This window comes from Ammospiza nelsoni, chromosome 28, assembly GCF_027579445.1.
Source record: "Ammospiza nelsoni isolate bAmmNel1 chromosome 28, bAmmNel1.pri, whole genome shotgun sequence".
Taxonomy (NCBI): domain Eukaryota; kingdom Metazoa; phylum Chordata; class Aves; order Passeriformes; family Passerellidae; genus Ammospiza; species Ammospiza nelsoni.
The window spans coordinates 3,356,297-3,483,118 of NC_080660.1; the positions used below are offsets into that span (position 1 = coordinate 3,356,297).

Sequence of the window (126,822 nt, forward strand, 5' to 3'; positions counted from 1 at the left end):
ACAAATCCAGATCACCTGCAGGAGGAAACCTCCAAAAATCACAAATCCACACTGACTGCAGGAGGAAACCTCCACAAATCACAAATCCACATCACCTGCAGGAGGAAACATCCAAAAATCACAAATCCACACTGACTGCAGGAGGAAACCTCCACAAATCACAAATCCAGATCACCTGCAGGAGGAAACCTCCAAAAATCACAAATCCACACTGACTGCAGCAGAAAACCTCCTCAAATCACAAATCCACATCACCTGCAGGAGGAAACCTCCAATAATCACAAATCCACATGAACTGCAGGAGGAAACCTGCACAAATCACAAATCCACATCACCTGCAGAAGGAAATTTCCACAAATCACAAATCCACATGGACTGCAGGAGGAAACCTCCACAAATCACAAATCCACATCACCTGCAGCAGGAAACCTGCACAAATCATAAATCCACAGGGACTGCAGGAGGAAATTTCCACAAATCACAAATCCACATCACCTGCAGGAGAAAACCTCCAGAGCACCAGCTGCTGCACCAACTTGCTCTCTCCAAGGCTGAGATAACTCTGCTGCTTCCCTCAAGCAAAGATTCATTTCCAACTGTGCTGAGAGTCCCCTAATTTACCCCAGATGTCCGGGCAAAGCTCAAAGGGATTTTTAACTCCTTTGAGTGCCCGCTGAGGACCGATCCCATCAGTCCCTGCAGGTTTGGGGGCTGTTCCAAACTGGCATTCCATGGGGCTGGTGCTGTGTGTGTGAGCCTCCATCCCTGTGCCCCGCTCTGGCCTGGTCTCGTGCCAGCCCACTGTGTTTTGGCTTTCCCTGCAGGCACCAACTCAGAGCTTTGGGAGAGCTGGGCATGGGAACGTGAGCCTGACCCAAACCCACGGGGCTGGGGGGATGTGGGAGCAGGAAAATGGGGCTGGGGGCTTTGGGAGCGGGAAATTGGGGCTGTGGGAGCAGGAAAATGGGGCTGGGGGATGTGGGAGGCAGGAAATTGGGGCTGGGGGATCAGGAAAATGGGGCTGGGGGAGCAGGAAATTGGGGCTTGGGGATGTGGGGAGCAGGAAATTGGGGCTGGGGGAGCAGGAAATTTGGGCTGGGGGATGTGGGGAGCAGGAAAATGGGGCTGGGGGATGTGGGAGCAGGAAACTGGCTTGTTTGGGACCTTATATTCAAAACCATTTATTTCAGTGAAATGGGATATTTGAGCAGATGTTTGTGTGGTCTAGTGTGGAAACTTCCACAAATCACAAATCCACATGGACTGCAGGAGGAAATTTCCTCAAATCACAAATCCACATTGACTGCAGGAGCAAACCTCCAAAAATCACAAGTCCACATCACCTGCAGGAGGAAACCTCCTCAAATCACAAAGTGAATCACCAAGTTCCAGCCCCCGTGGAAAAGAGGCTGATGCTGCTTGAGAGAAGGATCAGCAAAGCTGGAAAGGGGCTGGGAGGGCTCAGCACCCCATCCCTGATCCCCCATGAGCTGAAACCACAAAGCAGCACACAAAACCAGCTTTTCCTTTAAAGGGGAGGGCTCTGGGAAGCCGTGAGATGCATTTTCCATTGGGTCACCCCTTGCCACTTGGCAGTGCGAGCACAGCAGCCGTGCTTGGGGTTTGGGAGGGTCTGGGAGAGCTGGGAGCAGGCTGCAGAGCCCAGAGTGCCTCCCCTCTGCCTGGCATGTGGCTGGGCACCCATCCTGGCACCCACGGGTCTCTCCTAAAGAGAGACTCAGGGATATGGGCATGGCTTTTCTCCTGAAAGTGAAGCGTGGGCATGAGGGGCATCTCCACAGCCATCTGCATGTGCAGGCAGAGCTGTTCCCATCCCAGGATCTCCAGCAGAGCAGAGAGGACGTGTTCCAGTGTCCCCAAGGGACGTGGCAGGGACATGTGAGCCTCATATTCCCCTCTGGTTTGTCTGTCCATCTGCCTCACTGCTGGTCCTGGGGCAGTTTGCTGGTGCTCAGATTGTCCTGGATGGAAGGGCAGGAGAAAATTCAGACAGTTTTGGGGGCTGCTCTTCTTCTCCCTGTTGGGTATCAGAGCAGAGCCACCAGCACTGCCCTGGCTGCTGCGCGCTGCCAGTCGCAGCTCCTCGATAAATACAACTGGTAAATCTATTAATTTTACAGCTCTAATTGATGTATTGCTGTAATTACCTTTTATAACAAGGCAATTAAACCCTATTAAAGATTATTAGCTAATTAAAACTCCTCCATGCACGCACCCCAAGCCCCTGGTGTGCACAGATTGGTGCATGGGGGGAACTGGGAGCCCTTTGCAGCTGGGTCTCGAGGTCAGGTGTGATGTGATGGGTCAGGATGCTGGGTGGGGAGATCATGGAATCACAGGCTTGCTTGGATTTAAAGGGACCTTAAAGCTCATCTCATTCCACCGCCTGCCATGGGCAGGGACACCTTCCACTATCCCAGGTTGCTCCAAGCCCTGTCCAGCCTGGCCTTGGACACTTCCCAGGATCCAGGGGCAGCCACATGCTCTGGATAACCTGTGCTGATGTTTCACCACACTCACAGGGAACAATTTCTTCCCACCATCTCCTTCTTTTAAACTTTCTCTTTTCCAGTTTAAACCCATTCACCCTTCCCCATGTCCCATTCCTGCCTGTACCACCCCCTGTCTCTTCATTCTTGGTGTGTCACCCAGCCAGGGCTATCAGGGATCAGGATTGCTGCGTGCATCCAGCCCAGGAATTTTCCACATTGACTGCGGGAGGAAACCTCCACAAATCACAAATCCACATGGACTGCAGGAGGAAACCTCCACAAATCACAAATCCACACAGCCTGCAGGAAGAAACCTCCAAAAATCACAAATCCACATGGACTGCAAGAGGAAACATCCACAAATCACAAATCTACATTGATCTGGATTTCTGGGATCAGATGGGAAGAAATGTTGAGGCTGGGATCGTCTCCTCCTGGTAGTGAGGCAGATGGGGGTGTAGGGCTAAGGATGGGCCCTAAGGATGGGTTAGAAGGGGAAAAGCCCCACTTGGAGATGGGATTTGTCTGCCCTGGAAAGGAGAAGTTGCCCTGTGCTGGGAGCAGGACAGAGGGGAATGCATTGGCTGGGGAGAGAATTTGGAAGGTGTCTGGGAGACAGGGGTGGCTCAGCCCTGCAAAAACAGGTGCCAAAAGCTGTGCAGTCTAAAAAGTGAACTCCAAAGAGCCTAAAAGACCTGGAAAGCCATCAGCAAAGCAGCCCCCAGGGACACTGCCTGACCCCACGGCTCATCCCTTCCTGTGCCCCTCCAGTGCAGCAGCCAGGGATGGAGGGGTCCCTGAAGCTCCTCTTGTCCTCCCGGCTTCATCACTGCCCTCACATTGTTTGTATTACAAAATTGTATCAATTACAGGCCCAAAACTGGGCTGGTTTTGGAGGCTAATTTCAACGGAAATGTGTTGAAATTCCAGGGATGTGGCTGCTCTCTGCCTTCTGAGTCATGTGAGACATGCAGCCTCTGCTGAGGGCCTCTCCTCACACCCCAGCTCCTGTCCCCAGTGCCTTGGCCCTCACTGTCCTCACTCTGCTGCATGTTCTGCACCCCGAGTTCCTCAGTGCCCACAGAAACTGGAGAGATCCACGCTGGTGGATCCTGGAGAAATCCATGTTGGTGGATCCTGGAGGAATCCACTGGTGGATCCTGGAGAGATCCATGTTGGTGGATAATGGAGAAATCCAGATTGGTGGATAATGGAGAAATCCACATTGGTAGATCCTGGAGAAATCTATGTTGGTGGATAACGGAGAAATCCAGATTGGTGGATCCTGGAGGAATCCACATTGGAGCACAGCACTGTGCCAGAGCTGTGGAGCATAGCCAGCCCTCCTGGCTCATCTACTTTGAGTTCAGCCCTCCTGCCTTGCTCAGGAGCCAGTGACCAGCTCAGGGCTGTGCTAACTCCCTGTCCCTGTCCCTGGGGGTTGCTGGGGAAGGGCAGCAGCATCTCCATGGCCAGGAGAAGGGGGTTTGTGTGACGGTGTTCACAGGGGTCCAAGGATGAAGGAAGAGATGAGGATCTGACTCTGTGCTTCAGAAGGCTTGATTTATTATTTTATGATATAATTTATATTAAAACTATACTAAAAGAATAGAAGAAAGGATTTCATCAGAAGGCTGGCTAAGAATAGAAAAAGAAAGAATGATAACAAATGCTTGTGTCCCAGACAAAGTCCGAGCCAGCTGACTGTGATTGGCCATTAGTTAGAAACAACCACATGAGACCAATCCCAGATGCACCTGTTGCATTCCACAGCAGCAGATAATCATTGTTTACATTTTGTTCCGGAGGCCTCCCAGCTCCTCAGGAGGGAAAACCCTAAGGAAAGGATTTTTCACAAAAGATGTCTGTGACAGGTTTGCAGAGGAGCAATGTGGGGACAGCACTGTCCCCCCATCCCCGGAGTGAAGTCTGACCCTCCCTGGGGGATTTTCACTCCGGGCTGCCAAGATCCCCTCGGGCTCTGGAGCCTGCAGGCTCCCCCAGGTCCCCCCTCGATGCCAGCCCGAGGGACCCCTCAGGTTTGATCCCCGGGCAGGGAAGGGTGGGTTGCTGAGCCGGGGGTCCCATTCACAGCAGAGGCTTTGCAGGGAGCATGAGGAGCCAGATCAGCCACGGGCTGAGCCAGTGACCCTTGGCTGCGATTTCCAGCTGTTGCCCAAGCCGGTCCCTTCCCGCCTTTACCCTGGATGCGTTTCGCACGTTAAGGCAAGGCAGTTGGTGACCCTGGCCACGCTCCAAGGTCTGTGTCCTGGAGCGTGGATGCCCTGGAGGCAGGCGGGCACCTCCTGCCGAGAGAGCACCTGGGGCCAAAGCCAAACGGCCTTTGGCTGTCCCTCCTTCCCATCAAGGGTCGGGGTTTGAAAGAAAACAGCGCTGAGCCCGCCCTCCGCTCCGCTCTGCCCGCGGGGCACCATCCACCATCCCTGGGCACCGTCTCTGCTGCCATCCCTGCTGTGAAAAACGCCAATCCCTTGTTTTTAAAATTTTAAAAGTTTAATGGTAATAAAAATATTACAAAAATAGTAATTAAAATATATTATTAAAATATACTATAAATATAATATAGAAATTATATTACATTATAAATAAATTCTACATTATAAATATTATTCTATATTATAAATATTATTAAAATATATTATAAATATATTAAAAATATACATAAATTCTATTATATTAAAATATACTTTATATTATAAATAATTATATATTATAAAAATATTATATATTATAGATATTATTTAATATATTATAAATATATTGCAAATATATTATATTATATTATATTATATTATATTATATTATATTATATTATAATATAATATAATATAATATAATATAATATAATATAATATAATATAATATAATATATATTACATTATATATATTACATTATATATAATATAATATAATATAATATAATATAATATAATATAATATAATATAATATAATATAATATAATATAATATAATATAATATAATATATATATGATCTTAAAATAAATATATTAATATATATTTTAAGATAAATATATTATCTTAAAAATAATATAAAAATAGTAATACAATTAGAGCAATAATAATTTGGACAATTTGAATTAGGACAACATGAGACAATAGAGACAAAGAACATTTTTTGCAACCTAACACTATATTTAACACACTACTTAAGAGAATTAATACGGCATTCATTTCTATAATATTAATTTTAATATTTACGAAAAGCCGACCATAACATACATGCATTTTTCACACCTGCCCCATGGCCCTCTTTGCCTGTGTGACACGCACGGGTGTCCCCCCCCCAGCCACCAGGGATGGAGCTGTGCCCATGCGAGGGGGAAGGAAGGAAAGGCAGCCTGGGACAGGCAAGGAGGCAGGGAAGGAGGAATTTGTGCGGAACTGAGCAGAGGAATGGCGTGAAGGAGCGCAGAATCCCCCTGGAGAGGCAGGGAGATCAGTGCTGAGTGAAATAAACACTGAGCGGGTGGTGGCACAGCAATGCTGCAGCGCTCGGGGGGCTTCTCCAGGCAGAGAGAGAAGCCAGGGTGGGGAAGGGGCTGTAGCGAAGCCGGGGGAGCGAGAAGGAGGAGGAATCCCGACCCCCAACCCCTCCCCATGGCAATGCCAGGGGGGCTGTGCCCAGCTGACCCCCTCCCTTTTCCCTTTTTCCCCTCCCGTCTTTGACGTGGCGCTGGGGAACTGTTGCTTTTTCAAAGTTTTCACCCTGGATTATTACCGGCTCCTTTCCCCAGCACGGAACTGTTGCCTTTTCAAAGTTTTGACCCTGGATTATTACCGGCTCCTTTCCCCAGCACGGAACTGTTGCCTTTTCAAAGTTTTGACCCTGGATTATTACCGGCTCCTTTCCCTATCCCTGTCCCCAGCGGCTGCCAGCGGGTTAATCATTGCCGGCCAGCGCACACGCGTGTGTGCCGTGTGTGCCCCGCGTGTTTGCGTGTGTTGCTCCGTTGCTGTGTGAGTCATTCCCAGCCCGCCCGGGGCTCTGCCGCCCTCCCTGAGCCGAAAAAGCAAATTGAGCTCGGATTGCGGCAGGGACGGGAGGAGCCGCGGCTCCGGGGGCGGCTGGGCTGGCGCTGCCCTTGACCTTGGACCCCTCTGCTCGCAGGGAATGCCTGGGGGAGGTTGTGCTTTGGGGTGCTCCGGTTCTCGCCGGTGTGCCCAGCTTCAAGGTGCAGCTGCCTTCCCATTTTTCCTTGCTGCAGAGCCCAGCTTTCCAAGCAGGAGGAAGTTGGATCCCCCCAGGACCATCAGTCACCCCTCATTTCTAGGGTATAAAAGGGTTGATTTCCCATTCCCGTTTCTCACACACGTTGTCTCCACAGCACAACGCACAAGGCAGCTGCCTTCCCATTTTTCCTTACCACAGAGCCCACCTTTCCAAGCAGGAGGAAGCTGGATCCCCCCAGGACCCCCACCCACCTCCTGTTATTTCTAGGGTTGATTTTCCATTCCCATTTCTCACATACATTGACTCCACAACGCACAAGGCAGCTGCCTTCCCATTTTTCCTTGCTGCAGAGCCCAAATTTCCAAGCAGGAGGAAGCTGGATCCCGCCCTGGACCCCTACCCACCTCCCCTCATTTCTAGGGTGTAAAAGGGTTGGGGAGGTTGATTTTCCATTCCCATTTCTCACACACGGGAGGGTTTGGCTCCACAGCACAAGGCAGGGAAGGGGATGAAGTCCGAGTCTCTCTGGCAGCACTGGGAGTGCCGGAAGCGTTTGGCAGATGTGGAAATCACGAGTCTCAGCAGAGCTTCGAGGGAGACAGAGCTGGGAATCACCCCTGCTGGGAGCTGGAGATACTGGGAGAGGGGTTGAGTGCGACTGGAGAGGGCTGGGAGGCAGGAGAACAGGAAACAGGGAATTGGGGTGGGGTGCTCACAAGTTGGGGAGCTACAAACTGGCACAGCTGGCACTGAGGAGAGCTGGGAAATGGGGAATGCCAGTGCTGGGAGAACTGGGCAAAACCAGTGCAGGGAAGTGGCTGAGTGGGGACATTCTTTGGTGCCCCAGAGCTCTTTGTGTGGGATGCCTCAGGATCAGGGGAACCCAGAACAGAGCGTTTTGGGGCTGTATTTGTGTCCCCGGACCCCAGAGTTTTAGGTACCGCAGGGTCCTGAATTCAGGGTGTGCCAGGACTCCCCACACCCTGGGGCCAGCTGCGGAGATGCTGCCTGCCCTGCCCTGTGGGACAGCAATGTCCTGGAGGTGCGCAGCGCAAGGGCAGCCCCTCTCAAGGTGCTCTTTTCCCTGGTCAAGTCCCCACAATCTTTCAATCCAGCCTCTGTCGGGGGAATCGCCCCAGAAAAGCGTGTGCAAGGAGGTTTCCCCGAACTGCGTCCCCATATCCGCCCTCCCGAGTCCCCTTTACGCAGGGACATTTTCCCAGCCTCTCCTAAGGAAGGGCTGGGACTGATGCGAGCTGTCCCCACCCAGGTTTTGGATAACTCCACCCGCCGCCCCTCAGCTCCTCCTCCCGGCGAACAGCCCAGCTGGGATATAAGCGAGTCGCTCGGAGCCAGCGGGAAGCTGCCGCGACAGCTGGCCGGGTGGCGTGGGGACATCGCGCCTCGACCTGAGCCGTGCCCTTCGCCTCCACTCCGCACCCCGATGGCGACGCCTTCGCAAAAAAGGAGCACCCGCAGCGGGGCTGCGGGGACCCCCCTGTCCCCCACCCGCATCACGCGGCTGCAGGAGAAGGAGGATCTGCAGGAGCTCAATGACCGCCTGGCCGTGTACATCGACAAGGTGCGCTCGCTGGAGCTGGAGAACGCCGGCCTGAGGCTCCGCATCACCGAGTCCGAGGAGGTGGTGAGCCGGGAGGTGTCGGGCATCAAGGCTGCCTACGAGTCGGAGCTGGCGGATGCCCGCAAGACCTTGGATTCGGTGGCCAAGGAGAGGGCTCGGCTGCAGCTGGAGCTCAGCAAAGTGCGGGAGGAGCACAAGGAGCTGAAAGCGCGGTGAGTGCCCTGGGGATGGCGGGTGCTGCCGTCACGCTTGGCAGGGAGCCGGGAGGGAGGAAGGAGTGACCCGGAGAGAGGAAAAATCCGTGGCCTGGCCGGGCCTGGGGTGTCTGTGGTAGGGACCAAAAGAGGAGAGAAGCTGTCTCGTCATTCCTGCTCTCCTTCCAAGCGCCATCTTTGGCCGGGATGCCCTTGGAGCGGGGATTTGGGAGCGGAGCTGGGGTGGCTTGGGGCAGGGGCTGAGCAGACGTGTCCTGGGCCCCCGGTAGGGTCTACAAGCGCCGGGCTGGCGGCCCCTGTGCCTTCGTCATGCTGGAGCTATTCCTAAACACGCTCCGGCACAGCCCTGGAAGCGGTGCCAGCCAGCTGGCTCTGTCCTGCCTACGGATTTCTCTTGCTCGTCCCATTTTCCTTTGCTGTCTTTGGCACCGGTTAGAGAACCTGCTCCAGGTTTTTGTTTGCCTTAACCCTCCCTGTGCCAAGCTGCTCCCACTCTGTGGGGTCCCTGGTTTTGGGGGGGGAAGAAATACGCGGGCAGCGCTCGTGTCCCCCTCCCAGCAGCTGTCACCGGGTGATGCGCTCCCGCCGAGGCTCGAATTCCTCCGGGCTCGTTTCTTTCCCTCCCTGGGGCAGAAATGCCCCCTCGTGGACCCCTGCCTGCTGCCACCCTGCCCTGCTCGGGGCTGTCCCTGGGGTCCCCTGAGGACACGGGGCTCCCTGGCCGATGTCGCTGCTGGCCAAGCAGGGGCTGGCACCGGGCTTCCCCCGGGCTCTGCCAGCCCGTGCAGTGTCGGGACATGTCGCTGTGGCGCTCGGTTCCCCGAATGCCGCTCCTTTCCGTCATCACCTTTGGCTCGCAGCCGCGTTCGGGCTGGGCAGTGGCGGGACAGCCCCCTCTCATTCCGTTTGATCTTTTGCCTCTTATTCTGGGCTCCTCGTTTTGAGCCTGTACCAAATGAGGCTAAAATTAACTTCCTTAGCAGATGCCATAAATATTCTACCTGGGAGGGAGGGACTGTGCTGCCTGTTGGAGCTGTGCGCGTTTATATTTAGCTTTCGATTTCCCGTGCGCCGCTGCAGCTTCGTCCTCGGATAAAGGCGGTTTGCAGATCCCTGTTCCCGGATCCCGAGGATCCGGATGCTGCTCAGAGGAGGAGCTGAGCTGTCTGAAGGCTTTTTTCTGCCTTATGCAAACCCAGAACTATCTTGGCCACGATCTTTCGAGGGCTGGAAAAAATGCCCGGCCCGCAGCTGCGGCTGGAGGGGAGCTGGGAGCTGGAAACGGATGAGGAATTTTTCCCTGCGCTCCTGGAGCTGCTGTGCTTGTTCCTGGGCGCTGATAAATCCTCTGAAAGAGTGCTGTGACTCGAGGGGGTTCCCGGAGAGCGGCTTGTGCTCGAGCAATGGGTTTCGGTGGGCTCGGGGGGCCAGGGGTGTTTCCAGGGGTGTTTCTGTGTTGAGTCATCCCTGAGTCACGGCACAGCGGAGATGCGGGGGAAGCCGCTGCTGTTCATTCCTGCCTCTGCTTTGTCCTGTTCTTAGGGCGCGGTGTGGGGGCTGCTCTGAACCCCAAAACCTTTACAAGGAGGCTGCAGCTCATTTTGTGTCCCTGGGCACCTGCCCGATGTGCCAGGGCTGCTCTGAACCCCAAAACCCTTTCAAGGAGGCTGCAGCTCATTTTGTGTCCCTGGGCACCTGCCCGATGTGCCAGGGCTGCTCTGAACCCCAAAACCCTTTCAAGGAGGCTGCAGCTCATTTTGTGTCCCTGGGCACCTGCCCGATGTGCCAGGGCTGCTCAGAGAGCAGCACAATCGGCTGCCGAGCTGCGATGCTCACTTTGATGCGGTGCCCCGAATTTTTGGGGCATGAGGGAACGAGCCCAGCCCCGCGGAGGGGTCAGAGTTTTTGGTGGGATCGGGATGGCCCCGTTCTGACGCCGTTCTCCTCCCTGCCATCCTCTTGGGCAGGGATGTGCCCGCTCTGCCGGCTCTCCCCGCCCATCCCGAGCATTCGCTGTCCTTGACTTTGGCTAATGAGTAACTGGCAGCCCTCTGCGCCCCTCGGCGTGCCCGTCAGCCCCGGAGAAGCGCGGGTATCTCCGGCAGGGCAGGCGCCCGGGGCTGCGTTATCAGCAGCCGCAGCATCGCCGCTGCCTGCCGCAGGGGTTGTCTCGGCAGCACAGAGGGAGGGTGGGGGGCCGGGATGCCAGGGCACGATGTGACACGGCCCCGGGTGCTGGGTGCTCTGTCTGGGGTGGGGAAAGAGCTGCTGGCTGCAGGGGGACGGGCTGCGCTAGCACAGACCAGTCCAAGCAGTAGCAGTGCGGGAGCTGCATGGGTGGAGGAGGGTCTGAGAGGAGCTGCCCTCTGCTCCTGGCCAGCTGAGCTTCTCTCGGGAAAGTTTCCAGTGGGATCTTCCCACTGCCAGTGGCGATCCAGGAGGGGTTCCCCAAAGTGCCCACCTGGCTCTTGGCACAGGGACCCTCAGCAGCCTGGTTCTGCTTGTGCCCCAGGACAAGGGACCCCTCTGGGCGCTCCTGCCTGTCCTGTGTCCCCAGCTCTGGATGGCCTCTGGCTGTGCTGTAGCCACGATTCAAGCGAGGCAGAGGGTGTGGGGAGGGTGCCTGGTGACTCAGGGGTGCTGGCAACACCGGCATCATCCCCTCCCCGGCCATGGTAAGAGACAGGAATAGTCTGAAATGCCCCATTCCTGATGTCCTCAAGCTTCTGTCCCCTCCTTGGAGGGCCTGGATTCCAGCATGGCACCTCCATGGAGCTGGAGAGATGCTCTGGGAGACCTCCATGGGCACCTCCATGGGGCTGGAGAGCTGCTCTCTGCTGGGTCCTGCCCATTTCTCCCTCTCCTTAAGCTGCCTTCTGACTCACAGGATGAACAGAGCCACAGCCCTTGCCTTGCCCCATGGGAGTTCATCCCATCCCATCCCATCCCGTCCCATCCCACAGTGCAAGCCCCAGCCTGGGGACACAGTGGGTGTAGAATACAGCCCTTGGCACCCTCAATGCCAGGAGAAACCCCTGAGGAATTCAGTGTTCAGGGTGAGGAGTGACCATGTGGTGGGCACACCGTGACCAGCTCCCCTCTGCAGGCAGGAACCAGCCCTCGTTAGCAGCACCCTGATGAGCAATGCCTTCCTGAATTGCAGCCCCTAACCCGATTAAGGCATTGCCTTGGCAGAGCCTCTTCCTCCTCCCTGGCTCTAATGAGGACAAATCTCCTTTTTCCCAAACGTTGTTGTGGAGGGGAAAGCTCATCCAAGGGCAGAGCCACTGGGGTGCCAGGAGGAGAACCCCACAAACCTTCCCCAGCCCAAGGGGGTTTTGCCCCTTGTTTTGTGACCCTGCAGGCAGGAGCAGGTAAATAAAACCTGTTCAATTGAAAAAAAGGGAGGAAAAAGAATTAAAGCTCGGTGCTGCTGGTGGGGGGAGGAGGGGGCCGTGCCCTTCCTTCAGCAGCAATGAGCCTGTGCTGGAACATTTTGCGTGGGGTGAAACCTCAGGCTCCTGGGTTTCTCCCCCGTCTGCCTCATGGGATCCCTGCCAGGGAGGGAATGCTTTGGCTGGGAGGAGGCTTTGCCCTTTCTGAGCAAACAAAGAGCAGCTTGTGCAGCTGGGGATACTTTGGGGGGAGTCATCAGCACAGGGCTGGGCTGATCCAGACCTTCGTGGCCCTCAGGGACCTTCTTGAGCACGCCAGCCCCCCAGAATCTGCAGCCCTGGGTGTCCCCTGACATGTGCAGCCAGCAGCTGAGGGTGGCTGGGCATGCTGGCCCTCCTGGCACGCTGCAGGGCTCTGTGGCAAAAAGTTTCTTCCAGGAGAAGGTTTTCATTAGCTGTTCCCAGTGGAGAGGGATTCTTGCCTGTGCAAACATCCAGCCCCTCTTTTTCCAAGAAAAAACTGTGGCAGAGAAACGTGCTCCAGCAGTTTTGGTTTGTGACCTCGCTCCCACTGCTGTTTGCCAGTGTCACAGCTCATCCCCTCACCTTTCCGAGGGAATGAGGGGAGTTAGGGGATATCCTGTTGTCTCAGATGTATTTAGGATGAAAGGATGCACTCTGGAAAATTAAGAACCTTTTCTTTGGAGCTGGGGATTAAAGAGAAACGATTGCCAAGAGAGTCAGGGCTGTGTTTGCTGTGGGAAGGGATCCATCCCAGCCTGCCTGGGCTCACATGCTGCCACAAGTGTTTTTTCAGCCTTGCACGTGCCACTTGACTTGTCTGAGTCCCATTAACACTCAAACTCCAGAGAACGGGGAGCTCCCTGTGTGGTGCTCAGGGAGGCAGACAGAGAAGGTGACACAGCCAGGGTGGGACATGTGGGACGGCTGCCAGCTCCTTATTCTGCTGAATTCATGCCCTTTGGGAGGGGTAGCTTCCTTTTGTGCTGCTGGCAGCCAGGAAAGGAGGAAGTCACCAGAGTTCTCCCTCTGCTCCTGGCCAAAATTAGAGCTGTGGTGGAGGATTCCCCAGGAAGCGTCAGCCCAGTGGGCTCAGGGAGAGCTGGGAATCACCTCCCACTGCCCTGCCACTGGCTGCATTACCTGTTTCACCATCCTGCTCCTCTCTGTGAGGTTGTTTGCTGAGCCTGTTCCTTTGTGACCAGCTCAGCACGTTCCCAAACAGCTGAGGCTGTGTTAAACCTGTCCCTGCTGACAGCTGCCATCACACAGCGTGGTGTCAGGCCTGGGTGCCCACCTGCCCCTGCTGCCTTCCCCTCCCTGCCCAGGGCTGAATGTCCCCAGTGTGAGGCTCAACAACTGTGGGGGCTGGCGTGGTCCCCCAGCCCTGCCTGGTGCAGGGGCAGCTGCAGCCCTGACTGCAGGAGCCTCTCTGTGACAGCAGAATCTCAGCTACCCTCAGGGATGGGGCAGCCACAGCTTCTCTGAGCAATGCCAGGGCCTCACCACCCTCACAGGGAGGAGTTTCTTCCCAATACCTTGTCTAAATTGTCCTCTCATTTTAAAGCCATTCTGCTTCGCCCAGTCACTCCACAACCTTGATAAGAGTATAATAAAATCCCCACGTTTTTCCTTGTTCCTGTACATGAAGGATGTCTGAGCATGTCCACGAGCCATGGTGTGAAATCCAGGGCTGTGTGGGTGCTGGGGAAAGCCAAAGGGTGTGGAAGTTGGTTAATGAGGTGCAATGAGCTCAGCCCACAGAGGCACCACAAAACCCAGCTGGGGTTGGGACGCCTCTGCTCCTGCTGAGGCTGAGTCAACATTTCACATTCTCTGTCATAAAGCAATTACCATTTCCAGTGAAGGTGAAGGTGCCCTTGGCTTGGGGTGTCCCCCAGGCTGCAGCCAACGCTCAATTCCTGCCTCCCATGGTTGGCAGAGCTGGGAATTGCAGCAACAGCAGGGACAAAGCTCCCCAGCACACAGGGTGGGTGCTGCCCTGCCTGTACTGAACCTGCTTTAATTATGGGGTGAGACCTTGCTGGCGTTGGTGCTGCAGAGAGGTGGCAGAGCCAGGTAGGAACAAACATGGGCTGTCCTGAAGCTCTAGAATAACAAACATGGGCTCTCCTGATGCTCTAGAATAACAGACATGGGCTCTCCTGATGCTCTAGAATAACATGGGCTCTCCTGAAGCTGCTCAATAACAAACATGGGCTCTCCTGAAGCTCTAAAATAACAAACATGGGCTCTCCTGAAGCTCTAAAATAACAAACATGGCTCTCCCGAAGCTGCTCAATAACAAACTTGGGCTCTCCTGAAGGTCTAGAATAACAAACATGGGCTCTCCTGATGCTCTAGAATAACAGACATGGGATCTCCTGAGGCTCTAGAATAACATGGGCTCTCCTGAAGCTCTAGAGTAACAAACTTGGGCTCTCCTGAAGCTGCTGAATAACAAACTTGGGCTCTCCTGAAGTTCAAGAATAACAAACATGGGGTCTCCTGAAGCTGCTCAATAGCAAACATGGGCTCTCCTGTTGCATTTTTCTGTCGGAGCTGTGAGTGGCTCAGAAGCACCTCTGTAGGAGCAAGGTTCTGATAGCAGAGGTCTCTCCTCCCTCTCGCACAAAAGCCACCTCCAGGCACTCGCTCTGGCTGCTGCTTTGCACACACACACGTCCTCCTGTCCGTCCTCCTGCCACCCAGTCCAGTGCCAGCACCCTGGTCAGGCACAGCTTGGCATCACCACGCCGTGGTGTTCAACTGGAGCTAAGAACTTTCACTTTCTGGTGGTTATTTATTAACAGCTTACTGACACAGTTTCTCCCTAAAACCCCCTGTGAGTCACACGAGCCCAAACAAACGTCCAAGCCATTGGTGTGGGGGTGCAAAGTGGGCTCCAAAAAGGGCTGGGAGCCCAAAGGAAGCTCCCAAAGGAAGTCATTCCCATGGGCACGGAGGGGTGGCCAGCTGCCAGTGCCCTCTTTCCACAGCAGAGCTGCTTCATCCCTGGATCATCTCCATCCATCCCTGGGATCATCTCCATCCATCCCTTGGATCCTCTCCATCCATCCATCCATCCATCCATCCATCCATCCATCCATCCATCCATCCATCCATCCATCCATCCATCCCTTGGATCATCTCCATCCATCCCTGTGATCATTTCCATGCCTTGGATCCTCTCCCTGCTCTGTAGCACCAAACTCTGACCACACACAGCATCCCTCTGCTTTTACCCCTCCCATCTCTTCCTCTCACTGATCCCAATCAACACTAAACGATTTTTAATCACAGCCAAGAGCTCAGGATAAAACCTCAGGCAATGCAAGAATTTTGAGTGAGAAAGAGAAATAAAAAAAAAAAACTGGCTTCCAACTCTGCCTTTTGTAACAACTCTGACTGAGGAAAAGGAGAGAAAATAATTGTACAGCTTCCCCCAGATATCAGAAGCTGCTTCTTGACCTGATGCAAATCATTTTTCAATCCTACAAAGCCCCAGTGACAAACAAAGCCCTGGAGCACACCCTGGTCCCACTGCCCATCTGCCCATTAACACTTTTGATTCCACCCAAACAGAGCTGGATGAGAATCGACTCCTCTCAGTTCCAGTCTTCACTGATATTTATTTGTCATGGCCCTCTGTGAAGAGCTGTGTGCCCTCCATCGCAGCCCGTGCCAGATCAGAGCAGGGAGGTGACTCATGCCCAGCCTGTGGCTCTGGGCTGTGCTTTGGGGCCCCCCCTGCCCTGCTGTGCCCCTTCCTTCCTTCCTGGCACCATGGCACACAACCCAGCAGCACCCTGGGCTGCCAGGATGCTCCTCTGCCAGACACCAGGCTATACTGGGACAAACTGGGGAGGTTTCCAAGCTGAGTGTCTGTGTTGGGAGCTCTAGGGGGAATGGGAGCACTGAGGAGAGCAGCCTCAGCCCTGGGCATCGTGTTTTGCTGTTTGGGTGGGTACCAGGATCCCCTTTCAAGGCAGAGATGCTGCTTTGTGCCACCCAGCCTCAGCTCTGCAGTTCCAGGGCAAATAAACCAGACTGGGGTGGGTTTGGGTGGTGGGTGTGTGAGGCTGGAGCATCTCGTAGTGCTTCTGTTCACAGGCAGCTCTGTGCAAGCACCAGTTGGGGCTGAATTCTGCTTTCTAGGGATGCCACAAGTGCAGCCCTTGCTGTGGGGAAGTGCTGATTTCCTGCCCACGTGCCAAGCAGGTCTGGGCTCTGTCCCTGCAGGGAAAGCGGGCAGAGGTGTGCTGGCAGCACGTGGCACAGAGCACCAGGCACCTTGCTCGCTGCTCATCCCTGTGCTAAGCCACATTTTCCTGCTGGAATCCTGTCCCTGTCCATCCCCAGAGCCACCCCAGCAGCAGCTGCAGCTCCCTGTGCCGGCAGTGACTCAACACTGTCACCGCCACATGCAAACAGACCTTGTGGGCAATGTAAACACCTTGTGTGCCTTTATCTGCTGCTGGAGCCAGCCTGGCAAACCCTTTTGTTCCCAGCAGTATGTGTGGCATCTGGAGCCAACAATCCCCTGCTTTGTTTCTCAAGCAAATGTTGCTGGCCAGAAACTTTGCGTACCCAGTTTATGAAAAACACAGTGAGTTCCTGCTGCTTCTGAGGAGAAAAAGGAGGCCTTGAACTCATCCTCTGTTTTACCTCTCTTGGCTCCTTTCTGCCTCGTCCCACCCTGCACAGGGCCCTGTTTCCATTGTGGCCTGTTTCTGTTGTGGATCAGGATGCAGCAGGCACACGGTGACATCCTCATCCTTCCCACCCCACTTTGGGCTCAGGAGCTGCAGAGGGAAGGGAGTTACAGCCACATCTGCACAGTGGCAGCATGTTTCCTTGCTGCTGGGGCTGTTTTACCTCTCTTGGCTCCTTTCTGCCTTGTCCCAGCTTGTACAGGTTTCCATCGTGGATCAGGACACAGCAGGCACAGAGCGACCTCCGCGTCCTTTCCACCCCACTTTGGGCTCAGGAGCTGCATGTGAGAGCAGAGAGAAGGGAGTTACAGCCACATCTGCACAGTGGCAGCATGTTTCCTTGCTCCTGGGGCTGTTTTACCTCTCTTGCCTCCTTTCTGCCTTGTTCCACCTTGCACAGTGCCCTGTTTCCATTGTGGATCAGGATGCAGCAGGCACACGGTGACATCCTCATCCTTCCCACCCCACTTTGGGCTCAGGAGCTGCAGAGGGAAGGGAGTTACAGCCACATCTGCACAGTAGCAGCATGTTTCCTTGCTCCTGGGGCTGTTTTACCTCTCTTGGCTCCTTTCTGCCTTGTCCCAGCTTGCACAGGTTTCCACTGTGGATCAGGATGCAGCAGGCACAGAGCGACCTCCACATCCTTTCCACCCCTCTTTGGGCTCAGGAGCTGCACGTGTGAGCAGAGAGAAGGGAATTACAGCCACATTTGCACCAGTGGCAGCATGTTTCCTTGCTCCTGGGGCTGGGATTGCCTCCCTGGCATTGCATCCCTGCTGCACATCCTGGCTGTGTTGCCAGCTCCCAGCTAAACACGGGTTTAGGGCTGTTTCCCCCCAGTGCTCCTGTCCCGAAGGCATGACTAACACGGTGACTCAGCTCCCTGTTTTTAACTGCCTTTGTAAGGCTCCCACCGTGCCCAATCTCCCAGGGAAACACCGGGAATCTCTGCTTTGTCCTCATCCTTTGAGGTGCTGGTTTATGGGTTTGGGATGTGTTGAAGTGAACGGAATGTTCTGGGGCTGCCATGGAGGGGCAACACTCAGAGCTGCTCTGGGTGATAAAAAACACCAAACCCACCACTTTCCCATTAAGTTTTAGCCCAGTTATTCAAAAGTTGGCTTGGAGTAAGATAGTCAAGGCTGGGCAAAACTCCTTCAATTCCATCCAGTCCAAAACTTAATTGTTAATTTGTTATTATTTAACACGTAATTTAACTGTATTTATGGCACAAATCTGACTTGTTAAAATGGTGAATGTTCAGAGTACTGGTATAAAGACTTGGAATTTCCTACTTGCCTCCTCTTCCCAAAGGCTTTGGCTTTAGTCAGCAATAGACAGCACTGCAAACTGTTAGCAAATTCTGCATTGGGAAAAACAAGCTGACAAAGCCCTCAAGCACATGGTGGGGTTTCTGGGGCTGTCCTGTGCAGGAGTTGAAATCTGTGATCTTTGTGGGTCCCTTCCAACTCAGGATATTCCGTGATCTCAAAGCTTTTTTTCTCCTGTCTCTCCTACTGCAATCTTGCCCTCAGAAGGAGCAAGAATTGAATTGAGCAGCATGGAAGGTGGTGTATTGACATATTTGAGTTGTGTCTAAAAAAATTCATTTTCCAGCTCAATTCCAAAAATTTTAGCAACTTTCTTCTTCTTGATATGGGGTATTATTGCTTTAATCTATATTTAGGATGATTCAATCCCAGACCATCAAGTGTCATTTAGCTCACCCAATTCAATATTTCATGGGAAGCTGGGAAAAGGCAGGGTGGCATGTTTGGAATGGATGGGTTTGGGTTGTGCTGAGCATGGGCTGCAGTGGGGTTGGCCAATGTTTGGTCTTCTGAGGAGTTGAGATATTCAGGTTTATAAAGACATAAAATCATATAATAATTAAAAATAATATAATAATCATAGGTCAGGTTCATAAAGACATAAAATCATATAATAATTTAGTTTGGCTCCAAGACCATTGAGTTCCTCCAAAGGCCACCACTAAACCATGTCCCCAGATGCCACATCCACCTGTCTGTTAAATCTCTCCAGGAAGGGGGAAGCTCCACCACTACCCTGTTGAGGTGTTTGGTGACTTTTTTCAGTGGAAAATGCAATTTTTTTCAAGCAGGGAAACACCAGGCTCAGCCCCCCTCAGGACGTGCACAGACACTGGCCAGGTTTCCCCAGTGCCGTGTAATCCCAAGCTCTTCAGGACCAGCCAGGTTTTCCCAGTGCCATGTAATCCCCAAGCTCTTCAGGGATTGCTAACAGAGCTGGGACTGAGCCAGTTTGCTAAATCAAGTTTCAACTGGTAGCACTTTGCATGTCCCCCCCCCAGGCTTGGAGGCCCGTTCCAGGTAACCCAGGGCTTGGTGGCAAAATTCCCCACAGGGAAATCCTGCCCTCCTTTTGCTGGGCTCCCTGTGCTGCCCCCAGCACTGGGGACTCCAGGGCTGATCCTCCTTGCGCTTTGCATCCTCTTTGCATCCATCTCCCGGGGTTTGCTGCACCCTGGAAAAGCTTTTGCCAGGCAGCTGAGAAATGGATTTCCATGGGTAACAGGGGGTCCTACAGGCAGCAGATGGGGTCCTACAGCTGGCAGGGGCTCTCCCAGGCAGCCAGGCTCTGGCAGACACAAAACTGGGGTGTTGTGATGTGTACTTGGAGGACAAGTCCTGCCCTTTGTGCACAGATTTATGCCTGACACAAACCTCCCCCAAAAACACAACGTGGGCTGTAGAGAACCAAATCCTTCCCATTCCCCTGATGATTCCCATGTGGCAAAAGGGCTAAAACCCCTTTTTCCAGCTCTGGAGCCCCCTCCAAACCCAGGGGCTGTTGCTGTGGGGGACTCAGCCCAAGCAGCAGTGTCGGTTGGTGATTTGGGATTTCCATTCGAGCTGCTGGTGAGTCACCAGCTGGCGTGACAGCCTGGACAGGGAGTGAGCCACTCTGGGGCTCCCCAGCCAGCACTGAGCTGCAGCATTGTTAATTCTGAACAATTAATACTCTATTTATTGTCAGAAATGTGCTTGGAGCTCTTGAGCAGAGCGTGGCTGGTGTGGTGCTGCTGAGGCTGAAGGGCTTCTCCTGTGGCAGGAAGGGTGACAGGTCTTTGTTCTGGTGCATCCAGCAGGAGAAAAGCTTCTCCACACCTTCAGAAGGACGTTTGTGGCTGATTCCTGGGGGTACCAGCATGGTCAGGTGTGCACCCACAGCTCCCTGGTGATGTGTTCCTGGTGGTGGGAGCTGTGGAGGGACAGGAACATCTTGGGGAGTCCTAGACAGGGGGGTCTGTTTGCCTCTCCATGAAAGGTTTGTCCTGGTTCCCAACAAAGAAGCAGTTTTGGTTCATTTTAAGCTCATTTTAAGCAGCACTTTTGGTTCATTTTAAGAACATCTTGGATTTGGGGAATCCTAGACAGGGGGGTCTGTTTGCCTCCCGATTAAAGTCTTTGTCCTGGTTCTCAAAGAAGCAGCAGATTTGGTTCATTTTAAACTCATTTTAAGCTCATTTTAAGCAGCAGTTTTGGTTCATTTTAAGCTCATTTCAAGCAGCAGTTTTGGTTCATTTTAAGCTCATTTTAAGCAGCGCTTTTGGTTCATTTTAAGAACATCATGGATTTGGGGTGTCCTCGACAGGGGAGCTGGTTTGCCTCCCCATTATAGGCTTTGTCCTGGTTCCGAACGAAGCAGCAGTTTTGGTTCATTTTAAGCTCATTTTAAGCAGAAATTTTGGTTCATTTTAAGCTGCAGTTTTGGTTCATTTTAAGAACACCTTGGATTTGGGGAGTCCTAGACAGGGGGGCCTGTTTGCCTCCCCATTAAAGGCTTTGTCCTGGTTCCCAATAAAGCAGCAGTTCTGGGTCATTTTAAGCAGCAGTTCTGGTTCATTTTAAGCCCATTTTAAGCAGAAGTTTTGGTTCACTTTAAGCTCATTTTAAGTTTATTTTAAGCAGCAGTTTTGGTTCATTTTAAGAACATCTTGGATTTGGGGAATCCTAGACAGGGGGGTCTGTTTGCCTCCCCATGAAAAGCTTTGTCCTAGTTCCCAATGAAGCAGCAGTTTTGGTTAATTTTTAACTCATTGTAAGCTCATTTCAAGCAGCAGTTTTGGTTCATTTTCAGAACACCTTGGATTTGGGGTGTCCTAGACAGGGTGTCTCTTTGCCTCCCCATTACAGGCTTTGTCCTGGTTCCCAACAAGGCAGCAGTTCTGGTTCATTTTAAGCAGCAGTTTTGGTTCACTTTAAGGGCACAAGGAGAGGCCAGATCCCAGTTCCAGGAGGGGAAACCCAGCTCCTGGGAGGTGCCACTGAGTTGTTTGTGCTCCACGTGGAGCTGGACAAGCCCCTCATCCCCATGGCTGAGCATGCCATGAGTGCATCAGGAGGGCCAGCACCGACCCTGGCACGGGGAAGGGTCCTTGGCACCACTGGTGCCAGATGTGGGGGCTGTTTCCATGCGCACAGCTGGGGCTGGCATGCCCAGCTGCCTCTGGTGCCCCACAGGATGCTGGCTCCGTGCAGACACTGTCCTTGCAGTGCATCATGCTGGCTATTTCCAGCTCCCCTGCATGGAGACCAGCCCGTGTTTATCCTGGTGATTTGGCAGAGCTGCTGCGGCACGGATGAGTCACAAGCTGGGAGAAGCTGCTTTGCCACATTCCCATTGCCCCACTGCAGAGCTTTTCCAGCTCTGCCTCTCCTCCTCCTGTGGGGCCCCTGCTCCCTGGGATGGGGGAACAAAACAAGCCCTGGGAGTGGGGAGCAGGGCCTGCAGTGGGGTGACGGTCCCTGGCATGGGTGGGACGCGGTGCCACGGGTGACATGGAAACACACAAGGTCTCACTGTGTTTCCAGAAGAAGCCTATAATACAAGAGAGACCCCTCACTCCTTGTTGAGCTGAGAATTGATTATCTGAAGGGGGGTAGTGGACTGAGAGTTGGTGATCTGAGAGATAGATGTACTGGAAATTTGGTGAGGAAAGAAGGAATGTATTTTGGAAGGTTTTCATTCTTTCTGTGTGTGGTTTTGTTGTTTTTTTTTTTAACAAATAGTTGTAGGTTAATAAACTCTTCTCTTCTTTATTCCTAAGCTGGAGCCTGCTTTGCTCTATTCCTGGTCACATCTCACAGCAGACACCAGGGAGAGAGTGTTTTCATGGGGGCACTGGCATTGCTGCAGTGTCAAACCATGACAGTGTTTGGTGATCCTGGGACAGATCCCTGGCACTGGGGGCAGTGCCATGAGAGCAAACTGCCCAAGGAGGAGCAAAGCAGATTTTTTGGGTCCTCCCAGCAATCTGGGCACACACTGCCACTCCTTCCTGTGAAAAACGCCAATCGCTTGTTTTTAAAATTTTTAAAGTTTAATAGTAATAAAATGGTTATGAAAATAGTAATACAATTAGAGTAATAATAATTTGGACAATTTGAATTAGGACAATATGAGACAATAAATACAAAGAATTATGGATGTCCAGGTATCTTTTTCTGGGCAGCACGAGCCCGAAAAAGGACCCACGTTAACAGAGGATTAGCCCTTAAAATCAACAGCCTGTTGCATATTCATACACTTCATACACGATGCATAAATTCCATTCAAACACAGGATTCTGTCTGGTCATCGTCAGCTTCTTCCTCTGAATCCTGACAGCACCTTTGAGGCAGGAAGAAGTTCATTTCTTCTGATAATGGAGCAATAAATTCTTTTTCTCTGAAAGATTCAGGTGTCCTGTGGCTGCTGTCTCGCTGCGAGTCCTTTCTTTTAAAAAGTATCCTACATAGCATTGTTTCTATTTTAACAATTTTTATAACCTAAAACTATATTTAACACAGGACTTAAGAGAATCAATACAGCATTACTTTCTAAAACAACACATACAATATTCATTTTAACATTTGCAAAAAGCCAATCATGAAATACATGCGTTTGTCACATTCCCAAGCTGTGAATGTGTTTTTTGGGATAGCCAGGAGCAGGCAGCTGTGGGCCCTGGCAGCCAGGTGGGACTGGGACCTGCAGTCTGGGAGGGGGGATTTGCAGAGCTCCATGAAGATTTATGGATGGGGCAGGAGCCAGCGAGTTCCCTGAGCTGGCAGCTTTTCCAGGGTGGGGCAGCTGCAGTTGGGTAGGCAGGGAGGGAGGGGAACTGTGCCTCTACAAGCTCCATCCCACTCATTGATCAAAGTGCACAATGCTTCAGGAACACTTGTGGGGATTCACAGTGGCGAGGGAAACCAAAGAGCGTTTCCTCAAAATGCACCGAGTGGGCTGTGGCATCTCGGAGCGGGTTGGCATCTCTCCAGCAGCCTGGTGGGCTCATGCCTGGAGCTGCTCCAACAGCTCTGTCCTGTCTTGACTTTTCCAGAGGGAGAGCCCAGATTTCCAGGTTTCCTGACTGGGATTTTGGGGCAGACAAGGGGGGAGCAGCAGCAGATCCCTGAGCCCTCTCTGGCTTCACAGCCTCGTGTCTGCCTGTGCTGAGCGCAGCCAGAGCAGATCCAACTTTCCATTAACATTTAGATTTTCTGGCAGCTCAGCTGCAATTTTCAATCTTTTTTTTTTTTTTTCCTTCTTCCTGCTTTTAAAAGCTAAAAATAAAATGCCTTGGGGCCCCTTTTCCCTCCATCTTTTCTCTTGAGACGTTTGTTTCTCGAGGATTTGGTGCCTCTGTTGTTTTTTCTCCTCTTGGGTTGTTTTCACCCTTGGCTCTCGCAGCACAGGGGATCAAATCCTGTGGGATTTGGAGGCACCCAGCCCTCCAGAATGAGGAGGGCTTCCCTTTTCTCTGCTTCCCTTTTCACTGGGGGATTTGGGATCTTGCAGGCTCTAGCAGAGGCCAGTGCAACCCTCTGGGGAGGAGGAGGAAGGTCTGCCTTCGTCCTGCTCTCCAGGGAGGTGGGAGTGACACAGCTGCCATGGAAGTTTTTATTTTTAGCCCAGCGCCAGCTGGAGCCTGTGAGGCTTCCCTGGAATAAAAGCAGGACCTGAGGGCAGGAGAAGGGAAAACTCAAACCCGGGGATCAGCAGGGCTGGCCTGAACACGGCCAGAGAGGACTCACCTGTGTGCTGGTTCCTCATCCAGGCACTTTGGGGTCAGGGTGTGTGTGGAAGGAACCTGGGGGAGATGCTCAGGCCCAGGGAGCCTCACAGGACCCCCAGAACAGGGGACAGGAGAGGATTTGTCTCTCAGCTCAGGCTGGTGAGCTCCAAGCTCCTGGTTCTCCTCCTCACAGTGGAACCCAGAGCTGAGCACAACAGGTTTCTAAGCAAAAGGGATTTGTCTTTGAGTCTGGGATTTACTATGGGGCTTGATGCACAGAACCCTGGATGCTTCTGGTCCCTGGAGAGGCAAATCTGCTGCAGGCACGAGGGTAACCCTCAGCATTTTCCCCTCTGTTTGTCCCTGGTCAATGGAGCTGCTGTCCCTTGAAAGAGTGACACCATCCAGGTGATGCTGGAGCCCCATCCCAACGAGCCAGAGTCCTCCAGCTGTACCCAAACAAACAGCAAAACCCTCAGGGATGAGCAGAGAGCAGCTGCAAACCCCAGGGATGAGCAAAGAACTGCCCCAAACCCGAGGGATGAGCAGGGAAGAGCCCCAAACCCCAGGGATGAAGAGGAGCCCCAAACCCCAGGGATGAAGAGGAGCCCCAAACCCCAGGGATGAGCAAAGAGCAGCCCCAAACCCCAGGGATGAGCAGAGAGCAGCCCCAAACCCCAGGGATGAGCAGAGAGCAGCCCCAAACCCCAGGGATGAGGAGGAACCCCAAACCCCAGGGATGAGGAAGAACCCCAAACCCCAGGGATGAGGAGCAGCCCCAAACCCCAGGGATGAGGAGCAGCCCCATCACTCCTCAGGAAGGACAGGGCAGTGCTGGGGTGGCCACGCTGGCCAAGGGGGCTGAGCCAGGGCCAGATGGGAAAACTCAGCGAGCCTTGGAGCAGCCTGGGACCCACTCCCAGTTGGCATTCCTGTCCTGTGAGTCACTGGCACAAAAAGGAGGGGGTTGGACAGGAAGGATCCAGCAGCAAATGGGACTGTGGTTCCCTGAAAAAGCAGCATTTCTTGGTCAGTTATTCCTCTGTGGGCAAAATTCCAAGTTCTCCAGACTGCTGAAATGCTGTTTAGACATAAAAGAGGCTGTTTTATGGAATTTATGGGCTATGAAATCATACTCTGTGCGTAGCATTGAGACCCTCTTACCTGAGAGCCTCAAACACTAAAATATGAAAATCCAACCACAGATACATTCTAGAATTCATTACAAATCCAACATTTTATACTGGGCTCTTTGCACCACAATAAGGAGTGTTCTGGGCTGGGAAAGGAGCTTTCAGAAATTGAAAGGAAGGCAGAAGGCAGATCTTCAGTCACTTCCAAGAAAAAGTCTGCAGATTCCCAGAGGCTCTTGGGCTCTGCTTTTCCTGCCAGCAGCACTTTAAGTGATTCTGAATTTCGTTACTGTACGTGTAGGAATTGTGGGGTTTTTTAAACTGTCCTTAAGGGGAATTCCTGCTCTTTTTGACATGGAACATCCTGGGATTTGAAGGGAGGTTTGCACTTAAAAACAGTAGCCTGGGATTTTGAAACCTGGGGCTTTGAAACCCAAAATAACAGAATAGCTTCTGCGTGCTGGCTCGGGTCAGGAAACAGAGAGAAATGCAGGGAAATCTTCTGCTGGCCAATCCAGGAGCTTCCAACATCGCTCATCTGAGAGTCTGGGAGCTCTGTCCTGCTGCTCCCAGGTCCATGCCTGTTGCTCTGGATGCTGCCATGGGATGGGCTCTGGATGGTGCCATGGGATGGGATATGGATGGGCTCTGGATGCTGCTCTGGATGGGTTCTGGATGCTGCCATGGGATGGGATCTGGATAGGCTCGGGATGGGCTCTGGATGGGCTTGGGATGGGATCTGGATGGGTTCTGGATGCTGCCATTGGATGGGCTCTAGATGGGCTCTGGATGGTGCCATGGGATGGGCTCTGGATGGGCTCTGGATGGGCTCTGGATGGGCTCTGGGATGGGCTCTGGATGGGCTCTGGATGGGCTCTGGATGCTGCCATGGGATGAGTTCTGGGTGCTGCCATTGGGTGGGCTCTGGGGGCTGCCATGGGATGGGTTCAGGATGGGCTCTGGATGCTGCTCTGGATGGTGCCATGGGATGGGTTCTGGATGGGCTCTAGATGGGCTCTGGATGCTGCTCTGGATGGGCTCTGGATGCTGCTCTGGATGGGCTCTGGATGGGCTCTGGATGCTGCTCTGGATGGGCTCTGGATGCTGCTCTGGATGGGCTCTAGATGGGCTCTGGATGCTGCTCTGGATGGGTTCTGGATGCTGCCATGGGATGGGATCTGGATGGGCTCGGGATGGGCTCTGGATGGGCTCTGGGTGCTGCCATGGGATGGGCTCTGGATGGGCTCTGGATGGTGCCATGGGATGAGTTCTGGGTGCTGCCATTGGGTGGGCTCTGGGGGCTGCCATGGGATGGGTTCGGGATGGGCTCTGGATGCTGCTCTGGATGGGCTCTGGATGGGCTCTGGATGGTGCCATGGAATGGGCTCTGGATGGGCTCTAGATGGGCTCTGGATGCTGCTCTGGATGGGCTCTGGATGGGCTCTGGATGGTGCCATGGAATGGGCTCTGGATGGGCTCTAGATGGGCTCTGGATGCTGCGCTGGATGGGCTCTGGGTGCTGCCATGGGATGAGCTCTGGGTGCTGCCATGGGATAGGATCTGGATGAGCTCTGGGATGGGCTCTGGGATGGCCTCTGGGTGCTGCCATGGGATAGGATCTGGATGAGCTCTGGGTGCTGCCATGGGATGGGCTCTGGTGCTGCCATGGGATGGGCAGACTGCCTCAGCCACTCCCTGTGTTTGTCCCTGCCGCGTCCCCGCTCTGGTGCTCCCTCCTGGCCCCAGCAGGGGTGACAGTCCCAGCTCAGCCTTGGTGGCTGCTGGGGAGCCCTTGGGTGTTTTCTTTTTATAGGAACGACCGAAATAGCTCCAGGCTGTGTTTGGGTGTGCAGTCAGATCAGGTTCCCCGGTCACACGGCGGGGGATGAGGAGCGGCTCTGACAGGCTGGAAAAGAGAGGGGGGCCAGGATGGTGGTGGCAGAGGTGGGCTGGGGGGCTGAGGCACCACAGCTCTGCACCCACGGAGCACCAGCTGAGCTCTGTGGGAACCCAGGACATCCCTCAGGCTGTCCAGAGCAGCCAGGACCCCTGCCAGGGGGCTCAGAAGCACAAAACACCTGTGGTTTTGATTACGAACCCTGGAGCAAATTACTAATCTTATATGAAGGTCTGCAAGCCACAACAGTTTAGGTAGAATAATAGTGAAGTTAACATGGGGTGAAAAAGTAGATTTTGGGGTTTTTAGAATGGGGGTTCAGGGGGCAAGATGGAGGGATCTGGGCATGTCCAGCCTTTCTCCTTCTTCTTCTTGGCCTCCATCTTCTGCTGTGATGTTGGCACTTTTAGATAGGTTTAGAGTGGAAGCTCACTGTCTAACACAGGTGACAGGTATTGGGAAGTAATTGTAAATATTGTACAGGTAGTTTTTAGTACAAAGATATAACACTGCCCTGGGGGCAGACAGAGTGCCTGGAACTGTCCTGCTGGATGAACCTCGGCAGGGCAGGAGAAAATTTTTTATAGATAAGACGCAATAAACAACCTTGAGACTGAGAAATGAAGAGCTCCACTCATTCTTCAACAGCCAGGCTGGGAAAAGAGGCTTTTAACATTTCTCAACCAGCAAAAGATCCTGAGAATGGCGAGGCACAGCCAGAGCAGGGCAGTCCCAGCCCCTGGTGCTCCCTGGCTGCTCCAGGACAGTCCCCAGACTCCTGGCACTGGCACGGGTGCCACACACTCCTCTGCCTGGGCACCTGAGTGGGCAGCACTGGCCATGGGGCAGTTCCAGCTCCTCCCCAGCTGCTGCTCCACCATCCAGGCCCACGTCAGAGCTGAACCACGCCGTGCTGAGCCACACTAACATATCTGAGTGTCCCATGCCATGGTGGCCTCCGCCATGCTAACACACCTGAGTGCCCCATGCCATTGTGGCCTCTGCCACCCCTCAGGGCACAGATCCATGCCATGCTGTGTAGAAGCCTGAATAGCTGCTAGTATAGTAAGGAAATAAAAAAATTATATATAGTATAAAAATATATAGTATTTATATTTATATTTATATTTATATTTATATTTATATTTATATTTATATTTATATTTATATATGTAAAAATATATAATATAATATAATATAATATAATATAATATAATATAATTTATATTATAGAATTATAGAATTATAGAGTTATAGAATATTTAATATTATATAATATATTATATAGTATTAATTATATATAATATATAATATATATTTTATAAATATATATTTATATATAATTATTATATTATATTATATTATATTATATATTAAAAAATATATAGTAAGGAAACAAAAAGGATCTTTGCATAATATCCACAGGTGTTTTATTCAGCCATGCAGTGAGGTGTTCAAATCTTGACACCCACACACAGAGGGTCTGGCTTACTGTCCTGGTTCAGGCAAAATTTGGGAGAGAACCGCCAAAGGGGCTCCTCTAGGAAAGCAGATTCATTTGGCCTTTCCCCACAACTGGTCCGGGAGAAAACACCTCCTTGGAAAAAAAAATTAAATAATAATTATTTATTATTTAAAATAAATTTATTTGTTTATTAAATAATAAAACCTAAATAATATTAAACAATAAAACCCCTTGCTGCTCCAAAAGAGATGACAAACTCAGAAAGTCCCCATCCCCAGGTTGCAGCTCAGTTCACTCCGGCTCTGCTCAGTCCCTCCGGTGCTGGAAATGTCACAGGCCAGGCCTGGTGGCCACAGGTGGAGCTGCAGGTGCTCTGCTGGGTGTTCAGTCCCGAGCAGGTTTAAACAGCTCCAAAGAAAAGGAAAAACCCCATAATCCAGGAAACTTCTTTGCCTCAGCTAGCTAAACTAACTAAAAGCAAAAGAGAGGTCTGTCCTGTGTCTGCCCATCCGCAGACAACACAGTCAGGAGCAGGAATGTGGAGGAGGAATGCAGTGTCTGAAAATAAACTGAGCTTCTTCTCTCCCCTCCTTCACTCTCTGCAACAAGTCTTAAAGGTGCAAAACTTATTATTCAGCATAAACAGAACAAGACAATGGGGAATAAAAGCATCATAGAGTCAACCAAGGACGCTCGGTCTGTGCAGGGGCCTGGGGGCTGACCCTGCTCTCGGGGCAGTGCAAAGGTCAGGGACAGTGTGATGGTATTCAGGGGTCTGAGGATGAGGGAAGAGATGAGGATCTGACTCTGTTTCAGAAGGCTTGATTTATTATTTTATGATAGATATTATATTAAAACTATACTAAAAGAATAGAAGAAAGGGTTTCATCAGAAGGCTGGCTAAGAATAGAAGAAGAAAGGATGAATAACAAAGGCTTGTGTCTTGGACAGAGAGTCTGAGCCAGCTGGACTGGGATGTGCTGGTCCCCTTGTGGGTGGTTCTTAGGGACAGTGGTGCAGCCCTTTTGGGAGTGATCAGAGAGGGGCTGCAGTGACACTCTTTGTGCTCGGGCTTTTCTGAGAACAGCCCTTAGGAGAAGAACTTGGAGGTTTTGGTGGACGAGAAGCTTGCTGAGTCCTTGGAGTCCTTTTCAGTACTTAGAGGGATTAGAAAATTTTGAGGGGGATTTCAGACATGAGTCTGGAGTGACAGGACAAGGGGGAATGTCTTCCCCCTGCCAGAGGGCAGGGTTAGATGGGATATTGGGAAGAAATTTTTCCCTGTGAGGGTGGTGAAGCCCTGGCACAGGTTGCCCAGAAAAGCTGTGAGTGCCCCTGGATCCCTGGAGGTGTCCCAGGCTGGGTTGGACGGGGCTTGGAACAACCTGGTCTAGTGGAAGATGTCCCTTCCCATGGCAGGGCGTGGAACAAGATGAGCTTTAAGGTCCCTTTGAACCAAAGCAGCTCCATCATTTCCTGATGACTGTGATTATTCCTGCCGTGCCACTCACCTGTGCCACCCTTTGCCCTGCAGGAATGCCAAGAAGGAAGGGGACCTGCTGACTGCCCAGGCACGCCTGAAGGACGTGGAGGCTTTGCTTAACTCCAAGGAGGCCGCGCTCTCCACAGCCCTGGGTGAGAAGAGAAACCTGGAAAATGAAGTGCGAGACCTGAGAGGACAAGTGGCCAAGGTGAGCAGTGGCAGAGCTGTCTCCAGCTGACCCAAGGATCCCTTTTCCCCCCCTGCCTGGGGCTGCCAGGGGCCGTGGGGCAGATGCAGTTGGGTGGTGGCTCCCCAGCCATGCCCAGAGCCCTCTGTGATGTTCCTTCTCCATCCCCTGGCAGCTGGAAAGCGCCCTGGGCGAAGCCAAGAAGCAGCTGCAGGATGAGATGCTGCGGCGCGTGGATGCCGAGAACCGGCTGCAGACTCTCAAGGAGGAGCTGGAATTCCAGAAGAACATCTACAGCGAGGTGAGCTGGGATGTGCTGTGTGGGATCACCCCCACTGGGTGTGCTGTGTCCCCTCCCTGAGGTGACCCAGTGTGGCTGTGTTCACAGGGGTCTTAGGATGAGGGAAGAGACGAGAATGTTGACTCCATGTTTCAGAAGGCTTGATTTATTATTTTATGATATATATTATATTAAAATTATACTAAAAGAATAGAAGAAATTATTTCATCAGCAGGCTAGCTAAGAATAGAAAAAGAACGATAACAAAGGCTTGTGACTGACCAGAGAGTCTGAGCCAGCTGACTGTGATTGGCCATTAATTAGAAACAACCACATGAGACCAATCCCAGATGCACCTGTTGCATTCCACAGCAGCAGATAGCCATTGTTTGCATTTTGTTCCTGAGGCCTCCCAGCTTCTCAGGAGGAAAAAATCCTAAGAAAAGGATTTTTCCTAAAACATGTCTGTGACAAGCCAGTGTCCCCTGGTGTCCCCAGGAGCTGCGTGAGACCAAGCGGCGCCACGAGACGCGGCTGGTGGAGATCGACAACGGGCGGCAGCGCGAGTTTGAGAGCAAACTCTCCGAGGCCCTGCAGGAGCTGCGCAGCCAGCACGAGGCCCAGATCAGGATGTACAAGGAGGAACTGGAGAAAACCTACGGGGCGAAGGTGAGCAGATCCCCCACGCCGCTCTCCCGTCCCTCCAGCCCCAAAGAGGGCGGGTGGGCTGCGGGTGATGAGGTGCTGATGCCCCTGTCCTGTTCCCCAGCTGGAGAATGCCAAGCAGTCAGCTGAGAGGAACAGCAACATGGCGGGTGCTGCCCACGAGGAGCTGCAGCAGACCCGAATCCGCATTGACAACCTGTCCTCAGAAGTCAGCCAGCTGCAGAAGCAGGTGGGTTGAGACCAAAGGGTTCCTTGGGATGGTTCCAGGTGGAGTGGCTCGCCCTCACCTTCCCTCCCTGTAGGCATGTGCCCCCTGTTGACGGAGTGACCAAATTATCCTTTGTCTCCTTAAAAAAAGGAAAAAAGCCCAGAAGTTTCTCTCCTCAACTGGGTGAAAAGACACCTCGTAGGACCTTGGGGGCGTCACCTCAAATTTAAGGATAGCCAATTGGACAGAAGCCAAAAAGTCTCGCCTAAGCAATTTACTAGAAAAAGAAGGGAACAAAGGAACTAATTGCTTTTTTGAGGTGTTTTACCAGGAGCAAAAGCCTCTTACCCCTGGCTCCGTTTTTCTCTGTAAAGAGCTGTTATTTTGCCTTTATTGAAATTTTTCGGTTTCCAAACCACCACAGAAGCCACCCTGCCGATTTGATGCCATCTGAGGTGGCTGAGCTATCTCAGGTGTCATATAGACCTCCAAGAGCTTATAAGACCTGGCTCAAGGAGACCAATCTGTCTCCTCCCCACAGCTGGCTGCCAAGGAGGCGAAGCTGCACGACCTGGAGGACATCCTGGCCAGGGAACGCGAGACCAACCGGCGCCTGCTGTCCGACAAGGAGCGGGAGATGGCCGAGATGAGGGCACGCATGCAGCAGCAGCTGGATGAGTACCAGGAGCTGCTGGACATCAAGCTGGCCCTGGATATGGAGATCAACGCCTACCGCAAGCTGCTGGAGGGCGAGGAGGAGCGGTGAGCCCAGGGTGCTGCGCCCAGCTCTGGGCCATGAGGGTCTGTCTTGGTTTGGAAAGACAGGAGTCTGCTAAGGAAGGCAGGAGCCTCCCCTGAAATGGAGAATGTAAACCCTCCCCACCTCTTCCAATTGCTATAAATTTTAAATTAAGGGGCTCTCAGGCAAAAATATGGGAGCAGGAAATAAGAGTTCTTTAATAGGGAAAAGAAAATAAAAAAGGATAAAATAAACAATGCAGTACACTAGAACAACACTGACAGAGTCAGAACCCAACCTGACACCTGTGGGTCAGGGTGTTGGTGGCAGTCCCATTGAAATTGTGGCTGCAGTCCTCCTGAAGTGTCAGGTGTGGCTCTGTTGGAGCAAGGGGGTCCTGTAGAGAAGGATGTATTCTTCCTCTGAAGATCCAGTGGAAGGAGAGGCAGCTGCTGTTCCTCTGGGGAATCCTGTGGAGAAAGCCATGTTGGTGTCTCAAAAACCTCTGGATTATATCTGGCTAGCAATGCTTGGCTCCTCCCTCTGGGCTCACATCTCCCAATGGGATGTTATAGTTCTTATCAGCCATGCAGTGACATTCAATAGTCTGTTATCAGCAATGTCCCCTCCTGAGGGAGGTGTGAATGTGGTCACTCAAAGAGAGAAATAAAGCAAACTGCCCACTTAACAAAGATAATCTGCCATACAGATGGTAATGGAAAAATCTTGCATTGCAATCTTCAACAGGGTCCCAGCCTTTGTGAACTCACTGGTTTAATCTCCTCTTCTCCCCTGACAGGCTGAGGCTGTCCCCCAGCCCTTCATCCCACAAAGGTGCCTCCCGGAGCCACCTGTCCACTTCGAGCTCCTCCAAGAAGAGGAAGCTGGAGGACAGCGAGAGCCGGACCAGCTTCTCCCACCATGCCCGGACCAGCGGCCGTGTTGGCGTGGAGGAGGTGGACCTGGAGGGCAAGTTTGTCCGTCTCAGGAACAAATCCAATGAGGTGAGCTTGCCTTTGGTGAGATCCCTACTGTTGGGGTCTCTAGCTTGTCAGAGTGACCCTAAGAAAAGTTGGAAAGTCTCTTTTCCCAGCCCGGTGCTAGTAAGAGTCAGGGCTCTTCATTTCTTGGCCTCCAAGGTTGTTTATTGTATCTTATCTACAAAATTCTTTCTCCTGTCCAGCTGAGGTCCACTCAGCAAGACAGTCCAGGCACTCTGCCTGCTCCCAGGGCAGTGTTATCTTTTTATACTAAAAACTACGTGTACAATGTTTACAATTACTTCCCAATACCTGTCACCTATGTTAGACAGTGAACTTCTACTCTAAACCAGTCTAAAGTGTCACCATCACAGCAGAAGACAGAGGTCAAGAAGAAGAAAGAGAAAGGCTGGGCACACTCAGATCTTTCCATCTTGCCCCCTGAACCCCCATTCTGAAAACCCTAAAATCTATTTATTCACCCCGTGATAACTTCACTATTATTCTATTAAACTGTTGTGGCTTGCAGATCTTCATCTAAGGTTGGTAATTTGTTCCACAGGCCATAATCAAAGCCACACAGGCATTTTGAGCTCTGTGCCAGGGACCCTGAGAGCCATGGCAGGGATCTTGGCTGCTTAGGACAGACAGAGGGATGTGCTGGGTCCTGGCACCCTAGGGTCCCTGGGGTGAGGTTCAGCCCTGCTTCACCCTAGGGGCAGGAGGTGAATGGGACAAGCTGGAGAGGATTCTGAGGGTCTCTGCTCTCTCTCACAGGACCAGGCCATGGGGAACTGGCAGATCAAGAGGCAGAATGGGGATGATCCCCCCCTCACCTACCGCTTCCCCCCGAAGTTCACCCTCAAGGCTGGCCAGGTGGTCACGGTGAGTCCCTGCCTGGTGGAGGATCCAGGAAAGATCCCAAACCCTGCCAGGCCACTTACACGGAGTGCTTGGTTGTGTGGTGATAGACAGACCAGAGAAGTCACTTTTCTCCTGCTTTTCTCCCTAGATCTGGGCCTCGGGAGCTGGAGCAACCCACAGCCCCCCCAGTAACTTGGTGTGGAAAGCCCAGAGCAGCTGGGGCTCCGGGGACAGCCTGCGCACCGCCCTCATCAACTCCAACGGGGAGGTGAGAGCCCCTGGCAGCTCTGGCACACAGGGAGGGGGGGTGACAGGCTCTGAACCTCCCAACTGACCCCCTGTCCCCTGCAGGAGGTGGCCATGAGGAAACTGGTGCGCGCTGTGATCATCAATGACGATGAGGATGAGGATGATGATGAAATGAGCATCCACCACCGCCACCACCATGTGAGTAGGGCCCTGAGTAGGTGATGCTGGTGGTTCCAAGGGGGTGCAGCTCCAGGCAGGGTGGGAGGGAGCTCAGAGCAGGATCAGGCATGCAGGAGAAGGCAGTGGGGAGGAGAAGCCAACAGAGCTCTGGCATCTGGAGGAGGTTGCTGCTCACTAAAAAAGCATTGAAAACCTTGCTAGAAGTTGTCTCCAACCCTAAAGAACCCTGATGTGCCATGAAAAGGGCCAGAAGAGTCAGAGGGAGGCTGAGCATTGCTTGGAGGATAGGATGGCGGGAAGGTGATGGATGACACTTCTTGTCAGCAGCTGCTCTGTCCTCTCTGCTTCATGAGGGCGCTGGAACAAATCCAGAGGTGGCTTTGTCCTTCCTCTCAGCCCATCTTTCCCCATGTGGAGCTGCAATATGCACCAGGAGGAGCAGCAGGCAGTGGGCAGAGAGCAGGCAGCATGCCAGGGGCAGAGCTGCAGCCTCTTCTCCCAGAGAAACATCCCTGGCTGCTGCCCATCCTGCAGGGTGTGTGTGCCCTGCACACGAGGTGCCCGCAGGAATCACGGGCAGAGAGGTGCCATCGTGGCCAAGCTGTGCCTCAGTGAGGGTGGAAGATCATCTAGATGTCACTTCCAGGAGCAAATTGGAGCATCCATTATCCACTTCCCTCTGAGTTCTGTGGATCTGAAGAGCTGTGCTGAGACTGACACCAGCACGTTGAGCTGGTGGATTGTTCTCCTCTACTCTGCCCTTGTGAGACCCACCTGCAGTGCAGAGTCCAGTTCTCAGGCCCCCAGCACAAGAAGGACAGGGAATTTTTGCTGGAGCAAATCCAGAAGTAGCCATGAAGATGCTATGAGGGCTGGAGTCTCTCTGCTCTGAGGCAGGCTGGAGGAGCTGGGGGCAGCCTGGAGGAAAGAAGACTTCAGGAAGAGCTTAGAACTCCTTCCAGGGCCTAAAGGGGCTCCTGGAAGCTGGAGAGGGACTTTGGATAAGGGTCTGGAGTGACAGGACATGGGAGAATGGCTTCCCACTGACACTTAGAGGGGATACTGGAAGGAAATTGTTCCCTGTGAGGGTGGTGAGGCCCTGGCACAGGTTACCCAGAGCAGCTGTGGCTGCCCCATCCCTGGAAGTGTTCCAGGCCAGGCTGGACAGGGCTTAGAGCAACCTGGATTAGTGGAGGATGTCCTGCCCATGGCAGGAGGCTGGAATGAGGTGAGCTTTCAAGTCCATTGCAACCCAAACCATTCCATGATTCTGTGATTCTCCTCTGTATTGACTATCCCTGGCCAGAGGAGCCAAGCACCTGCAGCCACTGCTGCCCATTCCAGGAGGCTGAATCCTTTCCAGGAGCAAACTTCCCATAGGAGAACTGCCAGCTCACGAGGTAGTGAGGAAGAGGATGTTTTCAGCAGCACAGTTCAGGTGTCTCCCATGTGCTGAGAGCTCAGGGCAGCAGGGCAGGTCACCCACTGGCAGCGTGCTGGCCCCAGTTCACTTGGGATTAGAAACACAGTAATTAAATATTATTTATTCTTAATTAAATATTATTTAAGTAAATAATATAATAAATAAAGATAAATTAATATTATATTATATTATATTATATTATATTATATTATATTATATTATATTATATATGTTATATTATCATATATCATACATCATATATCATATAATATAATATCATATCATTTTTATATATATGTTCTATGTATGTATATATATGTTATATATATGTATATATAGTACATATATATGCTATATATATGACACATATAACATATATAACGTATATAATATATATATAATATAATATAATATAATATAATATAATATAATATAATATAATATAATAATAGATAAGAATAGATAATAAAATAATATATGATAATATATAACATTATATAATAATATATAATAATATATAATATTATATAATAATAGATAATAATTAATATATAATAATATATATTATTTTTAAACCCCATTATGGAGAGCACAGGTGAGGCAGGCTCACTTCCAGAGCTCTCCTGGCTCCCACCATTCCTGCCACCATTCCCAGGGCAGGCACTCTGTGCAGAGCAGGCTCTGGCAGGGCCTTGAGGCCGGTCTGTCTGTCTGTCCCCACCATGTGCAGGGCTGCAGTGGCTCTGGGGACCCCGGCGAGTACAACCTGCGCTCCCGCACCGTCGTGTGTGGCACGTGTGGCCAGCCGGCCGACAAGTCGGGCTCCCAGAACGCCGGCATCACCTCCATGTCCTCGGGCTCGTCCAGCTCCAGCGTCACCGTCACCCGCAGCTATCGCAGCATGGGCGACTCGGGCATCGGCCTCGGGGACAGCCTGGTGACCAGGAACTACCTCCTGGGCAGCTCCAGCCCCCGCAGGCAGGTCAGTGCCATCCCAGTGCCAGTGATGGTGCCAGGCCTCTGGTCAGTCCCTGGCACCCTGTCCTGCCACTGTCCTTTCCCTGCAATGCTGTCCCCTCCCAACTCTCCTTCTCCCTTCTCTTCTTCTTCCTCTTTGGAAGGCACCCCGTTCCATCTTTCACTCATCCCCCTTGGCACCCCAGAGCATTCCCTGCAATCCTGTCCCCTCCCTGCAATCCTGTCTCCTCCCAGCTCTCCTTCTCCCTGCTCTTCCTCTTCCTCTTTGAGCTCACACAAGCTTCTTTATAAGGGATAGAGGGTTCTGAGAGGGATTGGAAATGCTTCCCACCCCGTTCCATCTTACGCTCATCCCCCTTGGCACCCCATTCCCATCCTTCACATTGTGACCGTGTTCACCGGGGTCTTAGGAAGAGGGAAGAGATGAGGATCTGACTCTGTTTCAGAAGGCTTGATTTATTATTTTATGATATATATTATATTAAAACTATACTAAAAGGATAAAAGAAATGGTTTCATCAAAAAGCTAGCTAAGAATGGGGAAAAAAAAAGAATGATAACAAAAGTTTGTGGCTCAGACAGTCTGAGCCAGCTGACTGTGATTGGCCATTAATTAGAAACAACTCTATGAGACCAATCACAGATGCACCTGTTGCATTCCACAGCAGCAGATAACCATTGTTTACATTTTGTTCTTGAAGCCTCTCAGCTTCTCAAGAAAAAAATCTTAAAAAAAAGACTTTTCATAGAAGATGTCTGTGACACCACATCACTCATTCCACTGATGCTGGGTGTTCATGCTGGTAATGTGAATACTTCAGCACTTTATATCTCTATATTGGATTAATATACAATGTATTCTATATTGATACTTTTAGTCAATATTATAATCCTCATATATCACGTGCCACTAATCCTCAAATTTTGGAACTGTGAACATCCCAGCTTGGGAGGATTTATTTATCACACCCCAAGGGCCAGCATGGAGGAGAGCCTGTGGGAATCCAAAAGATCCCACTGGACACTTTGCAGTCAGAGCAAGTGGATGGTGACACTGGTGACTCTGGGGTCTTCTTAACTTTCTTTTTTTCTTTCTCCCTTCCAGGCTCAGGCTGTGCAGAACTGCAGCATCATGTAATTCCATGGCGCATTCCTGTGGTTCCTGCCTGTCTCCAGCTAGGTTTGTTTTTTTTTCCCAAAGCAAAGAAATTTTTTTCCCTTTAAAAAAACAAGATATCAAAAACCAAGGTTGTTTTTTTTTTGTTTGTTTTCTATAGCAGGAATTTTATATATATATATATTAAAAGTGCTAAAAGATGCTTTGATTTTTTTTTTGTAAAGAAAAAAATCTATTTCTATATAAAGAAAACCAAACCAAAAAATAGCTTTTCAGCTTCAAATATTTTTTAGAACTTCAGCCAAAGACAGCAAAGAACTGTGTTTACAGAGCAGCCATGCAGGAGGAGTTTGTAGCTGAAATGCTCCTTCCATTGTACCTTTTTTGCCAAAGCTTTTTACATAGGACAGGGAGAAGCGCAGCCGTACCCACTGGAGCTGCGTGCCACAGGGCCTGCTGTCCTGTCTCAAGTGGAGCACAGTGCCTTTACAACCCTTTTTTCTTGGGATCTGAAGCCAAAATTCCCTTTTTTTTTTGTCGTTTTTGAGTTGTGATTCCCGGCAGCGCCGGCGCGGGGGCTCCCGGCAGCTCGCGGGCGATGCCCACGTCTCTGTGTGGCCATTGCCCCCTCCCCAGCCCCCTGCCCGCCTGCTCTCCCTGCTCTGTGTACTGTATCCCCCTGATTCCCCATCCCAGGCACCTCTTGCCCTTTTTCTAAATCAGCCAAGTTGTGCCTTAGCTGAGGGGTTGGGCTGGGAGCCCCACTGGAGCGGAGATGGAGCAGGGCAAGTGAAAACCGCGGAGCTGCGTTTTGGGACCAGATGGATTTGGCAGCTGGGGTGATGGAGCTCAGTCCCACGAGCTCAGCCCCAGCAGGGTTCCCCCAGGACCCCTCTTTGAGAGCCACTGCATGCAGAGGGGTTCATCCCCCCAAGAGGGGTTCATCCCCCTTGCATCCAGAGGGGCTCATCCCCCCAGTGGGGTTCATCCCCCCTGCATCCAGAGGGGTTCATCCCCATCTGCATCCAGAGGGATTCACCCCACAGAGGCGTTCATCCCCCCAGAGGGGTTCACCCCACACTGATTCAGAGGGTTCATCCCTCTCTGCATCCAGAGGGATTCATCCCCCAAAGGGGTTCATCCCCCCTGCATCCAGAGGGGTTCATACCCCAAAGGGGTTCATCCCCCCTGCATCCAGAGGGGTTCATACCCCAAAGGGGTTCATCCCCCTTGCATCTGGAGGGGTTTCCCCACCTTCCCTCAGCTGCAGTCATTCAGGCTCCTCTCTGGTGGCCAGAGCTCAGGAGCTGTTTCAGGGATTAAGAGAAAGATGTTCAGTCCAGGTCAGAGCTGGTTGGCCAGGAAAGCACCCAGGAAGGCTTTTTGTTCGAGTGAGGCAGATTTTGGGGTCTGATAGGTGCAGCTTCCCCCTTGGCAGGAGCCCATCTAGCCTTTGGCAGAGATCTCTTGGCTTTTTGCCTGGACTGGGAAACGCCTGCAGCCCCCCCTGACCTCAAGTGCAGCAGAGGGGTGGGGCTGGAGAAGGTGCCAGGACAAGCCCCCCACTCCAGTGGGTTTTGGGGTGGTTGTTATGTATCTATGCTTGCAAAGCTTCTGTATTACTGCCTGTACTTCCTTCCAGAGTCAAAATACAGCTGAACCCTTCCCATGCCGTGTGCTGTCATCATTGCTCTCCAGGGGGATTTGGGGGTGCTGTGCTGCCCCCCCCAGCAGCAAAGGGACCCCACAAGGATCTCTTTTCACCCCACAGGCAGGGCTGGAGCTCAGCACCCAATGTGGGTGGGGGAAATGGGGTGATCCCCTACACAAGGGTGGGTCACTAACAGCTGGGCCAGGGGCTGGAATTTGAGATAAGGACCCAGAGATTCCTCTTGGGCATTTTGGGGACCCAACAATCTCCAGGATGGGCTGGGATGGGGAGCTGGAATTTGAGTAAGGACTCAGAGATTCCTCTTGGGGTTTTTTAGACCCAACAATCCCCAGGATGGGAATGGGGGGGGCTGGAATTTGAGGTAAGGACTCAGAAATTCCTTTTGGGGGTTTTGGGGACCAAACAATCCCCAGGCTGGGCTGGGATGGGGGCGCACAGAACCTGAGCGAAGCTTTGCTCCTGCCTCTCTGCCAAGGGACCCCCTGTGCCCCCGGGCCGTGCCAGGCACTGCAGCCGGGCAGGACGCTGGGGAGGGGAGCTCTAAAGCCGCTGCATAATCGGCTTTACCAGGCACAGCGCTGCGGAGCCGCGATGTGAGCGAGGGACGCAGGCGGGCGGCCGGGGCGCAGGCACTGCCAGGTAGGTGCCAGGGGTGCCCAGCCTGGGGGTACCCCCTGTGCTTGGATACCTGAGCCCCCCTGTGCTGTGTGGGGTCGCATCACCGCAGGTTTGGGGGCAGCAGGGCTGAGGTTTGGGGGGCAGGGGGTGCCAGGGGGTGCAGGGTGTTGGTGCCACCTCCCAGCTTCAAGGGAGGCTGTGGAGAACCAGCGAGGTGAGCGAGGTGCCACCTCCCCTCCCAGGAGCTGACTCTATGGTGCTTTTATCCCCAATCATCTCGTTCTGTTTGGGCTGAATAATAAGTTTTTCACCTTTAAAAGTGTTCCAGAGAGTGAAAGGGGGACAGAAGAAGTGCACAGGTTTTTTTGTTTTTTCCCTCCACACCGTAGCCCCTTTGGGGATTCCCTCCCAAATTTGAACCACGACAGGGGCACAGGGAGGTGACACAGGCCCACACCATGGAGGGGACACAATCTGTGGAGTTGATTCTCTATGCTTTTATCCCCAGTTGTCTCGTTCTGTTTGTGCTGAATAATAAGTTTTGCACCTTTAAGAGTGTTCCAGAGAGTGAAGGGGGGGACGGAAGAAGTGCACAGGTTTGGGGTTTTTTTCCACCATGAGAGGGGACACGCTGACCCCCTCTCTGTGCTGTTTACCTCCCATTCCTGTCAGCTGGACAGCTACCCACACATTGCTGCATCCCGTCCCCTTCCATTCAACCTTTCCCCAGGGTTCCTGCCCACAAAAGTCATGAGGTTGGGCCCAAAATAGCAAGTTCTGGAGTGATGGGGGAAGCCAGCCGTGCTGCTGGCATCTTCCTGGGAGGAGACAGGCCAGGAGACACGGGGACTGCCATGGGGAACTGCCATGGGGAAACGCAACAGGGAACTGGCAGCCTGCAGCGTCCCCGTGTCCCCTGTGGGGAACACAGAGTCCTGGCATGGGGCAAGGCTGAGCTGGAGCTCCATGGGGGCTCTGCACAGCCCCCAGGGGACAATGCAGATGTTATGGGGTCCTTACAGACCCACGTGGGGTCTATCACAGCCCCCAGGGACACTGCACAGCCCTCTAAGATCAATACAGATGTTATGGGTTCCTTACAGACCCATATGGGGTCTCTGCACAGCCCCAGGGACATTGCACAGCCCTGTAAGGACAATACAGATATGATGGGTCCCTTAGAGAGCCCCTTGGGGTCTCTGCACAGCCCTCTAAGGACAATGCAGATGCTATGGGTTCCTTACAGAGCCCCCAGGGACATTGCACAGCCCTGTAAGGACCATGCAGTCATGATGGGTTCCTTACAGAGCCCCATGGGGTCTCTGCACAGCCCCAGGGTCATTGCAGAGCCCTCTAAGGACAATAAGATGTGATGGGTTCCTTACAGACCCACATGGGGTCTCTGCACAGCCCCAGGGACACTGCAGAGCCCTGTAAGGACAGCACTGACATTTTGGGTTCCTTACAGAGCCCCTTGGGACCCAGGCACTCCCCACAGGGTCCTGGCACTCCCTGGTGTGGACCTTGCACAAGCCCACAGGGACCTTTGCACATCCCTGTGGGGCCACGTGCAGCCCGTGGGGACCTTGCCCAGCCCAGAGGGAGCTGCAGCCCACAGGGACCTCACACACTTTGCAGAGGAGCCTGTGGTGGATCTCCAGCCCGACTGCCCCCAAAGCACCGACTCGAGGTCAGGTTTGTCCCTCCCCTCCTGGTGTCCCACGGATCTGAGCCCTGAGAGGGTGGCTCAGAGGAGGGAGGTGGGGTCCCACAGCAGGGCCATGGCCATGCTGGGGTCTCTCAGAGGCACCCTGGGCAGGCAGGAGCACCAGGTTTGAGGACCACCAGAATTTTTGGGGGGAAATCCAGCCCAGGAAGCCTTGGAGCAACCACTGTGATGGGGCAGGGCTGGGAGTGACTGCAGTGCCTGGCAAGGCACCAGGGTTGGCCAGGCAGGGCACCAGGGGTGCTGGGGCCCCTGCCAGCCCCAGGGCAGCCCCTCCAGGCCCCTGCATGCCCGGGGAGATTAAGGTCAAGCCACCCTGCTAATCCCAAAGGAGGGGCTGAGATGTGAGCCTGTGCCCAGTGCCAGTCCCCAGGGCTGCACCCCAACGTGCTGCAGGGCACAGAACCCCCCCGGGCACCCTGGGGGTGTCCAGCACCCCGAGGGGCTGCAGCTCAGCCCTGGGGAGTGCCCAGCTCCTGCCAGGCTGCCAGTGCTGCTGGGCACGAGGCACAAACTCCTTCCAGATCCCTGCCCAGGGTGCCAGCCTCCCAAAGCTGGCAGCTGCAGGGGCACTCGGCTCTGCCCTGCAGCCCTGGCAGGGAACGCTGGAGGGTTTTGGGGTGTTGATGCTGCACCCCAGCCCTGGCAGGGCAATGCTGGAGGGGTTTGGGGTGCTGATGATGCTCCCCAGCCCTGGCAGGGCAAGAACCCCAGGCAATGTTGCAGGCTGGAGGGTTTTGGGGTGCTGATGCTGCACCCCAGCCCTGGCAGGGCAATGCTGGAGGGTTTTGGGGTGCTGATGCTGCACCCCAGCCCTGGTAGGGCAATGCTGGAGGGTTTTGGGGTGCTGCTGCTGCACCCCAGCCCTGGCAGGGCAATGCTGGAGGGTTTTGGGGTGTTGATGCTGCACCCCAGCCCTGGCAGGGCAATGCTGGAGGTTTGGGGTGCTGCTGCTGCACCCCAGCTGGTGCTGATGTCGTGCAGGGCAGGTGGGTGGCTGCAGAGGGGAGGAAGTGGTGCTTTGGGATCCTGTTTTGGGGCTCTCACTCAGCTGGGAAGGGGAAGGCAGAAAGTTCCACAGCGAGGGCTGCAGGCTCCAGCCAGGCCAGGCTCCCTGCAGGGGAAATTCCGAGGGGGAAATGCCACAGGGCAGAATTTGTGGGTGCTGGGGGCAGGGGGGGGCACACACAGACAGCCTGGTGACACAGCTGCACCCCAAAGTGCTCCAGGGACCCCCAAATCCACAACGTGGGAAGCCAGAGCCAGCAGCACTCACCTGGCAGGGCTGAGACAGGAATGGGGTGTAGGGGTGGGGTCTGGGGGTCTGGGGGTGCAGGGATAGGGTTTGGGGGTGCACGGGTGGGGTGTGGGTCTCGGGGTGCAGGGATGCGGTCTGGGGGTGCAGGGATGGGGTGCAGGGATGGGTTGTGGGTCTGGGGGTGCAGGGATGGGGTCTGGGGGTGCAGGAATGGGGCTTGGGGGTGCAGGGATGGGGTGCAGGGATGGGTTGTGGGTCTGGGGGTGCAGGGATGGGGTCTGGGGGTGCAGGAATGGGGCTTGGGGGTGCAGGGATGGGGTGTGGGTGGGGGGGTGCAGATATAGGATGTGGGTTTGGGGGTACAGATACGGGGTGCCGGGATGGGGTGTGGGGATGTGATGCAGGGATAGGGGGATGCAGATCTGGGGTGTGGGATGGAGGGATAGGGTCTGGCTCTGGGGGTGCTGAGATGGGGGTGCAGGGACTTATTGCCAACAGCAGAGAGCACAACTGGGGAGAAAGGCCCCGGTGTTGTTCTGGGGGCACAGGAATGTGTCAGGAGAGGATGTAACCCACACCATGGGGGCACAGGGGTGTCCCTGCCCCTCCTGGGGCTGCAGGCTCGGTGCTGTGTGGGGTGAGGGGAGGCAGAGCCCCCTCCATGCCCCAGTGCGGGGGTGTCTCGGTTTCCGCAGCCCCGTGTCCGTCAGTCCGTCCGGGTCTGTCTGTCAGTCTGTCTGTCTGTCGGTGCGGGGGGAGCCGCGGTACGGCCGTAGCCATGGCGACGTGAGCCGGATGCGGGGCCGGGGGATGCCGCTCCCGCCCGCCCGCCGCAGGTCGGTACCGCCGCTCCGCCACCGGGGCCGGGGGCGCCTGGGGGGCCCCGGGGGCTCTGGGGAGGCTCCGCGGGGCCGGGAGGTGGAGGGGGAAAGGGGGAAATCGCCATAGTGGGGTTGGGCTTGGGGGACCCCCAGCGCTGATGCTGAAAGCGGCAACAAAGAGGATGAGGATGAGGATGGGGATGGGGATGGGGATGAGGATGAGGATGAGGATGAGGATGAGGATGAGGACGAGATGCCAGCCCTGGGGAGACCGCCGGTACCCCCCGGTACCCCCCCCCCCCACTCTCTGCCCTTCACATTCCTCCCAAACCTCCCTCTCCCCCATGTCCTGTGCACCCCTCCACACCTCCTGCACCCCTCAGCTCCCCCCTGTGCATCCTCCTCTCCCTTACCTGCACCCCCCAGCTCTCCCCCCCCTTGCTAAGGAGCAACCCCATGGGCACAATCAGCTCCCTTTTCCTCTCCCAAATTCCTCCCCTTCATCCTCCCGTGCCCTTAGCCCACCCCCTCCTGCCTTGCCTTCCATCTCCCACACATCTGGAGGTTGGGGCTTCCCCCTCACATCTGGATCTCGGGGCTTCCCCCTCACATCTGGATCTTGGGGCCTCCCCCAGGCCCAGCTGCCCCAGCCCCTCGTGGGTGTTGGGATCATTCCTGCGCCCCCCACCCCACGGGGATGCTCCTGGGAGCTGGCATGGGCAGGGAATTGCAGCCCAGCTGCAGGAGAAGGAGCAAACTGTTGGGAATTGAGGCAGGGGGATGTCTGAGCAGCTGGCACATCAGTGCCACACCAGCTCCACAGCTGCCCTGCACCCATCACTGCCCACCTTGGTGAGCACCAGGGCTGGGCCTGGCTCCATCCTGTGGCTCTGTGCCCACTGACAGCACAGTGCTCCCTGTCTTAGAGGGAATCCTCCTGGAGGAGATGCCAGCAGGAGCAGGACCCATGAAACCACAGCTGTGCTCAGCCTGAAAGCACCAGGGGGAACTGAACCATCCAAGTGTTGAGAGACCCTTGGTCTCCCTCCCGTGTGCCAAATCCTATAGAGAGGGGCTGTAAATTACATTCCCAACCCTGTCTTAGAGGGAATCCTCCAGGAGGAGATCTCAGCAGAAGCAGGACCCATGGAGCCACGTCTGTGCTCAGCCTGAAAGCAGCAGGGGGAAAATGAAGCACCGCAGTGATGAGGGACCCTTGGTCTCCCTCCCATGTGCCAAATCCTATAGAAGGAGGCTGGAAATTACATCCCCAGATGTAATTACACCCCAAATTACACCCCCGTGACCAGGGACCCCAAAAAAAGAGAAGAGACAAGGCTGAGAGGGGATTCCAGCTTCCCACCTCACATCCTGCCTCAGCCCTGCCTCACACTGGGTAACACCGGCGGTTTCCTCAGCCCCACCACAGCCCCAAATCAAATCTCCAGCCTCTCTGAGGAGCCTCTGCTCCCGTTTCCATCTCCCCCCCCGCCCCCTTCCCCCCTCCACGGCCTCGGTGGCTGCAGCCCAGGGCAGAACAATGGGGCCGGTCCGAGGCTCCGTGCGGCCCCGTCCCCCTGCAGCCCCTGCCAAGTGGGAAATCCGGGGCAGAGTAACCTACTTTCAGCGTTCTGTGCTCACAAGGAGCTTCTGTCCCAGCCAAGCAAGGTGCTGAGCACAGCTCTGCCCTGCCGGGGCTCCCCTGGGCTGCTCTGGCCATGGCAGAGGCAGGTAAGGAGGTCCCAGCAGGGCAGGATGCTCCTCAGCCTCGTCCTCAGGGATATCGGGGTGCCTCGGGGATGGTGAGCAACTCCAGGGCTTGGGTTTTGGGGGGTTTCTTGCCTACAGCCGGCCCAGAGCAGCCTGGGCTTGAGGATGGAATGTCCAGGGGAAGATGGGTTTGGGGAACAGCTGTGGGAGATTTGTGGGGCTGCCCCGTGGGGCTGTTTGTGGGTGCTCTATGGGGCTGTTTTGGGGTGCTCCATGGAGCTGTTGTGGAGTGCCCCATGGGGCTCTTTGTGGGTGCCCCATAGGGCTGTTGTGGGGGTGCTCCATGGGGGGCTGTTTGTGGGTGTCCCATTGGACTGTTTGTGGGTGTCCCATTGGACTGTTTTGGGGTGCTCTATGGGGCTCTTTGGAGGTGCTTCATGGGGCTGTTGTGGGGTGCTTCATGGGGCTGTTTGTGGGTGCTCCATGGGGGACTGTTTTGGGGTGCCCCATGGAGCTGTTTTGGGGTGCCCCATGGGGCTGTTTTGGGGTGAAGGTTTTCTGGGCGATGCCTGTCCCCATGGGGCTGTTTTGGAGGTTCCCCATGGGGCTGTTTTGGAGTGCCCCGTGTGGCTGTTTGTGGGTGCTCCCTGGGGCTGTTTGTGGGTGCTCCATGGAGCTGTTCGGGGGTGCCCCATGGGGCTGTTTTGGGGAGCACTGCTCCCCCCTGGAGGTCTGTTTTTCTGGCTGATGCCTGTCCCCATGAGACTGTTTTGGGGTGCAGGTTTTCTGGGTGATGCTTATCCCCATGGGACTGTTTGGGGGATGATGCTCAGGCCTGCTGTTGGCCCGCACAATCCACAGGAAAAATGCCATTTATTTTCCTCACCCCAAAGCCTTCCCCAGCGAGCAAAGCCTGGCACCTGGGCACATCCTTGCCCCCCACTTTGCCACCCCCGGGGCACCCAGCTGCAGGAGCAGAGCTCCCCGTTTCCCATCCCGGTTCCCATCCCGGCCGCCTCCGCCAGGCTCCGCTGCTCTCCCCGCAGCGATGCGAGGCAGGAGAGGCGGGCTCAGGCACCCACTGCCCCAACCTGCCGGGGCTCGTCCTCTTCCAGCAGGACTTTCAGGTTCCCGGAGCCACGCGGGGCTGGGCTGGGCTGGGCCGGGCTCGGCAGAGCCGGGCTGGGAGCTCGGAGCGAGCCGGGCATGGAGCCGCGGGACACGCGTGGCCGCAGCCCCCGGGGCTCGGGCACCTGCCCGGGGCTCCCGTGCCAGGGCTGCAGGTGAGAGGCTCCGTCCTGGGCTGCCAGAGAGGTAATGCTGCTCGCTGGGGACGCGGTGGCCGTGGGCAAAGGGGTTTGGGCACCGCCGGCTTCTGCAGATGTGGATCTGTCCCCAGTGCTGCAGGAAGGGGTTCCCGTGTGTGTTCCCCACCATTTTGTGGGTGTTGTGGTCACTGATGGAGCCAGGCAGAGGAATTCCTGGTGGGGATGGGCTCTGGGGGCAAAGGCAGGAGCCTCTGGATGCCTGTGTGCTGGGGTCCCGTGCAGGAGGCCCAGAGGGTGAGGGGACATCTCTGAATGTGCCAGAGATTTTGGTGCAGGAACCCAGAAGGTGAGGGGACATCTCTGACTGTGACAGAGATGTTGGTGAGGAGCCCCAAAGGGTGAGGGGAAATCTCTGACTGTGCCAGAATTTTGGTACAGGAGCCCAGAGGGTGAGGGGACATCCTGACTATACCAGAGATATTGATGCAGGAGCCTCAGAGCGTGAGGGGACATCTCTGACTGTGCCAGAGATTGTGGTGGAAGAGCCCAGAGGGTGAGGGGACATCTCTGTACCAGAGATTGTGGTGCAGCAGCTGCACATGGTGAGGGGACATCTCTGAATGTGAGAGATTTTGGTGCAGGAGCCCCAGAAGGTGACAGCATGTCTCTGTGGCAGAGATTGTGGTGCAGGAGCCCAAGGGGTGAGGGGACATCCTGGCTGTACCAGAGATTGTGGTGCAGGAGCTGCACATGGTGAGGGGACATCTCTGACTGTGAGAGATTTTGGTGAGGAGCCCCAAAAGGTGATGGGACATCCTGACTGTGCCAAAAATTTGGTAGAGCAGCCCCAGAAGGTGACAGCACGTCTCTAACTGTGCCAGAGATTGTGGTGCAGGAGTCCCAGAGGGTGAGGGGACATCTCTGACTGTGCCAGAGATTGTGGTGCAGGAGTCCCAGAGGGCGAGGGGACATCGCTGTGCCAGAGATTTTGGTGAGGAACCCCAGTGGGTGAAGGAACATCTCTGTACTAGAGATTGTGGTTCTGGAGCCCCACATGGAGAGGGGACATCCTGACTGTGCCAGAGATGTTGGTACAAGAGCCCAGAGGGTAAGGGGACATTTCTGACTGTGCCAAAATTTTGGTAGAGCAGCCCCAGAAGGTGACAGCACGTCTCTGACTGTGCCAGAGATGTTGGTGCTGGAATCCACATGGCGAGGGGACATCTCTGTGCCAGAGATTTTGATGAGGAGCCCAGAGGGTGAGGGGACATCTCTGACTGTGCCAGAGATGGCGGTACTGGAGCCCCACATGACGAGGGGACATCTCTGTGCCAGAGATGTTGGTGCTGGAATCCAGAGGGTGAGGGGACATCCTGACCGTGCCAAGATGTTGGTGAGGAGCCCAGAGGCCCAGAGCACCCCTCTGGGTGCCGGCATGGCAGTGGGAAGTTCGTGCCCAAACTGGGGGGGGCCCGTGGGGACTCGAGGCACTGCAGACACCCCCTTCCCCCTCCCTCTCCCGGGTACCGCTTCCCCCCTCTGGTTTCCGCCGGGGGCGGTGACACGCAGCCAGCCCAGCAGCAGCGTGTGACCCTCTCCCTCCCTGCCCGCAGGGATGGTGGTGGGACCCTCGTGGGGCGCAGCCCTGCCGCCCCCAGCCATGCCCGCCGCCCTCCGCCTGCTCTGCGGGGTGGTGGTGCCGGCTGCCCTGCTCTGCTCTGCCGAGCCCCTGCCCCGCCTCGCCTTCCCCAGCGGTGAGTACGGCATGGGAGAGGTGGGGAGGGGGGTACACAGCTGGGGAGGGGGGTACACAGGTGGGGAGGGGGGTACATAGCTGGGGAGGGGGGCACACAGATGGGGAGGAGGGTACACAGCTGGGGAAAGGGTACACAGCTGGGGAGGGGGGTACACAGCTGGGGAGGGGGGTACATAGCTGGGGAGGGGGTTACACAGATGTGGAGGGGGGTACACAGCTGGGGAGAGGGGTACACAGCTGGGGAGGGGGGCACACAGCTGGGGAGAGGGGTACACAGCTGGGGAGAGGGGTACACAGCTGGGGAGGGGGTTACACAGCTGGGGAGGAGGCACACAGCTGGGGAGGGAGGTACACAGCTGGGGAGAGGGGTACACAGCTGGGGAGGGAGGTACACAGCTGGGGAGAGGGGTACACAGCTGGGGAGGGGGGTACACAGCTGGGGAGGGGGTACACAGCTGGGGAGGGGGGCACACAGCTGGGGAGGGGGTACACAGCTGGGGAGGGGGGTACATAGCTGTGGAGGGGGGTACACAGCCTCTGTATGGGACAGTGTCCACCCCCAGGGTTGGGTACACAACCTCTGCCTGTGTCAGGGTCCATCCCCAGGGCAGAGTGTCCAGCATCAGGAACCTTGGGGTGCCCCCCAGCATAGCCCCCCTGCCCCATCAGTGACCCCCAGTGGGGTTGGTGACAGTGACAGCATCAGGAACCTTGGGGTGCCCCCCAGCATAGCCCCCCCTGCCCCATCAGTGACCCTCAGAGGGTTGGGGACAGCACCAGTGGCTGCAGGTGGTGTTGGGGGGGATGAGACAATCATTTACTGGCACCCCAGCACTCGATGGGCCGGATCCTCCAGTGATTTTGTCACCCAGCTGGCACCCAGGGTGTGCTCAGGGTCACCCTGGGGGATGAGAAGCTGCCTCTGGAAGGGACAGGGCACGGCATGGGGGCAAAGCAGGGGACTGGGGGGCTGGGATGTCCCAATCGAGCTGCAGGAAGGTCTCTGCCCCACGGCAGGGTCGTGCCTTTCCAGCCCTGACTGCGCTGTCACTTCCCTTTCCCCGAGCAGCCATGCCCAAAATTGCAAAAATCCCCCAGTTTCGGTGCCTGCTAGGGATGAATGAGAATCTGCAATCTCTGCCTGTGCCCAAGAGCACCTTGGGGACTGGTGACACCCAGTCTGACACTTTGGGGTTTGTAACCCCTCCAGGGTGGCACCCTGGGACAGTGCATCTCCCAAACAGATGCCCCAAAGCATCACAGGCACAGCTTGGGGGGGAAATGCACCCCATTTCTGGGGGTCTGCAGCTTGGGGATGTCCAGCTCTTGCAGCAGGAGCTGGAGGGGACAGTGGGAAGTGGGGAGCTGGAGGGTGAAGGGGTGATGGTGATATGAAATCTGAAGGGGAAGAACTGCGCCCCGTTTCCTGTGTGAGATTAAACAGAGCTGCTGTGCTGGCAGCTGCTGCCACATCCGCACACAGAGGGTGGGGGGGGGGGGGTGTGTGACCCCTGGGCTCCCCTCACCCCCTCTGCTCCTGCCAGGGGACCCCCGGCGGACCCTCACCCACTTCAGCCAGGACAACGTGTCCCACTACGACATCTTCCTGCTGGATGAGAGCGAGGAGCAGCTCTACGTGGGGGCACGCGACTGGCTGCTGGCCCTCGCCGTTGGCACCCCTGGCAGCATCCGTGCCAAAGCCTCGGTGAGCAGCACCACTTCTGGGGAGGTGGGAGAGGGAGGTGCCTCTGCTGTGTTTCAGTTTTCCCGTGGGGTTGAGCTCGACAGCCCAGGAACATCTTTGTTTCCTTTGTAGATAAGGTGGGGACCCACAGATGTGAAAACATCTGAATGCGCTTTTAAGAAGAAGAGCGAAGAGGTGAGCTGGCCCTGTGGGGGGCTCAGGGGTCCCGCAAAGCTATGGGGGTGCTCAGCACCCAACTCTTTCCATCTCAGACTGAGTGCTTCAACTTCATCCGAGTCCTGGTGGCCCTGAACCAGACCCACCTCTACGCCTGTGGCACCTACGCCTTCAGCCCTGCGTGCACCTACATCGTGAGTGTCCTCCCCAGGGCAGCATTCTGGGGCTCTCTGGGCAGCTTGTGAGGTTGTGTTTTGTCAGGACCTACAAAATACAGTCCAGAAGTGAGCCCAGGACGGGGGTGCTGGGTGTCCCCCCCAAGGGACATCTTTGTGTGCCATCTGCTAAAGGAGCCCTTGGTGATTCTCGTTCAGCTGCCAGCAACTCTTCCTCTGGCAGGGAGAGCCCAGTTTTGGGTCCCCTCAGGTGACTCCAGGCTCTCTGTCCCTGCCTCAGTCTCCTCCATGCTGAGCACGTGGTGGGGACTGCCACTCCCCCAAAATGACTATGAGGGAAGGTGACAGGAGCCGGGTACCCCCAGCATCCTCTGTCATCAGCCCCTGCCATCATCCCTGCACCCACCTTGAAGACATGGGCCACCCTATGTCTGCAAGGTATTCCACACTCATTCCCTGCAGATTTGGGGTTGTTTTCAGTCCTTTGGCTGATTTTTCTGTCCTTTTGCACAGCACCTGGAAAGCTTCACGCTGGCCAGTGGCAGACGACAGTCCTTCCTGGACGGGAAGGGCCAGTGCCCCTTCGATCCCCAGCACACTTACACGGCCCTGCTGGTGGGTGAGTATGGGGCCAGTGGCCTCTCAGCTGGGCTCCCACGGAGTCGAGGGCGAGGGTGGGGGGTCCCCACCATGGCTCAGCCCCCTCTGTGTCCCTGGGCAGACGGAGAGCTCTATGCTGGCACCATGAACAACTTCCAGGGCAACGAGCCCATCATCTCCCGCTCGCTGGGCACCCGCACGCTGCTCAAGACAGACGCCTTCCTCCGCTGGCTCTCGGGTGAGCAGGTGGAAGGTGCTGCACCTGGGGAGGTGCTGCAGCCCTCCATGGCTCCAGCTTCTCACCCATCCCTACGTGCAGCCGACGCCGCCTTCGTGGCCTCCTTCAGCCTCCCTGGGGACGACAAGGTCTACTTCTTCTTCGAGGAGACAGCAGATGAGTTTGACTTCTTTGAGAAGCTCCTGGTGCCACGGGTGGCCCGTGTCTGCAAGGTGTGAGAGCAGGGAATGTGGTGGGCTGCAGTGGGGGCACAGTGGTGGGGTGTCACTATAGGACACGAAAGAACACGAGCGCACACTGCTGCTCTCAAGGTGAAGAAGAAAAAAGGGAAGTTTATTTTCTGACTTTAGCATTTATGGTTTTCTGAAAGTGACAGTGGATTGGAGGGTGACAGTGCCACCTCTCCAATGACAGTGGACAATCCAACAGTCTATCAAATTTCTCTTCCATAAAAGAGAAGCTGGTCCCGGTAGGCCATAAAAGAATGCAAAACAGTGAGTTATTTACAGAAAGTGTGTGAGAAAGTTCGCTACAAGAATGTCAACATCAGAAAGTTTAGAAAATCTTAAAAAATCAGAGCGACAGTGGGGGATGATGATGATGTGACAGGAGATGATGGGACAGGGACAGTGATGGGAGACCATAATGGGGATGATAGTTGTACTGTGATAGCAATGATTTCAGGGGACAATGGCAGGGGACAAAGAGCTCATGTCACCTTGGTGATGAGCACCTTCCTGCAGAGCGATGTAGGAGGGGACAAGGTGCTGCAGAAGAAGTGGACAACATTCCTGAAGGCACAGCTGCAGTGCTCCGAGCCCGGCCACTTCCCCTTCAACGTCATCCACCACGCCTTTGCTCTGCCCCGTCATGACGGCCGCGCTGTTTTCTACGCGGTGTTCACCTCGCAGTGGTGAGTGCCAGGGCTGTTCACCTGGCAGTGGTGAGTGCCCAGGGCTGTTCATCTCATAGTGGTGAGTGCCCAGGGCTGTTCACTTTGCAGTGGTGAGTGCCCAGGGCTGTTCACCTTGCACTGGTGAGTGCCCAGGGCTGTTCACCTTGCACTGGTGAGTGCCCACGGTGTTCACCTTGCAGTGCTGAGTGCCAGGGCTGTTCACCTTGCACTGGTGAGTGCCCACGGTGTTCACCTCGCAGTGGTGAGTGCCAGGGCTGTTCACCTCGCAGTGCTGAGTGCCCAGGGCTGTTCACCTCACACTGGTGTGTGCCCAGGGCTGTTCACCTTGCAGTGCTGAGTGCCAGGGCTGTTCACCTCGCACTGGTGAGTGCCCAGGGTGTTCACCTCGCAGTGGTGAGTGCCAGGGCTCTTCATCTCATAGTGCTGAGTGCCCAGAGCTGTTCACCTCGCACTGGTGAGTGCCCAGGGCTGTGCAGGGAGCCCAGGGGCCTGTGCCCTGCTGCTGCCCACTGTCCCTCCCTGCAGGCAGGCAGGCAGGGCGGGCAGTGCCGCCGTCTGTGCCTACAGTCAGGAGGATCTGGAGAAGGTCTTCGAGGGCAAGTACAAGGAGCTGAACAAGGAGAGCTCTCGCTGGACAGTCTACAGTGGCCCTGACATGAATCCCCGGCCTGGCAGTGTGAGTGCTGCCCCTCAGGGGTGTGCTCCCCACCAGGGGACAACGCTGGTCCCCAGGAGATGGGCTCTGTATATCCCTGTGTGCCCACACTTGCAGGTGGGATGGGAAAGGAGAGGGGTCCCTCTGCACCCCACTGATGCTGGCCAGGGCAGCATGGTTCTGCGGCACATCCTCCCCTCCCCGTGTCTCAGTTTCCCTCCCCAGCACAGATCCTCCCCTCCCCGTGTCTCAGTTTCCCTCCCCAGCACAGATCCTCTCCTCCCCGTGTCTCAGTTTCCCTCCCCAGCACAAACCCCTCTGTCCCCCCACAGTGCTCCATGGGTGCCTCCTCGGACAAAGCCCTCAGCTTCATGAAGGATCATTTCCTGATGGATGGGAAGGTGTCACCCCTCCAGGGGAAGCCTCTCCTGGTGAAGTCAGATGTCACCTACACGCGCATCACAGTCCATGAGACCCACGACGTGCTGGGCACCCCGTACCGTGTCATGTTCCTGGCCACAGGTGGGGTGATATGGGGGGCACACAGGGTCACCCATGCCACCCTCCCCTTGGCTCCAAAGCCTCAGCAATGTCCCCATGCCCCACAGACGAGGGTTTCCTGCACAAGGCAGTGGAGCTTGAGGGAGTGGAGGGTGCCCACATCGTGGAGAGCATCCAGCTCTTTGCAGCGCCAGAGCCGGTGAAGAACCTGCTGCTGGCACCAGGGAAGGTAGGGCAGGTGTGAGCACCCAGACACCCAACAACCACCCAAAACCAGCATCAGGGGGAGGCTCAGCCCTGCACCTCTCCCTCCCCAGGGCATCCTCTACGTGGGCTACTCCAGAGGCGTCCTGCAGGTCCCGCTGGCCAACTGCAGCCTGCACCGGAGCTGCGCCGAGTGCGTGCTGGCACGGGACCCCTACTGCGCCTGGCACAGCCCCGGGGGCGCCTGCCTGCGTGCCCACCTGGCCACCGACAACAAGTGAGCAGCAGGGTGGGAGCTGGGAGGGCTCTGGGGGTCACTGGGGTGCTGCTGACCGCTCTGTTCTGGCTGCAGGAGTGAGTGGCTGCAGGATGTTGAGAAGGGGAGACCAGACGCCGTGTGCCACCGCGGGAGGAGCGCGGCCATGCCCCGCTCCTGGGGGGCACCGGAGGATCCCGCTGTGCAGGGTGGAGTATGGGGGTACATGGGGGGTGGGATGGGGCTCATGGGGTGTGTTTTGTGGGGATAAACAAAACTTTGCAGCTTTTGTGAAAGTTGTAAAGCCAGGATGTTTACTACAGCGCTGGATGCATGTGGGAATCATTCCCTTAAAATGACATGTGTACTTCTGGGAATTTCAGGTCCCTTTTTATCCCCCTCTCAAATACATATGCACACAATTTCACAATATTTATTTTATAGATATTTACATTTATATTTATAAATATTCACACTATATATATGTTTATAAATATTTACATTATAGTTCATAAATATTTACATGTTTGTTTATACAAATTTCGCGTGACTTTTGCCACTAGTTCTTCTTTATCAGAAAGAATTCCTAGGTCAGGTTGAGTTGCTCTCACAGCAGTCTCTGTCTCTCTCTATCACTTTCTGTCTCCTCCCCCCTTATCTCCGTCTTTCACTGAAGCAGTTTCTCTGAGCTTAGGTGTGATGGTGTTCACAGGGGTCCAGGATGAGGGAAGAGATGAGGATCTGACTCCATGTATCAGAAGGCTTGATTTATTATTTTATGATATATATTACATTAAAACTATACTAAAAGAATAGAAGAAAGGATTTCATCAGAAGTCTAGCTAAGAATAGAATAGGAAAGAATGATAACAAAAGCTTCTGTCTCGGGCAGAGAGCCTGAGCCAGCTGACTGTGATTGGCCACTAATTAGAAACAACCACATGAGACCAATCCCAGATCCACCTGTTGCATTCTACAGCAGCAGATAACCATTGTTTACATTTGTTCCTGAGGCCTCCCAGCTTCGCAGGAGGAAAAATCCTAAGGAAAGGATTTTTCATAAAAGATGTCCATGACACTTGGGCTTTTTGCAGCTAGACTACACAGAAAGCTACACACTTAAAGATGTACATTCTGCCTAAATCAAAATAGATTTCTACCCTAGAAAATCTCTCCTCTGCCTCAGGTGCACCACATCACTGTGTTCTCCACACCCACAGGGCTCAGCCCCCCGCTGAATGCCGTGGTCCAGCTGCCGTGCCCTCGCCGCTCCGCCCTGGCCACCTACAGCTGGCAGCAGCCTGGCAGTGCCCAGGGGCACACGGTGCTGCAGCCTGACCACACGCTGGTGGTCATCATGCAGCAGGGAATGGCCGGCACCTACACCTGCCAGGCCACAGAGAACGGCTACACCTGGACCGTGGCTCGCTACCAGCTCAGGGACTCTGGCGGGGCCCAGCTGGGCGAGGTGGGCTCGCCGCCCCGCTCATACTGGTCCCAGTTTGTCACGGTGACGGTGCTGCTGGCCGTGACGCTGGCCGGGGCCGCCTGCCTGGCCCTCATGGCCTACCGGGACCAGCTGAGGGCTCGCAGCAAGGTGAGGGGCTGCAGCACGCCCCACAGCCCCCCGTCACGCCAGAGGGAGAAGGTGCCCCTCAACGGGGGCACCGCGGAGCCCCCGGCACCCGGAGCTGCCACCGAGGAGGAGGAGGAGGATGAAGGCTCCCAGGCGTGCTGCCTGCAGCTCGGTGGGGACGTGGATGTGGACAACAACAGGCTGCACGTGCCGGCGGGGGACACGGCGTGACAATGGCAGTGGGTCAGGGAGACCCTGGGGAGGGGGTGTGGGGCGGGGTGGGACTGTGAAAGGGTTTTTTTGGTTTTGTTTTTGTTTTATTTAATACACTTGTTTTAACCTAAGGCTCACGTTCTGGGGCTGGGGGTGGAATGGGACAGGGAGTGGCACAAGGAGAGAGGTCATGGATGTGGCACAGAGGAGAAATGTCACTGTGGGGTGGGCATGGCTGGGAACGGTGGATGCTGACACCAGGGAAAAAAAACAGGTTCCATAAAAACCTCAGTATGGGTTTTTTTTATTTAATACACCTGTTTTAACCTAAGGCTCACATTCTGAGGGTGAGGGTGGAATGGGAGCAAGGAAGTGGGACAGGGAGAGAGGTCATGGATGCGGCACAGAGGAGAAATATCACCATGGGGTGGGCATGGCTGGGAACGGTGGATGACACCAGGAAAAAAAAAAACAGGTTCCAAAAAAAACCTCAGCATGGGTTTTTTTGGTTTTGTTTTATTTAATACACCTGTTTTAACCTAAGGCTCACATTCTGAGGGTGAGGATGGAATGGGCCCTGGGAGCAAGGGAGTGGGACAGGGAGAGAGGTCATGGATGTGGCACAGAGGAGAAATGTCACCGTGGGGTAGGCACGGCTGGGAATGGTGGATGCTCATACCAGGGAAAAAACAGGTTCCAAAAAAAAAACCTCAGCATGGGTTTTTTTGGTTTTGTTTTCTTAATACACCTGTTTTAACCTAAGGCTCACAGTCTGGGGCTGAGGGTGGAATGGGCCCCGGGAGCAAGGAGTGGGACAGGGAGAGAGGTCATGCGGACATGGGGACAGGCAAAGCATGTGACACAGAGGAGAAATGTCACCGTGGGGTGGGCATGGCTGGGAATGGTGGATCCTGACACCAGGAAAAAACAACAAGTTCCACAAAAACCTCAGCATGGGCCAAGCTGTGCTGGATGGGCTCCCTAATCCAGCCCTGAGGGCACCCACCCTGCACTGCCACCCACCCCTCATGGTCCCAACCCTGGGGTGCCCCCACTGTCCCTGGCTATCCCCCCACCCCATTTCCAGCGTCCTTGAGCTGCCTTTTCAAAGCCAAGCCAGCTGTACATTTTCCTGCTCTTTGCTTTTTTTATTAAAAAAAGGAAAACTCAACGTCTGACATTGCTGGGTCTGTGGAGTGGCCCCGAGGGCCTTGTGGGGTGTGCGAGGCTGGGCCTGGGGAACGTGTGGGCACACGTGGGTGTGCAGGGACACGTGTGAGTGTGCAGGGACACTTGTGGGTGTGTAGGGATACACATGGGGGTGCACAGACACCCATGGGTGTGCAGAGACACTCGTGGGTGTGCGCAGACACACGTGAGTGGGCAGGGACACCTGTGGGCATCCAGGGACACGCATGGGCATGCAGGGAGATGCGTGGGTGTGCAGGGACATGATTGGGTGTGCAGGGACACCTGTAGGTGTGCAGAGACACATGTGGGTGTGCAGGGACATGATTGGGTGTGCAGGGACACCTGTAGGTGTGCAGGGACACATGTGGGTGTGCAGGGACATGATTGGGTGGGCAGGGGCAGCTGTGAGTGTGCACACACACATGTGGGTGTGCAGGGACACACGAGGGTGGGCAGGGGCATGAGTAGGTGTGCACAGACACATGTGGGTGTGGTGGGTGTGCAGGGACAGCTGTGAGTGTGCACAGACACATGTGGGTGTGCAGGGACACACGAGGGTGGGCAGGGACACCTGTGGGTGTGCAGGGACAAGTGTGAGTGTGCACACACACATGTGTGTGTGCAGGGACACACATGGGCATTCAGGGACACCTGTGGGTGTGCAGGGACATGTGTGGGTGTGCAAGAACACCTGTGGGCACTCAGGGACACGTGAGTGTGCAGGGAGACTTCAGCGTGGGTGTGCAGGGACATCCATGGGTGTGCAGGGACACTCGTGGGCCTGCAGGGACATGTGTGGGCGTGCAGAGACACCTGTGGGTGTGCAGGGACAGGCACTCCTGTGCAGTGTCCACCTGCAGCGAGGCGCAGAGAGAGCGGGAAGCGGGGAACAGCTCTCTCACAGCCATCACTCCCTCCTGTGGGTGCCCCCGTGCTGTTTCCCTCTCCAGCCGCTGGCCCTTTAAGAGCGGTAATTCGGCGCGGTCCCTTTAAGGCCCGGCCGCCCTCTTTACTGCGGGCCGGAAGCGCGTGGCCACTTCCGGTGCGACCTCTGCCCGCTCCCAAGATGGCGGCGGCTCTCCGGTGCTGACGCCGCCGGTCACTTCCGGCCCGGGAGCGGCCATGGGGCGGCGGGGCCGGCCCGGCCGGGGGCTCCGAGGGGCTCCCTCCCGCCGCCGTCAGGTGAGCGGCTGCCGGGACCGGGGCCGGGCCGGGGCGAGGCCTGGACCGAGCCAGCCGCGGTGCGGCACGGCCTGACGGTGGTGGTTTGGCCCGGCCCGGTGCGGCGTCGGTGCGGGCGGCGGCGGCCGAGCGGGGTCTGGGCAGGTGTGGAGGCGGCGCGGCTGGGCGGGAGGGCGGCAGGTGGAGGAGAGGGGGCGGCTGGTGAGGGGCGCGCGTAAAGCGGGGAGGGGGTTGGTGTGAGCCCCTTTGGCCTTGAAAGACCCCGGGACAGAGGCCCGGAGGGTCCCGGGGCGGGCGGGGAGGGCCCGGAGCCCCCTCGGTGAGACCCCCGGGGCAGGCGGGACCGGGCTTGAATGGCGGCGGGGAGAGGAGCTGGAGGGTCCAGGACCCTCCTCGGGGCAGCGGGGAATCCCTCCCCGGGCTGGGCGGGAGAGCGGCCGGAGCCCCCCGGGGCTGCAGGGACTCGGCGGCTCGGGGACAGCGGGGACACCGAGCCGCGGGGCTGGGCACGCGTCCGGCCCCGCAGTGACCTTGAGCGGATCCCGGACCGAGCTGCGCCGCTGTTCCGTGCCCCAGAGCTCGGCCGAGCTCCTGTGGTCGGAGGAGGGGGTCTCACCCGGGATGGGATCGGGGGGTCCTGCCCCGGGCCGGGGGTGCTGGGGAGGGCAGTGCTGTCCCCAGAGCGCCGCTGCCACAGCGCTCACAGAGCCACAGCTGTGCCGGGGTGAGAGCCAGGACTGCCTCCCTGGCGGGGTTGGATCCCATCCTACCGCGGGGTGAGTGTGACGGGCGGATTTAGCTCGGTGAGCTGGTGTGGTGAGCTGGATGAGGGGCCTTAGCTCAGCTCGGTGAGCTGGATCTGGTGCCTCAGTTCATCTCAGTGAGCTGGATGTGCTGAGCTGGATATGGGGCCTTAGCTCAGCTCAGCTCCATGAACTGGATCTGGTGAGCTGGATGTAGGGCCTCAGCTCAGCTCAGTGAGCTGGATCTGGTGCCTCAGCTCCATAAAGTGGATGTGGTGCCTCAGCTCAGCTGCATGAGCTGGATCTGGTGCCTCAGCTCAGTGAGCTAGATGTGGTGAGCTGGATCTGGTGCCTCAGCTCGGTGAGCTGGATGTGGTGAGCTGGATCTGGTGCCTCAGCTCGGTGAGCTGGATGTGGTGCCTCAGCTCAGCTCCATGAGCTGGATGTGGTGAGCTGGATGTGGTGCCTCAGCTCAGTTAGCTGGTTGTGGTGTCTCAGCTCATCTCCACGAGCTGGATGTGGTGCCTCAAGCTCAGTGAGCTGGATGTGCTGAGCTGGTTGGGGTGAGCTGGATGTGGTTCCTCAGCTCCATGAGCTGCATGTGGTGAGCTGGATGTGGTGCCTCAGCTCAGCTCCATGAGCTGGATGTGGTGAGCTGGATATGGTGAGCTGGATGTGGTACCTCAGCTCAGTGAGTTGGATGTGGTGCCTCAGCTCCATGAGCTGGATGTGGTGGGCTGGTTGTGGTGCCTCAGATCCATGAGCTGGTTGTGGTGCCTCAGCTCAGCTCCATGAGCTGGATGTGGTGAGCTGGATGTGGTGCCTCAGCTCCATGAGCTGGATGTGGTGAGCTGGATGTGGTGCCTCAGCTCCATGAGCTGGATGTGGTGAGCTGGTTGTGGTGCCTCAGCTCAGCTCCATGAGCTGCATGTGGTGAGCTGGTTGTGGTGGGCTGGTTGTGGTGCCTCAGCTCAGCTCCATGAGCTGGACGTGGTGCCTCAGCTCCATGAGCTGATGTGGTGAGCTGGATGTGGTGCCTCAGCTCCGTGAGCTGGTTGTGGTGCCTCAGCTCCATGAGCTGGATGTGGTGAGCTGGATGTGGTGCCTCAGCTCAGCTCCATGAGCTGGACGTGGTGCCTCAGCTCCATGAGCTGATGTGGTGCTGATAACCCCAAGGTCAGCGTTCCATCCCCAAGTGAACCATTCACTGCAGAGCTGGCCCTGCTGGGCCCTGTCCAGCTCAGGCTGTTGTGTGATTCTGTGCCCTTGGAGGTGCCAGGCAGCCTCAGGGCTGGCTGCACAAGGTTCCCAGGCTGCTGCTGAGGCATTAGCATGCTGGGCAGGGCACATCCCTGCCCGGGGCACACAAAGCCCTGTCTGTGTTTGCCAGAGAAGCATCTTGAGCTCCAGCTGCAGCAACGAGCGGTTTGGGGACCAGACTGACAGGGTGGCATTAAAGGACATGAACTGGGGGGGTTTGTACTGAGTTCTGTGTGTGGGAGACTGAGGCTGTGCCCATATGAGACAGCAGGAGCAGGGATGCCCTGCTTGGCACCCCCTGCTTGCATTTCCAGGCAGAAGTTCAAGAAATGCTGTTTGTGCATGGTGGGAAGGAACCACTGAGGGGTGGTTTTGGCACAGAAGCTGCTCCAGAGTTTAAGGATGTGTGAGCTGTGGTGTGCTTGTACTTGTTTTGGAGGGCAGGTCAATTCTCAGGAGATGTAACCATGACTTTTATATCAGTCTCTCTAAAATTCCTTGAAAGATCATCAAATCTTAATGAGTGTGATGGGATCTCTGAGCAAGGCCATGGTCTAAATTTCTGGAAGATTAAATGCTCTGAGCAAAATGAATGCTTTTTATGTTGGCAAAGAAAGAATTGCAGCCATGCTGCTCATCCCTGGAGCTGCCAGGATCCCTTCCTGCTTCCACACAGGAGGGACTTTGAGTGCCTCAGAGCCAAGGGGTTAAAGTGGCTTTGTCTAATTCAGAATGAGAGGAGTTACTGGTCAGAGTCCAGAGAAAATACAGCTGTTTCCTCAAGAAGTTGTAGCTGAAATTCTGAACCCAAAGCACATAAAACTAAATAAAGATCAAGGAATTATTATTATTATTGTTGTTGTTTTTGTTTTGTTTTCCATATTGCAGTAATGAGAATGTTTTTTACAGCCCTTCCCTTTCCTTTGTGGGGAGCTCAAATTCCATGGTGGTGGCAGAGGAATTTGGAGTATGGACTAAACCCTCAGGCTTCACCAGGGAATCACATTGGCTAGAGTCTATTTTAATTTTTTTTAATGACATATTAAGCTAGTGGGACTCCTAACAAGAACCAAGTGGTGTTTTCATAGGTGCTGTGCACAGATAATTCCTGTGCAGGAAGCTTTGTGTGTCAAATCGTGTCAGTATTAGCAAACCCAGTAGGGCTGTGATTGTGACTACAGCAATCCAGGCTGGGGTGTTTGTTGTGCCTTAGTTGCCAGGACAATTAGCTGGAAGGGTGAAGTGTAGTTCTCTTTACACTTTTTTACAATGTAAAAAAGTGGAATTTTGGGTGTTTTTAACTCCTCTGTCCACCTGCAGGAGCTGTGGTAGCCTGTAATGCTGTTTTCTCCTGTTCAGCAAATATTTTGTTGGCCGATGGGGAATGAAATGGTCACTTAATGGGACACCCACCCCTGTTCTGCCTTAATTTCATAACTGCAATTTCTTCTCTGTGCCAGAGGTAAACAACTTCCAGTTGTTTTGTTACTGTGTTTCTAACAGAATGTCTCTGGCCTGGGTGAGTTCTTCATCAATCCTGAAGTGTTGAGACATTTCCCTAAGAATCCCAGACTGGTTTGGGTTGGAAGGACCTCAAAGCTCATCTCATCCCATGGGCAGGGACACCTTCAGCTATCCAGGTTGCTCCAAGCCCTGTCCAGCCTGGCCTTGGGCACTGCCAGGGATGGGGCTCTGTGCCAGAGGGAACACCTCAGAGGGAACAATTCCTTCCCAATGTCCCACCTAACCCTGCTCTTGCTCAGTGGGAAGCCATTCCCTGTGTCCTGTCCTGTCCCAGGTCCCTGTCCCTTGGAGCTCCTTTAGGCACTGATGTGTCATGGTAAAGTGAAGTGCCCCCAGATCAGTGTGTGCTGCTGGCTGCCCCATCCCTTTGAGCTCTCACTTGGTGGTTCTGTTTTCAGATCAAGGTTTTGGCTCCCTTGTTCCTGTTCCTTGCTCTGGCTCTGCTCTCCAGCAGTTCAGCTCGTGCACTGCCAGTGCCTGGAATACAAGTTATGGTCCAGCTGCAGTCCAGATCATTTTGTCATTCCATTATTTAATCTGGAGTTAAGTGGAAGGGTCAAATTAAATCCTACAAACACTTTTCTTTCAAAATTCAACATGTCTTTTTATTCTTTGTAAACAGGTTTTGCACAAATCCAGTGAGGATGTGAGCTGTGGGCACGACCAACAAAAGAGCACAAACCCTCACATGCATGAGGGCACCAGGGCTCCCTGGCACACCCTTTCCCAAAAGTTCAGCCACCCCATTTTTTTTAAATTTGATGTGCCTTACTGGCAGTGAACTGCTCCATGTTGTTTTGGGAGATTCTCTGAGCTGTGCTTCTCCTGCTGCCTGGCTCTGTGTGCAGGTTCCCTTAGCCCAAGCTTGGTTAATCGTGCAGCAAGTTAATTTACTAATTACAGCAGCTGAAAGTACCAGGAGCCTGCTGGGACATGGTGACGAGCTGCAGCAACTGGGGCTGGGGGAAGCTGAAGCAGCCCCTCCCTCCTCATCCTCCCCATTCCACAGCCAGCAGTGGAAGGGGGGTTATCAGCCCAGGAGCAGCGATGGAGTTGGAATGGAGGGTGAACTTTGCTCGTGTAGCTGACAAGCAGCTCAGCAGAGAGATCCTGGGCTGTGATTTAACCCTTTCTTTTCAGGATCTTGGTCATCAATGTGGCGACTCTACATGGCTGTCTTGCCTTGTTTTCCCATTGTTGTTCTTTTCTTCTCATCACCCTCCAGCTTTAGGAAGATAAGAATGGAAGTGCCCAAAGAAATGGGTCTAATTCATGCAGGGAATCCAGGAACACAAAAGGACTTGTCTCTTTCTTCTTTGTACAGATCCTGGAACTGAAAAGTGATGTCCTGACACGTGGGAGCACGACAGACCTGGAATGACTGGGGAGAAGCTGCTTTGCTTGGCCATCCCTGATCTTGTGTGCCCATTAAAAGGTGTGTGTGCTGCTCATCTGCTTCTGAAAGCACAGGAGCTTTGCTTTTCCCCAGAGCAGCCTGGGCTGTGCTGAGAGCTGCTGCTGGAGCTCAGAAAACAGCCACAGTGACATCTGAAGGTGTCACCATCAGGCACATGGTAGGGCCTTGCCTCTGGAGGTTACAGTCCCTCAGTGCTGTGCAAGGCTGGCTGTGTGTGACCATGTTCACAGGGGGACCAGGATGAGGGAAGAGATGAGGATCTGACTCCATGTTTCAGAAGGCTTGATTTATTATTTTATGATATATATTATATTAAAACTATACTAAAAGAATAGAAGAAAGGATTTCATCAGAAGGCTGGCTAAGAATAGAAGAAGAAAGAATGATAACAAAGGCTTGTGTCCCAGACAAAGTCCAAGCCAGCTGACTGTGATTGGCCATTAATTAGAAACAACCACATGAGACCAATCCCAGATGCACCTGTTGCATTCCACAGCAGCAGATAATCATTGTTTACATTTTGTTCCTGAGGCCTCCCAGCTTCTCAGGAGGAAAAAATCCTAAGGAAAGGATTTTTCAGAAAATATCATGGCTGTGTGCTCGAGGAGAGTCAGCCAAGGGTGAGGTGATGTGGGTGGCTGTAGCTAGCGGGGCTTTGTCCTCTACCCAAGGGCTCTCTCATTTCAGGTGCTAGCACTCGCAGCCAGCTTGCTCAAGGCTGGAAGGCAGGGCCTGGATCTGCTCTGTACCTTTGAGGGAAACCTGGACCTGTCCTGCCTGCCCCCGAGGAGCCATGGAGGACAAACGCAACATCCCCATCATCGAGTGGGAGCACCTGGACAAAAGGAAATTCTACGTCTTTGGCATTTGCATGACCATGATGATCCGCGTGAGCGTTTACCCCTTCACGCTCATCCGCACGCGGCTGCAGGTGCAGAAGGGCAAGAGCCTCTACAACGGCACCTTCGATGCCTTTGTGAAAATCCTGCGGACAGAAGGGGCGGCCGGGCTCTACCGAGGCTTCCTGGTGAACACCTTCACGCTGATCTCAGGGCAGTGCTACGTCACCACCTACGAGCTCACGCGCAAATACGTGTCGCGCTACAACAACAACAACGCCGTCAAATCCCTGGTGGCGGGAGGCTCGGCCTCCCTGGTGGCCCAGAGCATCACAGTGCCCATCGATGTGGTCTCCCAGCACCTCATGATGCAGAGGAAAGGGGAAAGCATGGGCAGGTTCAAGGTGCAGAACCAAGATGGCAAGCGGCTGCTGGTCTTTGGGCAAACCAAGGATATCATTGTACAGATTTTCAGGGCTGACGGTTTTCGAGGTTTCTACCGGGGTTATGTGGCCTCGCTGCTCACTTATATTCCCAACAGTGCTGTCTGGTGGCCCTTCTACCACTTCTATGCTGGTAAGTGAAAGGAGGTTTGAAATCTGTCTTATCCCAGGAGAGCCAGGAGCCCGTGGATGAACTCTTGGTGCTGTGGATTCAGCGGGATTTGTTTTCTCTCTGGGGGTGGGAGCAGAATCTGGCCTGAGCCAAGGAGCTGCATCTGGCTGTGTGGGAATTCTGCAGGTATTGGGTGGAAGTTTAACAGAGCAGCAGTGTTTCATGCAGACCAAGGGGTCCAGGTGCTATAGAACTCCAAATTGGATGGTTCCAAGCAAGTGGGGCTTTATGCATCTGCTTTAACTTTCTCTCCCACTTAACTCAAGTAGTGCCTTCTCCACAGGAGTGAGGAAGGCAGAATTTTGGAGCCACCATGTGAGTATAGTTCATCTTCCAGTTCATGTGAACTCAGGAATCTCATAGATGGCAAAGGGACTTTTAGAGCCACAAATCTCATGGCAAAACCAACAAGGGCTAAATCTTCCCTGGATTTCTGTCAGGTTTGCTGGATTTGCTTCAGTTTTGGCAACTTTAAAATTGACACTGAGTCTTTTGATGGAAAACTGCACTCAGCAGGAAGTTCTTTCTCCCTTGCTCAGTTCTTGTACTCCTTGGGGTGTTTCCAAAGATTAAAGGTATTGGCCAACTGAGGTTTATTTCTACCTATGATGATCCTTTAGATTTCTGCCCTGCAGCTTTGCACATGGTTTTTAGGAGCCTGGTTACCTAATTTCTGCCAAAAGGTGGTGGCAATGAGTACTTTGGGTTTTGCTGTACTGGGCCTAAAGTACATCTTGGAGGATTCTTCAAAATCCAGATGTCTCCAAGGTCCTGTGTGCTTTCCAGAGTTCTGGTAGCTAGAGGAAATGTTGGTGCTGCATTTAAATGGCAGTGGCAGCCTGTCATGTTGGTCTGTGCTTTGTGGGAGTGCTCCCATCAGTGTCCCTGTCAGCTGTTCATAAGACCAAAACCCAATGTACTAACTGTAAGATTTTCATGCCCAAAGGGCTCAGAGGAGGACAGGTAAGAAAAGGCAGCTGATATGGAGAAACCAGAGCTCTCAGCTTCCAGGTGTTTGCTCTTTCCCTGTCTTCTCAGTGGGAATTGAGATGGTGGGAAACATAAACCCCAGCTGTCAATGAATCTGCTCTGGCTGCATTTCCCAGTGCTCTGTCCCTGGAGCAGCAGCTGGGGTCCCTGAACCCTCCTTGGGTTCAAAGGACACTGCTGGCCCTGATTCCAGTCGGTGTTCAAAGTCTCAAACAGAGCTGCTTCCGTCCCTCCTGCCAGCCAGGCTTCCTCATTGCCAAAAATGGGGCTTTTGAACACTGCTGTGTCCAACTTCAACCAATGAAAGTGTGGGAGATTCAAATCCTATTGGCCAGGCAGCAGGAGCAGAGTGAGGAGATCTGGGATCAGCACTAACCAGGGTATCTCCTGGACACTGTGCCCATTAGTGACAGCTTTCTGTACAAATCTCTGCTGACTCCTTCCAATGGAGCCTTGTCTTAAGGCTTCCTCCACCTTCTGAAGAGAGTGCGGTTTTTCATGCCCTGTTTTGGGGGTGTGGAAGCTGATTCTGTCCAGTTTGCCCCACAGGCCTAGGAGGCTGTGGCACAAAGCATGGGGAGTGTCCTGGAGCCAGCAGTGTGATGAGTCCTGCTCCCTGTGCTGTGCCAGCTTTCTGCTTGGTGTAGGAAGCACCACTTGGAGATTCTGCAGGCTGGAAATCAGGGATTCCGCCCACTGCAAATCAGCTGGAGTTAGGGGGTGGGGTTAAGGAAATTATAAACAACCACTGAAAGTCTGAAACTTTCCTCTCTCTCCTGTTCCCAGAACAGCTTTCAAGTTTGACTCCTAAAGACTGCCCCCACCTCCTTCTGCAAGCAATATCGGGGCCCCTTGCAGCTGCCACAGCCTCCACTCTCACCAACCCCATGGATGTGGTGAGGGCTCGGGTCCAGGTAAGAGCTCAGCCTGTTTGGCACACAGCAGGGTGGGGTTCAGCCTGGGCTCTCTTGTCTCTGTGCTTTCAGGTGAGCTGTTTCCCTTCTCTCCCTGGGCCTTTCATCCTGGGTAGCAGCTGCTTAATTAACCCTCAGCATTAGCAAGAGGAGCCCGGGCTGGCAGTGCCAGCCTGGCCTGCTCAGACAGGCTTTCCCTTCAGAAAGGGAGAGGTGCTTCCTGCTGCCTCCTTAGGACTTTGTGCTTTCCTTGCTGCCCTCCTCAGGGAGTTCTGGAGACCAGACCAAGCCTATCAGACTGGCTGATCTGTTGTCTCCAGAGTGTTCAGTTGCAGCAGAGCCCCAGAGCAGCTCAGCATGGAGTCTGGCAGCTCTGGCAGTGTTTGTTCTGGCCTTGCAGGTGGAAGGCAAGAGCTCCATCATTCTCACCTTCAAGCAGCTCATTGCAGAGGAAGGTCCCTGGGGGCTGACCAAAGGCCTCTCTGCCCGCATCATCTCGGCCACTCCTTCCACCATCGTCATCGTGGTGGGCTATGAAACGCTGAAGAAGCTGAGCCTGCGCCCAGAGCTGGTGGACTCAAGGCACTGGTAGAGGCAGCTGGGGGAGGAGAACCTTCCTGAGACCTCTCTGAGTTTGGACTCTTGCAGGGGAGAGCCTGGGATGCCACGCAGCTGCTGCACCTTTGTCTCCAGCTGGTTTCACAGCACAAGGCAGATGCAGAAGCAGCTGCACTTCACCTCTTTAGATCTGAGTGTCATGCAATGGTTCTGCTGCTGGTTTCGCTTCAACTGTGACCTTTGGCAGTGCTCTTTGCCTGGAACAGTCCATTCCAGGTGTGTGAATGCATCCTGGCAAGTTAGTAATTCCTTTTTATTTTCTTTAAATTAAAGACGTATGGCTTAAGCAAAAAGCCAGTTTATTCTCTTTAAATTATTTTCATCTTTGCCAAACTTCCAAGGAGTCTCACAGCCTGCAGCAGGACCCTCTGCTGGGATGTCTCTAGTGGCAGTTGTGCTGTGGGAAGCTGGAAGCAGAAAACAGACAAGTGACTTTCTCCAATTACCTGCTTTTATTTCTAGAAGATGTGAGACAAGAGTAACCTGGAACCACTTCAGACCTGATTTCCTGCGTTTTCAATAGATCTACATACTTGTTTTGTATATTCTTGGAAAATGTTCCCTGTCTCTCATCCTCCAAACAGCAAGCTGGCTGACAGCAAGTGAGGAGCTGAGCTGGCTGTTTGGAATTAGCTGATGGCAGTTTTGACACCTAACCTGTGTTTTTAATCTGTTGTAATTTAATTTGTTTTTTATTTTAGGGAAGCTTATTCTGATTCCTGGGGTACTGAATGGTTGTCCTGTGGCCTCGTTCAGTGTGTCAATCCTGCATGTTCAGAGTGGCTGTGGCCACTTCCCACCTTAGTTAGTTTAAGCCCAGAAATGCAGTTTGGAAGTGTTTGATCGTGGTGCTGCCAGCAGCTGGATGAGAACTGAGTGGGCTTTGAGCTACAATTAGATGGGATGTGGGGAAGGAAAAACCTTGTGCTGGCTTTTGATCCAGTTCAAACCTGACAGGCATGTTTATATTGAATAAGAAGTGATGGTTCACTTCATGAGTTTCAATTCTGCTCTTCCAGTTTGGGAAGGGCAAGGATAATGTTTTGCACAATTGCTGGATCAGAAGCCTGAGCTATGGCCTGTGTATTTTACCAGGTGAAAACTTCAGGGGGATGAAACCAGAGGCTGCTTTTTGGGGAGGGGAGGGAGGGGGTTGTTTGACTGCACTCTGCTGCTCTTGGTGGTTGAGATTTGCCTTTCATGCTGCCAGCCCACACGTGGTGCTTGTCTGGGGAGGTTTGGGGTGCACCTCCATTCCCCTTCTGCCATAACCAGGAATTCTGGTTGAGGTGTTGATCCTGCTGACCCGTGGCTGTTGCTGGGCTCCATTTGGCTGTCTCTTCCTGAGGGACTCACCAGGTGTGGCTCTGCCCTTCATCCCAGTGATGTCCTTGCCTGCTGGAGATGGAGAGTGCTGCAGCTGCTGCTGAGGTGGGAGAGACTTCTCTGCTTGATTCCAAGGTGCAGTGCTGTGATGGGGCTGTGGGTAGAGCCCTCTTCATGCCAGTTTTGTTTCTTGCAGTGCTCAGAAAGGCACTGGATGCTGGAGCCACTGGTGGAGTTGTTGGAGCAGCACCTTCTGCACCTGCTCCAGTCACCTGTTTGTTGTTTAAAAGTTGACACCAGTCGGCTCTTGCTCTAATAATAGATTCTGCTCTGAAAAGCAGAACAACAGCACCCCAAACCACAAGGCAGCAGGATGTTAACACTGATATGAACAGGAACAATACGATCAGCCTCTGCCAGGTGCAGCAGGGCCAGTCCCAGTGTGCAGAACAGAGGGGTGGCAGCACCAGTGTGGGGAGACACTGTCAAACTTAATGTTCCTCTCGTAACCAGCAACGTTCTTGACAACTAATAAACTTGAGAGACCTTCAGTTTGGTGCCTGCGTTTGAAAGCACACGGCTCTCCACGCATGGGGAGGCTGCTGCTTTTGTCGTGTCACAGGAAGGGTTTCACCCTTAGCCTTTGGACTAGGAGAGGGACGTGAGCTGCCTGAGAACTCAGTGACTGAGGGAGAACCGGCTGGAGCACTGGAATGCCTGCAAGCAGCCGTGACCCAGAGCCGCGGGCTGGCTCCTGCTTGGCTGTTACATGGGAAATGTCGCTTTTTTTATTCTCTAACCGAGCTGAACTTTGTTTCTTCTTTTCTCCTTGAATTCTTCAGGCTTGATCGTTTTATTTCACTCAAAGTCGCTGGGGGGCAGGGCGGGCACTGGGGAGAGAAGGACGGTTTTGTCTCGCTGCTTCGCTTCGGAGCGGGCGTATCCCCGCTCCGGAAGGCGGCAGTGTCTTCAAAAACCGCGGTGCTTTTGTCACGGTTTGATTCGGACCGGGAGAAGCCCCGCGCCGGGAGGCGGCAGTTCTGCAAAAACCGCGGTGTTTTTATCGTGATTTGGTTTGGACCGGGCGCATCCCCGCGCCGGGAGGCGGCAGATTCTTCAAAACCGCGGTGTTTTCGTCACGGTTTGGTTCGGTTCGGGAGCAGCCCCGCTCCGGGAGGCGGCAGTTTCTGCAAAAACCGCGGTGTTTTTGTCGCGGTTCGGTTCGGATCGGGCGCAGCCCCGCTCCGGTAGGCGGCAGTTTCTCGCCGCGGTGTTTTTGCCGCGGTTTGGTTCGGACCGGGAGCGGCCCCGCCGAGCGGCGCGAACCCCGCCCGTGCCACGCGCGTTCTTCCCGCGCTCCGTTCCGTTCCCGCCTCCGTTCCCGCGCTGGCGGCCGTTAGGGGCGGGGCCCGGCGCCCCGGCCAATGGACAGCGGCGGTGGCGGCGGCGCACCGGGCCATGGCGGCGGCGGCGGGCGCCGATGGCGGCGCGGGCGGGGCCGAGGGCGGCGGGGCCGATGGCGGGGATGAGCCGGTACCGGCGGCGGCCCCGGGGCGCGCCCAGGTGTTCAGCGCCGTGGTGGACACGTTCCTGGAGAAACTGGTGGCCGCCGGGAGGTGAGGCGGGAGCGGGGGTCTGCAGGGTGGGGAGGGAGCCTTGAGCCCGGTGCCAACCGTGCCGTGACACTGAGCTCACCGGACCCCCGGGAGCAGCCCCGGACCCGGCTCTGGGTCTGAGCCTGGCCTGACCCGGTCCCAACCGTGCCGTGACACTGAGCTCACCGGACCCCCGGGAGCAGCCCCGGACCCTGCTCTGGATCTGAGCCTGGTCCTGGTCCGGTCCCAACCGTGAGCCTGGTCCCAACCGTGCCGTGACACTGAGCTCACCGGACCCCCGGGAGCAGCCCCGGACCCGGCTCTGGGTCTGAGCCTGGCCTGACCCGGTCCCAGCCGTGCCGTGACACTGAGCTCACCGGAGCCCCGGGAGCAGCCCCGGACCCGGCTCTGAGCCTGGCTTGACCCGGTCCCAGCCGTGCCGTGACACTGAGCCCACCGGATCCACGGGAGCAGCCGGCTCTGACCCTGAGCTTAGCTCTGATCCGGCCCCACCGTGCCCCCAGTCCCAGCCGTGCCGTGCCTCTGAGCCCGCCCGGACCCCCGGGAGCAGCCCTGCCGCCATCCCCATCGCTAACCCGGCTCCGGTTCTGATCCTGCCCTCCTTGCAGCTACCAGAGGTTTGTCAGCTGCTACCGCTGCTTCTACAAGCTGCAGCCGCAGCTGACCAGGAGCATCTACGATCAGTTCATCTCCCAGCTCCAGACGTCCATCAAGGTGAGCAGGGGAGCCACCCGGGGGCAGTGGAAAAATGCTGAGCAGGTTGATATTAAGAGCAGCAAATATATTTCCTAAATGTAAAGCAGAAGGTTGAGGCTGCTCTCTGGAGTTCTGCCTTCCCCGGAAAAAGCTGTAGGATCGTTCAGGAAAACACCACTGGGACTTTGGAGTCCAAGCATGGCCAAGGCCACCACTAAACCATGTCCCTGAGTGCCACATCCACACATCTGTTAAATACCCTCAGAAATGGTGATTCACAGGGTATTCATCATCCACGATTCCAGCTTTTCTTCCAGGACAAAGCCAGAAGGACTTTGAATAAGGGATGGAGTAACAGGACAAGGGGAATGGCTTCCCCCAGTTAGATGGGATATTGGGAAGGAATTCTTCCCTGTGAGGGTGCTGAGGGCCTGGCACAGGGTGCCCAGAATTTAAGGCCAGGTTGGGCAGGGCTTGGAGCAGCCTGGGGTAGTGGAAGGTGGAAGGAGATGTGCTTTAAGGTCCCTTTGAACCCAAACAATTCCCTGATTCCCTGACCAGCCAAGGCTCACAAGCAGAGTGGTGCCTGTGTTTGTTCAGCTCATGTCCTTCCTTCACAGGAGGAGATCCAGGACGTGAAGAATGAAGGGAATCTGGAGGGACTCTTCAGTTTGCTGGATAAGATCGTGGAGGAGGCCAAGGACCGGGAGGAGCCAGCGTGGTATGGATGGCCAGGGGTGGGGGGTGGTTTTGCTGTAAGGGAGAGTCTGAAAGCTGCTGTATCTTTACAGAAGTGTAACTGGGCCTAAAACACACAAAAAGCAGTTTAATCTGTGCTTCTCTGAGTCCAGGATCCATTTCCACTCACTCCCTTAGTGCAGGGAGGTCAGTGCCACTGAGCTGGGGGGTTTGGGCACAGCACCTGTCCTACAGCAGAGTCCCCCTGTGTGCTCTTTGTGTCCCTGGCTCAGGCCTCAGCAGACACTGGAGACACTGGGGACTGACCAGAAACACAGGATTTTGTGTGTCTGTGCTGAGGGGGTGAGGACATCCTCATGTTCCAAGCACCCACTTAGGGCCAGGCTTTGGGAAGAGCTCCCTGTGCCCTCCAGTGGGGCTCTGGCTGTGCTGGGTTCCCTGTGGCAGCCACAGAGCTGATCCCAGCTGGCAGCAGCTCTGCAGCTGTGTGGGACCAGTGCTGGGCAGCATCTCTGGCCAGGGTCTATGTACAAATCACCAACAGGATGGGACTGCTGCTTGAGCTGTTTATTTTCCAGCATCAGTCTCATTCCATGGTGATGACAATGGGAAGATGCCAGCAGCTCACATCCCCGGCAGCAGACCAAGAACTCAATGTTACAACTCACTTTAAAAGTTTTTTGACCAATCACACAAAGCAAAAGCACATTGACAGCAGTTCTGTCTAACCACTATCAGCACAGGTACCTTTGGTTAAACAATGCTTGCTTATTTCAAATACAATACCTGCTTGTGAGCCTTAAAATACAACACACAGAGCTCCATTATTAAGCTTCAAACTCCCTAATATCTCCCTAGATATATTTTTCTTTAGCTTAGGGAGTTATTCTAGACAAGTAGAATATGCTTGTGAATCTGCTGTAGGGCCTTAGAGCAGATCTGTGCAAGGAGGAAAGTCCAGCTCACCCTGAGTGCTGGGATGGGAGCAGTGCCTTGCTTTACCCCAGTCCAGGGGATGATATGATGAGCCCCCCATTATTAAGCCTAGAACTTCCTAATATCTCACTAGATACTCTTTTCTGCAGTTTAGGGAGTTATTCTAGACAAATAGAATATGCTTGTGAATCTGCTCTGGCCCTTGGATAGAGCAGATGTGTTCAAGGAGGAAACTCCAGCTCACCCTGAGTGTTGGGATGGGGGCAGAGCAGTGTCATCCTTTACCCCAGTCCAGGGGATGATATGGTGAGCCCCCCATGATTAAGCTTAGAACTTCCTAATATCTCAGTAGATATACTTTTCTTTAGCTTAGGGAGTTATTCTATTCTATTTTTTTCTTGTGAATCTGCTCTGGCTCTTAGAGCAGATTTGTGCAAGGAGGAAACTCCAGCTCACCCTGAGGGTTGGGATGGTGCAAAGCAGTGCTTTGCTTTACCCCAATCCAGGGGAGGATGTGCTGAGCCCCCTCAGAAGGCCAGGCTTGCTGGAGGACACTCCAGGCCATCTCCCCAAGGCTGCTCCCACACTCTGCAGCCTCCCAGTTTACAAAAGTACAGGTGCAATGCTCTGTTAATGTGACTGTGTTCACAGGGGACTCGGGTTGAGGGAAGAGACGAGGATCTGACTCCATGTTTCAGAGGACTTGATTTATTATTTTATGATATATATTACATTAAAACTATACTAAAAGAGTAGAAGAAAGGATTTCATCAGAAGGCTGGCTAAGAATAGAAAAAGAAAGAATGAATAACAAAGGTTTGTGGCTCAGGCTCTGTGTCTGAGCCAGCTGGGCTGTGATTGGCCATTAATTAGAAACAACCACATGAGACCAATCCCAGATGCACCTGTTGCATTCCACAGCAGCAGATAACCATTGTTTACATTTTGTTCCTGAGGCCTCCCAGCTTCTCAAGAGGAAAAATCCTAAGGACAGGATTTTCCATAAAAAGATATCTGCGACATGTCAATACACAGACCATTCTTCTATTTGTCCTTTTCTACTTCTCCTATAACTTTCCTGCTGACCAATCTCATGGCTGCTGCTTAGCTCTAATGATATTTTTGCGATCTCTGAGCCCTGATTTTGCATCTTTCCCACCCCCCTGATGCTGGGAGCCCGGGGCAGGGTGTGTTGTGTGTTCTGGATGCTCCCTTGCAGGCGGCCCAGCGGGGTCCCGGCGCGGGACGTGCGCAGCGCCCTGGTGCCGTTCCTGCTGCGCCACCGCTCCCACCTGCGCCGGGCGCTGCAGGAGAGGCAGCACAGGAGCAGCAGCCTGGCCCAGGAGGTGCTCAAGGGCAGGGACAGCATTGCAGAGCTGCAGCAGGTGATCCAGGCTCGCCAGGAGGCCTGGCAGGTAAAACACACCAGAAAACCCAGACCAGACTGACCCAAACCAACCCAAAACCAGACCAGCCCAAGCCAAACTAAACCAAACCACCCCAAAACCAGACCAAACCAACCCAAACCAGACCAGCCCAACCCAAACTAAACCAAACCACCCCAAAACCAGACCAACCCAACCCAAGCCAGACAAACCCAGACCAAAGCAGACCCAACATAAACCAGACTAATCCAGACCCAACCAACCCAGACCAAAACTAACCAACCCAACACAAACCAAACCAAACCAAACCAAACCAGACCAGACCAAAACTAACCAACCCAACATAAACCAAACCAACCCAACGCAAACCAGACCAAACCAACCCAGACCAGACCTGACCAAACCAACTCTAAACAAACCAGACTAGACCAGACCAACCCAAACCAGGCCGACCCAACCCAAACCAGACCAGACTGACCCAAACCAACCCAACCCAAACTAGACCAAACCACCCCAAAACCAGACCAAACCAACCCAAGCCAGACAAACCCAGACCAAAGCAGACCCAACCTAAACCAGACCAAACCAACCCAAACCAGACCAACCCAGACCAGACCAAACCAACCCAGACCAGACCAAGGTAAACCAGACCTGACCAAACCAACTCAAACCAAACCAGACTAGACCAAACCAACCCAAACCAGACCAACCCAAACCAGACCAACCTAAACCAGACCAGACCAAAACTAACCAACCCAACACAAACCAAACCAACCAACCCAACCCAGACCAACACAAACCAGACCCCACCAGACCAACCAAACCAACCCAGCCCAACCTCATTCTCACAGCACCTGGAGAACGAGGCTCTGGAATGACTTTCAAATCCTCCACTTCCCCAGGACCTCCCCAGCAGCCAAGTCCTGCTGAAACTTTAGTGTGGACATTGGAGGTCTCAGGTGCTTTTCCCTGTGCAGTGGGTGGGGTGTGGGTGGTCCCAGGGGAGGTGAGGAGGTTTTTGTGTTCTGCACATGCAGGGGACAGCAGTGTGTGCCAACATTCCACCCTGAGTGTGGCAGGGTGGGAGAGGCTCCATGCTGAGCTCTGTGGGTTGTGTTCCTTCCAGGCAATCACCAAGGAGCAACGAGAGCTCATCATGGCACTCCAGGAGCTCCAGTGATGTCCCACAGGCTCTGCTGAGACAGCTCATCATCCCACAGCACTGATGGGACAAGGTGTGTGCACTGAGAATCACCCCATCAGGCCACTGGAGACTGCAGAGGGACTGGAACAGCTGCTGGACTGGCATGGGTTGATTAAAAACAAAAAAAAAAAAAAAACAACAAAAGAAAAAAAAAAAAAAAAAAAAAAAAACAACATTGGTATGTTTGGAAATGGGTGGCAATTCTCTATTTCCACTCAGCTAGGCAGAGGACATCACAAAGTGTGTCTGTGCTCTCATCTGCTGCACTCAGTGCTGTGACAGGCCTGATTCCAGTTTCCAAAGCCACATTTGGGGGTTTGTAGCTGTTTTAGCTGTGTGTTAGACAAAATTCAGTGCCTTAAGCCCCAGGGCAGGCTTGCTGGGGTCACAGCCAAGGCTCCTGCCTTTGTTTGCAGGTTCATTCAGTGTCCCTGTGCTCACTGCCCTTGCAGATGTGGCAGCAGCTGCTGCCCCAAGTTCCTTTTTACCATTCCTTCTGTCTCTTCTAAAGTTGTTTTCTAGCCCTGGTCCCCTCCCAGGGATCTGTGCAGAGCTTGGAACAGCCCTGCCTCCGCTTTGTGGCTTTGTGGCTTTGTAGCGCAGGGTTTTCATGTTTGTTTTTCCTGTGGAACCTTCCAGAGCCAGACTGGCTTTCCCCACCCAGAGTTGTCTGTTGCTGCCTCTCCTGTTTGTGGGCTGGGGAAGCCAAGGGATCTCCCTGGCACAGCCCCACCTGTGAGTGTTCCTCCAGCAGGGACAGGCTGTGCTGGGGCTGGCCAGGGAGGCAGGAGAGTCCCCTGCACCTGCAGAGGTTCTGAGGGCACAGCTCCAGGGTTCCTGCCCTGTGCCCAGCTGCGATGGGGCAGTGGCTGCTTCACCACAGCCCAGCCTCTGTCAGCAATTAGAGCTGCAGAGTGGCTGCAGCATTTCCCCTCTGCCTCCCCTCTCTGTGCTGGAATCTCCTCAATAAACTGGGGCTGTTCTTCCCAGCTTGGCTCCTGCTGTGCTCTTGGCCCACGTACTCTGTGTTTTATGGCTTTGTCTGACAAAGGCTCTGCTTCAGCAGCTCTGTCTGCCCCAAAGGCAGGGCTGGGATTTACAGGATCAAAAAAAAAAGGTCAGGATGTGAAAGAGGAATGTTATTCAGGGGCTCTGAGTGCCCTGGCTGGGATGGTGTTCACAGGGGTCTGAGGATGAGGGAAGAGACAAGGATCTGACTCCATGTTTCAGAAGGCTTGATTTGTTATTTTATGATATATATTACATTAAAACTATACTAAAAAAATAGAAGAAAGGATTTCTTCAGGAGGCTGGCTAAGAATAGGAAAAGAAAGAATGAATAACAAAAGCTTGTGGCTTGGACAGAAAGTCTGAGCCAGCTGGGCTGTGATTGGCCATTAATTAGAAACAACCACATGAGACCAATCCCAGCTCCACCTGTTGCATTCCACAGCAGCAGATAATCATTGTTTACATTTTGTTCCTGAGGCTTCCCAGCTTCTCAGGAGGAAAAATCCTAAGGAAAGGATTTTTCAGAAAATATCACAGCTACAATTCACCTTGCAGCAGTTTTGGAAGGGCTGTGTGTCCATGGGGGAATTCACTGTGACCGTGCTCACAGGGGTCTGAGAATGAGGGAAGAAACGAGGATCTGACTCCATGTTTCAGAAGGCTTGATTTATTATTTTATTATATATATTACATTAAAACTATACTAAAAGAATAGAAGAAAGGATTTCATCAGAAGGCTAGCTAAGAATAGAAAAAGAAAGAATGATAACAAAGGTTTGTGGCTCAGACAGAGAGTCTGAGCCAGATGGGCTGTGATTGGCCATTAATTAGAAACAACCACATGAGACCGATCACAGATGCACCTGTTGCATTCTACAGCAGCAGATAATCATTGTTTACATTTTGTTCCTGAGGCTTCCCAGCTTCTCAGGAGGAAAAATCCTATGGACAGGATATTTCATAAAAGATGTCTGTGACACCCTGTCTGTAACACAACATCTGCCAGGGACCAAGGCAATGGGCACCTCTCACCCTCTCCCAGGGGTGCCCAAAAGCAGCACCTGCTGCTCCCCAAAACTGGGCCAGCAACCTCCCTTTGGGAAAACCCCAAGGTTTTGGCAGGAAAGTCTCCCCGTGTTGCAGAAGATGATTCTGGGGTGCTGGGACTGCAGCAAGGAGCCCCCAGTGCCCCCTCACCCATCCCTTGGGGCCTGGGCACTGCCAGCCTGGCAGGGCTGGGCCCACCAGCAAATCCCCCCTGGCCTGGGGCCACTCCTGCCTCCCTTTGTGGGCTCTGGCCGGGCACAGGGCACCGGGTTCATCCCAAACCACAATTGCCAGCTCTGCCAGCAGCTCCGGCCGTGGCGGATGTGCTGCAAATAACCCTGGTGGGGCCGGGCCCCCCTTGCCAAGGCCACAGGGCCCTATAAAGGCACCCAGGGAGCCGGGGCTGCGCTCAGCCCAGCTCAGGGAGGCACCATGAGGGCCCTGGTCCTGCTCACCCTCCTGGCCCTGCTCGCCCTCGGCCTGTGCCGCAGAGGTACGGGGACTCTGGGGCTGCTGGGGGCACTGGGGGTGATTCTGGACTCTGGGGGTGATTCTGGACTCTGGGGGTGATTCTGTGGGCACTGGGGGTGATGCTGTGGGCATTGGGGGTGATTCTGTGGAACTGGGGGTGATTCTGTGCACATTGGGGCTGATTCCATGGACACTGGGGGTGATTTTATGGACACTGAGGGTGATTTTATGGACACTGAGGGTGATTTTATGGACACTGAGGCTGATTCTGTGGACTCTGGGGGTGATTCTGTGCACATTGGGGGTGATTCTGTGGGCATTAGGGGTGATTCTGTGCCATGGGGGTGATTCTGTGAATATTGGGGGTGATTCTGGACACTGGGGATCATTCTGTGCCCACTGGGGGTGATTCTGTGGGCACTGGGGGTGATTCTGTGAATATTGGGGGTGATTCTGTGGGCACTGGGGGTGATTCTGTGGCATGGGGGTGATTCCATGGGCACTGGGGATGATTCTGTGGGCCCTGGGGGTGATTCTGTGCCGTGGGGGTGATTCTGTGTCCTGAGGGTGATTCTGTGGGCCCTGGGGGTGATTCTGTCGACATTGGGAGTGATTCTGTGCCCTGGGAAGGGCCCTGGAGGGAGCAAAGGGACTGGGAAAACTCTGCTGAGCTTTGGGGGGCACGGGGGTTCAGTGGGGAGATAGGAACCGGGACATCCTTCAGCAGACTGGGGGGGTCTCAGGGAGGGATGTGAGCCCCAAAAAGAGTGGGGTGAGAGCAGAGCAGGGTGGGAGGGAAGAGCAGGACACGCTGTGAGCGCGGCCGCCCCTCCGTGCCACCCACAGATGGCTCTGCCAGCACCAAGGACTCGCCCAGCTCTGAAGGTGAGTGAGCCTGGGGACGGGGACACACACAGGGGACAGGGGACAGGTGACAGGACCCCCCTGACCCCCCTGTCCCTGCAGCCTTCGTCTCCAGACGCGCCAGCGCCGAGCTGGTGCAGAGGCAGAAGCGCAATGCCGGCCACGGCAGGTGAGCATGGCGGGGTGCAGCGGGGGAGGTTTGCTGGCCCAGGACCCCCCAGAGCCCCCGGGTGTCCCTTTGTGTCCCTTTGTCCCCAGCAGCGGCCCCGGGGCCCCTCCGGACCCGCTGGAGGCCAAGCGCGAGGTTTGCGAGCTCAACCCGGACTGCGACGAGCTGGCGGATCAGATCGGGCTGCAGGAGGCGTACCGGCGTTACTACGGGCTGGTGTGAGCCCTGCCCTGCTTGGGGAGGGGGCCGAGCTCTCCAGGAACCCCCCCCTGCCAGCCCCACACCCCTACACTGCACCCTCCCACCCTTCTGTTAGCCCTGGAATGAAATAAATGCAAATGTAGAGCCAGTTCCTCCCCAAGCCTGGGGTGTGGGTGGGTGGGTTGGGGGGATTTGGGATGTGCTCAGTGTCACGCCATCCCATCCATCCTGGGTTCCCTCCTGTGCCCCCCAGGCTCCAAGGAGGAGGTGCTGTAACCCCCAGGTCCTGCTGCCAGCCCAGAGCTGCCCCATCACCATCCCAGTTTAATTTAAAATTGTTTCTCCCAATGTGGGGTTACTGGGGAGCAGCAGGGCTGATCCATGCACCCCTGCCCGGGAATTTCATCACAAACCACCTTAATTACTCATTAACCTTGACTCACATATGCTTACACTGCTGGGTCCTGTGTGGGGACCCCAAATTCATGGAATTGCTGCTGGAGAATGGAATTTATGGGATGAATTCATGGAATCTTTGCACTGAAGAGCTGAGGCATAGACTGGTGCAGAGGGAGTTGGGAGAGGGACACTGCAGGACAGGGACATTGCAGGGCAGGGACACTGTGGGACAGGGACAGTGCAGGACAGGGACAGTGCAGGACAGGGACACTGCAGGACAGGGACATTGCAGGATAAGGACACTGCAGGACAGGGACATTGCAGGACAGGGACACTGTGGGACAGGGACACTGCAGGGCAGGGACAGTGCAGGACAAGGACAGTGCAGGACAGGGACATTGCAGGGCAGGGACAGTGCAGGATAAGGACACTGCAGGGCAGGGACAGTGCAGGACAGGGACATTGCAGGACAGGGACACTGTGGGACAGGGACATTGCAGGACAGGGACAGTGCAGGACAGGGACATTGCAGGACAGGGACACTGCGGGACAGGGACACTGCAGGACAAGGACACTGCGGGACAGGGACATTGCAGGACAGGGACACTGTGGGACAGGGACATTGCAGGACAAGGACACTGCGGGACAGGGACATTGCAGGACACCCAACAGCACCCCAAAGAAGCTGCCAGGGTGCTGGGCCCTGCCAGGCTCTGCAGCCCAGCCCCTCACATGGGTCCCTCTGGTGCCCAGTGCCCGCAGGAACCCCTGAGGAGCTGCCAGAGCCACCAGGGGCTGGGCAAGGCCACATGAAGGCTCTGAGGATGGCACTGCTGCCCACAGGGCAGTGCCCAAGGTGCTTTGGGTCTTGGTGGGGCTCAGGTGGCCCCACAGCCAAGCCTGGCACGTGCACACATCACAGAGATGCCCTGCAGCTGCCCAGCACAGAACAGATGTGGATAGCTGGTGGCTGTGTCCTGCCAGGCTGAGGCCATCACCCACAGCTGCTGCTCAAGGGCAGCTCTGGGGACAGGGGACAGAGTGGTGGCTCTGGGGGGACACCAGGGGCTGCTGCTCAGGGGACAGGGGGCAGAGTGGTGGCACTGGGGGGACACCAGGGGCTGCTGCTCAGGGGACAGGGGGCAGAGTGGTGGCACTGGGGGGACACCAGGGGCTGCTGCTCAGGGGACAGAGTGGTGGCACTGGGGGGACACCAGGGGCTGCTGCTCAGGGGTGCAGCCAGAGCAGCACAAGGCTCTGGGGCAGGGGATGGGCAGGGGAAGGCGGTGAGCAGTGCAAAGAGGAGCCGGTGGCAGCAGCCGAGCTCAGCCTCACTCCAGGCACAGTCCCAGCAGCAGAGGAGCTCTGGGGAGGAGGGGGAGGAGCAGAGGGAACCTTCTGGAAGCCCCCTGGGGTGGTGGGGGCACCTGAGCCCTGCCCTGGGCCACCCTGACTCACCGGGCAGAGGAGCAGGGGGTTGGTGGAGAGGAAGGGGCACACCAAAGTCTGCAGCTCCTTGCTCTGCTGGGGATGCTCCAGCTGGGGGAAGTTGTGAAGGGGGCGCAGACCCCTGCCAGCTCCCACAGCAAGGACCCCACAAAAACCTTGTGTTTCATCCTGAGCAGGGGGAATCAGCGAGAGGAACAAAAAGCTGGGAAGGAGGAAAGCTCCACCCCCAGTTTCCTTATCCCAAACACTCTGGGAACAGCAGGAGAGGCCAGGGCGGGTGAAGGAGCTCAAAGCAGCCACAGGGACAAAGCAGCAGTGCCAGACAGGCTGACCAGGAGTCTGGCATGGCAAATGTGCAGCCTGTGACAGACACACGGTCACAGGGGGCCTGCAGCTCCCTGTGCCATCCCATCCTTGTGCCAGCCCATCCCCGTGCCAGCCCAGCCCTGTTCCAGCCCAGCGTCACAGCTGCTGCAGATGTGCTGGGCAGGCACTGCCCTGGAGCTGAAGATGTGGGCACAGCTGGGGACAGAGGGACAGGGGCAGAGAAGCAGCAGATGAGACAGATGACAGCAGGGACAGGCAGAGGAGCAGTGCTGGGCCCAGCAGATCCCCCAGGAGGATGGGAGCACCAGGCAGTGCCACCTGAATCCCTGCTGGCACAGGTGAGCTCTGTCCCTATCCCCATCCTCATCTCCATCCCCTCCTCATCCCTATCCCTGTCCATGTCCCTAACCCCATCTCTGTCCCTAATCCCATCCCTATCCCCATTGCCAGCTTTTCTTTGTCCCCATCTCCTCCCCATCCCTGTTCCCATCTCCACAACCATCCCTGCCCCCAATCCCACCCCAACATTTCATCACTCCCATCCTGGCCCTGTTCCCATCACCATTCCCATTCCCACCCCCATTCCCATTCCCACCCCCATCCCTGTCCCCATCCCCTCCTGCTCAGCAGGAATTGTGTCCAGGGCTGTCTCATTCACCACCAGAAAGGAGCTGAGGACACAGTCAGAGCTCCTGGGGTCCCAGTACCCCAACATGATCCCATCCTCCCAGAAGATCTGTGGGGACAGCAGGGCAGCCCAAGAGCTGCTTTGGGATTGTGGTGGGTGGGGAAACTGAGGCAGGGTGGGCTGGGAGTATCTCCCAGCTGGAGCAAGGTTTCATGGGGTGTCCAGGTGATTTCCCACCTTGGATGAGGGAATCACCTGGACTCCCCATGAAAAAATGTAAACACCCACTCAGCCCAAAACTCACACAGTGAGAGGAAGGGAAACCCAAAATGATCCAAAAGTATCTGGATAAAGGAGGCAGAGTAGTGCTGCTGAGAAGCACCAGGGGTGTGCTGGCATGGGGGTCACCTGCAGAGCCCCCTCCTCACCCCTGCCTTGGGCTGGGCGTCTGGTCCTGCTCTTGCCCTGGCAGATGGGGCTCTGCAGGGGCCCAAAGGCAGCTTTGTGCTGTTCACATCCCCAACCCTCCCACAGCCTTGCTTTGGCTGAAATCCCCCCAAATTCCCAGTGCAGACACGACCCTGACAGTGCATGGGGGCACACGGGAGCCTCCAGCTGGAGGGGCCACAGCTCTGAGCACCAGGCTTGAAATGCCACCAGGCTGGGACAGCCAGGGCAGGTGACAAAGGCAGGTCCATGCACGGGGCCTCAAACACCCACCAAGTCACACTGGAGGAGGAGATCGGGGAGGGAAGAGGTGGAGAAAGCAAATTTGGGCAAACAAAACCTGGCAGTGGCTCCAGCTCAGCCTGTGGGGCAAATGCCAGCAGAAGATCCAGGCTGCAGCTGGGTGGAGCTCAGGGGACAGAGGACAGATGCCTTCCAAAACCCCATTTTTTGGGGATTTATTGATCTCCAGAGGATCTGTGTGCTGGGCACAGCACGAGCAGCCTAAAACCCCCACGTGCCTGTCCAAGGAGCCCGAGGTGCTCTGGGCTCTGCTGCTGACAAGGGAAGTCACCCCCTGTCCCCAGGGGTGCTGGCAGGAGGCCACAGGGAGGGTCTGGGGTCTCCACGCTGGGTGCAGACTCTGGAGCTGAGCAGTGCCTCCAAAACAAGCCACGAGGCACAGCAAGCCCAGGCAGGGAGATACTCAAGGCAGGGGATGACACGGCGGTAGCAGAGGTGGGAAGCTGAGGCACAGGAGAGGAGGGGAACAGGCAGTAAGAAACAAAGAGGGGCAGACACAGCAGCTCCTGGGGCTCCTGCAGGATTCAGCTCCACCAGGAGCAGCACCAGGAGCTGACCAGAGCTGTGGCCTTTTCCTGCTCTAATTTCACCTCGGTCTGTTCCCATGAAGGGCTGTGGGACAAACCCCCACCCACAGACCCCCCAGCAGCACCATCCTGCATGGAGCAGCAATGGAGGCTCAGGGCTTGGTACAGGGCTGGCAGCCTCCTGGCACGGCCCTTCCAAGCAGGAAAAAGCATTCCCAGAAGGGGATGGAGCAGTGCCAGTCCCTTTGTGCCAGCTCAGCCCTGGGACAGGGCAGGGCTCACCCCCAGCCCCTTTCCCTGCTGGGGACTGAAGCTGGATTTGCTTTTAACACCTCCCTCTCTGACCTTCCTGCCGGTGCAGCCTCCAAAGACCCGAGAGGGAGAGAGAATTATGGCAGTGCTCGATGCTCTCCACCAGGGGAAGCAGAGCAGGACCTCTGACAGCAATGAATTCAGGGCAGGAATATTCATTTATTTTCTCTCCTTTGGCACCAGGGCATGGTGGGACCCTCACAGCCCAATCTCCAGCCTGAAGCCCCCAGCCCATCCTCTCCCAGCGCCTTGAATGGACACTGGGAAGTCACACATTTTAAAAATTTACATTTTCCTTGTCTCAAACTTCTCCATACCCTTTCCCCATTAAAAGTGAGTTGCAAAGGCCCCAGTGAGCTAGGCCAGGGGTGCTCCTGTGGCAGCAGAGCCCTAACAAGAGGATGAAATCAGCCCCAATCACAGAGACAGCAAGGGAAATGCTGTTCCCATCACAGGGCTGAGGAAGGACCCACCTGCACTTCCCTCACCGGGAAGTCTGGTCAGCAAAGCAGATTTGGGTGCATTTACAGATGGAAAATGCACTCAGCTGCTCAGGAAAGATGGGAATGACCACAGGACACACATAGTACAAACATCTGGTATTTTATTAAGCCAGTTGCTGTGCTCAGACCATGGTCAGACATTTGCTGGGAGCCCCAGCCCCTGCTCACCCGGCTGGGCCCCAATCCCCTCAATCCTCCCTGGCTCTGCAAGCCCGTGTGCCACACGAGGGCTGGGGAGAGGTGATTGTCCCTCGCCTCCAACCTGCATCCCCTCCCTGCCAGTGGCCAGGCCAGCAACACAACCCTGTCCCTGCCCAGTGCTGCTGCACACCCAGAGGGAAAAGAGCCCAAAATTGAAGATGTGGGACAAAATCCGAGGCATTTGCGGGTGGCCTCAAGCCAAGCAAGGATGGGAGCAGAGGAGCTGCTTGGAACAGCCCATGAAACCATGGAGCAGAAGCCCAACAAGCACCAGTGACTGTGTCCACCATGGTTTGGGGACAGCCCAGCCAGCCTCAGCCACCACAGCCCTGTGTCCTCCCAGCGTGGGGTCACCCCAGAAACCCCGAACCGCTCCACAGGGTGGTAATGAAGAGAAAAACCAAACCCAAGAAACACACCAGAACACGTGAACACTCTTGTTTTTCAGCCCACAAGATGGTTTTTCTGTTTGCTCTCCTTCCCAGCACAGCAGGCACCACTGGACTGGCTCACAGGGCAAGCCTGGGGTTGGTGCAGGAGGAACCAGAGCCTGCAGCCTCCACCCTGCCCGATGCTCTCTGCTGAGGCAGCTCCCAGTTCTGGCTTGGACGGGGATGCACAGGGTGGGGGAGCTCTCAAGGAGCCCCCAGTGCAGCACCACAGCAGCCACAGGCTGCACAGAGCCTTCCACAGCCCACCATCCCCTTTGCCTCCACCCCCAGAGCCACTCTGAGCAGCACAACGTGCCAGGGGAGAAACCCAGCAGCCCTGGGACAGAGCAGATCTGTGCAAGGAGGAAACTCCAGCTCACCCTGAGGGTTGGGATGGGCAGAGCAGTGCTTTGTTTTATCCCAGGCCAGGGGATGATGTGCTGAGCCCCCTCAGAAGGCCAGGCTTGCTGGAGGACACTCCAGGCTGCTCCCACACTCTGCAGCCTCCCAGGTTTTCAGCTCCAGCTGTCTCTGACTGGGGATGCAAATCCAAAAACCATTCACCAGGTCCTCAAGCACAGGAGGAGAGCAGCACAGGGACCCTTCAGGTGTCTTTTTAAAGGTCACAATCCCTCCCCATCCAGCCCAGAGTGGAAGGTGCCATGGGGGCAGTCAGGATTCCCCTTTCTCCCCTGCAGGTAGGCAAAACCTTGGAATATCAAACCAACCCCCCTCAGGGAGCAGAACAGTGACTTAAGGAGAGCTGTGAGCAGCCCCTGTTGTTGCCATGTGGCCCCACATGGGCTCACAGTAGTTCCTCTGCCTCTGGTTACAGAAAATGAGTTTATTTGCTTTGTTCTTAACTGGATCTGTACCCACCAAGGCCTCAGTGAGTCAGGACACAGCTCCTCCTCAGCCTGGCCAGCTGTGGCTCCCAGCTGCCACCCTGCACAGCTGTGGGAGCTGCAAGAACTGAAAACATTTGCCATCAAGTGAAACACTTGCCACCAGTCAGACAGGAATTCCCTCTGGGCTGCTGCTTTACCTCTACTGCTCCTCTGTCTCCTCTCAAGATCCAGCCAGGACCCAAGGAAAGCTCAACCTGAAGCTGCCCCCAGCTCCTCACTGCTCTGACCACAGCCCTGCAATGCTTCTCTTCACCAGCCACAAGGGTCACACTGAGGCTCTCAGGACAAACACACCAAGCTCAGCCCCAGGGACCTCCAGACCCCAGGATCAGGGGGGTTTCTTCAGCAGAGCACATCAACTCTGTGCCCCCACCAGACAAGGAGGGCTTCACCCAACAACAGTCCCACAAGGAGATTCCCTTCTTATTTCCCACCCCATTGAACAGAAACAATGAGCTCCACAAATGACTTCAAATAAAACCACTGGAGGGAAGAGTGACTGGGAGCTTCACAACCCATCTCAGATCTCCAAGAATCCCCGAGGTGTGCCAGTCTCTGACCTGCTGTCCTGCACATGGCCTTCTCTTGGCTTAGCCAAGCAAAGCACTGTGAGTTTCAGAAGAAGATCCTGCAGGGAAAGCCCTGTCCTTCCAGTTGGACCAGGCAGGTTGGCATTTCCCTCTGCTGTGCTGTAAAGGAGCTGGAACTGGAATAGAAATGAATCCTCTGGTACTTGTGCTGGTATTTTTAGTTTCTACCTGAAAACAAGAACAGCCTGCCCCTGCAGTACAACACACCATGCTCAGAGCCTGCACAGAGTGGAGGATGTGGCTCAGCTTCTCATGTTTTGCTCTCTGGCTGTAGCAGTTTCTGGCTGGCCCATGTGAGAACACAGACACATAGAAGACTCCAGTGGTTTGTACTTGCATAGCTGCTGCTGGTTCATGTGGATGGAGACATCTCTTCGTGGGCACACAGAGGCAAGAAAAGGGAGCAGGAAGAGACTGCCCAGCCCCTCTCCTGCTGCCCTGGGAGCAACCTGCAGCTTCACATGCGAGTGGCAGCGTGTCAGACACAGGCTGAGTGAGATGCTGCCAGGATGGAGCTCTGCAGGATCCCTCCCAGCTCACCTGGGCTCTTCCAGCACCTTTCCAGGCAGCATCAGCCCTCCTGTTTGGGATGCCAAAAGCAGGGAGCAGTCTGTGAATCTCCTGCACAGCCTCTGCCAGCCCAGAGGGATGTGAGAAAAGGGGACACAGCTCTGTCACCATCTCTAGCACAGCATTGCAGCAGTGGTGCATTGAACAACCAGCAGAAGGTAATGGCTTTGAGATTCTCCTTCCTCCTCCACAGACTATTGAAAGATTTAGTGGGGAAAAAAAAAAAAGGGAAAAAAAAAGAAAAGATGAAAAAGAGGCTTTGGGTCCTTTGGAGACATCTGCTCCATCCCAGTGTTGCAGTGCTCAAGCCAAGCATTTGAGCCTTAATGGTGCATAAATCCCACCCGGCTCTTCTCTCTCTCTTTCAGCAGTTCTGCCAGATTCCTCCTTTTCTCCAAGGTCTGATGCATAGCTGGAGAAGCTGGGGATGGAGGCAGAGTCCTGTGGCCTCCCTGGAGCAGCGTGGTGGAGCTTGTGTTGCTCATGAAGCATGGAGCTCCCAGGGAGAGTGGAGTGCAACATGGGGCTGCTCCCTCCTCACAGGCCAACATCCCTTTGCACTGAGCCTGCTCCATGGGGGCCTGGGAAAGGAAATAAATATGCTTGTTCTAAGACAAAAAAAAAAAAAAAAAATTATATTAAGAGCTTCTTCCCCCTTTTAAATAGAGTGTTTCCTTTTCTTTCTGATGTTGGAAGAGTATCCAAAACCCCAAAGGAACTCTTCTTTTTCCTTTATTTTTTTAATATTATTCATATATATAAAAACTAAAAATTAAAAGGAAAAAAACCCTTGAAAAATAATTAATTCAAAAGGAGGGGATGGGGGGGGAGAGAAATCCTATCCACTTTCCTGTCCCCAGATTGCCAAACAAGAGCAAAACACTCTTTGGATCTTCTTCCCCAAGGCAGAGGGCTCCGTTTCTGCTGCACTGGTTTGGTTTTGCTGAAGTGAAGTCCATGCTTTGAACCACCAGCCTGCTCCTGCTGGCCAAGCAAGCTTTGGGAGGAAGGAGGGGGATGAAGGACTGCCTGTCTCTCGCCCATCTCTGCCCACTGGGAGAAGGGCAGACTCTGCCCCGGCCGTTCCCATTCCGAGGGGCCTCTCTCAGAGCAGCTGGCTCCATCAGAGCTGTACAGCCTGTCTGCTCAGGATGCAGGTGGAGGGTGTCAGTGTGCGTGCCCACTTTGGATTTTTGTTTTTTTTTAATTCATTTGGGTAGGTATTTTTTGTCGCTGTTGCTGCTGCTGCTGCTTCTTCGTGTCTTAAGTGTCGCCCAGATTGTTGTTTCCTTCGTTCAGACGCTGCACGTTGCGAGAGGGGGAGAGAAAGGTTCACCAACCCGATGCCTTTCTGACCATCAGCCCATCTCTTTCCACTGCTTGTAGAACTCCAGAACATTTTTTATCTCTATGCTGGCACTGGCGGCTGCCTGGATGGCAGACTGCAAAGCAAACACAGAAAAACAGGTGGTTAATTTTTAAACACAGAAAAAGGTGGGTAATTTTTAACTTGCCCTGCCATTCCCAGCCTGGGGACTCTCCAGCAGCCTGGCACAGCTGGAAGGCCAAATCCTCCCAATTCTCATTGCTCTGGTACAAGAGGCCTGCAGAGACATGGAATTAAATTCTCTCACCTGTCCCAGAATATCACAAAATCAAGAAGCCTTGAGGGAATACAGAATCTCAACATAAAAATTTGGGGAAACCAAACTTCAGGGATTAGCCAAAGTAAAAACATTTTTAAAAATCTCTTTCCAATCAATCACATTATATCCTTGCTAGGAAGCAGAATGGCTCAGCTCAGGCAGACAAGAGCTACTGACCTGCATGGGCACTGAGAAGGAGCTGGGGTCCTCCAGCTGGAAGCCTGTGATGATGGTGACCATTCCTGTGGTGTCATCCTCCCCACTGCCCTGGGACACTGTCAGCTGCTTGCAGCTGTCCAGGATTTTATAGAGATTCCTGACAGAACAGAGAAACAGAGGGGAAGGTCAGCAGGGAAGGCCACATCTGCTCAGGACAATAAATGGAAAGCAGGGTTGCTCTCCTGTTGTCATTAAGGACTTTTCTGAGATCTTTCTGAGCACAGAGTGCTTTGTGTAACATGCACAGGCGGCTGTCCTTATCTCAAAGGAATTTCATCATTATTCACACAGAACAAGCTCTGCAATGGGTCCCAGTGCTAACACCTCTCCCCAAAGCCACCTGCCTGCTGTGAGCCTAGCTCAGACATCTTCAGATGCTGAAATCTTACCAGGCATCTAAATCTTGTCTCTTCAATTTATGCCTCTCAAAGCTCTTCCCGACATCTTTCTGGCAACGAATGTACCTAAGGAGAAAGCAGAGTCTCTGAGCTCATATGGAGACTGTCACACAGGCTGAAGTCAGCAGCTCCTCTGGGTGCTGCAGGGCTTCCCTCAACCCACATTTAACACCCAAAGGTCCATGCAAGGAATGCTCTGTGAATCCCTTCCATCCCCTCCCTGCCTCAGCACCATTCCCACATGTCTCAAGCCCACCAGCCCTGATAAGGACCCCGGAGATGCAGTTTGTCCTTCCAGCTGTATTTCTGCAGAGCACCCAGGCACAATTCAGCTCTTCCAGCACTCAGTGCAGTGGCAAAGGTCACTGCTCCAGTTTATACAGCAACAGAGATGCAACCCCACCATTGCTCAGAAGCTTCTGCACTTCACAGCTGAGCAGCAGCTACCAGCACATCTGAAGAGCCAGCTGCTGCATCTGCTCCTTCCCATTCCTGAACTCTGGCTTTTCCTTGGCCCACTCCTCATTCTGCTCCAAGAGATCCACTGCCTGCTCCCACCCATTCCAAAAGCAAAGGAAAATCCCACCCTGTCCTGCTCTCACCTGTTTCCCTTTTTAAATTCTGCCTCCAGGTACCGAATGCTGTCCCGAGCACCGGCGTTCTCCTTTTTCAGGAAGTCCAGGCCATCGATAACTAACAGGAACAAAAAACAAAAAACCAAAACCATCTTGGTTACAGTTCCACTTCTGCAAACTAATCCAGAGGTGTCAAGTACTCCCCATTCCACAGAATGTCCAATGCAGCTCCCACAGGAGAGGTGTGGAGGGAACAGGAGCTCTCTCCTCTCAGCTCTTCTGACACACTCTGTCAAAATCCCAAGCATGGGCCACACACAGAACAGGCCCCAAAAGCAACACATCAAAAGGGTGCTGCAACTGTTCCAAATGAAGTGAAGGAGGAGAGAAAGCCACCACCCAGGCCCCTGGGGCCTGCTCCCAGCACAGAAGGGTCGGGGGGCAGCCACTGGCAGTTTCCTGCTGTGGAGTCCCCATACCTGTTCGAGGGATGATGATAATGAACCTCCCACTTGTGGCCAGCTGCTTGACAAGAGCCAGGTGCTGGCAGAGGGCCTGGGTGTCAGGAACCAGGTAAGGAGACATGGCTGACTGTGCCTTGGGCTGCTGGAGACTGCCCTCCAGCTGAGACACCTCCAGCTGAAAACACACATGCAAAGACACTCGATTCACATTGATGCTGAAACAAATCATTAAATAGGACAAGACTTGCCCTGCAAAGCCCCAACAGGCCCTTCCAACCTCCAATCATACAGAACAGAGGGCTGGATGCAGCACAGGGTCAGCAAGAGAAGAGGATCTCACTCTGCACTGCCCAGTGCAGCCCCACCTTGAGTACTGGGAACAGTTTGGGGCACCTTGATGTAAGAGGGGCACTGAAATATTAGAGAGTGTCCAGAGTGGGACAACCAGGATGGTGAAAGGCTGAGGTGGCTGACGTCACTCAGTTTGCTCAGCTTGGGGCAGAGAAGGCTGAGGGTGACCACTCCATCACAGCCTACACCTTCCTCAAGGGGTCAGTAAGCAGGAGGTGCTGACTTCCTCTCTCCAGTGACTAGCAACGAGGAAATGGTACATTTAATTTCTAGCTTCATTGCTGCATCAGGGCAAGTTCAGGCTGAACATTTAGGAACAAGCTCCCCAGGAAAGTGGCTGTCACACCAAGCCTGCCAAAGCTCAAGGAGTGCCTGAACTACACTCATGGGCATTCAGTTTGAAGTATCATGTGAGGAGCAGGGACTTGGGACTCCTGATCCCTATGGGATCCCTTCCAACCTGAGATACTCTGCAGTTCAATCTATGCAGAATGGAGTTACTGCCTCTGTGTGGGACAGAAGCAGAGAGTTCCCCTTCCCTTCCCAGGTTGTGACATTCCAGCCACTACCCTTCTGGTTTTCAGGCTGGAACTGGAGTCTCCTACCTGCAGTCGAAGCTGAGCCATGTCTCTCATGAGCCTGTTCCGTCGAGCTTCCTCTGCAGCCTAGTTACAAAACCAAACCTCCATATCAGTTAGCAGCAAACACACAGCTGACACTAATATACACTTCCTGAGTGAAAAGTGGAACTGCTTTAAGGAACAGAACTTTCATCTCCCCCCAAAGATCTGTGATTATAGTTACAACCTAACAGTAACCTACAGGAAACGGAGAATACAGAGGATTCATTCACCTCTACCAACTCACCATGTGAAACTGAGCCTGGGCCTGGTGCAACAAGTTGTCTTGTTCAGACTGTGCTATGCTGATGAAGATGCCAAGCTCTGAGTTGAACTGCAGGATGCTGCCTTGCAAGTGGGTGATGAAGTGGCCGAAGCTCCGGATGCAGCAGATGCGCACAACAGACTGCAAGGAAGAACAGAAGTCAGCAGCCACCACAGGCAGGGTGAGCCTGAGGCAGTGCCCACCTGCAGCTCACACTTATGAAAAAGGCAGGAACTGATATTAAATTCCCAGTTCTGATAGATGTTTGTGATCTGTGAGACTGCAGGAAAGGCTACAGCTGGCCAGAAGGTTCAGGCATGCCAGCGTCGCAGACATCTTTTATGAAAAATCCTTTCCTTAGGATTTTTTCTACTGAGAAGCTGGGAAGCCTCAGGAACAAAATGTAAACAATTATCTGCTGCTGTGGAATGCAACAGGTGGATTTGTGATTGGTCTCATGTGGTTGTTTCTAATTAATGGCCAATCACAATCCAGCTATCTGGACTGTCTTGGTCAGTCACGGGATTTTGTTATCATTCTTTTTCTATTCTTAGCCAGCCTTCTGATGAAATCCTTTCTTCTATTATTTTAGTGTAGTTTAAATATAATATATATATAATAAAATAATAAATCAAGCCCTTCTGAAACATGGAGTCAGATCCTCGTTTCTTCCCTCATTCTCAGACCCCTGTGAGCACGGTCACAGTGAATTCCCCCATGGACACACAGCCCTTCCAAAACTGCTACAAGGTGAATTGTAGCCATGATATTTTCTGAAAAATCCTTTCCTTTCCAGGTGCATCTGTGATTGGTTTCATGTGGTTGTTTCTAATTAATGGCCAATCACAGTCAGCTGGCTCAGACTTTGTCCGAGCCACAAGCTTTTGTTATCATTCCTTCTTTTTCTATTCTTACCCAGCCTTCTGATGAAATCCTTTCTTCTATTTTTTTAGTATAGTTTTAATATAATATATATAATAAAATAATAAATCAAGCCTTCTGAAACATGAAGTCAGATCCTCATCTTTTCCCTCATCCTCAGACCCCTGTGAACACGGTCACAGCACCAGCAAGTCTGGGGCTTCCTCAACCCAAGAAAATCTTAGGAAACATCAGCAGCAGCCTGCCACACCTGCTCTATAAACCTCTGCTCAAGCTTTCAGTGCTAGGAAAAGGAACCACATAACACAACAATCCAGGTTGAGTCTGTTTTTTTCCAGGATTTAGCCCAACTGACCTCCTCGAGTGCAGAGAAGATGGGCCGGTCCTGCTCGAAGTTGAACCTCTTGTGTGCATTTTTCAGAGGGGGGAGATTGCGCAGGGCCACGTCCTCAGGGAGCAGCAGGTTGGCCTTCAGGTCTGGCAGCTCAGCATCACTCAGCATGTCCTTGACTTCATCACACAGGGCCAGCCCTGGACAGGAGGGACAGAAGGAGAGCAGAACTGGTGAGGGGGGCTAAGAGGGGAACTGCTTTAAGGCACATGATCTGTAATGGTTGGGGCAGAGGTGTTAATGAAACACGATCTGTGAGCATCTGCTTAAGGAGGAATCACCAGACCACCCACAATATAAAGAGTTAAATCTCCCAAACAATCTGCCAGGGGACTCTGGGAAATCTCCTGTTTAGAGGGACAGCTTTCCCACCTATTGATGAGCAACCCTGTTTAAACTCTGCTTCTCATAAACCATTGGGAACTTCAGGCTCAGCCCTGAACAGGCACAGAGCACATCATGAGCAGCTGGAGCTCTGGAACTATTTTCCAAGATTACCATGGCAAAATCACAGCCTTACTCCTGCTACTGGCAGTGAATTTCACTCCTGCTGGCCACACATGGATTCTCACATGCTAGTGCCAGTGTTTCAGTATGCTGCCAGCCACATTCATGCATTAACACAGCATTTTTGTGTGTGATTTTTGGGGTTGTCCTGTCAGGGCCAGGAGTTGAATTCAATCCTAGAGTGAGGTGAGGGGTCTCTTCCAACTCAGGATGTTCTGTGATTATATGATTCTGAAGACCATGGGACAGTATTTAACTGGAATGGTGGTTAAACAAATAAAAACAACACATGCATGTTTTATTTCCTATTGTGCTTATAAAAGCTGCTACTAGAAAATCTCCCTCCCTGGACTCTCACACACCCTGGGAATAATCACTGATGACTAGGCTTGGTGAAACATGACATTGCTACTTCTTTCTCCAGTACCTGATTCCTGCAGGTCTGCAGCAGAAGGCAGAAGGTTCAGGAGCACAGACAGCCTGTTCCACAGGCTCTGAGAGCTCTGCAGGAACAGAACACAAGAGGCCATAGAAAATATCATGACAGATGTATACAACCTTTAGAATACTTTATGAAGAGTAAACCTCACCATCCTTCTTAGATCCAGATTAGCTTAATTCAGCTGGTGGGGGACATAACATCACCCTCTGCCCAGGACTACAACCAGCCCAGGGAAGCTGCCATAACCTTGTAGAGAGCCCTGAGACCATCCCCACCTGAGCACACATAATGATGAGGTCTGTGTTTGTCCTCAGCCAGTCCAGGAACACCTTGACAGTAAGCAGCAGCCCTTCATTGGTCACAATCTCCAACTTCTCCTGAAGGGATCGCTCATTTCTGCAGGATTTGTTACTTGAAATGCTTTCTTCAGAGTCAGACACATCATCTGGAAAACAAAGGCAAGCACAAGATGGCAGCTGTTAAACCCTCTGGATGTCAAGTCAGAACAGCACTGGGCTGGTAATAATTGAGTTGAAATACCAGGTGCCTCCACACATCCTCAAAAAAAACAGTCCCTGTCCCCTGTGCTGTCACTGGAGTCTATCACCCCTGCATTTCCTTCTCCTTGGGATAAGAGGATTAAAATCTCCCTGTGAGGGTCTGACCAATGCCTAAGCTCTGCAGCAGCCTCCACACTGACAGAGTGGGGCAGTGCCAGGGCCCAGAGCAGTTCCTGCAGGGAACAGAGCCCTGAGGCCAACATGCTCCCAGCTTGGAGCCAGGCAAGAGCAGGAAATGGCAGGGCTGTCCTGTGAGTCAGAGAATTTTAAATATTGAACATATTCTTCACTCTTCTAACTCTCCAGAGCTGAGGATCTCAAAGCCATTGCCAGTGGAATCACATGTGACACAAGTGACCTGAGGTCAAGGTGGGAATCACCCACACATTTTGCTACAGGTCCTCATTTCCAGTCTACCATTGCTTCCCATCAGCACATCTGTGGGCATCCCATAAACCCTCAGAGTCACAAGAAAGGAAATTATTTATTCAGAACCCACCACTGACAGTGTTACACCATGAAAGAGCAGTTTGGACACAGCACACATGAGGAGAGCTCGAAGCTAAAAAGTTCACACTGAACTCATTCTATCTCTCATTTTCTACACCTGTAAAGGCATTGTGGCCACACAACAGCAAGAAAACCACTGAGGGAAAGGGTGAAACAGACCAAAGCCCATTTGTTTCTTCCCCCACCTCTTTCATGTGGCCATGGAGCAGTGCCAGGAGCCAGTCAACACTAACATGTGCCTTCAAATGCTGGCCCAGGCAAAGCCTGAACCTTGCCAGTGCTGCAGGCCAGCTGTATTTGGCAGCAGAATGTTCCCTTGCTCCAGGGAAGCTGGGAGGAATGAAAAACAAGACTGAACAGGCCCACGTAGTTTTATGTGAAACACAAACAATTCCCTGTAGTTTATCAGATCTCCCTTTCCAGCTGTTTTTGCCCAGAACATCACTCAGTTGTGTAAGCTGAGTGGAAATGGAGACATGGCAGCTCCACCTGCTGCACATCTCCCAGGGGTTCAGCATGCACAGTCAGTGAGGCACATCTGGGGGGTCACAGAGACACCCTCAACACCCCTCACATGCACCTGGGTCACATCTTCCACACAAACTTTTACATGAGCATTGGGCTGATCATCTGTCATCTCATGGACAACCTCCTGTCCCCCATCTGCCCTGTCACCAGAAGCAACACTAAGTGTGTGATTAGATATTTCACAAAGGGAAAATGGAAGATGCAATTTTTAATACCTGCTGGAATCATCCTCTGGAGCCAAAATGGCTTCACTACAGCAAATCATACCTGAAAAATTCATTGGCTTTCTACAATGGGGTTACAGCAGTGGAGGATGAAGGAAGAGCAGCTCACCTCACCCACCTGGGTTTGTGCAGAGCATTTGACACTGTCCTGTACAACATCTGTGTCTCTTAACTGGACAGACATGGATTTGATGGATAGATCACTTAGTGAACAAAGACTTGGCTGGAAAGCCATGGGTAAAGAGCTGCAGCCAACAGCTCCATGTCCAAGTGGAGAGCAGTGACAAGGGGCATCCTCAGGGCATGTTTTAACATCTTTGCTGGTGTCACAAACTGAGATCAAGTGCATCCTCAGCCAGCTTGCTGACAACAGAGTTGTGTGGTGGGGTCACACATTGGAGGGAAGGGATGGCACCAGAGGAACGTGGACAGGCTGGAGAGCTGGGCTTGTGCCAAGCTCAGAAGGAACAGCAAGGGCAAGGAGAAATGTTGCACCTGCATTGGGGCACCCCAAAACACAAACAGGCTGGGGGAGAATGGATGGAGAGCAGCCCTGGGAAGGATTTGGGGGGATGGGCTGACAAGAAGCTCAGCACATTGGGTGCCCAGAAAGCCAACACTGACCTGGGCACATCCCCAACAGCGTGGGCAGCGTGTGAGGGGGGGATTCTGCCCCTCTGCTCTGCTGAGACCCTGCCCTGCAGAGCTGCCTCCAGCTCTGGGCTCCCCAGCACAGGGAGGACAAGGAGCTGCTGCAGTGAGCCCAGGGGAGGCCACAGAGATGATCTGAGGGCTCTGGAGCTCCTCTGCTCTGGGCACAGGCTGGGAGAATGGGGGTGCTCAGCTTAGAGAAGTAAAGGCTCCAGGGAGACCTCAGAGCTCCTTCCAGGGCCTAAAGAGGCTCCAAGAGAGCTGGGGAGGGACTTTGACAAAGGACAAGGAGGAATGGCTTTAAACTGAAGGAAGGTAAATTCAGATGTGGTATTAGGAAGAAATTGCTCCCTGTGAGGGTGGTGAAGCTCTGGCACAGGTTGCCAAGAGAAGCTGTGGCTGCCCCATTCCTGAAACCTGAAGTATTTAAGGCCAGGTTGGATGCAGTTTGGAGAAGCCTAGTGAAAGAGGGATGAAATGACACGGGCTTTCAAATTTCAAGTCCCTTCCAAACAAACTAGCCTGTGGGCCTGTGATTATCACAGCTGCTCAGTATTTAGTGTGCAGAACAATGGTAGTTCTGGTAACCCTGGCTGGCCACAGGTGTTTCCTTTGCTCAGTGCACATATTCCTGCATGCTGGGCAGTAAAGTAAAGCTTCTGTGTCAGGAAAAGTCCAACCCAAGGCCTGCCCACTACCTGGCCAACCTGCTCCTCCAGACCTACCCAAAGGAGAGAGCTTGCACCATGGGAAATGGCGAATTTAGCAAACAGACTGCTATAGTTTGCAGTTTTCTACACATAATTGCAATAACAAGGCCCTTACCTTGCTCTGCCAAGCTGGGCTTCTCCAGATCTCCATTGACACATGGCTTGCTCTCCATGCCATCCTTCAAGGCAGGTGCTTCACTGCTGGGTTTCAGGAGGATGTTGCTGAAGGTGGGAGCCAAGCGAAAGCAGCGTTTGGTCTGGAACAGCTGGGTGGACATGGCCTGCAGATTACTGGCTATGCTTGCATCATTAGTGCTCAGGGAAGCTGGCCCATTGACTGCTGGATCCACAGCTTCACTTTTAGAGATGCTTGGGCTCTTGGAGTCCCCCAGGCCACTGCTATCCACACAGTTTTTTAAGGCCTCTTTGGGCCCACTTTTGCCTTGGCTGCTTCCTTCCTCACCCGGTTCATCCTCCATGTCCTCCAAGTCAGACCGAGACTCTTGGCTGTTCATGTCGGAGTCTGTCTCCACATCAAAAGCAGCTTCTGCTTCCTCATCACTCTTCTCTGAGCCACTCTCTGAGCCATCACTGCCCTTGATGGAGCTCTGGCTGGAGTCAGAGTCAAAGCCCTCACTCAGGTCGCTCTCATCCACCTTCTGGGCGTGCCGGCGGCGGCGCAGGCAGGACAGACGAGAATATTTCTTGCTTTTCTTGCAGTCGTTCTTCCTCTGCTCCTCACTGGGCTGATGATTGGCCAGCTCAGCTTCAGCTTCCTTCTCAATTGAGTTCACAGGCTCCCGTGGCTCCTGCTCATCTGCATTTACAGGGAGAATAAAAAGTGAAGTTACAGTGTGTCCCATAGGCTGCTGCTGGCCAGCCCTGGGTCCAGGGCTGCAAACATCAGCCATCACCTCCATCAGTGTCTTCCACTGCAGAATAAGCAACCCCAGAAGAAAGACTCACTTTCTAAAAGCACCTAGGAAGTCAGAATTCCTACTGCCCAAGCTGGCAGTACTACATATAATATATATAATACTCTCTCTATATATAGTACTATATATATGATATATATAATACTCTCTCTATATACAGTACTATATATAATATATATAATACTCTCTATATAAAATACTATATATAATATATATAATACTCTCTATATATAGTACTATATATAATATAGATAACACTCTATATATAAAATATTATATATAATATATATAACACTCTATATATAGTACTATATATAATATATATAACACTCTCTATATATAGTACTATATATAATATATAATACTCTCTCTATAGTACTATATATAATATATATAATATTCTATATATATAGTGCTATATATAATATATATAATACTCTATATATATAGTACTATATATAATATATATAATACTCTCTCTATATATAGTGCTATATATAATATATATAATACTCTATATATATAGTACTATATATAATATATATAACACTCTATATAATACTATATATAATATATATAATACTTTCTCTATATATAGTACTATATATAATACTGTCTCTATATATAGTACTATATATAATATATATAATATTCTGCTACCAGGCAGCCTCAGTGCTCAAGGCTGCTAAACCAGAATAGAACACAGCTGAATTCTAACTCTCCTCCCCAACTTTCTACTGTCAAGGAGCTGAGTGACCCACAGAGCAGGGCAGGGACATGTGCTCTGTAACTACACTGACCTGACCAATCCCTTTCCTGACCAACATGTATGGAGCTTTTCTAGCAGCCCTGAATCACTGTGACAGCTTCAAAACATGCAGAGGAGGGGTCATTCCTTGCTGCTTTTACCAGAAACTCCCTCACCCTGCATTCAGTGAGGTATTGCCAATGGAGTGTTGGCAGGGGAAAGGTTTAGCAGTTTTAGTCACTGCTCAATAAAACCCCCTTGCCTGAGCAGAACTGAGGTATGCTGAGAGGGCCTGTCTCCTTCAGCCCCACTCTGCCCCTTCTGCCTCCCTCAGCCCAGGTGTTTTACCCAAGATTGTCTCCTCAGTGGAGCAGGAAAGCAGCCAGTAAACAACAGCAAACAGAGCCAGAGAATAAAACCTCAGATTGGGATAAACAGATGATGAAGGAGCTGCCAAGAGATACAGAAAGCAATCTCCTTATAAAGAAAGTAACATGTCCATCCTGAGGTGATTCAGATACTCAGAAAGAGCATCCAAGTGGAGACAACTCAGCATATCAAACCCCTTTGGGGACTCCACACCAGAAATAAAAGATCAGTGCACCTCTGCACTACAGAACCCATGCCCAGGGGAGAAAGGGGAAAGGCAGCCCTGTAGGCAGGCAGCCTGGGAGACCCAGGTGCTGCCATCTCTGCTCTCTTACCTGTGCCATCACTCTGAAAGGCTGGGACAGGATTTTCCCCTTCCTCTAGCTCAGCCTGGAGGCGAATATTGACGTGATTGATCAGGTGAGAGAAGAGAGCCAGCGTGAAGGCAATGGCTGCACTGTACTGCTTGGAACCTGCAAGCACACAGCACAGTGGGATGGAGGAGGTGAGCACTAACCAGTTCAGACAGCCTCCCCAGGCTGTGCTGCTGGATGCTCACCAGGAAATTCCCAAACAAAGCACTGCTCACCTGCCCTCTTGAGGCTGTGAACGCTCATAAGGCAGATGATGACCATGCGAAAGATCAGGAGGTCAGGAAGGAAGGAGTAGCCACTCTCATACTCTTCTTCATCTTCACTAGTTGAGCTCAGGTTAGGAGGAGAGGGCAGGTAGAACAAGCACAGGTTGAAATCCTCCAGCACAGACTGGCAGAGAGATGTCAGCTCAGAATCCAAAGAGCTTAAAAAGAGTAAAAAATAAATAAGAATTATTAACTTAAGACTCTGCTCCTGGCATGTCTGCCCAGAAACTGAACCAAAACTGGCAGCCAGGCTGTCCTTCAGCACTAGGCAGGATGAAGCACCAGGGAAGTAAATTACATTAATCAGATTACGTTTTCCTCCTTAAAGCTGCTTAACTAAAGACAAACAATACCTAGAGAGGGTCACCAAAAACCAGATTAGTTTTCCCCTGGGAGCTCAGCAGTGGCCATTCAGGTACACAAAGCACTTAAATGCTAAAGGGAGCAAAAGTTCTAGATGCACTGCTCAATGAAAAGTATTACACTGCCACACACACAGGACTCAGTTTTTCCTCCTCCCATGTCTCTCCTGTAGCCCAGAATATTCCAAAATCCTCCAGAGCTATTCAGTCCTTCAAAGGAAGTGTCCATGAGATCAATCCAATGGGCTCTGGGAGCCTCCTAGTTACAAAACAGACCTGCTTGTGAAATTTCCAGCAAAGCCTTCTCAGGGGAAAGTGTGCTTGTGAAATTAAAGTAATTCCCAAATTTCTTATATTCTAAATACATGTTGAGTGGATATTAGAGGACTCTTGTAGTTCCACCTCAGTGTAAGTCAGTATTGGAAAGCCAATCCCATACTGGGCTGCATGAACAAAGGCAGAGCCAACAGGCTGAGGATGTGTTCTCCTCTCCATCCAGCACTCACAAGGTGGCATCTGGAGCACTGTACCCAGTTTTTGGGTCCACAGGACAAAAAAAAACACCAAACAAAACCACACTGACAAGCTGGATTTAGTCCAGCAGAGGAACAGAGAACATGATGTAAGAGAAGAGGCAAAGAGAATTGGGTTTGTTCAGCCTGAAAGACAGAAAGCATGGCGGGGAGTGTCTTCTGTTTCCAGATGACACACAGGTGATTACAGAGGATTGAACAAGGCTCTCCTTAGTGGTGCACAACAAAAAGAAGAGAAATTATGGGTAAACTGCAGAAAAGAAAAATGAGATTAGATGCAAGGAAAAAAAAATCTGTGCTGAAGGTGGTCAAACACTGGGAAGGGGACCAGAAAAGTGTGGGATTTTTGTCCTTGGATCCAGTCAAAACTCAGTGTGATGAGACTCTGAGCAAGCTCATCCAACTTCACATCTGCATCTACTTTCACAGTGAACACTACTTTGGGAAGTACCAGACCCCCAAAAGGTCCCTTCCAACCTAAACCATTCCACAATGAATTTAACTGCAGCTTGTATTTAAGCCCTTTAAAACACCTGTTCTGTTTCATGCAGTAAGAGGTTTATTTAAAATCACCTGAAAACCTCCCAGCAGAGACAGAGAAAATCCAATTAAAAAATCCAAAAGCCCAAAATCACACAGCTATACAAAGCTTCCCATTTATTCCAACACAACCAGGTTTTGGTGTTTCTTTGAACAAGGTGTTTGAGTTACAGACTTCCAAGTGCAGTGAACAGCCTCACACAAGTGTGGACAGCAACTCTGCTGTCCCATCAGTCAGAACACAGGGCTTGCCAGGAAAAAGCATCTGCTGACTGCATGGGGTAAGCAAACACCAAAGGCACAGCACAGAGACAGCTGCAAGGCCCAGGAGCTCAGCATGCACTCAGGCTGGCTTGATTTAGATTTAGACAAGTCACCAAGGATTTAACCCTTTGGTATTTCAGGCTCCCCTGGAAACACAGTCTTCATGCTCCATGCATGGATAGGGCAAAATCTCAGGCTTTTTGGCAGAAAGCCTCAGCACAGGCACTGTTATCCTACAGGAAACCATCCCTTCCAATTCTGAGTGCCTGCTCCTGTCAGTTATCAATAGAAGACACAATTTACCATAACCTTACCTGCTCTTTGGCTGCAAAAGACTCTGCAGGTACATGAAGCTCACCAGCAACCTCTTAATGTCTTTTCCTCTAAAAAGATGGAGGAGAAAACACTGTAAATCAGGTGCCCTATCACAGACAGGGCTGGGATGACAGAACTCTATTAACAGGTAAATCAGGTCTCAACTGAAAAGTCCATTCTGATGAAACTGAAGAGAAAGAAGACAGTTTATACACTGCCAACTTTCACCACTATGCCCCAACCCTCATGAACAGTCCCCAACTCCAGGGAAGAGTGAGAAAAATCCCTAAATGCAAACTCTACACCTGGGCCAGCATTTAGCTTTTCTCTTGAAACTATGACTCAAGACAGCAAGTTTGGGATCTATAGTGGGGCTTTCAAAACTTGGGAACAATCACCGTGCTGAAATGGCCCATCTACCAACTCCACTCCCTACAAAGACATTACTCTCAGCCTGCACCTCTCCTTTTCCTTCCCTTCTTACCTTTTCTTGCTTGGAGACAACTTCCTGGTCTCACATTTCTTCAGCTGATGGTACATCTTGGCTGCTTTGTCATACAGCCGCTTCAGGTTCCCATAGGCACCTTCAAAGGACACTTCAGACTGGATGCTAAAGCACCAAAACAGGACACAGCCAAAGTTATTTCTCCACAAGGCTGCTCACACTTTAGGGCTTTAACTCACCAATAAGTTATTCAGGCATTGAGGATGAGCACAGGTAGCCAGTGCTGCTTTCTGGACATGCTGGGCACCTAAATTCCCTCCAATGGCTGCAAACTGCACTTGAGCTGCCTCACAGCCTCCACCTGTCCTGCTTGCACATATTCTCAAATCAGTGCCTTCAAGCCAGGAATTCTACCCTGCTCATACCATAGGGTGCCTCCCTCAGCACCTCCAACCCACTCTCAGCCTGGAGAAAGCCCTCCAGGTGCAGCCCTGCACATGTGATTAGTAACCAGCACAGTGGTGTGGTTTGGTTTGGTTTGGTTTGACCAAGGCTCACTCTCATTCGTCCTACTCAAGGACAAACCAAACTCATCTCTTTCCCCTCCCCTAAAATTCATTTGCCAAAACCAGTGCCAAGTTCAGAGTAAGGAGAAGAGGATCTGGCCCCCACAGCAGCAGGGCATGGCTTCCCTGCTCAGGACGTGCAGATCTGCAGGAACTCACCAGCGTAGGTAGCAGTAGGTTGCTTCCACATTGTAGTACTTGCTCCCTGCCAGTGTCCCCAGCTGGTTGAAGGGCATTCCTGTCAGAAGGAGAAGGGCAATGGAATTTACTTGGAATTCTCCAATGGCCCTGGCTAAAAAGTAGATCCTTCCCCTTTCACTACATTTGCACACAGGAGACACAAAGAGTAGTAAAGCTGTAGTACAAAAGTCTGGACTACTCAATCCTTCCACCATCCAGGGTCTGTTTTCCATTTTACAGAGCTTTTAGATCCTCCCCACCTTGTGCCAGTTATCTATATAAGAGAGAAGAGCAAACCACACCTCCTCCTTTGTATTAACAGTGGTGGGGCCTTGACCCCATATTCCCTGACAGAAACATCATCTTATCAGCATCTGAGAGCCCTGCTGCAGCTCCAGTGGTGCAGAAAGTTCTGCCACTTTTATTTGGGAACAGCCTTTCAAACAGTTCAGTGAGAACTCTGCATAGACAGCATGTAGAGGACATTGGCTGGAATCACACACTTTAGGTATGACACAGCCTCTACTCCAGCACTGATGTGTTCCCAGAAGGAGGCACTTCTGAAGGAGGAAGCAGCACATGAGATTTTTTTTTTTTTCATGGGTAAAAGGGGAAGGTGACTGATAATGCTCTGCTCCTGGCAATGGGGAGCTGGATCTGTGCTTAGCCCAGAGGTGCAGCATCACCACAGTCAGGGAAGTCTGAGCTTTTCAGATGAGTACAGTGAGGTCACTGGCAAAGAGCAGTGACTTTAACTCCTCTGTTTGGCTTGCCAGTAAAAAAAAATCACCTGAAAACCTCCCAGCAGAGACAGAGAAAATCCAATTAAAAAATCTAAAAGCCCAGCAAAAGAAGTCATTGAAGGAAGCAACTTTAACCAGAGGATAAAAGCAGTCCTCTCCCAGCTGCAGGATTATAAACCTAACCAGTTCATATCACTACATTGTACTATACCAGTAGCACTACATTGTTCTTATGTTACAGCAACATGATTTCAACAATTATAAACTCATGGGAAGTCACTCACCAACTTGTGGTGCAACAGAAAGGGCTTGATAGTAAAATCGCTCAGCCAGCAGCTCCGTGTCCACACCTGCCAGCTCATTCTGATAGCGAGCTGCAAGGAAACCACACACACACTGCATCACAAACCCAGCACAGCTGCCCTATCAGCAACACCACCAAACCTGAAATACTGGCCAAGCCAACAAATCCACCAAAGAACTGCTCTTGGCAAACACTGCAACACACAGGCTTTGCCAGACTGGTCTGAAACACTTTTCTTTCACCTGCTCACACCACACACCACAACTCCTGCCCTTTCCAGCCAAGGGCAGAGCCTTCCACACTTGCAGCAACACATAAGCAAAAGGAAAATGTTCTCCTGCTCCATGTGCTAAGTGCTGAGTCACCTATCCTTGAAGGTGAAGTTACTGAGTTACTATCTGAAGTAACTCAGAGTTGTGTACATTTTCCTGTACCTCAGACTGTATTCTAGAACAGCAGGGTGTGAAATCAAGTCAGCTGACTTCATAAAATACCTGATTGTGGCTAGACTGAACTTGATTAATTTATTTTTTTCCCCCTTTTTTTTTTTTTTTTTGACAAATGTAGGCATTTTGGAAACCTTAGATAACAGCACTATGAAAAGGTGAGCTCATTTCTCTCCCACCACTCAGGTAAGTCATTCCTACCACCCCCTCAAGACATTTATTTGCAATGCCATTCTTAGGCTGATTCATATGCAACACTAATGCCAAACAGCTTTCAGCAGCTTGGAGGCTGCAGTGTCAGACACATGTACCTGCACCACTCTTCCAAGAGCTGCTCTCCACACAGCTGCTTTCTCCTGCCTTTACTCCCACATGTTCACCAGCAAGAAGCTGACACACTTACCACACACTTCAGGAGGTCGTGACTGTGGGACAGCCATGCTGCTATAAAAAGGATGTCCCACAGCCAAGCACAATGACACTGGGGCTTTGCAGAGGCTGAACTCTGGACTGATGCACAGTATTGCCTAAATCTGATTTTCAGTGCCACTGGTGCTGATGGAAGAGGGTTTTTAAGTCACAACTAAGCAGTCTGAACTAACTCTTTTTGATCCCTCATACTGTGGAAACAACATAAATAAAAGCAAAGGCTTCCACTCTCAGCCATGGCTACAGCTGCTCAGCAGCAGCAAATTCCTCATCTACCTGACCAAACACAGAGCTCCTGCAACTTGCAGCAGTTAAAACAAAGTTATATCAACTTGCAACTTATAAAAAAGAGCAGTTCAACCATGAGGATTTCAGCTTATCCCAGTCTGTGACAAAGGTGTCAGAGGGAAACAGAATCTGCAAGTAACCTTGGCTGGTGCCCAACAGCACAGCCTCACATGGTGGGTACAGGCAGCACCTTTTTGCCATTGTAAAGGCAATCTGAGAGGCAATCTGTCCTTACCTAGATCTCCCAGATAAACCAGACACCGGTGACAGGCCATCTGTGCCCACTCCATCTCCTTCTCTGATGCAGACACAGGTTTCTTGCAGCCTACAAGCAAACACAGAACCACTCAGAGCTGCTGGGAAGACACCAGAGCTGCCCATGCCTCTGCCCAAGGCACCCAAAGCAAATCCCCCATGGTCAGACCTCACTGCCAGCTTGTAGAGCAGCACTGAGTCACTCTTGTCAAAATGTGGGGGAAAAAATGCAGGAAAATACTTCCAGACTCTGCTGTTCATCCACTTCCCCCTGGATTCCCTTGTGATTGGAGTCACTGACATAAATAAATGAGTGTCACCATGTCCATTAGGTCTGCCACAGAGACCTGGCTCCATCTGCCCTCACATGAGAGGACAAAGGCCAATTCCTGCCTATAGGATTGTGTGATCATGTTAACACAGCACTGAACACAACTAATACAGCTGATCTCATTAGCATGGCTAATGAGGCCTTCATGGGAGCAGGAACACACCCCTGGAAGCCAGAACAAACTCTGAGCACTGGGCACCAACACACAACAGGGACAGACCCTCTCCAACAATGCAGATGGAAACAAACTCATTGTCTCAGGACCAAGATGTAGATTTAGTAGTGACCAGCCAAAAAGGGAAGAAATTTAACAAGGGAAAACAAGGACAGAAATCTGTGCTGTAGCCAGAATCAGTTAGGAAGAAATGCCTCTTTGCAGTGGGTTCAGGAGGCATCTGAGCTGGTGACAGGGTTGAAGGCACAGCCTGGGAAGAGAGGCCACAGATTTCAGGTTTGTCCAAGCTGGAGAAGAGCAGGCTGGGGATACCTCACTGCTCTCTGCAGCTTCCTGAGGAGGGGAAGGTGTCAGTCTCCTCTTCTTGGCATCCAGTGATAGGACACATGGAAATGGTTCAAAGGTGCATCAAAGGAGGTTTAGATTGGACATGAGGAAGCCTCTCCTTACTAGAAGATGGTCACACCCTGGAATGAGTTTCCTAGAGAGCTGGTCAATGCCCCAGACCTATCAGTGTTTAAGGAACATTTGGACAATGTCCTTGACAACATGTTTTAACTCCTGGTCAGCCCTGAGCTGCTCAGGCAGTTGGACTGAACAATCATAGGTCCCTTCCCACTGAAATAACCTTGTCTATTCTATACTAAACTTTTAAAAAAGAGCAATTCAAGCAGTGGAAAGTGTCAAGAGCAACAGAGAAAGGCTGCAGCCAGCTGATCTGAACTAACTGAACTTATCAAACTCAGTTTGATAAGTGACTCAGTTCCTGGGAAGGGCACAGGCAGGCCACAGTTCAGCCAGAGACCAGGAGGCAAAGGCTGCTGTGCCTGCACCTCCCCTCCAGAGAGCAGCTGCTGCTGCTGGGCCACCAGGCTGGGCTGACCTCAGGCTGGCCTCAGTCCTGCTGCTGCCAAGGACTCGCTCACACCTTCTGGAAGAGACACTTCCCTCAAGCAGGAACCCCAAAGAAGATTCTGAAGACCAATCCAGTCTGTACTCTGCTTCCCTCCTGATGAGGCTAAAAGGGTGGACATGGAATCTGGAGGCTGCAGTGACCACTGAGGAGCTGTTCCCACTTACCAAGAGGTGTTGTCCAAGTCACACTGTACAAATACACAGCCTTCAATCTGTGACCACATACACCATTGGATTCACCCTCCTTTTTTTTGCTCTGAATCCTCTTGCTCCTATTCATATAACCATAAAGCTGTGCCCTGCCCCATCTGTGGTTTATAAGAGATCCTTTCAGATCCATCTTTTCTGGATAGGCAAAAGTTACATCTTTACTCTCCAGTTATGTGCTCACCTGCAGCATCCTTTTAAATGAAGAGCCCAAACACACCAAGAAACCTGAACAAGGGGAGCCCTTCATATGCAGTCACCCCTCAGGGTATAAACCCACCTGTGCAATCACCCCTCAGGGTATAAACCCACCTGTGCAATCATTCCTCAGGGTATAAACCCACCTGTGCAATCACCCCTCAGGGTATAAACCCTCCTATGCAATCACCCCTCAGGGTACAAACCCACCAATGCAATCACCCCTCAGGGTACAAATCCACCAATGCAATCACCCCTCAGGATATAAACCCACCTGTGCAATCAATCATCCCTCAGGGTATAAACCCACCTGTGCAATCACCCCTCAGGGTATAAACCCACCTGTGCAATCAATCATCCCTCAGGGTATAAACCCACCTGTGCAATCACCCCTCAGGGTATAAACCCACCTGTGCAATCAATCACCCCTCAGGGTATAAACCCACCTGTGCAATCAATCACCCCTCAGGGTATAAACCCACCTGTGCAATCAATCATCCCTCAGGGTACAAACCCACCTGTGCAATCATCCCTCAGGGTACAAACCCACCTGTGCAATCAATCACCCCTCAGGATATAAACCCACCTGCGCAATCATCCCTCAGGGTATAAACCCACCTGTGCAATCACCCCTCAGGGTATAAAAACACCTGTGCAATCAATCATCCCTCAGGGTATAAACCCACCTGGAATGTGCATATTGAGGATTTATTAATGCTGCAGTCCTGAGATACATTTCTAAAAGCAACACCTGCCAAGAACATCTGCCTTTTAAACCAACATTTTAAAGCCAATAGTGACACCATCATTTCCCAGAACTAAGAGCAGGATCCCAGCAAGTTAAACCTCCTTTTGTTGAAGACACACTAACTTCCCTTAGCCAGGTGCTGCTGCCCTGTGCTCTGCCAACTTTAAGCACATCAGTTAAACCTTTGCTAATACAACTCACAAAACCAAGGCTCCATTTCTCACCTGGACACCCCCACAACAGAACCCTGAGGCCACTGAGTACAACCCTGGGCAAACCCGAGACAATCTAGGATGTGAATGCACAGGCAGTCTAGAGCTGTTTCAGGACTGTAAATACTCTTATTCTTCCTCCTCTAACAGGTACAACACCTCAGATTTCCCTGCAGCCAAGGCCATGCAGAGGTCAAACAGGCCAGCTAACATGAACTGCAGAGGTCACACAGGCCAGCTAACATGAACTACAGCACCTTCCTGTGCTCTCAGTCCAAGATTCAGAAGCCACACAGTGAAGAGAGCACAGAGAGAAGAGGCACCAAAAGGAGGAAGAGTTTTACATCTAGTGAATAGGATGTACTGACAGAAATCTGTTGATTTCAAGAACCTATTCCCCTGTTTGCCTGCTTTAACTCATCTTTTAAAAACATTCTATACAGCCAGCAATGCTCTTCAGTTTTCCATAAAAATCTGCCATCACCAGACACTTTTCCTAAAGAATTTTCTCACACTGATTTCTTTCTATTAGAAACCCCTCTGTCTTCCCTAATTTAGTACTATTTACAAGAAAAGTGGCACGGAAAAGAAAGCAGAACAGTCTGTTCTAAACAGAGACCTTGCTAATCAGGGGGAAAAAAATTTCCCTTGAATGCTGAAACAAAGATGGACTAGTGCAAGGGGAAGCCACCTGTGGGGTGAATTTCTGAACCAAACACCTTGAGCACAAACCTATGAGAGGGTCTGTCACGTGTGTCCAGTCAATGCAGCACTGCAGCTCCAGCTGGTAGTGGGACTGGATGTAGAGCAGGAGGTGCTGGTAGAATCCTATGCCAGCCACCAGGTGAGTCCTGTATGCACACTCCAGGGTGCTGCGGCTGTGGATGTGCTGGGAGAGGGAACAGGAACACGTTAATGCAGCCCTGGGCACAGTTTAGGCTTAGGTGAACTGAGGGTGAAGCAAGACATTGGTTTTGCACAGCTCTTTGTACCTCCTCCTGCTCCACAGTGCTCCCCCTAGTAGTATTTACTAAGGGTTAACATCAAGGAGAAATGCTTGTAAAAATAAATCAATAAAATCAAAGTATCTGGTTGGAGCACCTTAAATGCACCCAGACCCCTGGAAAGCCAGGAGAGCTCATGGAATCACAGAGCACTGAAGACCTTCCAGTGATCAACTCCTGTAAAAACAATCAGCACTGATAAAGCACTTAAAACAATCACTCTACCTGGAGAGATCTGTCTGATGAAGAGGGGAACACAAAAAACAAGCAAATTCTGTTGGAATGCCCTCTGCAATGGAAGGACTCTCAATAGCACATCAGTGCTAAAGTGCCCAGTGCCACACAAAGGCACAGGGCAGCCCCACAGGAATGTGACAGTGCCCAGATCCCCACCCCGGGCTCACACCACAGCTTCTCCAAGCAAATGAAGCTTTCAACTTTGCCTCCACTGCACAGAGACCTTCTCATGCCAGAGCCATAGATACCTGCCTTTTTATTTGTTTTAATGAGCTGGATAACTTCATAGTAAACCTTTCTCCAGAGCAGTTCTTCTGCTTTTCTTCCATAATCCACTGGATGCAGGAACATCAGCTTCACACACAGCTCTCTCAGCCTGGACAGAGAGCAGAGCATTGTCAGTGGGTCCTGCAGCCTCAAACAGCTGCCACTACAGAAGCACAGAGAGGAAAATCCAAATCCATTACAAGGGCTGAGCTATGCCATCTGCCTGGATCACTCCCATACAAGAGCACCAGGAAAAGCCACATGCTTAAAGCAGTGCCCTCTGGGCTCAGCTGGCCATCAGTGACTTCCTGAAGTGCAGTAATGACAGCTTCAAAAATTAGTAAGAATAATCCTCCTTGCTCAGCAACCCTGACCCCTGATAAAAGATTTTATTCATGTGTAAGATTTCTGCCCCACAGTTTTTATTACAAGGAAAGAATTGGCCAACACAAAGACAATTTATTTGTATCAATGATATCCAGGAAAGCCATGGATTGCATTGCTCAAGTACAGGTCTAAAACCCAGCCTCTGCTTGCAAAACCTGGAAGGATCCCAGGTCAACAGATGCACTACAAACCAAACAAACATAAAAACTGCAGATTCAACAGCTCCACGTGTTGCTTCACACGGATTTTCCCCAGCCAAACACAAAACACAAACATGCTGCCCAACTTACTTGTTCCTCAAGCTGATGTTCTCTGGCTTGAACACATCCTGGTAAGCTGCCTTATTGCCAAGGATGAGATCCAGCCTGTGCACGGCCTCAACCACTGCCCTGCAAGAGAACACAGAACCAAAGTTTCAGGAGAGGTCACCTGGGATCACTGCAGATCAGAGGTGGCTGCAAGGAACCCCATTTAGTCCCACTGTCAGCACACTGCCCTGTACCACCACATCACAGTCACTGATCTCCTTTTTGCACTCTGAAGAAGGTTATGGAATACAGAATTATAGGCATTTTTCTGCAGAACAGTGGTTTAATCACCATTTACCTCTGCCTGTCTGATCAAATACATCAATTATTTCTACAGCTGCAAAATCAGAAATGTCTCTGGACTCACTGGCAACCTCAACAATTAAACCTGCTATACCTACATTCAGATTCATTTAAATGTCTTAAACTCTGTGGTTAAAAAATTGATTAAATTCTAAAAACTACTGTTTTTGATGGGGTAAGTTTTAATGGTGTAAGATTCAAACCTCCACCAACTCCTGTTTTCTTACCAATCTGCCTGCAAAAGAAGGCAACACAAGTCTCTTATTTGCCAAAACTTCCTCATCTTTGTTACAGGGATTCACTGGTTGAAACCCTAAAGTTCCCTCAGTGACAGGTAACAGAGAGAGGAAATTTGTTCCAAGGTTTTCTCCCCCAAAAAACAGAGCAAGCACCCTCCAAACCTCTGAGCCATGCAAAAAAGTACTTTGGTCAATCATTGCCCAAGACCCTCCTCCTGGAGGAAGAATCCCACACTGTGTGTAAATCTCAAACACTCAGAAGTTTGTAGCTGTGAACAAATCACACCACAGCTCAGAACACTGCAGTGAAACAAACCCAGGACTTTCAGCACCATTAGTGCTGAACCTCATCCATAGCTCAGGGACAGCTCAATAAAGCACAATAACAATAACAGCCAACCCTTCCTACACAAGGGGTCACCTCCAGCCTCTGCCATTGCTCTGCCTGTAGCCAAGGTCACCAAACCCACCCCAGTGGTCCTTGTTCTCCCCCTCAGCTTCAGATCCACCCCACCCATGGTGACTCCTCAAAATCTTCCTTGAAAACTAAAGATGTTACTGCAAAGTAACCAACAGTTTCCTATTCCCAGCAAGGCAAATCTCTCCTCACAAACTCATTACACCCAAAGGAACTTCCCTGAAAAAAGCCCCAGAATATTCCAGAGCTCACACAGAAAATGTCCCATCTCCTGCCACAGAAAGCTTCTCACTGAAGGTAGAGAAATCTCACTTGTTTCCAGTAAGCACAGAATCAGGAAAAGGGAAGTGTGGGGAATAGAAACATCTCATGCAATGCCTTGGGAGAACACCATAGACTTGAACCAACTTCTTACTGAATAATGATGAAGAAAACCAAGGAGATAGTAATAATCACACAAAAAATCCTGTTACATCTTGACATCCAGCCCCTCCTGCTCACTGCCCTCTTTCTCATAAGGCCTGAAGGGTGTTTGCAAACTCTGACAGCCTCATACCCTCATAGCAAGGAAAGAAGCAAGTAAAATACATTTTGTTTTACAGGTAACAGGCACTGAGTGTGCAGCATCCCTGCAAGCTCATACTGGGGTTGGGACAATCCAAAAACCCTCCAGTTTAGCTGCCCCACAACAGAAGCCCACAAACACAGACAATGCACATCTCCTGCCTGCAGCCTGGTTCTGCTGTCCTGTGGCTCTCCAAGTCCCTTCACACACCAGGAGCTGACTGGATTCCTCTCACAGGGTGACCAGAGGAAAGAGGAATTGCTGCTTCATTTAATTCCCAGAGAGAACTACAAATAAACTACAATCAGTGATTCCTGACACAGGCAGTAAAGCAGCTGTAAAACAACATTCTGTGAGCAACAATCTCAGCTGTGTGTGCCTGAAACAAGTGCACATGTCCATGAGAGCCAGTGTGGGAAATGATCCCAGTGCCCTGCCAAATGACAACTACAGAAATGTTTCCTTCTAGGGACAGGAGGATATCACCTTCCCCTCAAGGTGGCCCAGAGGGCATCTGCCATACAACCTAATTTTATACAACAGTCCATGGATGGGGACATGCACACATTTGGTATTTCTGCTGTTCTTTCAGTGTTTGTAATGAAAGAGAGCTGATGAGCAGAGAGCAGCAAGGCTGACACACTGGGATGTGGTTTGTGAGCCCTAAGGGCTGAAACGTTGCCTTGTCCCCATCCACACAGCCCCTCTGGTGCTGCTGCAAGAGAAGGAGGCAGGAGCAAAGCAGAATCTGTGACAGCTGGGGATGCCCTGCCAGGATCCCACATCTGTGCTGCTGAGGAAAGAGGATTCAGTGAGGACAAAAGGGACAGGAGCCAGCCTCACCCCAGAAATGCTGGGAAACACCAGCACAGGTGCTATGGACCACGCACTGCTGGAAATGCACTTTAGCATCTGTGCCAAGGCCACAGGTTGAACTTTCCCAATTTTCCCCAGCAGTTAAGAGCACAAATCCTGTTCCAAGACCCATTTTTCCACCTGCTGAGTTTAAACATTGCTGTCAGACAGCACATCAGAGCCACAAAGGAGGCACATCAGATGCCAGTCTATTAAAGGAAACAAACACAGCCCATGGTGCCAAGCAGGGTGGAAACAGGCCAATGCCATACAGACACTGATCTGTCCCTTCTCCTCCATGTGATGAACAGTCTGGGATGGAGCAGGACAGCAGGGACATTTGTCCCCTCTGTTGCTTTACTTAGGACACCACTAAGAGCCACAGTGTGTGAGGAGTAAGACATTATTAAGAGAAAAGACCTGCAAGTCATTTAGCTGTGCTGTGGCATGTGTCAGTCCACAAACCACAGTGCCTGGAACAGGCTCCACACAGCACCAGCAGCACTGAGTCCACGGGCTAATGGTTACCCAGAAACCTGTAAAATAAACCTGCTCACCTTATGCCACAACAGGCATTGTAAAAGCACACCCATGATAATGCAGCTGCCACATCCCAAGGTGAAACCTGGGAACTGTCAATCCAGGAAGACTTGGAAAAGATCAAAGTTTACCCTAAGAGCAGCAATGGGTCTGCAAGGACACTCTGACAGGCAAGGACCTTGGAGAGCTGAGCTCAGCTCCCACAGGCTGATCCCATGGGATCGCCGTTTAGAGCTGTGGCATTCCCGCATCTGTGACTCAAAGGCGCCACTCAGTGTGACAGTCAGGAGCTCTCAGGCCACGCTCAGCACACAACGGGGGGCAGGAAACTCCCACTTCAGGCTGAGACACAGAGGAACTGACAGGAGAATGTTAAGGTGGGAACTGCTCAGAGAACTGTCAGCTACACAGACGGAAATTTGTGGCCACTGCAGGCACTATAAATCCTGTGCTAAAATCACAATGCTTCCTCCCCACTAAAGAAGAGCTGTCCCTGCAGGAGGAGGGTGGTTCCTTTTCTGCTGTAAAAACGCTCTCGAGCAACCACACACCTTATTCTGCTACAAAAATTGAAACAGAAAACAACCCCTCCCTTGCAAGGATGACAATCCCTCCTCTGGCCACAGGCAGTTCTCTGCAGCAGAACGTGAGGTTCTGCTTGACAGATGAGCTGAGCAGCACCAGGAAAACAAAGCAGAGCAGGTCTGGAACCACGACGAGGATGGTTCCAACAAAACACGTTCTGGTTTGCAGGCAGAAGGACAAACATCCTCTGCAGGCCTGTCCCACACTCTGCTGATGTGCTGGAGATCACTGCAGGTGTCTCAGCGTGGCAGCAGCACACACGGAGCTCCTCAGCCCAAGCAGGACCATGCAGCCCATACCTCCATCACACTGAGCCCCACTTCTCACCTCACACCAATACCCAACCCACTGAACCCCCAAAGTGCAGCAATGTGCTTGCACCGAGCACAAAGCAACCACCACCCACACCTGCAGTTACTGCTGGGGAGGCAAAACCCTGCCCTGCTCTAGAGGAGGGCAGTGAGGTGCCACGAGGTGCAAGGACACAGCCAATGTCATCAAGACACAAAGAAATGGACCCCCATGTAAAATTCATCTCTTGTCTCCATCACTTTGCTCATCTTTGAGAACTGCTGCTGGAACTCCTGTGGATCTGCTGTACTGACAGGGAACCTGAGCCAGAAGGGAACCATTTCTGGGCTGCCCTCACAAAACAGGTCAGGAGCAGAGCAGAGGGGGCCTGAGCTCACCAGGGCCAGCAGGAGTGCCCCGGTCCTGTTCTGATGCCATTTCCAATGGATGGTGTGGAAATGTGGGACCAGAGTCTCAGGGAGTGCTGAACTGGAAAGATCTGCAGCAGCTGGAGCTGTGCTGCCCTCCACACAGCAGCAGAGAGCCCCAGCTCACACTCCTGCTCATCACATCCTCTTCTGCAGCACTTCTCACACAATCCCTGCCTACTGCCAAAGCCAGGGACACCCTCTCCAAACCCGCTCTCCCTGGATGACCCCACATCTCACCCTTATCCTACTGCATCCCAACAGCGCCTTTCCACTCAGCCCCCATCATTCTCCCTGAATCCCACAGAACTCCTTTTTCCACCTCTTATGTCCCTACTCATCACCCTGGGTGTCCCCTTACCCCTGACCCCCTTCCCCCTCTCCCACCTATCTCCTCCCCCCATCTCTGCATTCCCCCATCTGGCCTGGATCTCCCACAGTCCCTTGGTCTGATTTATCTGCCCTGGAGCCACCAGACTCCTTTTCCCCTCCATGTATTGCTTATCCTCTCTGGATCTCATACAACTCTTTTCCCCGGTCTTCCCTAAACCTCCTCCTTCTCCTCTCCCTTTGCACTGCATCCTTTCCCTGGGTCTCCCCACACTTTCACTTCCATCTTCCCTAATTTCCATCACCTCCTTTCCCCATCGTCTCTGAACATCCCTCCGATCCCCTATGCTGTCGTTCCTCCAGAGCCCCCCAACCCCGTCCATCCCTGCTGTTACCTCAATTCCACCATGTCCTTCCCCAGTCCCCCGAATCCTTCACTGACAACTCCCCCATTTCCTTTCCTTCCATCTTCACTGACAACTCCCCCATCTCCTTTCCTTTATCCTCCCTGTCTCTCACCAACTCCTTCACCCCGGTCCTCCCCAGCCTGGCCCAACCTCCCCGCCCCAATTCCCTCCCGTCACCCCCAGCCCCATTCTCCCTCTGCTCTCCTCGTGCACCCCCTGTTACCCTCCCTCCCCAAATCCTTCCCCGTTCCTTGAGTAACCCCCGACCCCTCAGGACTGATTCTCCCCACCCTCATCTGGAGCCGCCCGGCACCCGCTCCCTCCCCTATCCCGGCCCCTCCATCCCCTCCGGCCCCTCTGCTCACCGGTACAGCCGCTTGGTGTGCAGCACCTTGGCCTCCGGCTCGCCGCTCTCGCCGGCGGCCCCGCCACCCTGGCTCATGGCGCCCGCGGCGGGCCCGGCCCGGCCCCGCGGCCCCTCAGCACCGCCCGCGCCGCCGCCGCCGCCGCCCCCGGGCCCGCTCGGCCGCCATGGCTGCCCCCTGGCCCTCGATGCTCTCGCGAGATTTCCCGCGGCGGCGGCGGCGCCGCGCCGGGCGGGCGGGGCGGTGGTGGGGGCGAGCTCGTCTCGCGAGAGCTGAGCCGCCCGCACTTAGTGCTGGCAACATGGCGGCCGCCGCCTCACGGCCCGGCTGAGCGCCAGGGCGGGCCGGGGTCCCCTTGTCCCGGTTGAGGGCTCGAGCAGAGCCCTCCCCGTGATGTGGGGCCGGGAGCCGGGGGAGCGGCGCAGAAATTCCTCCCTGCTCTGGATCCGCTCTGCCGAGGGTCCCCGGGGACCGCCAGGCACCCGTCGGATTCTCCCCAGTGGTGTCTTCAAGCTGAACCTTCTCACCTTTTGTAAACATAACTATGCCGGCACGGAACTTTTTCTAATTTCTGTAATAAAAGTTGCTCGATAAAATAAAAATACTTCGTATTATTTATTACTCTAATTGTATTACTATTTTTATAACCATTTTATTACTATTTAACTTTTAATTTTTTAAAAAACAAGTGATTGGCGTTTTTCACACTCAATAAAATAAAAATACTTGGTATTTCCAGCATTGTGTTAGGTGACGCTACATAAATATTCTTTAGGTGGGCGGGGATGTGTATTAGACGGGTTAATGTAAATTTTACCGTTTAAAAGATGTAACTTCGTGTTACCCTTGGTGCGCTTGATTTGTGGAAAACTCCACCTTGCACATGCAGTATAAACAAGGGCTGACTTGCCTGTCTCCTTTTTAAACTGTGTGAGAGTTTAGAGAGCTCTTTAACTTGGCACACCCGTGTGAAGATGCGTATTTTATGATTGGCTTTTTGCAAATATTAAAATGAATATTATATGTGTTGTGTTAGAAAGTAATGCTGTATTAATTAAGTAGTGTGTTAAATAGAGTTTTAGGTTATAAAAAATGTTAAAATACAAACGATGCTATGTAGGATACTTTTTTTAAAGAAAGGACTTGCAGTGAGATAGCAGCCACAGGACACCTCAATCTTTCAGAGAAAAAGAATTTATTGCTTTCTTATCAGAAGAAACGAACTTCTTCCTGCCTCGAATGCACTGTCAGGATTCAGAGGAAGAAGTTGATGATGACCAGACAGAATCCTGTATTTGAATGGAATTTATGCATCATGTATGAAGTGTATGAATATGCATCAGGCTATTGTTCTTAAGGATTAATCCTCTATTAACGTGAGTCCCTTTTCAGGCGTATTTTGCCCAGAAAAAGGCACCCGGACATCCATAACTCTTTGTTTCTATTGTCTCATATTGTCCTAATTCAAATTATCCAACTTATTATTACTCGAATTGTATTACTATTTTTATAACCATTTTATTACCTTTAAAATTTTAAAAACAAGCGATTGGCGTTTTCACACCCGGAACGGCCCGGACACGGCCCGGGGGTCCCGGGCTTGCCCCGCGCCCTCCACGGATCCCCGCGGGGCCGGGCCGGGCTGGGCCGGGCGGAGCTCCCGCCCCTCAGCCCGCCCCACCCGAGCCGGTCGGGCAGGTTTGAGGGGCAGAGGCGGCCGGGAGAGCGCTGGAATCGCGCAGGGTCTCCTGCAGAGCTGGGAATCCATGGAGCTGGAATCCCCCATGGCCCCACACCCGTGCCTGAGTGAGTGCTGCAGCCGGGGAGGGGCTGGGGGCTGCGATTGGGGCTGGGGTCCGGGATGGGGTGCTGGAGGTGTGGGCGGCCTAAGAAGCTGTTTCAGCCCTGCTTCCGTGTGTGGAGCTCGGAGGAAGCTCCGTGCCTCAGTTTCCCCACGCCTGTGGGCTCCTGAGGGTGCAGGGATGAAAGTGCTTTGGTTTTGCTCCAATCTTTTCCCATATAGATCGTTTAAAATCTGCTTATGGATTATTGGCAGTTCATTGAGGAAAAAGTCTCAGCCCTCCACTGGAAATGTACTGCAGTGAGAGTTGTATCTAATTCATATGGCTGCCAGCTTTTGTCAGAGTATTTATTTAGTTAGGGCTGGTTAGCCCTATCTCCAGCAATTCTAGAAAAAAAATCCCTTCAGTTCAGACTTGAGCACACTCAAACAGATGTTTTGTTCAAGTGTTCTCCTTGTCAAACTTCTGGACAAACTTTAAATTGTTGAGGAAAGAGAGAATCTACTTCGTTTTTCTCAATTGTAATTCTGCTAAGGTAAGTTTGCTCTGACAGGCAGGACACTCGGGATGAGGCAAGAGACAGGGTTCTCTAAAGGGTAACAACAACATGGGAGCTCTGCCTGTGCCTCCTGCACCCATGGAAGGGCACTCAGCAGCCCCTTTTGCCCACCCCGCATCATTCTCAGCTACAAGAGGCAGCAAACCTGGCTCATGCTGGCTGTCCCCACGGTTTTGGGAAGCAGCCAGGTCACCTCTCCCCAGGGCTTGGCTGGTCCTGGCCCAGGACAGAGCCACTGAGGAGCCAGCTGTATCATGTGGGCTGTGCCCAGCCAGAACTCCCAGAGTGTTTGTTCAGCAGGGGAATTAATTCCCAGCCAGACCTGCACCTCCAGGCTTCACCCCTCCCAGGACAGAACCCGACCCCGCTGCCAGGGGACACCAGGCACTGCTTTCCCCTCCTAGTGCAAGGACAGGAGGGTGGTGGGGGCTCCAGGAGTGCCAGTTTGCTCCCACTTTGTAACTGGGGCTGTGCACGTGCCCCCACACCTCTCATTTCTGATGTGAATTGATCTGTCTCCTTTCTCCAGGGTGAAAGCAGAAAGGACAGGAACTTTGTCCCCTCTGAGCACCCCAAGTGCAGGCAGCAGTGTTACCAGCCCCCAGCTGCATCCCTGGCAGTGTGGAACTGAACACTCTCATGGCTGCTGCAGACCCTGTCCTGCCCCCTGAGGAGGTGGCTCTGCTGGACCTGGGGAAGGTGGCCCTGGACAAGGTGCCACCAGCCCCAGATGAGCACCTGGGGGACCCTGATGCCACCCTGCCGTGGGACCAGAGTCAGCACAATGCCCGGGGCCAGCCGGAGCTCATGGAGACAAAGAAGCGCTCGAGTCCTGAGGGAGGCCATGAAGACCCAGAGGAAGCTGTTCCCACCTGCCCCACAGTTGAGGCCGAAGATGAGGAAGTTCCCCAGCTGCCCGTGATGGCATCCCACGTTTTTGTGCCCATTGACCCGCAGTGCATCGAGCAGAGCCCCTTCAAGCAGAAGCAGCACCCGACCCCATGGCCCCGGGAGGAGAGCAGGGGGGATGTTCCCCCCAGTGTCCCCCCCAGTGACAGAGCCAGCAGCCTTCACCACAAGCAGGTCTTCCTCCCCCTCGGCCCCTCACGCTACAGGAACCCACCGGGCTTTGAGGGGCGCATGGCCAAGCCCCTGGCTGAGGGCTCGCAGTGCCCGTGTGCCAGGGACTGTGGCACTGATAACCTCAAGGCTGTGGCATCGGTGGCAGGGGCCCTGCTCATCTGCCCTTGCCTCATCTATGGAGCCTACATCTTCCTGCCCTTCGATGCCCCGCTGCTGCCCACCGTCAGCGCCCGCCTGGTCTACACGCTGCGCTGTGCCACCTTTGCCACCTTCCCCATCGTGCTGGGTGAGCCATGGGCTGGGGTGTGAGCACTTTGCTCCTGGTCTAGGCTTCATGAGCCCTGGGGCTGAGCTCTTTGTGGGTCTGATACTCCCACCAGGAGCAGCAGATGGAGCTTTTCTCCTGTCCTGGTGCTCCCCAAAGTCCACCGTGGCTCCTCTGGGCACACCCTGAGCCCCTGTGAGACAGAGTAGAAATTCTCCAGAGTAGAAATCTATTTTGATTTAGGTGAAATGTACATCTTTGAGTCTGTGGTTAGAAAACATAGCTATGTAGCTTGACTGTAAAGCCTAGGCTCAGGGAAACTGATTCAGTGAAGGACAGAGATAAAGGGGAGGAGACAGAGGGGGATAGACAGAGAGACTGCTGTGAGAGCAGGTCAACCTGACCTAGGAATTCTTTCTGATGAAGAAGAACTAGCAGCAAATGTCACATGAAATTCGTAAAAATGAATATGTATGAACCTATTGTGAAATTGTATGCATATGTATTTGAGAGGGGGATAAAAAGGGACCTGAAGTTCCCAGAGGTACTCATGTCTTTTAAGGAGAGTAATCTCCACATGCATCCGGTGCTGTAATAAACATACCGGCTTTACAGCGTTCACAAAGTTGTGGAGTTTTTGGCTGTCTCCACAAAACACCTCTCTCTGTCCCTCAGGAATGATCGTCAGCGGCATCTCCCGCCTCTGCTCCTCTGCCCTGGAGCCCTTTGGAGAGCTCCAGCGGGAGGTGGAGATCCACCGCACTTACGTCTCCCAGTCCGTGCACCTCTTCATCCTCTACTTCTTCAACATGGCCGTGCTGGCCACCTACCTCCCACAGGAGCTCCTCAAGCTCATCCCACTGCTCACAGGGCTCTTCGCCATCTCCAGGTAAATGGCTCCTTCACCCCAGGCTCTGTCAGTGCCAGCACCGTCCCTTGGAGCAAACTCCCACTCTGGCAGCACCTCACCCAGCTCACCAGAGCCAGGAAGGGTTCCTCTTCCTACAGCAGGGAAATCCTCACATTTCTGGTCAGAAACTGAGTGCCAGCCCCAAACCCTCACTGTCAGAACCACTGAGTGCCAGCCCCAAATCCTCACTGTCAGAACCACTGAGTGCCAGCCCCACAGCATCACCCCAAATCCTCACTGGTCAGAACCACTGAGTGCCAGCCCCAAATCCTCACTGTCAGAAGCACTGAGTGCCAGCCCCAAATCCTCACTGGTCAGAAGCACTGAGTGCCAGCCCCAAATCCTCACTGGTCAGAACCACTGAGTGCCAGCCCCACAGCATCACTGTCAGAACCACTGAGTGCCAGCCCCACAGCATCACCTTGGCTCTCAGCCCGCACTCTCTGCCTCTCTCCAGGTTGATTTTCTGGATGTCCTACGCCATCGGCCGCTCCTTCCGTGCCTTTGGCTTCAGCATGACCTTCCTGCCACTCCTGGCCATGCTGCTCTGGAACCTGTATGGCATGTTTGTGCTGGAGCCTGAGAACCTCCTCTCCCTGGCACTGCCAACGCCCGAGAGCCGCTCCAAGGAGAGCAGAGCTAAACTCCGCCACTGGGGCTGAGGGAGTGAGATGGAGTGCCTGGATCCTATGGGTTTGAGCTTCCTTCATGCCCTGCCTCAAGAGTCCTGACAGCTGACAGATCCTGCTGGGCTCCTTCTCCCTGCCTGGACACAGGGAGGTTTTGCTGAGCACACAGAACCAGCTGCAGACCCTCTGCACCAGGAGACTCCTGCTGGATGGTGAACAAGAGCAGGACACACTGAGCTCTGTTCCCTGGGAATGGGTGGAATTTGCTTCCCCTCCTGCTGGAGCCAGCTTTGCCCAATAAAGCCCTTACCAAGCAGCTTTGTGCCTGGTTTGCAGAGGGTGAGTTAAATTTCTCACAGAATGACTCAGAGCTTCGCCTACAGCATGCAATCATCCGGCCTCAAAATTATGTTTCCAAGAGGGAAAAAAATGTTTCCCCCAGACTGTCCCTCTCCAAACCCTGCATCCCACTCCAGGGTCCCTGCATAGCTAGTCTCACCCTGTTTGTCCCTCCTCTTCCTCCTGGTGGAGAGTCAGCACCCAGTTCTCAAAGCAGTGGGTTGGATGGGAGGGAGGAAGCTGGGTTGGGTGACATGGCACCAGCTTTGCCACTGGCCAGGGCAGGGATGGCCAGTCCTCCCCAGGATGGGTGCTGAGCCCCTTCTGCAGACATGAATGGACCCGTGGGAGTGGCATTTCTGACAGCCTCAGTTGTCAGTCCTAACCCAAAGCAGTTAAAAATCCACCCAATCTAGGAAAAGCCACTCCAGCTCCAGATCTGCCCGGTGTCTGCCTTGTCACACCTCCCATCCTGCAATGCTGGACCACAGGAACAGCTCACCCCAACCAGAGAATGGGAATCAAGGAGCTGAGGGACTGCCATGAAGCTGTGTCTTGCTTTGAAAGCCAGGTGTCCACCCAGGAAGGCAGGAACCTCCTCTGCAATGGAAAATGTGACCCCCTTCTCTCCAAATTATTTTAACTCTGAAATCAAAGGGCTTTCAGGCAAAGATATGGGGAAAGTGATATATACATACACTTCTTTACTGATATGTATATGTGTAACTAGGCAAACAACAATGTGAAGACCACGTTCGCTCTCCTGTGAAAATTTAAAAAGTTTAATAAAGGGCAATAGGAGACAAAGACCATGGAACAAAGGATGTTAGGGTGCATCTTGGCACTCAGCCAAGACCACTCTGTTATCTTACACCTTAAATACCTTATCCCTTACATCAGCCTGTTGCATATTCATAGATCCTTATCCAGAGTAAACTTTTTCCCCAAACTAATTTAATGTTCCAAGAACTGTTCAGCATATCTCCTCCTTTGATCCACCTTTTTAGAGTATGCTTATTCCTGGGTTGTGGTTTTAATCCTTTTTTATCATCATCTTTAGTTATGGGTCTTGGTCCACACTGTCTTCAGGTGGTGAGTGCTGATAGTTGGCAAATCTGTAGCAGGTGCTCCCATCCTGTGTTCTTTGGATGTTATCCCATCCAAGCAGGCATTTTAACACAAGCATCTTTATATCAGCTATTTCACTACTATGTCTAAGCTTAATTAACAACAGAAATAAAAACTACAACTTTATTACAAAGTTATTTCAACACCACGCATATAAAATCTGTGTTAATGTTTGCAAAAAGCCAATATTATAATATGTATCTATAACAAACAACAACGGCAGCACCACCAAACAAAACTAGAAAACCCCATAAAGTCTCTTTGTTAAAAAATGGGACCCCATTTCTGTACTAAGTGATTTCAGCATTTCTTATAAAAAAGAAAAGGCCTAAAGCAAGGGGCTTGTGGCCGGAGCAGGAGCGTTCCTGTCAAGGATGCTACAGTGCCAGCACTGGGTCTTCTTGAACAGCGATATCCTCGATGTTCCAGGTGGAGCAGCACAGCTTCCCTGGGTCAGATGCCCTTTTTATCCTGTTTTTACTCCCTTTGGATTGTTTTTTGTTGGGATCCTTCATGTGCATGAAGGTTTAAGGCGCTTGATTTGCCATTACAGTTCTGTCCAGGCTGGCTCCTTTCCCTTAGGGTGCGGTGCACTTTACTTAGGTGTAATACAGTAAGATGCGTACTGCATTTCTTATAACTACCCTTTGAACCCCTTTTACAATATGATAACCAAACTAAAAGTACATGCTTTACAATTATTAACTATTTTCCATCACTTTCTAACCTATTTTTGACATCTTTTTCCCTCGAAGCCGTTTCCCCCGCGCTGCAGTTCCGGGCACGGCCGGCAGGGGCGCGGGTGGCTCCCGGCGGGCAGGGCGGGTGCGATGATTCCCCCGCGCCTGCAGGGGGCGCTGTGGGGCGGCTCGGCCGGGGCGGGAACTCACAGGGGACCGCGTGAGGGGACCCAACCTTAACCCGCCTCCCCACCAAAGAAAGAAAGAAAGAATTAAACCGGGAAATAAAGAAGGAATTAAACCCAGTTTTAATGCATAAAAACCAGAGCAGACCGGGATTCCAGCACACAGCAACACACTGCGGGCAGAGGGTCCCGCCCAAGCCTGTCCCGGTGGTTCAGCGCCACATGCGCTGGTTGTGAGCTCCCAGCGGTCAGGCCTGTGAGGAAAATTAATCCACAAACAGCAGAGGTTTATGTCCAAAAAGGAGACAGAGGAGTCCTGTAACTTTATTCGAATGAAGGGAGAAGTCATGTACATTTTCCATGGAGTCTCTCAAATTTTTGGAGGACACAGCCTCCTTTTTACCCTGATTTCCCGGCCACATTTCTTTCTCTCTTTTCCCGTTGCTTGAGGTACTTGTGAGGTACAGACTTCCCAATACTCCTGATACCTAAAACCTCCTTTTAATTTAACCCCCTTCCCCCTACCTCTTTGTCTTTTCCATGTATCAATCAGTGGGATTCCTATGGAATTTATAGTTCTTCCCATTGTTTCTTTCATCTCTCATAATCCAATTTTATTTATCAGCAGACGTACAGTTTGTTTGTAAAGACAAATCCCTCTCATTCCATTCACAAATCAGCAGAATCCTTCCCACTGTTTCTTTATCTCTCAGTGCTGGTTTTATCACAGTTTGTTTGTAAGGACAAATGCCTCGTTCCTTCCAGACTGCAGGGAAACGGGCAAACAGCTCCCTACAAACCCAAATTGGGTCAGTGGTCTAGAACTGGGTCAGTGGTCCCAGGGATGAAGTCAGGAATGTCTTCCTCAGGTCTCTGTGACCCTGTGTCACAATCCAAAGCCCCCTGCTTAATGATGGATTAACACAGTAATCCATCATTAATTAATAAGGTGCTGGGCATTGTTCCAATATGTTCCTATAATGGTTCACTTGCTCTACTTTCTTCTACAAATGAGCTCATAATATAACAATTAGCTTTGGCTTAAGCATCTAATAATCATTAACTTATCGTTGGTGTATTTAACTTCAATATTCAGAGGAATATGGATTTGTCTTTACAAACAAGCTGTGGGTCTGCTGGTAGATAAAACCAGCACTGGGACATAAAAGAAACAATGGGAAGGGTTCCACTGATTGGTGAATGAAAAAAGAGATTTGGTTTTATAGATAAACTTTAGGTTTGCTGATAAATGAAATTTATAGATATTGAAAGATGAAAGAAACAATGGGGAAGAAAACCCCCTAAATTCCACAAGAATTAAAAATTAAAAGGGAGGGTTATACATTAGAGGGGAATCTCTGGTATCAGGTGTATTGGGGAGTCTGTACCTCTCAAGTACCTCAGAAATGGAGAAAGACAAAAGGGAAATTAGGATAAAAAGGAGGCTGCATCCTCCAAAAATTTGAGAGACCCCAGGGGAATGCCCCATGGCCTCTCCCTTAATTCGACTAAAGTTACAGGACTCCTCTGTCTCCTTTTTGGACATAAACCTCTGATGTTTGTGGATTCATTTTACTAACAATATGAATTGGTTCTAACCCTCAGCTAAAATCTTTAACTTTTTAAAAATCATGATTCACTACAACAAGGCTTTGTCTTCCCCTCTCACAGTTACTGATCCCCTCCGGCTGCCAAGGTGCCAGAAGGAAGGAAAATAGAGGGAAGGTGTAGACTGGATGCATTAACCTCTGACAGCCAGCACAAGAAGGTGCTTTGCAGAGAAAGCTGAGTCTCTTCTTTATGTTAGGAAAATTAATGGAGGGTACCCTCTATGCCCCAATAAGCAGAGCCTCTTCTTTCCAGACATGATCCTGGAATGTGGATGGGTATGAAGGAGTCTCCTGCAGTGAAAGGGTGAAGCCCAGACTGGGCTGTGGAGATCCAAGTGCCTCACACCCAAGCAGGGCAGGGGCTGGCCTGGGATGGAGGGGTGGAGGGAGCCATGGCTTGTGTGAGAGCTGCCACTGCTCCAGTGCCAGGGCAAAGCTCAAGAGTTGCTGCCGTAATTCCAATTTTCTTGGCCTTTCTATCCAAGTGTCTGATTGCTCACATTGCTGAGACCTCTCGGAGTCAGTTCACAGCAGCCAGCAGAGGGGATGGGCTGGGATGGAGGGGTGGAGGAGGTCACTGGTGACTCCCTGCTGGCCCTGGGACAGGCTGTGGGGGAATCTGGGCAAGGGGGACACGATTTGGGACATGTGTGTGCCACATGTGCGCAGCAGTGTCCAGGGAACCAGGCCAGGTGTCTGTGGTGCAGTGTGGGCATGGCTGCTCTGCCTGGTGTGTGTTTCATCCCTGCCACCAAGAATAACAAAGAAAACCCCCAGCAACACTTCTGGGACAGCACTTCTGGGACAGCACTTCTGGGACTCTCACAGCTGATCATCTCAAATTACTTTTCAGAATTGTGCAATGTCTTGCAGTGGACTGTCAGAAGTTAAATGAACTAAATTCAGGCTTGTCTTACAGCCTAAGGAAAACCAAATAAACTCCATTTTCTCAACCTAGACACAGGAAGACCATTTACCCCAGGTGATCAAAGACCAAAGTCTGGGAAAGAAGAGGGGGAAAGTGCATCTCTCTTGGCTGCTCTTACACATCATTGTCAACAGATCAAAAATCCAGTGAACTTGACAGCTGCCCAGCTGAGTGAACAGCAAACAAACAATCTGGGAATACAGGGCTAGGACCAGAGAAAAGCAACCAAAGGACATGGGAGAGGAAGAGGGAGAAAAAGCATAGGCTGGGGAGAAGAACACTTGAGGACAGGAGCATTGCATCTCTGGAAAAAGGAAAAGGGTATGTGACTTTATCCCCAAAAAATGGGGTTTTCTGGAGGGAGGAGTGGGGAAGGACAGTAACTGACTGAAGGAAAATGAGACTGGTTTGACCCAATCAGTGCTCAGGTTCCTCATTTATGCCTCTACTGGCTCAAAGTTTTTAACTAACTTCCCTTCTGGAAGTTGTTCTCCCACCAAGAAGCCCTCTGTAGCCTGCTGCACCTGAAGTTTATATCAATACAAGATTCCAAGGGATGGTGTGGAAATGCAAGGACAACAAGAGACAGAGTGATGGGAAGGTAAATCTTCATGTCCTGTTCACAGATGGCTGGCACAGGGAGCTGAACTGACCCACCCTAAAGCTGGGGGAAAAGGGAGCAATCTTCCCAAAAAACCAGCAAAGGGAGAAAGCTCCTGCTCTGAGCTGTTAGCCAATGACAGGCAACAGAACTAGGCAAAATTAACTGTACCCTGCTGAAACATGGACACCCTCAGCAGAATTAGGCACTTGATATGAGACTGAACAGGCCTGAAATACAGCAGAGAAGATTTCTATCAATTGCTTAGGACTTAAAAAACCTAAGCTTAAAAAAAAACATGTATCAAAGCACCGTTTCTCTTTTTGGTAATCAAACTGTCACTGTGTCATGCTGCATTGCCTCCATAATGTCTTGCTTTGTATAAAATTAGAGACAGGAGTGTGTGACTAAACTCAGAGTTCCTGAACACATTTAATTTACATTGCCAGGTGCTGAGGTCAGTTGGCACAGAACAACTTGCTCAAAAACTACACCTAATTCACTGCTGGGGAGTGCTCCCAGGACACCTTTACCTGAAAACTTTGTCTGGAAGTCATTTTCAAGAGCACTGCTTGGCACAGAGGGAGTGCAGCAGGGACCTGCCCCTGCTCCACTGCCAGGGCAAAGCTCAGGAGTTGCTGCTGTAATTCCAATTTCCTTGGCCTTTCTATCCAAGTGTCTGATTGCTCACATTTCTGGCACCTCTCAGAGTCAGCTCACAGCTCCAGGAAGTGCAAAAGGAATTGTCTGTGGAAATCTTAGAGAGAAAGCCAGCACTGTCCTAGCTGATCCCCCAGCATGGGCAGCAGGTAAAGGGGGGATTCTGCCCCTCTGCTCTGCTCAGGTGGGACCCCACCTGCAGAGCTGCCTCCAGCTCTGGGCTCCCCAGCACAGGGAGGACAAGGAGCTGCTGCAGTGAGCCCAGGGGAGGCCACAGAGATGATCTGAGGGCTCTGGAGCTCCTCTGCTCTGGGCACAGGCTGGGAGAATGGGGGTGCTCAGCTTAGAGAAGGCTCTGGGGAGACCTCAGAGCCCCTTCCAGGGCCTAAAGGGGCTCCAAAAGTCTGGAGAGAGACTTTGGACAAGTGCCTAGAGTGCCAGGACAAGGCACTTATTGGCTTCCTAATGCCAGGAGCAGGGTTAGGTGGGATATTGGGAAGAAATTTTTCCCTCTGAGGCTGGTGAGGCCCTGGGACAGGTTGCCCAGAGAAGCTGTGACTGCCCTGTCGCAGACAACTTTTATGAAAAATCCTTTCCTTAGGAGTTTTCCTCCTGAGAAGCTGGGAGGCCTCAGGAACGAAATGTAAACAATGATTATCTGCTGCTGTGGAATGCAACGGGTGCATCTGTGATTGGTCTCATGTGGTTGTTTCTAATTAATGGCCAATCACAGTCAGCT

At 52.8% G+C, this 126,822-nt stretch overlaps 7 protein-coding genes across 9 annotated transcripts; 6 read left to right on the forward strand and 1 right to left on the reverse strand.

The window, feature by feature from the left end:
* The first annotated feature begins 8,088 nt into the window (after positions 1–8,088).
* On the forward strand, positions 8,089–39,218 carry LMNA (lamin A/C). The gene is made up of 12 exons (XM_059490142.1): positions 8,089–8,521; positions 29,727–29,883; positions 30,038–30,163; positions 30,641–30,811; positions 30,912–31,037; positions 31,558–31,778; positions 32,555–32,759; positions 33,513–33,620; positions 33,748–33,867; positions 33,951–34,046; positions 36,182–36,433; positions 37,535–39,218. Exons 1-12 carry the CDS (start codon positions 8,172–8,174, stop codon positions 37,565–37,567), a joined length of 1,965 nt encoding a protein of 654 aa, XP_059346125.1. The 5' UTR covers positions 8,089–8,171; the 3' UTR covers positions 37,568–39,218.
* An 8,958-nt stretch (positions 39,219–48,176) lies between these two features.
* On the forward strand, positions 48,177–55,589 carry SEMA4A (semaphorin 4A). The gene is made up of 14 exons (XM_059490192.1): positions 48,177–48,373; positions 49,920–50,080; positions 50,192–50,254; positions 50,332–50,430; positions 50,926–51,031; positions 51,134–51,250; positions 51,332–51,462; positions 51,994–52,163; positions 52,692–52,842; positions 53,154–53,343; positions 53,430–53,551; positions 53,640–53,803; positions 53,879–53,991; positions 55,003–55,589. Exons 1-14 carry the CDS (start codon positions 48,235–48,237, stop codon positions 55,587–55,589), a joined length of 2,313 nt encoding a protein of 770 aa, XP_059346175.1. The 5' UTR covers positions 48,177–48,234.
* A 2,219-nt stretch (positions 55,590–57,808) lies between these two features.
* SLC25A44 (solute carrier family 25 member 44) lies at positions 57,809–68,741 on the forward strand. 2 transcript variants are annotated; one of them, XM_059490453.1, is made up of 5 exons: positions 57,809–57,944; positions 62,796–62,906; positions 63,576–64,303; positions 66,119–66,246; positions 66,647–68,741. In XM_059490453.1, exons 3-5 carry the CDS (start codon positions 63,682–63,684, stop codon positions 66,836–66,838), a joined length of 942 nt encoding a protein of 313 aa, XP_059346436.1. In that variant the 5' UTR covers positions 57,809–57,944; positions 62,796–62,906; positions 63,576–63,681; the 3' UTR covers positions 66,839–68,741. The 2 variants fall into 2 exon arrangements, with proteins under 2 accessions (XP_059346436.1, XP_059346437.1); XM_059490454.1 differs by having other exon boundaries at positions 57,895–58,088.
* Positions 68,742–69,621: 880 nt separating this feature from the next.
* Positions 69,622–74,899, forward strand: PMF1 (polyamine modulated factor 1). Its single transcript, XM_059490492.1, has 5 exons — positions 69,622–69,806; positions 70,415–70,520; positions 71,123–71,223; positions 73,357–73,552; positions 74,649–74,899. Exons 1-5 carry the CDS (start codon positions 69,649–69,651, stop codon positions 74,700–74,702), a joined length of 615 nt encoding a protein of 204 aa, XP_059346475.1. The 5' UTR covers positions 69,622–69,648; the 3' UTR covers positions 74,703–74,899.
* Positions 74,900–77,194: 2,295 nt separating this feature from the next.
* Positions 77,195–78,629, forward strand: BGLAP (bone gamma-carboxyglutamate protein). Its single transcript, XM_059490472.1, has 4 exons — positions 77,195–77,277; positions 78,102–78,140; positions 78,222–78,288; positions 78,381–78,629. Exons 1-4 carry the CDS (start codon positions 77,217–77,219, stop codon positions 78,508–78,510), a joined length of 297 nt encoding a protein of 98 aa, XP_059346455.1. The 5' UTR covers positions 77,195–77,216; the 3' UTR covers positions 78,511–78,629.
* Positions 78,630–83,468: 4,839 nt separating this feature from the next.
* On the reverse strand, positions 83,469–114,875 carry SMG5 (SMG5 nonsense mediated mRNA decay factor). Its single transcript, XM_059490203.1, has 22 exons — positions 114,705–114,875; positions 109,361–109,459; positions 108,669–108,792; positions 107,908–108,064; positions 104,370–104,459; positions 102,952–103,041; positions 101,904–101,982; positions 101,218–101,343; positions 100,733–100,801; positions 98,669–98,877; positions 98,415–98,552; positions 96,143–96,844; positions 93,120–93,289; positions 92,830–92,905; positions 91,860–92,035; positions 90,605–90,763; positions 90,343–90,402; positions 89,402–89,561; positions 88,950–89,040; positions 88,339–88,413; positions 87,908–88,046; positions 83,469–87,526 (listed from the first exon to the last, which is right to left on the reverse strand). Exons 1-22 carry the CDS (start codon positions 114,779–114,781, stop codon positions 87,443–87,445), a joined length of 3,150 nt encoding a protein of 1,049 aa, XP_059346186.1. The 5' UTR covers positions 114,782–114,875; the 3' UTR covers positions 83,469–87,442.
* Positions 114,876–116,416: 1,541 nt separating this feature from the next.
* On the forward strand, positions 116,417–120,268 carry TMEM79 (transmembrane protein 79). 2 transcript variants are annotated; one of them, XM_059490445.1, is made up of 5 exons: positions 116,417–116,510; positions 116,728–116,814; positions 117,595–118,434; positions 119,089–119,302; positions 119,781–120,268. In XM_059490445.1, the coding sequence occupies exons 3-5, from the start codon at positions 117,705–117,707 to the stop codon at positions 119,983–119,985; spliced, it is 1,149 nt and encodes a 382-aa protein (XP_059346428.1). In that variant the 5' UTR covers positions 116,417–116,510; positions 116,728–116,814; positions 117,595–117,704; the 3' UTR covers positions 119,986–120,268. The 2 variants fall into 2 exon arrangements, with proteins under 2 accessions (XP_059346428.1, XP_059346429.1); XM_059490446.1 differs by lacking the exon at positions 116,728–116,814 and having other exon boundaries at positions 116,425–116,510.
* Positions 120,269–126,822: the final 6,554 nt, after the last annotated feature.

Coding starts and splice junctions, on each gene's coding strand:
- TMEM79 (XM_059490445.1), top strand. CDS start 117,705: ATGGCTGCTGCAGACCCTGTCCTGCCCCCTGAGGAGGTGGCTCTGCTG. Junction 118,435..119,088: donor CACCTTCCCCATCGTGCTGG/GTGAGCCATGGG, acceptor TCTGTCCCTCAG/GAATGATCGTCAGCGGCATC. Junction 119,303..119,780: donor GGGCTCTTCGCCATCTCCAG/GTAAATGGCTCC, acceptor GCCTCTCTCCAG/GTTGATTTTCTGGATGTCCT.
- SLC25A44 (XM_059490453.1), top strand. CDS start 63,682: ATGGAGGACAAACGCAACATCCCCATCATCGAGTGGGAGCACCTGGAC. Junction 64,304..66,118: donor CTTCTACCACTTCTATGCTG/GTAAGTGAAAGG, acceptor TCCTGTTCCCAG/AACAGCTTTCAAGTTTGACT. Junction 66,247..66,646: donor TGGTGAGGGCTCGGGTCCAG/GTAAGAGCTCAG, acceptor CTGGCCTTGCAG/GTGGAAGGCAAGAGCTCCAT.
- BGLAP (XM_059490472.1), top strand. CDS start 77,217: ATGAGGGCCCTGGTCCTGCTCACCCTCCTGGCCCTGCTCGCCCTCGGC. Junction 78,141..78,221: donor GGACTCGCCCAGCTCTGAAG/GTGAGTGAGCCT, acceptor CTGTCCCTGCAG/CCTTCGTCTCCAGACGCGCC. Junction 78,289..78,380: donor CGCAATGCCGGCCACGGCAG/GTGAGCATGGCG, acceptor TGTCCCCAGCAG/CGGCCCCGGGGCCCCTCCGG.
- SEMA4A (XM_059490192.1), top strand. CDS start 48,235: ATGGTGGTGGGACCCTCGTGGGGCGCAGCCCTGCCGCCCCCAGCCATG. Junction 48,374..49,919: donor CCGCCTCGCCTTCCCCAGCG/GTGAGTACGGCA, acceptor TGCTCCTGCCAG/GGGACCCCCGGCGGACCCTC. Junction 52,843..53,153: donor TGAATCCCCGGCCTGGCAGT/GTGAGTGCTGCC, acceptor GTCCCCCCACAG/TGCTCCATGGGTGCCTCCTC.
- PMF1 (XM_059490492.1), top strand. CDS start 69,649: ATGGCGGCGGCGGCGGGCGCCGATGGCGGCGCGGGCGGGGCCGAGGGC. Junction 70,521..71,122: donor AGCTCCAGACGTCCATCAAG/GTGAGCAGGGGA, acceptor CTTCCTTCACAG/GAGGAGATCCAGGACGTGAA. Junction 71,224..73,356: donor GACCGGGAGGAGCCAGCGTG/GTATGGATGGCC, acceptor GCTCCCTTGCAG/GCGGCCCAGCGGGGTCCCGG.
- SMG5 (XM_059490203.1), bottom strand. CDS start 114,781: ATGAGCCAGGGTGGCGGGGCCGCCGGCGAGAGCGGCGAGCCGGAGGCC. Junction 104,460..107,907: donor CGTGACAGACCCTCTCATAG/GTTTGTGCTCAA, acceptor GTTTGCTTGTAG/GCTGCAAGAAACCTGTGTCT. Junction 88,414..88,949: donor GAATTTAAAAAGGGAAACAG/GTGAGAGCAGGA, acceptor CTTTCTCCTTAG/GTACATTCGTTGCCAGAAAG.
- LMNA (XM_059490142.1), top strand. CDS start 8,172: ATGGCGACGCCTTCGCAAAAAAGGAGCACCCGCAGCGGGGCTGCGGGG. Junction 31,779..32,554: donor CTGGAGGGCGAGGAGGAGCG/GTGAGCCCAGGG, acceptor CTCCCCTGACAG/GCTGAGGCTGTCCCCCAGCC. Junction 32,760..33,512: donor TCAGGAACAAATCCAATGAG/GTGAGCTTGCCT, acceptor TCTCTCTCACAG/GACCAGGCCATGGGGAACTG.